The sequence below is a fragment of the Sinohyriopsis cumingii genome, chromosome 10 (genome assembly GCF_028554795.1).
Source record: "Sinohyriopsis cumingii isolate HCF-2022 chromosome 10, ASM2855479v2, whole genome shotgun sequence".
Classification (NCBI taxonomy): domain Eukaryota; kingdom Metazoa; phylum Mollusca; class Bivalvia; order Unionida; family Unionidae; genus Sinohyriopsis; species Sinohyriopsis cumingii.
Window position 1 is genome coordinate 107,316,741 of NC_142970.1, and position 144,179 is coordinate 107,460,919.

Sequence of the window (144,179 nt, forward strand, 5' to 3'; positions counted from 1 at the left end):
TTGGATTTGTTTTAAATACATAAATAATAATAATAATAATAATAATAATAAATTTATTATTATTATTATTATTATTGTGGTGAACAAATAATAAATGTATTTCATGGTAGATACATGCTTAAGGTGCATGTCAACGTGGTCATGTGTAGCCCAATGATTCACCTTAAATTAAATTTTTTTTTAATGTTATTCAATTTAATTCATATTATGTTTACCAAAGTCTGGTCATTACCGTTTGTTGAGTAATCTGCAAGTTGTCATGACTGACAAAGGCGATATTTATTTATCACTCTCAGTGGCATCTGGATGGGACAAGGTTCTTTTGGCCAGTGGACTGTGTTCTTTAGTGGCTCCCTAATTTGCTATAAATAACCGTTTTGGGTGGGTGTGTCAGTTACCTACACCCACAACTTTACCTCACTTTTATTATGAATTGCCCTCGTTACATCCATCCATGGGCACCCGCACATAGGGGCGAGGCCCACACACCATCCCACCCCTCCACCACCCACAATTTCACCTTTAGACATGTTTTGGCCGAAATCTATGAAAATGTCTGCGGCAAAGAAAGAACCGCGCCCTCTTTTGCATGTTGCCTGATGGTAATATGATAATATTACACAGTATATGGAGAACTCGCCACATGGAGAACTCGCCCAGGGAGAACTCTCCAACGTATCTAGAGAAGTCGTCCCAGAGTGGCTGGAGAAGTCGCCCCATATGGTTCGAGAAGTCACCCCAAAACTTGTCACCCAGAAAACCTATTTAATATATATCTTTAAAATAAATAAGTTATTTAAAATATAGAAATGGGTATCTTAGAACAATGCTGTTAGCAGCCAGGATGTCGCCACGTGGTGGTTACCACATTATTTGATCGCATTTTGAATATTTCAATTACCTAATAGAGATTACAGTTTATCGTGAATAACATTCGCACTGAAATTCAAATACACCACCCAACACACGTCAATCGTTTTCCATTGCAAGTGTTTACTTAAGCCTTGTATGTGTCGGACTATTTTTACCAATCATTGCGGAATCGCTGTTAGCTGTTGATAATGTTGTATAGTACTGTCATCATTGTCATGCGTTATGGCAGACTTGTTTGTCTGAAAGTTACCAACCACGAGATGATATAGTTATCTGTGTGGTGTCCGACATGGTAAGAAATTCAAGCAGTCCCGATTGTTACATCATATAACAGATTATTTTAGAGTTTCCTAATTTCCCATACAAGTTTTTTCTCCATCCATCAAAGAGCAGACCGTTCATTGTAAATGTTTAACTATTTATTTTCAATGCAAGTCATTATTTTCAATGGAATTCAGTCTTTCACTGCAATTTCACCTCTGTCTGCGTGGGTTCAAGTCTCGGATTCGGCCAATGTAGGTATATGAGAAAGCTTGCCAGTAGCTTCTCGTGGGAAAGTGGTTCTTTCCGGGGTGTTCCCGTGTTCTTCCTCCACCATTAATAATGGACGCCATGTATAGAAAATCGTGTGCTGACAAATGGCGTTAAACCCCACAACAACAACAATAACAACCTGTATCCAAATTTGCTGAGATCCTACTTTTCATCTGACATCTACTAAAACAGCAGGAACACTTGCTTAAAAATTAGTATTGTTGGTATCAAGGGTTCATTTACGGAAGTGTTTAAAATTGATTCGATTGCATACAAAAACCACGAATCGTCATTGTTTGTAACTCTGATAGAAACATTTTTGTCCTTAGCCCATTTTGGCAAAATCTTTGTAAGTATTTATTTAAATTCATCGATGTTCAAATAAATGCAATTAATTTTATCAAACGTACTATTAAGTAGTCACAATCATTTTTGAGTAAGTCGAGGGTTCAGATTCTCAGATAGTTGAATACCTTTTCCTTGATTGAATATGTTCATCGCGTATCCGAATACTTTTTTTTTTTCATTCTCTTAGACGATCCTATGCTTGGTACTGAATAATATGGGAAATATTTCTGCTTATTTCCATAAGTGTTCATCTCTGACAGTTATACGGCAAAACTGTTTCAATATTAGTAGCAAAAAGTATTCGTTTTGAAATCCTTACTTTATTTCGTTGTTGAACTCTGATATTTATATTGTAAAATTATATTAACATGGGTACTGGAACTGGTATTCATGATACAGCCTTACCGTGGTTCAAGTCCTACTTGGTCAACAGGACACAAATTGTATCTGCAAATGGAATACACTCCAGCCCAGTTGATCTATGTTGTGGTGTTCAACAGGGGTCTGTTCTTGGACCTGTTCTCTTCATTCTTACACTCAGTCGCTCTCAGGTGTCGTAGATCATCATCCAGTGTCTCACCAATTGTACGCTGATGACACCCAATTATACAAATCTAGCCACCCAACTGAAGTTGATGCTACCATCCAAGGTGTAGAGAGGTGCATTTCTGATGTGAAATCATGGATGACATGTAACAAGCTGCAGATGAATGATGATAAAACTGAGGCCATTCTGATCACAACACAAAGACTTTCTCATTCACATCCTTTACCTCAAACAATAAATATCAGCAACACCAACATTAAATTCACACAATCAGTACGAAACCTAGGTGTTACTCTGGACAGTACTCTCACATTGCACCAACATGTCATGAACATATGCAAGGCTTCATATCTTGAGCTGAGATGCATCATCTCAATTCGCAAATATCTTTCAGCTGATGCCGCTAAAACACTTGTGTGTTCATTAGTACTTTCAAGACTGGACTCTTGTAACTCAATTCTGTCTGGTTCAGCTCAATATCTGCTCCAGAAACTTCAAAAAGTTCAACGATCAGAGCACACCTCCCCGCTGCTCTGTATCCTACACTGGCTATCTATTCGATCCAGAATCAAACACAAAATTTGTTCCCTGTGCTACGTTTCTCTGTCGGACTCTAGTCCAACATACCTATCCGACCTCACCCATGTGTACACATCAGCAAGATACTTACGCTCCTCTTCTGACAATCGTATACTCATTATTCCCACTATGAAAACAAAGTCATATGGACAGCGTTCTTTTGCATACCAGGGCCCAGCAACGTGGAATGTATTGCCCACTGAACTTAGACACAAACACACAGTGATCACATTCAAGAAGGCTCTCAAAACTCACTTATTTCGACTGCAAGAACAAACTTAAAGACCTAATAATGTTTCCTACCTTAAATATTCTCAGCATGTTTTTTTTTTAATGTTTTCTAATTTCATGGTGTTTGTTTTTGTAGTCATATCATTATATGTTTTTTATCTTATAAGTGTTGTCTAATGTTGTAAAGCGCTTAGAGCTTCTAAAGATTATGCGCTATACAAAGTCATCATTATTATTAATAGTACAAGTGAGCTTTCAGAAACCGTCCGAATTCTGCGCATTAACCATGACGGTGAACTCATTAGCAACCGCATTTCTTGAGTGGACGTCAATGATGCTTTTTATCGAGTTCAAGTAATATTTCTCAAAGGTTATCAAATCTCCATGAAAAATCAGATTAAATTGTTCAGTTAGAGAGATGATGCTATAACCCTCTGGCTTACTGACGGTCAGCACCAATTCAGTCGATTTCGGGTTATTGAGGTCCATACCATACAATTCAGTCGATTTCGGGTTATAGAGGTCCATACCATACAATCATCTCAGGACGACTTTGGTTATTAGGTGGAAACCCTTTCATAAATAAAACTGCAAAGGTCACATCATGCTTACACCCGCTCTATTTTTCCAACTAAATGCACCTAATTATTCGAAGAGCAAGGCAAAACGTCCCATAGAACACCTTTTTCCCCGTTAAGTACAGAAACGGAGTTGATCAAATGGAAAAGCTGCACATTTTATGAATTTAATAAGTTATTAAGTTGAAGAAAAACAACAATAAATAAAGCCTTAACAACCATGTGGCGACATCTCAGAATTAGTATATGTGATCCTTGGAGCGACTTTTCTAGGCGCAGTGGGGCGACTTCTCCGACCACCATGGGGCGACTTCTCCTGACACCTGGGATGAGTTCTCCCAGGGCGACTTCTCCATGAGGCTAGTTCTCCATAATTCACACACACACACACACACACACACACAGGTCAAACACATTCGATACGTGCGTACAAGCACAGATTGGAAATGCAATGTATCAAAAACACTTTCAAATATCTATACCGACAGCATCATTTCAATAAACTTCTGCGACCTAATAAATAATATAAAACTCGGGACTGGGCATATACCGTGAGAAGATGGCTGATGATTGTCCTGTGCAATGTGTATTATGTCAAATTCTTCGAACAAAGGTATTAGCCATCTGTCTTATTGGTCTTATTCAGCACTATTCCCAAGACTTGATTTTGCAATGTTGTTGTTTAACGAAACTGTCAGGTTGAGCCACAGGAGCTCATATCGTTGTTTACAGTTTACCTATCGGTCATACATGTACTATACAAACCTATATCTTACACGTAAGCAACTATACGAACCCTGTGGTTTGAGCATTGTCCTTAGATAAGTTCACCAGTGTCAAGAGCAGGATTAGTATAAGAGATATGGAAAGTCTTTTTTCGAGTCGTCATAGCGATATTTGTTAATCCTTCTTAGGGAAAACGTCAGCGAACACATTTTAAGGTATTTTCTTGTGACGTCATAATTAAATGTTTACTCTCTTATTCGATAATTTGAATAAGTAAGGTTTATGTTAGGTGCACCATAGTTTTGCACAACACGGAAGTTACCATGCTAAAATAATCAAGATGAGTGTGTCGAACGATGTCAAGTGAATCTCTTCAGTACAGTCAGTGATCGAGCTCAAGATACGACCATTGCATCAAAGTAAGGATGTGAATTTGACGATTTCACGCAAGATAAAAATAGAGTTTTCACCGAAAGAGATATCGCATAAGAATACCCAAATGAAAGATTAAACAAAACCTGTCTTTATCAGTCATCGCAGAGAGAGAGAGAGAGAGAGAGAGAGAGAGACAGAGATAGGGATGTTACCTAGTGAAACTTAAAAAATATCCAATTTTTAAATTAAGTCTTTTGTTGAAAGGTTTAACATCAAAAAGAATATGCAATTCACTAAGGAAGGCGTGTCATGTAATTTGTTCCGTGTAGAAGATGCAAAGTTTAACTGTTGCGGTCGGAAATCGAAACTAGACCGTTCTAATTGCTTGCTGGAATACATCCGGGAGTACGGTAAATTCATCCCAACAAATTAACACTGCACAGGAAAAGAAATGCATAACAGAATGCATTTTTATCAACTTCTGTGTTATCTGTGACGAAATCAAACATTTTATTTTTCTGATGTTTCAAAACTTAGGAATAATACTGAAGACGATTTGTGATTAAGGAAAGAATGTATTTATGATATACTAAACGTACAACTCTCAAATGAAAAGTTCTTTAATATATTTTTTTATTTCAGAGTATTAGTTGAAGTAAAATATTGCCCCGATATCGGGATATTTATTTGCATTTTCATAGATGTATACATGCCATAATTCACATGACAAAACAAAGAGATTCGATTTTGGCCGTAAATTTAATGTATCCCTATGTCGAAAGTCAAGAGTCAGTAAGGTTCATCTGGAGTAGGCATATGATAAAACATTATTGATATTAATGGAGCGGTATTTCGAAGTTTGGTGACTCAACATTTTAGAAAGAATTGTTAACTCAATCAAGCCCGGTAAATTAGCCACATACGACAAATTTCAATCACTGTCACCAAATGTAAAAACTCCAACACTCTGTGTGGACAACAAAACTCTAGGCAAAGTATAGAAAGAGGACTGATATGTGTACATAAAGCGTAAAAAGAGCACTGCTCTCTGTACATAATGAACAGTGCCCTGTGTATGTTATGAATAAAGCAAGAACATTGCCTTTGTACGTTATGAATAAAGCAAGAACATTGCCCTGTGTACGTTATGAATAAAGCATGAACATTGCCTTGTGTACGTTATGAATAAAGCAAGAACACTGCATTGTGTACATTATGAATAAAGCAAGAACATTGCCATGTGTACGTTATGAATAAAGCAAGAACATTGCCCTTGTACCTTATGAATAAAGCAAGAACATTGCCTTGTGTACGTTATGAATAAAGCAAGAACACTGCTTTTGTGTACGTTATGAATAAAGCAAGAACATTACCTTGTGTACGTTATGAATAAAGCAAGAACACTGCTTTTGTATACGTTATGACTAAATCAAGAACATTGCCTTGTGTACGTTATGAATAAAGCAAGAACATTGCATTGTGTACATTATGAATAAAGCAAGAACATTGCCTTGTGTACGTTATGAATAAAGCAAGAACACTGCCTTGTGTACGTTATGAATAAAGCAAGAACACTGCCTTGTGTACGTTATGAATAAAGCAAGAACATTGCCTTGTGTACGTTATGAATAAAGCAAGAGCATTGCCCTGTGTACGTTATGAATAAAGCAAGAACATTGTGTACGTTATGAATAAAGCAAGAACATTGCCTTGTGTACGTTATGAATAAAGCAGGAACATTGCCTTGTGTACGTTATGAATAAAGCATGAACATTGCCTTGTGTAGGTTATGAATAAAGCAAGAACACTGCTTTTGTGTACGTTATGAATAAAGCAAGAACATTGTCTTGTGTACGTTATGAATAAAGCAAGAACACTGCCCTGTGTACGTTATGAATAAAGCATGAACATTTCCTTGTGTAGGTTATGAATAAAACAGGAACATTGCCTTGTGTACGTTATGAATAAAGCACGAACATTGCCTTGTGTAGGTTATGAATAAAGCAAGAACACTGCTTTTGTGTACGTTATGAATAAAGCAAGAACATTGTCTTGTGTACGTTATGAATAAAGCAAGAACACTGCCCTGTGTACGTTATGAATAAAGCATGAACATTGCCTTGTGTACGTTATGAATAAAGCAGGAACATTGCCTTGTGTACGTTATGAATAAAGCATGAACATTGCCTTGTGTAGGTTATGAATAAAGCAAGAACACTGCTTTTGTGTACGTTATGAATAAAGCAAGAACATTGTCTTGTGTACGTTATGAATAAAGCAAGAACACTGCCCTGTGTACGTTATGAATAAAGCATGAACATTGCCTTGTGTACGTTATGAATAAAGCAAGAACACTGCCCTGTGTACGTTATGAATAAAGCAAGAACACTGCCCTGTGTACGTTATGAATAAAGCATGAACATTGCCTTGTGTACGTTATGAATAAAGCAAGAACACTGCCCTGTGTACGTTATGAATAAAGCAAGAACATTGCACTGTGTACGTTATGAATAAAGCAAGAACATTGCCTTGTGTACGTTATGAACAAAGCAAGAACACTGCCATGTGTACATACTTAATAAAGAAAGTAAATATTAAGAATCAATTAATTTATTGCAAAAGTCTAAATTTCAAACTAAGACTATGAACCCTGTCTATAAATTCATATTTGTTTAGATTTCACATATTATTATTATTATTATTATTATTATTATTTATTATTATTATTATTATTATTATTATTATTATTATTATTATTATTATTATCATTATTATTATTATTATTATTATTATTATTATTATTATTATTATTTGTGTTTGGGATGGGGTCGGTTGAATACTGAAAAGAGTAAACTTGACGTATCTGCATGAGTTCATATTTCTTAAAATTTTATCATAATTCTTCCAGATATAAGCGTGTTCATTGCATCCCTGTGGTTTAGTTGGGGGAACAAATACGAAAAATATTGTCATTTCGCTTCATGCCTGCATAACGTTGAAACTCTTCCTAAGGTAACCCAGTATACTTCTACTGACATTTTGGACTGTTCAGGTTGAAGGTTGGAGGGAAAACACCTCTTAATGCGCATTCGCCAAAGGGTGATTATCCCCTTCATCATGGTTTGTAGGAAGTTTACCACCTCAGTATAGGAAGGAAAGAAAATTGTAAGCTTCATACATACCTTGGTTAGGAAAGAGGCTTTCCCATAAAACAACAATATCATGCATGTTTTTAGCATGTCCGCTGCAATGAATCTTCAGTAAAGGGGGTGGGGACAATTCGCAACATTCCATTATCCCTATTAAGAGCGGATTCTCTCTTGTGCATTGAACGATGATTGTGCTGTAGTTATTTGTTATTTGTCTCCGATGGGGAGGGGGGTGGGGGTGGAGGGATGGTTTTGTTGTTGCTGCTGTTGGTTGTTTTTTTTGTGGTTGCTGTTGATTGTTTTTCTTTTGTTTCTTTCCTTTTTTTGGGGGGGGGTGCATTCTTTTTCACTGCATTGATGCTAAAAAAATGTTAATTTTGTAAGATTAATTGAAAGCCAAAGGGGTGGTGGATCCGCTACATTCCTCTAATTCTGGACCCTATTAAGCGTGGCGAATTCTTTCTTGTGCCTTGAACGATGATTGTGCTGCAGCTATTTATTTTTAGTGGTGGTGGGGAGGGAGGGTTGTGTTGTTTCTGCTTTTTTTATAGGGGGTATTTGTTTTTGTTTTTGTGTTTTGCGTTCTTTCTGTCTGCATTGATGCTATAAATAATGTTAAATTTGTAAGATGTATACCCAAAGGATTATTAAGAAATTCTCCCCGACCGCCCCCGCCCCCCAGCCAGCAAAACGTATATCTGGGTGCCCTGAAAAATAAAATAGCTTTTTTTTTTATAAAAAAAAATGGAATTTTCGGCACCTACTCAGCCTGCATCTGAAGTTGCAAGAATTGCTTGCGTGGTTGTTTCGCCACTGCATATACATATTCATTTCATTGCTCATTTTTCCAATGAATGGTGCTCGGGTAACTTTAATATTTTGTACCATGGAGCGGTTTGTCTTCGGATAAGACATAAAGGTGAAACCGATTTCATACTGAGTGAAGCAGAGAAACATGGGCCTCCTTTGTGATACGAAATATACATGTATGATATATGCCTTTCTTTCCTATGCTATACCGCTGAAAGGATACACACGAGTTGGACACTGCCAAATGGTGCAAGGGAGATAGCTCTTGGAAATTTTATTTCATCATTTAATGAGGTTACCGCAATTATATCGCAGTGCCACATTCGATGCGGTCGTTGACGCCGGGAGAATAGATCAAATACTAACTTTCCCAATGAACTTTAGAAAATCTTGCATTGAAATTTAATTACTTAATTATTTGAATCAAATATATCATGGATATGGTAGAGTTTTACTTCAAAACCTGTTGACTGTTTTAAAACCAATTTATGAAATTCTGAAATAAAAAATCTGATTGTCTGAGTGTCTATCTGTTCATTTTGGTACCATAAATAAATAAGATTGATATATCGGATCTTCTTTAATATTAACACATGACTAATTTTATCGTAGATTAATCAGGGATTTGCAGATTTTATAAAAGTCAGCACGGGCAAGCTGAATGGGAAATTGAACTCGCCCTTATCAATTTTGAGCTTGACCCGAACATAACATTCCAACATGATCAAAATAATAAAACAAAAAAAAATGGTATATTTTATGCATATCGCACTGTATTTATTGAAATTTTTGTTTCCTTTGTATCGGTATATATATATATATAATATATATATATATATATATATATATATATATATATATATATATATATATATATATATATATATATATATATATATATATATATATATATATAAATACAGACAAAGCCGGACGAGTGAAAGCATCCCAGTACATGTATATATACTTAATGATTTATTTATACTCACAACTTAAGGTTTTGAGAACACTTATTTTATCCATTTATTTTACAATTATCATACAGTCACCTTCATTTTGCTAACATAATCACGTTTTCAATGAAATCCGCCGGGTAGTTAATCGTTAGAGACCAGTGTCTTTTATTTCCAAGCGCAGACCTGTCAAAAATTCTCAGTTGTACTTTTAGCAGTTAACACAGAGACGCCATACAAATGGCGACATGGATCAATAGTACCTTTCAAAATCTCGGACAAACTTAGAACCTGAAAGTCGGCAGATCGCTGGTATGTACACATATTATGATCATAATGTAACTGATAAGTTAAAATATAATATTTATCACTAATTTGTCAAAACTTGCTTTAAATAGTTAATATTCTTATTATCATATCTTCTGCGCGAGAAAATACGAAACTGACCTTGACATTGCTACAACCTTGAAACCTTGAAACCTTGACATTGGCTACAAGATGGAAATGACGTATGGAAATGACATACAATAAATGAAAGAAATTGTAGCTATTTATGCGGAAGAAGAATACGCTATAGACAAACGCTAAATAAAGGCGTTGACAAATGTACTGTGGCGAGGTCGCAAGGTTAAAAACTTGCAGAACACAGAGCATTAGGAACTGAATACGACCCCTTGTCAGTAAATTAACTCTCACATAATTACTGTTTTCTACTCATACGCCGACGCTGAATACGATTTCTTGCATCTTTTTTGAATTTTGTGGACTTTCCCGCGGGCGAGTTCCTTACAAATCTGAGCTTGCTTGAACCGAATTTGAGCTTGTTCCAGTAGTCGAGCAAGTTGACTTGCAAATCCCAGCATTATTACTTCATTGAAATTTACCAGACTGAGTTATTATCAAACATGTTATTTGGATGCCACGTCACCTGTTTACTTATACGGTTCTTATATTGCTAAATGAACGCTCAGTCTACGTGTATTGATATATAATTTCACGATTGTTACATTATTATATGATCTTTCTTTTCCCATGTACTGATATTTAATTTCATCCTGTCTGCCAAGCATTCACGAATAAGTTTCTTCCTTTTTAGGAGACGTACGCTTAGTCGAGAAGGTACTCTCTCTCTCTCTCTCTCTCACACACACACACCGAATTTTATATTACAAGAGTGCTCTTTGCAGCGCCCAACAACGTAAACGATAGTCTTATCACAATATATACACAGATTGTCCAGTCTGGTTTGTTCAGTTTTCCGGAAAGCATCGTGCTAAATAAAGCCTGTAGTACAATATAAGACATGCATGATTTATATGTAAATTGTAAGCAACAATACGAGCTCACGTGTTCTCAATTTTCATTTTTTTTTTTGTGGTGGTGTTGAAGGTGAGGGGGTATGTTGGGGAAGTAGCATCATTTTTCGGTTGTCTAGCGAGTCAATTCAAGTACAACTCTAATCCTTACCTATCTTGCCAACGACATTGTTCCTGTTCCATTGCGGGGGGGGGGGGGGGGGGCGATATGCGGTGATGTAAACATATTCAAGTGTATTAGCCGCCAGATACTTATTCTCACTGTATTGGTGTATATACTTATGCAAACCTTCTTATGGTTTTACCGTCCCAAATCAGCTGGAAAAATGATTTTCCAAGTAAATTTATATAGGATAGATGATTTGGAAGAGCGATGAATGGCAAAACCAGGGATTTTACTGAAGTAATTATAAAAGTGATAAATTTCTTCTGCTCAACAGGTCAAGCAGTTTACGTTTACTTCCTTCAACTTCGATGAATACTAAAGTCTAACATATCCGCCATGTTGAAAGAGAAGACTACTCTCAGTGATCTAAACTTGGACGATGGTTGGTTCATATTACTTTCTGGAGATCTGGCTTCATTGTAAAAAAATTGTATTTCCTATCCAGATAGCTTTTGATTTAAAAATAGTACAGTACAGCCCTGATATTGAGGCAGAGTCATGAAACACATGCATGGCTGTGTTGAAGGACTATGTGATGATTGGAAATCATCATCAACATACTTCATTAATTTTTAACTCACTTTCTTTATAGAAAATACCTGTAATACTTGCCTACTTTTTATAGGTCCAGTGTAAGAAGATCAATTCCTATTATAATTACGCAAAGAGCAAAAAGATCTTCCTGGCGACAGCCGCTCTCTATATTAAACGTTGGAGATAAATGTCCAATTAATGACAAAACTTTCTTGGTTCATTGCAAACTACAATATACTAGTAACAATGGATTCTCCAAATTAAAAAGATTTTTTGAGCATCTTTAAAAAGTCCCGCTGAACAGAGTCAAAGGTTTTCATTATTTTAAATCCGTCAGTAAGAGAAGACGAGATTTATTTTCATTTCCTCAAGATAATGCACTAGGTCACATAATTTCTTTTATTTTCATCAGTAATACTCCCTTTCCTTGAAACAAAATCTAATTGATGTTAAATATCACATCTGTCTAATGGATGTTAAATACCACATCTGTCTAATGAATGTTAAACATCACATCTGTCTAATGGATGTTAAATACCACATCTTTCTAATGGATGTTAAATATCACATCTGTCTAATGGATGTTAAATACCACATCTGTCTAATGGATGTTAAATATCACATCTGTCTAATGGATGCTAAATACCACATCTGTCTAATGGATGTTAAATATCACATCTGTCTAATGAATGTTAAATATCAGATCTGTCTTATGGATGTTAAATATCACATCTGTCTAATAGATGTTAAATATCACATCTGTCTAATGGATGTTAAATACCACATCTGTCTAATGAATGTTAAATACCACATCTGTCTAATGAATGTTAAATATCACATCTGTCTAGTGGATGTTAAATATCACAGCTGTCTAATGGATGTTAAATATCACATCTGTCTAATGGATGTTAAATACCACATCTGTCTAATGGATGGTAAATATCACATCTGTCTAATGGATGTTAAACATCACATCTGTCTAATGGATGTTAAATACCACATCTGTCTAATGGATGTTAAACACCACATCTGTCTAATGAATGTTAAATACCACATCTGTCTAATGAATGTTAAATATCACATCTGTCTAATGGATGTTAAATATCACATCTGTCTAATGGATGTTAAATACCACATCTGTCTAATGGATGTTAAATACCACATCTGTCTAATGGATGTTAAATACCACATCTGTCTAATGGATGTTAAATATCACATCTGTCTAATGGATGTTAAATACCACATCTGTCTAATGAATGTTAAATACCACATCTGTCTAATGAATGTTAAATACCACATCTGTCTAATGAATGTTAAATATCACATCTGTCTAATGAATGTTAAATACCACATCTGTCTAATGAATGTTAAATATCACATCTGTCTAATGGATGTTAAATATCACATCTGTCTAATGGATGTTAAATACCACATCTGTCTAATGAATGTTAAATATCACATTTGTCTAATGGATGTTAAATACCACATCTGTCTAATGAATGTTAAATACCACATCTGTCTAATGGATGTTAAATACCACATCTGTCTAATGGATGTTAAATACCACATCTGTCTAATGGATGTTAAATACCACATCTGTCTAATGGATGTGAAATACCACATCTTTCTAATGGATGTTAAATATCACATTTTTCTAATTGATGTTAAATACCACATCTGTCTAATGAATGTTAAATACCACATCTGTCTAATGAATGTTAAATACCACATCTGTCTAATGGATGTTAAATACCACATCTTTTCTAATGGATGTTAAATACCACATCTGTCTAATGAATGTTAAATACCACATCTGTCTAATGGATGTTAAATACCACATCTGTCTAATGGATGTTAAATACCACATCTGTCTAACGGATGTTAGTAGTAAATGGGGGCACCCTAGCGACAATGGGAATTAGCATTACAAGACCCCTTGGGCAACTCGAGCGACAATGGAAAATTAACATGGAGAAAAATCGTGGGACAATCTGGCGACAAGGGAAATTAACATGGAGAAAAATCGTGGGGTCACTCTAGCGACAAGGGGAATTTAACATGGAACTATAGTGTGGGTCTGTCTAGCGACAAGGGGAAATTAACATGGGAATAGAGTTTGGGTTTGTCTAGGGACAAGGGGAATTGAATATGGGATTTTTTTTAAAATTTAAATTTAAATTTAAATTTAAAAAAAGGGGTAGGCAATGGAAAGGCTATCTCTTTTCGAGAAATATGGCTGGCCCTGAAAAGGGCCTTTGGGTTTATGTTAATATTAATATTAACATAGATGGCATCTGTCACATCTTCTTCTTCTTCTTAAACTCCTTCTAACTGCCGGTCCATACACAAGTACCCTCTTGAGACATCCTTGTCTTTCTATGTAAACTCTCCTCATCCATTGACTAGTATCTGTCCTATCAACAACAGTCCACTTGGACCTGACATACATAAGCATGTCCGTCCTAAACATCATGGAAGACACAAGGGTGGATGACTCAACTGTGCTCCACATCTTGAAGCGACGAGAATAGGTGAATCAATGCAGTGAACTGCGCTTATTTATAGGTACAGGAAGGATTGAAACGGATTGAATTCATTCACCAATCCGAACACGCGTTACAAAATTCAGTCAGCTCGCATCCAATCCGAAGAGAGCAGTCTGTGACGTCACGTGGTCTATATAGATTCGTTAGCGCTTGTGTGCAGTCAATCTATGCGACAGTGATTCAACATGACGGAAACTCAGAAAACGATCCATTGGGGTGCACCAGCAGGGGAGACTGCCCAAGGGAACCCGGACTTACTTTCAGAAGAGGTACATTGGGATTTTGTGGATTTTCTTACCTCGCAAGAATTTGTTCCGGAACCTTCGTTACCTTCTTCATTACCGCAAGTGGAGAATTTTAGACAGAGACAGAAAGAAGAATTGGAGAAATTTATGCAACGACAAAAGGAAGCGGAACAAGCTTTTCTCCTATAGCAACAGCAACAGCAACAAGAAGAGGTAAGAAAAAAACAACAGCAACAACAGCAAGAAGAAGTAGCAGCAAAGAAACAAGAGGGTGAAAATCAAACGGCTACGGTACTGTTGGACATTTTAGCGGAGTTAAGAAGTCTGAAACAAATGTATCAGACTTCTTTATCACGACCGAAGAGAATACGACCTTCCCGAGCTAAACACGCCAACCCTGTGACTAAGCCTATCGTACCACCCTTAGTGATTTCAACCCAATCATCAGAAGTAGGCCTTGGCCGTGGCAAAGGCTTAAGGCAGTTAAAGTTGATTGGTTAAACTCACCCCTACACCAAAATAAAAAGGCCCTTTTCAGGGCCACCCACATTTCTCGAAAAGAAATACAATTTCAATTTGCCAATAACTCAAAAATAAACCCCACCCATTTTACCCTTATAGTACGTGTCTGTGTATGAGTGCGTGAGTGTAGCTTCTTATTTTAAAATCAAAACTCAAAGACACTTACCTTATATCATTCATGTATTCTTTTATCCATTTTTTACAATCCAATTCACAGCACAACACTTTAATTAAAAGTTCATTGACTTCTTCTTTCTCCTTGTTTAGTCTCTCTGTTTTTTGAATTTCTTCACCGTTTTTTTCCTCATTTTCTTCCCTTCTTCTTTTCTTCTCCTGTTTCTTTGCTTCTTTTAAATAGAATTGTCTTCTTTCTTCCTCTGAAGAATCCCTCTCTTCTTTCGAAGAATCCCTCTCTTCTTCCGAAGAATCCCTCTCTTCTTCTGAAGAATCCTTCTTTTCTTCTGACTCCTCTTGTTTCTTTTTTGGGCAATCTGGAGACCAATGTCCTTTTTCTTTAAAATAATAACAGGTATCTTGACTTTTGTCTTTTTTAGCCCCTGTTTTTTTTAATTCTTTTTTGACGGTCTGGACACTCTGAAGACCAATGCCCTTTCTTCTGACAGATATAGCAAGTATCCTGACTCTTATCTCGAAAGGAAGGAAAGTAGTCTGTCGGCTGGTCTGAAGAGAATTTTCTAATGACCCCTCGCAAAGCTCTGACGAAACGTTCGATTTGGCTAGTCTCTTCCATCGTTCTCCTCGGTTTGAGAGTGAAATGAATAGTGAAAGGACAAGACACACCCTTTTTATATACGCTGGTTTGCCATGACTATAAATTAGTCTATGGTGTTTGAACTTGAGTCATTTGACGTTTTGCACTCAAGATGAAACGATCCTATTCATTCGATAAGAAAGAAGAAGAAGAAAGTAAGAGGCAGAAACGTGATCTATCGCCTCGTACCAGGGCTGAAATCTTGGCACAAATTCATGCCAGTGATTTTGAAGAGGACATGAGTGAACCAGAATCCGAACCCTCTAAACCAAGTTCACCACCCTTAGTCAACCCTGAAAAGTACTATTCCATTCGAGAGACGGAAAAGCGCTCCTGTAGAAAATTTAGAACCACGGCTTACACCTACACGGTGAAGTTTAAAGATTTCAAGGCCGACGTACCCTTGGAGAAAGCAGAAGGGTTTATCACCGAGATGTGGGATTCTTTGCTCACCGCACTCAAGCGACAATGTCAAGCCAAAGAAGACGATCGCTTGACACTATCCATAGATCACGACGGTTTGAAATCCCCTGTTTGGATCGAGTTTAGCAGACCCGCAGAACTAACCCCTTCCAAAATCATGGACAAGATTCAACACGTACAACAATCTAATGACCAGTTTGACATCACCGATGGTAAAGCCACACTGAAAATGGCCCACGTCTCTCTTCCTCAAGGGAGAGGACGCAAAAAGATGTTATTGGTGGACAACCTTCGCAACACCAAAACAAGTCTCGTCCGAATTCACCACCCTCAAGACCAGATGTGTTTAGCCCGTGCCATCGTGGTGGGACGAACCTATGCCAACAAGAACGACACGACAGAATGGAAAAGAACCTGGAAAACTATTCAACGATCCGATCGAGCCAAACAACGAAATGAAGCAGAACTCCTGTTACAACAAGCCGGACTGTCCAAAGACACACCCTGTGGCATTCCTGAGATGCAAAAATTGCAAGATGCCCTAGTTCCACGCTACACCTTGAAAGTGCACCCTCAAGAAATGCGTGGAACTCTGTTGTTTCGAGGCCAAGATTTTAAGGACGGAAAATACATTATGTCTATTATCACGATGAACATTTCGATACCATTACCAGTATCACTGGATTCCTGGGATACAGTTATTATTGTGAGAAATGTGATTATGGTTATAACAATCGAGAGCAACACAAGTCTTGTGGATGGAAATGCCCAGGATGTTTGGCCTCTCCACCCTGTCTGAGCGAAGAACCAGTGCCTTGTTCAACTTGTCTGCGCACGTTTGTCAGCCCTACCTGTTACCAGCAACATTTGAAAACACAAGGTTCACAGAAGAAATGTGCTTGTCAACTCCTGAGATTGTGCCCTACGTGTGGACAAGGCATACGTACCAATAGTACCAAGGCACACGTATGTCGAGGAAAGAAAAAATGTCACATTTGTCACCACATCGTGGACTTGGAACACGAATGTTACGTGCAAAAATACCAACCCCCACCAGAGGAAGAGGACGGTCACAAGAAGAAAGGCAATTTCATCTTTTTCGATTTCGAATGCATGCAAGAGACCGGCATTCACATTCCTAATTTCTGCGTGGCTCATCGAGCGTGCGAGAAGTGCATTCAAGAACCTATCTTCAGTCATTGCCCTCACTGCAGCAAGATTCCTGGAGGACGTGAAAAAATCTTTCGAGGACCAAACACGTTAGCCGATTTTGCCCAATGGGTCTTAGACCCCATCGACAAGACATGGAGCAAAGAGGACATCGAACGTTACGGAGATTGTCATCGTCATGCCACGGTGATGGCTCACAATTTCTCCGGATACGATGGACAGTTTCTTCTCAGATACTATACGGAACAAGGCACCGAACGTCCTAAAGTGACTTTGAACGGAGCCAAAATCATTTTCATGCAAGTGGGACAAGTACAGTTTAAAGATTCGATGAGTTACTTGGCCATGCCTTTGAGTCGAATGCCTAAAACGTTTGGAATGACAGAAATGGCTAAAGGGTACTTTCCACACTTTTTCAATACGGAAGCCAATCAACATGCCGTTCTACCCCATTTACCTGAGGCTCACTATTACGACCCCGACAACATGCGTACCGAACAACGAGAAGCTTTCTACGCTTGGTACCAGGCTCATGCCTCTGACCCCTTCGACTTTCAGGAAGAAATGTTAAAGTATTGTCGTTCCGACGTGGACATTTTACGACGTTGCTGTGGAAAATTTCGAGAACTGTTCATGGAACACGGAGGGGTCGATCCTTTGAAAGAAGCTTGCACCATTGCCAAAGCGTGTTCCTTAGTGTACCGCCAACGATTCATGCCTGAAAACACCGTGGCTGTCATCAGTCCTCAAACGACCCACTATGTCAAGCGTCAATACTCGGTCAAAGCCCTACGTTGGTTACATTACTTGTGCGACAAGGAAGACAAATGGATTCAGCATGCCCGCAACGGAGGAGGCGAAAAGACCATCGGAACGTATTCGGTAGATGGCTGGGACTTAGAAAACCGCAAGATCGTGTACGAGTTTAACGGTTGCTTATTTCACGGATGTCTCATCTGTTACCCTGACCGTGACATTAAAAATCAGTTTTTGCAACGAACCATGGAAGACTTGTACCAGGACACTTGTCAGCGACGCCTAAAGTTAGAACAGCAAGGATACCAAGTGGTGGAAATGTGGGAACACGAGTACGATCACCGTTTGAAAACCGATCCCGAGTTTAAACGCCTCGTGGAAAGTTACCAGTTCATGAACCCGCTGAACCCGAGGGATAGTTTGTACGGAGGAAGGACCAATGCCACCTGTTTGCTGTACCAAGCCGACGAAGAGAAAGGAGAAGAAATCAAATACTTGGACGTGTGTTCGCTGTATCCCTACGTGTGCAAATATTGTCGCTTTCCTGTAGGACACCCGCAATTGTTCACGGAACATATCGACCTGAAAAACATTCGACAATACGAAGGCTTGATCAAGTGTAAAGTTTTGCCTTCCACGAACCTATACCATCCCGTCTTACCTCACCATTGTCAAGGCAAACTGATGTTTCCCTTGTGCCGTACTTGTGCCGAAACGTGCAACCAGGACCAACCTTGCCATCACAGCCAGGAAGAACGTGCCTTGACGGGAACCTGGGTCAGCGTGGAATTGTTCAAAGCTCTGGACATGGGATACCAACTGTTAGAAGTGTACGAAATTTGCCACTTTCCCAAGACACAACAGTACCACAAGGGTGACCCTACTCAGAAAGGCATTTTCGCCGACTACGTGGATGCCTTTTTGAAACTGAAACAAGAAGCCAGCGGCTATCCTTCCTGGTGTCACACTCCCGAAGACCAAATACAATTCAAAGAGAAATACTACGCACAAGAAGGCATCTCTTTAGACCACATCGAAAAAAACGAAGGCAGGCGATCGTTTGCCAAAGTGATGTTAAATTGCTTGTGGGGTAAAATGGCACAACGACCGTGTTTACCCAAGACGGAATATTTGACAGAACCTTGCCGCTACTTCCAGATGATTCACGACAAAACCAAATACATGAAACACGTGGACGTCGTTCGCGAGGATTTGATCTTGGTCAATTACGAAGAAGATCTGGACTTTGTACAAGACGACCCTTTTGGAAATGTCATCATTGCGGCTTACGTGACAGCCCATGCTCGCTTAAAATTGTACGAAGCTTTAGAACTGTTAGAAGAACGCGTCCTGTACTTTGACACGGACAGTTGCATTTACATCCATCACCCGATTCAACAGCACCCTGACATCGAAGGAGACCGTTTAGGAGCCTGGACAGACGAGCATCCCGACGACAAGATTCTAAGTTTCGTCAGTGGTGGTCCCAAAAATTACGGCTACGAATACCGGGACAAACAAGGAGAAGTGCACACGACGTGCAAAGTGAAAGGACTGACTCTGAATCATCGTACCAGTCGAGTGGTCAACTTTGGGGTATTGAAAGAAGCATTGCAATCGGGAGAGGATGGAAACTTTAAAGTGACCACTTATCAACCGAACAAGATTGTACGTTTACCCACTCACCACATCGTCAGTCGGCCCCTGGAAAAAATCTATCAAATCGTGTACCAGAAGCGAGTGAGACTTCCCAATCACTTTACGTTGCCGTACGGTCACATCGATATTGGTCAGCATATAAAAAGGGACAACGTCCAAGACCAATAGTTCATTGTTCATTGAAGTAACTTACCATGTCGTTGACGAAGAAGAAACCAGATTGGTTAGGAGTCAAATGTTGGACATCACCGAGACCAGGGTTTTGAGGCTTGGACACAAGAGGTGGCCCAGTATGCACGAGAGTTATTCAAGGAAAAAAGTTACTTTTCAACCTGTGTTAGTGACGGTGCCAGAAGAACCCGTCACCCAGGACAGGACTGTCGTGGACAGGCCTGAAAGACCCTTTCGGGAGGACACTTGTGTGACCTTACCCCCTACTATAGAACTGGTTAGAACTTTACCCAAAACATGTGGTTGTTGTACAGACACTTGTTTTTTATTCCACGTTCATGTGCCTTTTATTCTTGTACTTAAGCCTTTGGCTTTTATGTATTTTTGTCTTTCGTATTCATGTTTGAAAAAACATTCAATAAACGTGTTCTGAAAAAGTATATAAACTCTTGTCTTGTTTGTTTTTTCGTGTCACAAGTGACATTCCTCACACCATGGCTACCTCTACTGTCTCTGCTCCCTCTTTCTCTACTGTCAAAGTCATCGACGAACACTTAGATCGTGCCAGTTGGGAGGCTTTGTATCTTCGCCATCCCTTTAACATGCTCATTGCTGGACCTAGCGGTTCTGGCAAAACTGAATTCGTCAAACGTTTGATCGAACATAAACATCATTTGATCGATCGGCCCCCTCAACGGATCGTGTGGTGTTACAAAGAGTGGCAATCGGCGTACAGCCTCTTGCGCGAAAGTCAAGGCGACTCCATCGTGTTTGTGGAAGGCATTCCTAAAGAAGACGACGGCATCGTCTCTGACTCCCGTCAAACCCATTTGGTCATTTTCGACGACATGTTAGGAGAAGACGAAGAAGAAATTAAACTGTGGTTCACGCGCAAAGGGCATCACCGTAATGCCAGTGTCGTTTACATCACCCAAAATTTGTTTCAACAAAGTAAAGCCCATCGCACCATCAGTCTCAGTGCGCATTACGTGGTCTTGTTTAAAAGCCCTCGAGATAAATCGCAAGTGCAAGTCTTAGCCAAACAGTTAGGAACGCCTTGGCTGACTCAGGCGTACGACGATGCCACTCAAACGCCACACGCCTATTTACTCGTCGATTTGAAACCTACGACTCCCGAGGATTTGCGATTTCGTACCCACTTGTTTCACCACTGGTGCCAAGACGGAGGGCCTGTCCTGTACACGTCTCCGTCCTCGACTTCATTTCACTCCCCATAAAAAAATCTATAAAAACCTCAGACCCTTTTTCGTCTGTCTCACACAGTGCGAACATGACGTCCCTTCAGTCGCATCTTCCCGTCAAATTGATTCGTGCCTTGTATGGCATCAGTCGAGAAAAAAATCCACAAACACGAGCTCGTGTCTTAGAAGCTAGTCTCAAAGAAGTCTTACGATGGTTCACGGTGACGGCACGTCAATTACTCCAAGGAATCATTCAGATTCCTCATCAAACCAAACGCTTTTTTGATCGAAACAAAGTCGCTTTGGTCCAACTGGCCGATCCCCGCATCGACACTCAAACCAAAAAACAAATCATTTTGAAACCTGGAGGGAGCGGTACTCTAGGAGGGGTCATCATTCGCTCACTCTTAAGATGGGATCCTAATGCCCCCAAAGTTATACCCAAGACAAAAGTCCAACGAAGCCCCAAGAAGAAAAAGACCAGGTCCCCAAGGAGAACTTCTCCAGTGGCAGGACCCTCTCTGACCAGACACCACCACCACCCCGGAAAAAGAAAAGAAGCCCCCAGAAAAAGAAAAGTCCACAGAAAACTAGTCGCAAGAGAGGCACTTCGGCCAGGACGCAACCTTACACTCGCAAACCACGACCTGCCACGGCGGTGACTGCGTCTCCGGCAGCTTCACGTTTGTCCACTTTTCCGTTAATGACACCCAGAACTGAAGAGTACTTGGAGACGTTGATCACACCAAGAACTTCTCCGTTGATGACCCCCAAAAGAACTTCCCCAGTGGCAGGACCTTCCAATTTAGTGGCAGTGGCTGCTGCTCACAAAGTACCTTCTCCCAAAATCAAAGTTCAAGAAAGATCGGGCATGTTACAAAGTTTACTGGATTTGTCCAAGCAAGAACTGGCTCGATTTAGTCCGTTACGTACCCCTGCACGACGTGCCTGTCCTCAAACTAATACGACGTAAAGACAATCAGTGGCGACGCGTTCCAGTATAAAAAAGGCCTGTGACCAAGTCGGGTATCAGTGTTTTTTGGTGCTCCCGAAGACTCAAAGATGTCACCCTCCAGAAAACCCCAAGGAAAGAAAAGGAAAGGACTGCCACCACGTTTAGCCAAACATGGGGACATGTTATCTGTCCTGTCCAAAGCTTCTCCACCCCTACGAAAAAAACTCATTCAAACAGCCTCCAAAGAGGTCATCGATACCGTGTGCGAATGTTGTTTGAACGTTTTGAAAGGCACGATCCCTTTGTCCAAACACCAGAAACAATGCTTAGGCAAACGTCGTCACGTTCTTCGCCAAATGGTTCCAAAGAAAATTCTCATTCGTCAAAAAAAGAAGATGTTAGTGCAACGTGGAGGTATTTTACCTATCTTGTTAGGCCCCGTACTGAAAGGAGTCTTGGGAACCATGTTGGAAGGACTGGTGGGAGCAAGATAAAAAGGCCTCGGAAGTTCCAAGATCTCAGAATCGACCCCTGACAACCCCATGGAAGGACGAAAACTAGCTTTAGTGCCTTACAAACGATGGATGGAATACCATCGGTGGCAAGAACAACACACCCCGCATTTACCTCCCAATCCCCATTTGAGCGAGATGTCCCAGTTACAACACGAATTGCAGTCCTTGATGGATCGCCAAGATTTGTCCGAAACAGAAAAATCGCAAAAGTACGGTCAACTCCTGCAACGACTGCAACTCTTTCACCAGAAAGCTTTAGACGAAACAGCTCTACCCACTCTGAAAGATTTTAAGACCTTGATGAAAAGTTCAGCACCATCACCAGTACCAGTACCAGTACCACCAGTACCCGTGACCAAGACAGAAAAAGGAGAAGAAGAGGAAGGGTTTCAAACTCCATCAGAAAAAGTACGCAAGTTAACAACACCACCTACCTCCAGAATTGGATGGATTAAAAAGATGATGGCCACCCCTTCTTCCTTACAAGAGAAAAAGAAAGTGAAGACAGAAGTGAAGACAGAAGTGAAACAAGAATCGATATCCCCCGTTCAGACATCCTTCTCCTCTTCGACACCAATTGCTGGCCGCACACGCAAAGCATTGCAATCCAAGAAAATACCCCAAGAGAAAAAGAGTAGCATCCTCCAAGAGTGGGTGTCTTATTAACACAAAAAAAAAAATGGAAAAAGTCTTAGCCAGCATTTACTACGATCCCTCCCATCCTGCAGGTTACGCAGGAGTTCAAAAATTGTATCGTGCTGCCAAAACGCGACTGAAAAGTCTCCGTTTACCTCAAGTGCAACGATGGTTACAAGAACAAGCTACCTACACTTTACACAAACCCATTCGACGCAAGTTTGCCAGAAGCCGCACCCGAGTGGAAGGCATCGATCATCAATGGCAAGCCGATTTAGCCGATGTCTCTCATTTGGCCAGCTACAATCGTGGCTACAGATATTTGTTTTGTGTCATCGACGTCTTTTCCAAATTTGCCTGGGTCGTGCCCTTGACTTCCAAATCGAGCAGCGAGTTAGTGCGAGCCCTGCAACGGGTGTTGAAACAAAGCGGTCGTCACCGTCTTCGATGGCAAAGGGACAAAGGCACCGAATTTCTGAACCAAGCTTTCCAAAAAGAATTAAAGAAACGTGACATTCATTTTTTTACCACCGAGAATCCCGAAACCAAAGCCAGCATCGTGGAACGTTTTCAACGCACTTTGAAAGAACGCATGTGGAAATATTTTACGCATCATCACACTCTGAAGTACATCGACATCTTACCGCACCTGGTGCAAGCGTACAACCAATCTTACCATCGAAGCATCGGACGTGCCCCGCAAGACGTGACTCCCGAGAACGAAGTGTTGGTGTTTGAGCGCCTGTTTGGTACGTCCCCGACGAGGGCTGTCCCCGAGAAAAGTGGAATGTTGGCCGTAGGAGATTGGGTGCGCATTGGCAAAACCAAACGCACTTTCGACAAAGGTTACTTACCTAACTGGACGACCGAATTGTTTCGCGTCACTGGACGAGTGCATGGCTGTCATCCTGCCGTCTATAAATTGGAAGACATGAACGGAGAAGTGCTCAAAGGAACGTTTTATTTGCCCGAGTTACAACGTGTCACCAAAAAAGAAGACGACGTGTACGACATCGAAAGCATTCTCGAACGCAGAACCCGTAAAGTGGGCAAACGACGTGTCAAAGAAGTCAAAGTACGTTGGAAAGGATATCCACCCAGTTGTGATTCTTGGATCGACGCTTCGCAAGTCATCGACTATAAAAAGATGTGACCATCATGCCCTTTCACACAGCAGACGCAGCTACGTCGACCACTCCTCCTTCACCTAGTTCTTCTGTGCAAGATTTACAAAAACAACCCTTGTGGGTGTGGTGTGGAGAACGTGTGCCTAAAACGCAAATCGTCTTTTTCTGCCAAATCTTCGTGGTGTATTGTGTCATCGGGGCATCCATTACCAATTTGAGTTTGCAACAAGGAGACAAACAATTGTGGACCATTTTATTGAGCAGTTGCATCGGTTACCTGCTTCCTAATCCCTCCCTGAAATTCTCCTCGAACGGGAACCCCGGGAACCTTGTGTCCAGTGCCAGTGCCAGTCACCACTTCAACCACAATCAGAACCCCATTTTAGACGGAGACACGCCTCTGACGTCCAGTAATATCCCCTCGGACAGCCACAGAACTCTGGAATTATGAGTCACCAAAACCAAGTTTACTTAACTTTAACTTTACCCAGTGACAGTTCCATGGAGGTGTTTCCCAAGAACACGTTGTGCTGTTACACGGCCAAATTACCTCAGGCCATCCAGTTAGATCACGAAGCCCATTGGGAAGTGGCTTTAGTAGAAATGATTCACCCGACCCAAGTCCTCAATGTCCTTCCCAATCAAAATTTTTTTGATGTGGAAGTTCATGACGAGCAAATGCAACAGTGGATGGATAGCAATGTCAAATATGACAAGAAAACCCGTACACAAAAGTACACCACCTATCACTTGTTCATTCCCCCAGGCTATTATTTTAGTGGTCAACATTTGGTCAGCACCATAGCCTCCAGGTTTAATGTTGTGTTTCTGAAAGCTTTGGAGCATGTCAACAAAAGTGTCACCATGGAGTACCACAAAGCAGCTCGTCGCTTCTTGATGAAATTTGAACGAAGTAAAATCGTGTCCATTTTATTTTGTCCTGTATTGTTTGACATGTTGGGCGGAGACATGGACATGAGAAAGGCCATGCTCAAGAAAAACGAATTACCCATCGTTTACGACAACGAGTCTTTTAGCAAGTTATTTCGTGCCCCGGTAGAACTGAACCAAGGACTGAATTTGATGTTCGTGTATTCCGATGTGGTGGAGTACAACGTGGTGGGACACACCTCCGTACCGTTACTGCGTGTCATTCCTTTCAAAGTGGATTCTGGCACGAACACTGAAGGTGGAAACACTTACCACGTCCACCGCGAATTTGTCCATCCTCACTATTTGCCTGTCAGTAAGTCGTATTTGGACACGGTCAACATTGCTATAAAAGGAGATCTGGGACAAAATATTCCATTCACCAAAGGAAAAGTCACGGTGAAACTCCATTTTCGAAAACGGTTCTCTCACGACTCTTAAGTCATGTATACAGTGTACCGAGGGGTTGCTCAACAGCGAGGACACGGCTTAGGAGATATGTTAAAATCGGCCTTTCGTTCGGTGGCCCCGGTGTTGAAACCGATGGTGACACGCGGATTGCACGCCTTGAAAGATGCGGCACTGACGCAAGGCAAAGAATTTCTCCAAAATGTCATCATCGACAAACAAAACCCTAAAGAAGCCTTCATGAGGGCAGGCAAAAATGTCTTGCTGCAAACGGGCAAAGACATTTTAGGCCAACGAGAAACACCTATAAATGCCCTGCACGCTACCGAGTCAGGCATTCAGCAAGGACAAGGCAGAAAGAGACGACGAAGAAAACACCCTTTCACCAGACTTCAAGCGAGAAAGGCCAAGAAAAGAAGAACCGTTCGAGACTTAGACGTTTTCGATTATTGAGAAAAAAGAGACAAAAAAATGATGCACCGAGAATCTTGCGCTTGTTCCAAGACGGAACTGGATCTGTTTGCCATGCCCCCCACGATGATGACGATGCAAGAATCCCAGTGGGTGGAATTTCACCCCGTCTCCTCACTGACCGATTCCGCTCCCATCGAGTTTGAAATCAAAGGACAGCCCGAAGATTACATCGATCTGAATAGCAGTTACTTGTACCTGAAAGTCAAAATTTTAGATAAGACTGGAGGTGCTATAGACGATGAAGCAGTAGCTCCCGTCAACAATTTCATGCATTCCTTGTTCAGTGGAGTGGACTTGTACTTGAATAACAAACTGGTCAGTAGCAGCATGGATACTTACCCTTATCGTGCCTACCTGGAAAATCTCTTGACGTACGGAATAGATGCCAAGAACACTCATCGCAATGCCTGTGTGGTATGGGAAGCTGACGAACCTACCAAGTTTGAAATATTGGAAACTGATGAAAAGAAAGACAACAATGATGGATTTGTAGAACGAAGAAAGAGAATCACGGGAGCTGACACAAGTTTAGAACTGATGGATCGTTTGCATTTGGACATGTGGTTGCAAGAAAAGTATTTGCTGAACGGGGTGGATGTCCGCCTGAGACTGAATCGTAGCAGTGACGCTTTCCATTTGATGGCTGATAGTGACGGTTACAAAACCAAAATCCTAGAAGCCAGACTCTACGTACGCCGTGTGGAAGTGTTACCTAAAGTGGGAAACGACATCAGTCAGACGTTGAGCAGAACGACTGCCAAGTATCCCATACGACGCGTGGAAGTGAAAACCTTCACCATTCCCAAGGGACAGCGATCCATGATCGAAGATCATCTGTTCCAAGGACAGTTACCCAAACGTTTGATCGTTGGTATCGTCGAGAATACAGCCTTCAACGGAGCTGCCGAAAAAAATCCTTTCTACTTTCAACACTTTGGCGTGTCCAAAATCGAAGTCAGTCGCGATGGCAAGACCTTGTGTACCCGACCTTTCGAACCTGACTTTACCAAGAAGAATTACTTGAGATCGTACTTGTCCCTGTACGAAGCCACCGGACAGTTAGGAACCAATACCAGTCACGGTATTACGTACGAGGATTATGCAGGAGGCTACGCTTTGTGGGCTTTCGATTTCACTCCTGACCAAGGCAGCGACGAGGGACATTTCCACCCTATAAAATCCGGCCAGATTCGTGTGGAAATTCAGTTTAAAGACCGAGACCCTGATGAAACGGTGAACGTCATCCTGTATGCAGAATTCGATAATACCATAGAAATCAACAGTTTGAGAGAAGTCATCCTAGATTACTAGAAACCATGGAAGACTGTTATCCCTCTTTACCTAGTGGAGAAACTTTTAGTGTTGCATTGTTGTTAAAAAATGTTAGAGTTGTTGTTTAGTGTTAAGTGATTTTTGAATAAAAAATGTTGTGTTTTGAAAAAATTGTTTGATGTTATATTGTTGGATTATTGTTAAAAAATGTTAGAGTTGTTGTTTAGTGTTAAATGATTTTTGAATAAAAATTGTTGTGTTTTGAAAAAAATGCCTTTGTCTTTTGTTTAGCTATAAGAATGTTGGATTGATGCTCTTTCATTTCTTACTATCCCTCTCATGACACTCACTAAACGTTGCGACTCAAAAACCGTGTGGGGGATGTTTTCCTTCACGTCCGCGCTTTGACTTTAAGAACCGGGTTGTTTCCAGTCTAACCATCCATTGTCGACTCATCCTCCTAAGAAGATGTGCTCCAAACTAGCTAAACTCAACGAAGCCTACGTGAATTTGCATAGGGTCAGACACAGTCTGATACCGAAGCCAGAAGAAATAGAGAATGTGAGAATGTTAAAAATCACTGAAGACCTGATAGAAGAGCTCTTCAGAGAAGAAATGAACAGGGAAAAAGAAGAATGGACAGAGAAGTACAGACTTCAGAGACAGCAGCAACAACAACAACAACAAGAGCAGCAGCAGCAACCTGAAGCTGACAGAGGCTTTGTCGATTGTCGTATCGACACCAAAGAGTTCTTCTTCTCTTTCCGAAGAAGCAGACCTATCGCCAGAAAGTCTATCCTCAGAGGACATCGCATTCTTAGAAACTAAAAAGAATGCCATAGCAAAACAAAAAAAACCAGCCCTTTTCAGGGCTACCCAATACTCTAGAAAAGAAATAACAATCGATTTGCCAATGTGTGTAGGTAGAGTAGTGTAAAAATAAACACTAACTCTTTTTTTAAAAAAAATGTGATGGTATGTGTTTGTGTTTGAGTTTGTAAGTGGTTAAGTAAGTTGGTATGGATAGTTGATTAAAAAGGTTTTCTTTTTTGTTTTTTTTTTTTTTTTTTTTTTTTTTTTAGGTGTTTGAGGTGTAAATTTGGGGTTAGATTGGATTGCTTTGCGTATGTGGATAGTCTATTGAAGTGATTTATAAAAAATTTTAAAATAGTGATGGGTAGCATAAAAAAGTGAGTGAGTGTTTCTTTTAGGTCCGCGCGTTGTTGTTTTTTTTGGTTATGATCTAGGTAAGATCAATTTTATGTTTTTAGGGGGATGTTTTCCATCACGTCCGCGCTTTCACTATAAATTGAAACTCGTTCGGCAGTCCAGCTACCCTTGTTGATTGATCAACACCAAAAATGAACACGAGACTGGAGAAACTGTTGGAACTTCATGTGCATCTGGAATATGCCAGGCGCATATTAAATGAACTGGCCGCGGAAGCCATTGTGGAGGAGGGAAGGATAAGAGAGGAGGAGGAAAGAAGAAACAAAGAAGAGGAGGAGAGAAGATATAAAGAAGAAGAGGAAAGAAGATACAAAGAGGAGGAGAGAAGATACAAAGAAGAGGAGGAGGAGGAAAAGGAGAGAAGAAGAAGAAATTTCAGAATCCCAGAGAGCGAAAATTGGGATTCTGAAGCGACATATCCTGCCTCTGCTCTCTCCCCCAAAAAGGTAAAAAGTAACTGGGGGACAAGATGTGTATGCGACGCCAGGCCTGGAAGGTGCCACCATTAACCATGTGTCCATGAAGTTCCACACAAAAAAAACAGCCCTTTTCAGGGCTACCCAATACTCTAGAAAAGAAATAACCATCAATTTGCCAATGTGTAGGTAGAGTAGTGTGAATATAAACACTAACTCTTTTTTAGGATAGTGTGAGGGTATGTGTTTGTGTGTTGGTGCTTGTAAGAGCTAAGGTATGTTTGTGGGAATAGTAGATTATGGGTTTCTTTATTGTTTCTTAGCGTAGGTGAAGAGTATAGTTAGGGTTCTGTAAGCGCTCACGTACGATTGTGTGGATAGTAGATTATGGATTTTGTTTATTGTTTCTTAGCGTATGTGGAGAGTATAGTTAGGGTTTTGTAAGCGCTCACGTACGATTGTGTGGATAGTAGATTATGGATTTGTTTATTGTTCTTAGCGTATGTGGAGAGTATAGTTTGGGTTTTGTAACCGCTCACGTACGATTGTGTGGATAGTAGATTATGGATTTTGTTTATTGTTTCTTAGCGTATGTGTTTGTGTGTTTGTGTTTGTGTGTTTGTGTTTGTACCCGCTCACGTACGATTGTGTGGATAGTAGATTATGGATTTGTTTATTGTTTCTTAGCGTATGTGGAGAGTATAGTTTGGGTTTTGTAAGCGCTCACGTACGATTGTGAGGATAGTAGATTATGGATTTTGTTTATTGTTTCTTAGCGTATGTGTTTGTGTGTTTGTGTTTGCGTGTTTGTGTTTGTACCCGCTCACGTACGATTGTGTGGATAGTAGATTATGGATTTGTTTATTGTTTCTTAGCGTATGTGGAGAGTATAGTTTGGGTTTTGTAAGCGCTCACGTACGTTTGTGAGGATAGTAGATTATGGATTTTATTTATTGTTTCTTAGCGTATGTGGAGAGTATAGTTTGGGTTTTTATTATATGAAATGAGAAAGTATAGTTTGGGTTTTATTATATGAAATGAGAAAGTATAGTTTGGGTTTTATTATATGAAATGAAAAAGTAGGGGATGTTTTCCTTCACGTCCGTGCGTTGTTTGGTCATGATCTAGGTAAGATCAATTTTACGTTTTAGGGGGATGTTTTCCTTCACGTACGCGCTTTAAGTATAAGAACCCACAGTATTCGTCGTTCAAACCATTCTGCAAAGAATAAAAAAAGAAGATGGCTTCTAACCAAATGGACAAAATACAAACATTACAAGACGTTTTAGACAACTTAGGAATGATGGAGCAGATGTTGATAAGACTGGTTGAAGACCATTATTCCTATAGTCCCCATCGTGTAAAGATGGAAATTAATAACTTAAAAAAGGTAAAGGACAAGATTAGTGGTGTCATGAAAGAGATAAAGGAGGAGAAGGAGGATGAAGAGGAAAGAATAAGAATAAGCAAATGGAACGAAAAGATTGAAAAAGAAGAAGAAAATGAGAAGAGGAAGAAAGAAGAGGAGGAAGAGAAGAAGAAAGAAGAGCAGGAGAAAAAGAAAGAGAAGAAGAGAAAGAGTGTTGGAGATTGTTGTTGTTGTTGTTGTTGTGGGGTTTAACGCCATTTTTCAGCACGATGGGCTATACATGGCGGCCAGTATTAATGGTGAGTGTTGGAGATAAAATAAGAACTTGGTGGAGAAAAAGAAGAAATTAGAAGCAGAAGAAGAAGAAAACCCAAAGGCCCTTTTCAGGGCCAGCCATATTTCTCGAAAAGAGATAGCCTTTCCATTGCCTACCCCTTTTTTAAATTTAAATTTAAATTTAAATTTAAAAAAAAAATCCCATATTCAATTCCCCTTGTCCCTAGACAAACCCAAACTCTATTCCCATGTTAATTTCCCCTTGTCGCTAGACAGACCCACACTATAGTTCCATGTTAAATTCCCCTTGTCGCTAGAGTGACCCACGATTTTTCTCCATGTTAATTTTCCATTGTCGCTAGAGTTGCCCAAGGGGTCTTGTAATGCTAATTCCCATTGTCGCTAGGGTGCCCCCATTTACTACTGATGTTAAATATCACATTTGTCTAACTGATGTTAAATATCACATATGTCTAATTGATTTAAATACCACCTTGTGCTAAGATATTTTGACTGTTTTAGGAAAATGTTGGCACCGTCTCGACTGTAGTAGAATTTACTTCAAAAGCTCTGTATACCGCTAAAGAATCTCATACTTTGAGACAGAATCTCGCAACCTTTGAAACCATCTTACAACCTGAGTCTGAAAGTTAAGTTTCTAAGTGAAATATTTGTATTTGCAATTACAATCCACACGTGGATATAACAATTAGATCATTTACTTAGTACTAATAAGGTCACCTTCATTCATAAATTACCAATGTCTAATTCAGAATAGAGATCACATGGTCACAATAAATATAAATTACCAAAGACTACACCAGAATGGGATAACATGGTTACATTCGATCATAATCTATATCAGAAAGGAGATAACATGGCACTTTCAATTATAAGTTATCCAAGTCAGTATCAGAATGGAAATAACATGGTCATTTTCAATCATAAGTTATCAAAGTATATATCAGAATGGAATCAAAGTATATATCAGAATGGAGATAACATGGTCACATTAAATAATAAGTTATCAAAGTATATATCAGAATGGAGATAACATCGTCACATTAAGCCATAAGTTATCAAAGTATATATCAGAATGGAGGGGACAAATGACGGGATATTAAAAGCCAGTATTTCCTAATAGAGCAGGGCATGAATTAACCTTGTTGCTATAAGCACAACTTGATGTCATTTGTACACAAAAATACACCATATTGCTTTCTGACACACAGAACAAAGCTGAAGTGTTCAAAATGCGACGCTTATGCTAAACTATGCTTTTACTCTGTAGACCATGTTCCTTTGCTTATATCAACGTGTACAAAATAACACTCATATTAATGTGTACAAAATAACACTCATATCAGTGTGTACATAACAGCAATCATGTCAATGTGTACAAAATAACATTCATATCAATGTGTACAAAATAACTATCATATTAATTTAAACAAAATAACACTCACATCAATGTGTACAAAATAACACTCATATTAATATGTACAAAATAACACTCATTTCAATGTGTACAAAATAACACTGATATCAATGTGTACAAAATAACACTCATATCAATGTGTACAAAATAAAACTATATCATATGAATGTATACAAAATAACTCATATCAATGTGTACATAATAACACTCACATCAATGTGTAGAAAATAGCACTCATATCAATGCGTAGAAAATAACATTCATATCAACGTGTGCAAAACAACACTCATATCAATGTGGACAAAATAACACTCATAGCAATGTGTACAAAATAACATTCATATCAGTGTGTACAAAATAACACTCAAAGATACAGTAGTTACCAGAACTAGCCGATAGAACAAATGAAGAATTATTTTAAAGTCTTTTAGTCCTGATATTTGATGAGATAAATGTTTTAAGAAGATACTGGCTTTATTGTTCGGCTTAATATAATAGTAAATACACCCACCCACCCCTTTAAACAGCAACCTCCATTCATTTTGATAATCTGTAAAATGTATTTCCACTTCTGGCTTCAGTAAAATTAAAATGTCCGTTTTGCGACATGTCATGGTCCTTTATTATCCTCGTGTTTAGTTTCAGTCGTACGTAAATTCGTCTATTTAACAATTTTCCAATTTGTCTATCTTTTCTTTCATTCATTTATTGTCCGTTCGTTTGTTAATTATTTCACTGATCTTATTCTTCCTCATTTCTTTTCATCATGTACCTACCTCGGTCAGTTCGTAGGTTTCATTCCTTTTAATGATAAGATTGACTGATGAAGTCGAAACTAAGTTACTTGGAAGGAAATAAATCGTCAGAAAGCTCTTAACGCACGTAGTTGTATTATCTGTGATATAGGAATATGTGAGGATTATTCTTGTTGAGCAAAAAAGCGTATTTTTACATTCCTTTGGACGTTTCTGTGTTTACACGTTCTAGCCATAAACTTAATATTGAGGGAGGTAGACATGAAGGTGGCATTGATTCTTTTGTAATTCCTGTTACAGAAGTAATTTACTATTAGTTCATAAGAAACACTGTGCATTTTTTGTTGAATCTGTCCAGATAAAATATTAAAATAGACGTTGGTGTACCCGTCCATATTAAGAAAAAACAGTTTTTCTACCATTTATTAGCTAGATAAAAACCTGTAGCTAATGTCTGACAGTTATGTTATAAGAAGTGCATTGCGCTCCAATGAAATATTTGTACATATTTAGGAAGGTTATTTAAATTACTGCAGTAAAGAAAATATTTCGATTTCCATTTGTATGTAGATGACACTGTAACCGCCTTTTCATTTGTAAAACAGAGTGACTGTCTATTAGAATGTAAGGAATTGCATCCAGGAAACATGATCTTAACTCTACAGAGTGAAACTTAGTCGCCATGTTACAAAGTCTGTCCGTAGGATTTAAAGACTCCCGCAAAATATTTCAGCTCCCATTGCAAACCTTTGCAAACACCATATTAAAAGTTAAATAACTTTAAATGTCTGAATGCTCACGATCAAACCTATATTTATCAGTATAGACACATCCTTGATGGCAGCTTCTGTGTAGAGAAAATCAAATGTGCCGCGGCATTTTCTGGGTCTACATGTGTTTGAAACACGTGTTTTCAATACAGCACCAAAGAGTCAGGTGCTAATATCAGTAAGGAGTTTTCCAAACTCAAGTCTGTAAAAGGACTGAAATTCCATCACTAAAACATTGTCACTTTTTTCAGTTACAACTAGAATAAGTTCTCTAAAGTTTCTTTTAACAAAAATCTTACTTTCATGTTCAAGTAATCCTGTGCATCCAAACTCTATTTTATCTTCTCCAATTCTAGACTGGTTCTCCTTCTTCCACATCAGTAGTACCGCGAATCCTTAAGACACTACCCACTCGGACTATTCATCACGCATTGCGTCACATCCGCCTAATTCGTAACCTCCGCCACACAAGGACAACAACTCGTCAAATATTCCAGTAACATAGATATGACTAAATTTGTTGAAATGATACCACAATGCGTTAAAGACCAACAACACAAAACCTAACCGGACGGAAGACGTATATAACGGCTATCGTGGTGGGACATAAAAAGGGGTGGTTGAGATGATGATAATAACCGTTATGAAAGAAATTACAAATATGACGAAGAATCAAATGATGGAGGATACTAATGAATTGAAGGATGGAAGTAATAAGAATTTACACAAGATTAAATTTAATAACACAGCCCCAGAATTATTACTGTTACATTCATTATTCCCGTTAATATCGTACGCATGCTGCTTCAGATAATCTTTACAACATTTACTGTTTTACAGATTATCTTTCCATTAATTAATATAGACATCTGAAACACTAACCGCGAGGTTTTATGTTATTTTTTTAAAGTATGTTCTACAATTGTAACCAGTATTATCATCGGCGTAACGGCGTTCAAGGGAAATAATTACTATCAAGATTATTCATTGTCGTAAACTTGAGTCGCTTCCCTTGGCATATAACGTAAAATTAAAAAGCCAATGTATATATACTTTTGTTACTAATTTAGTTGGATACTGTTTTAGTGTGATGGGTGTGATTTTGATTTTTAACGTAGCTTTAAAACAAATTTCAGTCATATCACTACGATGTCTGCAGTGTGGCAGTTTATAGTGATGCCTAGCACTGGGGCATCATGTCACAGACATATAGTATGATGTCCCACCCAGTCACATTATCCCGACACCAGGAGTCACATTATCCTGACACCAGGCCGACAGTCCTAACACTAACCTCTTAATGCTGAGCGCCAAACGTTAGCTGTTAGTACCATTTTTGTAAGTCTTTGGTATGACTAGACCGGGGATCGAACCCACGACCTCCCGCATCCTAGGCGGACGCTCTAACCACTAGGCCACTGGAGTGGTCCCTGTGTTTTAGTAATACAAACTAAATGTCATAACACGGAATGGACACTATTACATAAGCATGGAAGGTTGATCCCTCTAAGACAAAGCCAATAAAAATTAAAATATTCGACACGTCCTCACGAAGCAATCTCCAACCCACTACCTCTCCCATATAAAGTTTTGAATTGTCGTCTGAGTCGATCATTCATTAATTCAGTGTTTTCAGCGAACGTAGTAAGAGCAACACATAACTATAAAGAAGCGCTAGCAATGGATCTAATTTCAGCCCTTGCACGGAGTGCCTTGAGACGTCTTGGACTCAGAATTGCAGCAGGATGGAGCATACCTGTGCAAGCTAAACGTACGACATTATTGCTCATATGGGAGAAAGAAACAACCTATGGAGATGATAACAGAAATAATAGAAATCGACCGGAGTATGACAACAATAGATATCGTAGACGATCCGACAGAGGTCAACAAAAAGGTCATATCCCAGTGGCAGTCTCAACATAGACGTAACTCACCAAGAAGACCCGCGCCCTCTCAGCCGGCTAAATCAATACCTAAATATACAAGAAAAGAAACATCTCAGAAATCACAAAAGACGCCAATTGAGGTGAGGGGGAAAGCCACTCTTCTTCCCCTCCCCCATCTCCTACTGCTGCCCAGGAGATACCGGTCTCCAGTCCAGTACTAGTCCAGCAGATGCAGGCTGAAACTCTTGTACAAGACCAGGCAGAATCACCTCACGAAGACGAGGAACGCTACATCAAATCCTGCCAGTTTGTATGTCGAGAAGTACTGAAATGGGACTAGGGCATCTTGATAAAGCAACACCTGGAATATCACAAAGTAGTCTGGGCGTGAGGAACCATGAATTGGATCACGTGACACCCCAACCCTCTAGAGCCAGGTTGAGAAAAACATCAATCACCATTAGATCAAGAGTTTCTATGCCAGTTGTCCAATCCATCTGGCCTTCAAAATCGCAGCTCATCTGACACTCTGCCCACAAACATGGGAACTGGTTTACCCAGCTCAATACAAGGACTGGTGTGTTGCAGACATGAGTGACCCTGGAGCTTGCAGAATCCATATTAGACGATGACCCAGACTACCCACAAAGCCAGGGAGAACAACAAAACAGTTATTGTAAAAGAGTGGAGATCAATATTGCCTTTAAGGTTTTTATTTTGGAATTAGAAAACCTTGTTTGATAATATCTTTATCTTAATATCCTAATTTGATCTGTTTTGGTACCGCCATCAAAATCTTTTATCCTCTTATTTTCAATTATGCGTGACTCTGTTTTGGTACCGCCATCAAAATCTTTTATCCTCTTATTTTCAATTATGCGTGATTCTGTTTTGGTACCGCCATCAAAATCGTTTATCCTCTTATTTTCAATTATGCGTGATTCTGTTTTAGTACCGCCATCAAAACGCCATCAAAACCTTTTATCCTCTTATTTTCAATTATGCGTGATTCTGTTTTGGTACCGCCATCAAAATCTTTTATCCTCTTATTTTCAATTATGCGTGATTCTGTTTTGGTACCGCCATCAAAATCGTTTATCCTCTTATTTTCAATTATGCGTGATTCTGTTTTGGTACCACCATCAAAACCTTTTATCCTTTTATTTTCAATTATGCGTGATTCTGTTTTGGTACCGCCATCAAAATCTTTTATCCTCTTATTTTCAATTATACGTGATACAAACTATGCATAAAGTCATTCCGACTTTACTGATTGGAATTTAATTATTTATTATATATACACTTTGTACACCAAATTCCAACGTCATTAAAGAATCATTTTAAATTGTTTTAACTTAATTTATTTGATTAATTGTACAGGTGGCTCACACAGTATTGGTATTTTATTGTCAATTAAATAACTGGACTAGTTTTGGTTAAGTACGGGCTGGCGTTTCAGGGCTCCGTGTCGTTTGCGCATGTTTCCGGGTACCTCTCCTCCCCTGCCTCTCCCAGACTTCTGTACCACGACGGAGATGTGGTAGTATTACCACCCGTCTAAACCAGGGTGTCCCGATGTGACGTCATAGTGGCGACCAATCGCTACTGGCGTCACATACTGCTTTGGTTGGCAACCATCTCAGTGATTGCGGACTGAATTAATTAGCTTTAAACATGAATGTGTGTTGGGTTCATTCCCACTCATGCAAGACCTAGATTCAGGTCGTTAGGGACTTAAGCCTTCGGGTATTAGTCCCATGATCTGAAGGCTCAATTGAATAGTGTTCACAGTAATGCCTAGGGGATGAGGCTCTAATTCCTTCCACGATGATTAATTAAATAGTCCGCTTTTGGACATAAACCAGACGCACATGTCCTTATGGGCGCACTCGTCGTCAGGTAGTCAGTCAGTCAGTCAGTCAGTCTGAGTTGGAGGAATAACAATTAAGTACTGTTATTCACGACGTCCACACAATATATGCTATTTGACAACGAACTTGAGCTTTTACATGTTAAAATCTACTGTGGAGGATTGTATTTCGCAGATTTCGGTGTGCGTCATTATTTTAACGTTTTATATTAAGATTATTATATAGCTTTCCTTGTTTCTCACGATGATGATAGTAAAATGAAGAGTGAAATATTTTGAAAAGTTAAAATCTCTAGCTTGAATGTAAGGTGTCACGTGTAAAGTCGGGCTTTTGGCAATTGCTTAAACTGACATTTGTCGCTGTCACTAGTTTTGCAGTAGATAGTAAATTCTAATAATGACAATATTAAAACTCTAAGAATACCCATAAAGATTAAGTGTACCTTAAAGCAGTCACACCACCGTGTTAATGATATATTAAGAGGTGGAACTTAAATGAGAATTAAGAACGAACAATCTGAATTACAGTGTCCAGATTGTTCAACGTATTAACCTTGCTATTCTTTCTCCTTACTGGAGACCCTATGCTGTAAATTAAACATGAATTATTGTGGGACTAATTCAGTTTTACCTTCCGGCACCGTCTAAAAAAAAAGTAATTTTCCAAATTGCTTTCTTTGCAAAGAAGCGGCATATTAGTTTACCACATCGTAAAATGTTATTTGTAATCAAGCATTTTATGCGTACACTCAAAAAACTACAGCCAGTATGCACAATTTTTTACACGCAGTATACTCGTAGTCCAAGAAATTACAACCGTATGTACAAGTGTGTACAAACAGTATTCTCGTACTCTTAAGAAATTACAAAGGGTATGCACAATCGTTTACACGCAGTATACTCATACCCAAGAAATTACAACGGATATGCACACTAATATACACGCAATTAACTCGTACTCAAGAATTTATAACCAGTATGCACAACTGTATACACGCAGTACACTCGTTCACTGAACCCTCAATGTCATCATTAATTTGTCGTTGGATAAAAATGAAAAAGGTGTTCAAATAACCCTATTAGTATTTTTTTTAATGGAATGTAAACAAACAAGAAACTTGTAATTGTTTATTGCAAATTGTTCATGTACAAAATTACCTCCAATTCGTATTACATCGTAAATGCCATACATACAAATCTGTACTAAATACCAATATTAATATACAATGCCACTTGCTTCAAATGGTAATATTCAGGCAAGAAATAAAATTCACATGTTCAATGTTTTGTTCCAATATGCTAAAGTTATATGTGCGTATAATGATTGTGAAAACCAAAACAGCAAAATTTTGCTTTCACAAGTACCACAATTTATAAGAGATGTCTTCCTAAAAGTATAAATGTCCCTTTCCTGAAATCCAAAAATGTGTCTTTCCGTGTGCGTGCGCAAATGTGCAGTTTAACCGATCATTATTTCCGTTTTAAATTATTGGGATGAACGTGCTTTACTCTGTTAATGAGATGCCATAATTAGTAACTTAAAAAGTAATAACCGTGACACCATTATAAAGTACTTTGCACATAGGTTGGCAGATTGTTAGGATCGATAGATCGATCACAGGAAAGATTTACGTATGCCTACCAATGCTACCCTCTGTAAAGATTCATTTTGTATACAGTACAGAGAAACTTCAAACAGGAGTCCATCGAGGGGACTCTCTAAATGCCGTTTTTTTTTTTTAAGGGATTCAAGATAAGATCATATTTTCCTTTAACTGCTGAGTATTGAAACCATCTCTGATATTCTTCTAAGATAACCTGATTTTTAAATTCTGCTGAGGTGGACATAACCTGATTTTCAAATACTGCTGAGGTCGACATAACCTGATTTTCAAATTCTGCTGAGGTGGACATAATCTGATTTTCAAATTCTGCTGCGGTGGACATAGCCTAATTTTCAAATTCTGTTGTGGTGGACATACTTAATAAACAATTGACCGTATTTTCATATGTGATCAAAATGGCCTCATACTACGTCTCATAATACGTCCTCTGGAGGAAACCACATGTTGACATGACCTTCCGGTTTAGTGGAATAGCGATATAATTTAAATATGGTTGCCATGGTGGCAAGAGCAGATTGGACCATTTACGTTTATAACCAAATATAGTGGTGAAAGCAAAATATCGACATGATCAGCCATCTAAGAGAAGTAGCAATATCAAAAGTTTAAAGACGCCCAATGTGGCGGCCATACCGGAAGTTAGATCATCAGCACTTTTTAATTACGGCCAATGAGCAGACTTTCAGTGAAACCTCCATGCTGATATGACCACTCAAACTGGAGAATTAATGACAGCAAGATTTTCAAGATGGCAAAACGATGTTAGTATTTTTGGAGGTCTGAGCCACATAATTTTCGTTTGGGACATTATCAGAAACCGTTTCGTAAAACCCATGTAAATACGACCATCCATTCTCAAAGAATGTAGGTAACACGAATTGCGGCCATATCGGATGTGAAATGGGCAAAATGTTCACCTAGAACCAGCTAGACATCATAAGAATTCTGTTGATAACCCTACCGCAATAATACGTTTCGTGCAGGAGATGCAATAACATGATTGTTAAGCAGATAACTCTGGTGGTCATATTGGACATTAGATCGCCATCGTGTTCCTATTTAGAACCAACTAGAGATAATATAATCTTTTAGTGAAAACCTCATTTTGATCTGACCATCCATTCAAGAAGAATGGCGATAACGAGATTTGCATGATAGCCGCTATGGCGGCTATACTGACATCAGATCAGAACCAGTTTCGTTAGGACCAAACTATACATGTTAATAAGTTTTCTGGTGAAAGCCCCCTGTAAAAATGACTTTCTTATCAGGATGAATTGTGATAGCAATGTTTTCAAGATGGCTGCTCTGGCGGTCATACTGGATGCCAGAACGCCACCATTTTCAGTTAGGCCCAATTACACATGACAATAAATCTTGTTATTCACTGCTTCATATGACCATCCAACCAGCTGGAGGTGCGATTACAATATTTTCAACACGGCCACTGTGGCGGTCATATTACAGCGGCCATATTGGATGTCTTAGCGGCAACATTTTCATTTAGGACCAACTAGAGCATGGCATGAATATGATTGTGTAAAGTTTCATGCTAATTCTCTAGATATTGTAGGTGGAGTAGCGATTAAATATCTTGTACTTGCATATGGAAGGACGACGGACAAGAGACCATCCTATAAACTTCCTGGTCTATTACCAGTAGAGCTAAAAAATACATCATGGTATTTTTTTCTCTCCGAATTTGTTAAATTCTCTACAAATGTGAAACTGAGTCACTGTGACTTGTTTCGGTCTTCCTTTTAGTTATAATATCGCATAAGCAGTACATCAGATTCATCCCACTGCCTGTAGGGTTAGAAAATGGCGGCACTGATAAGCAAATAGGCCACTGTCAAGTCAAGATGTACAACAGGTTAACGTGTCTATTAAGTACCTTCAGTGGTTAAAATGTTACACCTATATATGGATAGAGGTCACTGATTTATATATTCCCTTGCAGTGACCTTGTCCTTTAGGCAGAGGGCAAGGTTGTGATATATTGGTCACATCATATGATTGGTTACAGTTCATTAAAACATTTTTTGTGGTTCGGAAGTTACAGTTTGGACAAGGGTGGAAGTTAGAGTAACATTTTCTCGAGCAGTGACCTTGATCTTGAGGTAGGGCGCGCGGCTTTGGTGGAGCTTTATAGTTTCGTATTTTGCATAGAGATGGATTTTTAAAGAACAAGAATTTCCCAGGTTTTCCTCACCGGTTATACTGACTCTTTAAATAAGACTTTATGTTATCTTGGGCATTGTTAAAAGAATATTTAATTCCCTTTGGTGTATGATAGATGGGTGTAATTTGGGTTATAGAGTACACAGCTTGGCCTTGCTTCAAATGTTCACCTATACAATAAAATAATTGCTAACTCCGCATGGTCATTTTTACTTCCTTGACTTCAGAAGTCAGTAGTAAAAAAGGGCGAATAACGTTTTTACATTTTATATATTTTGTGATTCATTCATTGCACTTTCAGAAGCTGGTATGGTTTAATCTGAAAAAAAAAAGATTTTCCCTATTTTAATAACTGATAAAGAGAGTGTACTTTAGACTAATTCAGATTTATTCAGAGTTATTCTCAGGACATGGATAAAGGCCACATAATTACATTGTCCGTAACTATGACTTTGAGGCAAGACTGACCTTATTATTATTATTATTATTATTATTATTATATGCACCGCACCGTTTAGCCATGAGATGTATTTGGCCAAGTTTCATTGAAATATCTTCAGTGGTTCAATTATAGAGCGGACAAAGAAATGTTAACCGACAGGCAGACGACGCCATAACATAATACACCCATTTTAATACAGACCGGACAAAGAAATGTTAACCGATAGGCAGACAACGCCACAACATAATACAACCATCTTAATAAGCTAGTATGAAATATATTAATATGTTCATATAACACGTATGCCCAGCCACATGGCCTGAAACTGACTTGAACGCAAATTTTACAAACGTATGACGGACGGACGGATGGACAAGGATCACGCTTTATCTCCTTGCACTGTAATGGTGTGGCACAAAAATGTCCAATAGTCAATGCAAACATTGCAACCTAAGAACTAGGTTATCGCGATTCTGTTTTTAACATCCGGGCATATTACCTTTTATAGTATGATACAATGGGTACAAGCCGTGTTGTCATGCCAACGTTGTTACAAAAAGGAGAAAACTCGTGTCTAACATTTTTTGAGAGAAACATACAATAAAAATAAAGAGAGAACAAGCTAAAACATTAAGGATTATATGTACAGCAAGATCTTTGGTCCACTTCCAGCTACAGGAAACATAGTACAAAAAACCATAGTATAAAAAATGTACATCTACGATCTATAAAAAAGTACATTAGAAAAAATTATGGCAACATAATCATCAATATATATATAAAAGAAAATACAATTAGTATTATAAAATATATATTTCCTATCTTTGTAAACACTTTTAACTAAAACGCAAAAAAAATATAATGCAGCATCGCAAATTATCCAATCTGCAATATAGTTCTTATGACCACCTGGTCCCATAAACTAATGAATACTGAAAGACCAACTGCAGAAAACAATGATACATGCAAAAACTGCAATGAACTGCAATGCAAAATGACTTTATCAATTTGTATCATTAACAGTTTAAAGCAAAAGCTCTATACACGTATTATACACTATTATGAATAGCAAATTGCGCTTGTTGAAAATGCCACAATATGTAATTAGCAGTATTATTACTGCATGATAATAACATCAAAAGCAGCAACAAGAACACCAATATTATTAATAATAGCAATGCAATAAAATTCAAACTAAAATTGCATACGACCTTGTGGTAAAATATAATGTCCCTGATTATATCGCCTGGGGTCATTTTGAAAACCGGCATATTTAAAGTGCACTACAAACTGATGAAGGAAAGTGACGGACATGTTCTCTAGTTCGCCGTTAAAAGCTTGAAAGATTGTACATTTTCAGGACAAAAATATTAAAACATATTCAGACATATTAAAATATGAACAAGTTTGGTCCCGATGTGGTATAAATTTTCATCTGAAAAGTGATCGATTGAGCGGATTAGAAAAATATAACAAAATTTCGATATGACTGTAGGACATTTGCCTTCACATGAAATTTTGCACAATATCTTTAGAAATGTAGTTTCCTATGATGTATTTCACATGTACTCGATGATGTACTACACATGTACTCGATGATGTATTATTACACATGTTCTCGATGATGCATTACACAATGTACTCGATGACGTATTACACGTTTTTGATGATGCATTACATAGATAAAAAGTTAATCAAAGTTTTACAATTAAATAAGATAAAAGCCATTTACTTCCACGTCAGCATATGACATAAATGTTGCATAAAAAACTGTAGGTGATTTGCTCGTGTTATTGCTGTAATTGAGACGTGTTGTTCAGTGTTATGACGGGGATGAATATGCCAATGAAAGAGCATGCGTGAACAAGTGATCTATCCAGCACACCTGTTTGGACGTTCTTTCGTGTTGTTGCGTTTTATTGGTGCAGTATGTGGGTGACGAAATTTCGTGGGAACGCAAATGTTCGTACTCCTCCTGTTCGTTGTACATTAACATGAAATATATAAAAACATACAAACGTGTTTGGATTTGCTGGGAATGTGCTGACGAGGTGAAGAAAAATGAATTTATTACAAATATGAAATGAAAGATGTTGTATAGGTGAAATACAAAAGACGTATTTTCCAGCATATTGACACTAACTGGTATAAAATACGACAAATTTCCATGTGTCCCATTTGCCAAATTACAAACTCAGCGAACATGCACGTCTGCTTATAACTTTTTGAAAGCAATTCTGTATTTAAACACGTGGTATATGAAGGCAAATAAAGATGCCACAGTTGTTACTATATTAGATATTGGTAGCTCACACCATTTTTCTTGACTGCTCCGGTGGCCTAATGGTTCGAGCGTCCGCCTCGAATGCGGGAGGTCGTGGGTTCGATCCCTGGCCGAGTCATTCCAAAGACTTGCAAAAATGGTACTAACGGCTGCCTCGCTTGGCGCTCAGCATTAAGAGGTTAGTGTTAGGGCTGGTCGGCATGGTGTCAGGATAATGTCTGGGTGGAACATCATGCTACATGTTTGCAGCATGATGCCCCAGGGCTAGAGATACTATAAACTGTCACACTGCAGACATCGTAGCGATATGACCAAAAGAGTGTTAAAGCTACGTTAAAAATCCAAATCACACACACATTTTTCTTGTACAATCAAGGAGTAGTGCTTTCCTTAATCAGTATATTATTTCCAACTGAACCTTTTAGGAAAGTCATTACCATCACAAAACCTAATACATTGGAGCTGTATGAAAGTAGATGCAAATGGAGGTGGCGACATGTTCCCCTTTGCATGTCCTTTCACTTGTTTGATTAATCAAGAAATATACCAGTCAAGGTTAAATTTTTCACTGCTGTGACCCTGAACTTGCAGCAAGAGCATCGACTATATGTTACACACTGTCCATACCCGATGTAGAAACTGCAGCTTGATACACTGTCTGGTCAAGATTCATAACTTGTAAGGTGTTATGAACATCTCTCCAACCATCACAAAAGTATAGGCTATACAAGGTCATAGCATAATACGTCCACCATAGCGCATGCGTATAATAAGTTTTACAAACGCGTTTGCACATTATTATACATGTTTAAATGAGACTCTAAATTACTAACAAAATGGTAAATAATTTCACCTTTGGACATCACGCATTTAGCAAACAAAAATCTATATTACAGTGCCTAACGTTTCATTAATCTGCGAACACTCTAGACCAAGGGTCTCAAACACGCGGCCCGAGGGCCTCATGCGGCTCTCCAAGCAGTATCTTGTGGCCCGCATAATGACTGGCGTCACAAGGTGTCATGAGAGATAACAAATGTAGCGCGGCCCTTGGGCCATCGAAAATGCCCTCATGCGGCCATCAAGGTGGTTTGAGTTTGAGACCCCTGCCCTAGACCCACCTTTAATGTTACATGAACAGGTTTTACGCTGCTAGCTGCTAACAATGAAGACTAGACGCTGATCTGTCGTATTATTATGGGCTGATCTGTCGTATCATTATGGGCTGATCTGTCGTATCATTATGGGCTTGATATTTGTTGGGATGATCTATTGGAAAATATTAGAATATTAAACAAAAAAAACAATAAAGAGATAACTTTTCTGTTAGCAACAATCTAAAATTACTTAAAATGTATTGACAGGTGTTCATATGTTTTGCGTTACACTTGGTTAAAATATATATCCCCAAGGAATGTTCATTCCGAAACGGGCCAGCGGGACGCGTGCGGCCCACCAAGCCGTATCATGTAGCCTGCAAAATGGTTGGCGTCACAAGTATCATGAGAGACAACAAACGTGGTGAGGCCTTTGGTAATCGAAAATGCATTCATGCGGCCCTCAGGGTGTTTTGAGTTTGTGACCCCTGGTCTATAAATACCGAATGAATAACTATTCATTAAATTTGCACAGGTTGAAGATTATACACGCCATTTTCAACCATATAAAGAGAAGTAAAGTGGCATCTCTATAATTCTAAACAAAAATAAGTTTTTTATAGAAAAAATCTAAATCAAGCGACAAAACATTTAAAGACTTTTGAATATGAAATTGTATATACCAGTAAACCTACTGCATCGGTCAGTATAATGTTTACTGATTCATAGAATACATATTCACCATAACAAACGTGTGTAATTGCATATATATATATATATATATATATATATATATATATATATATATATATATATATATATATATATATATATATATATATATATATATAATGCAAAATCACAAGTTTGTACTATCTTCTGCGTAATCAAACTCAGGTTAAACTTTGAAGCTAAACCGGGATTTATTTGCTCCTTCTTTTGTAGGCCATTATCAACTGGACTGTCTATTTATCAGCGGAGTTCCAAACAAATTTGGCGCGACATCTAAGTTTACAAAACAGTAATTCCATTTCACATACAATCGTGCAAAATGGAGTAAATTCAACGCTTTAATTGGTGTTTTGTTTGTCGTGCGTGTTTTGTTTGTAACTGCCTTCGACAAAGACTCAACTAAAGTCGAAAGCGCTCAGGCCCGTTGAAGCTAGTACTGCATTGTTTGTTTTCAGAATTTCTGCATTTATCTTAATCAATCCCTGACACAAGCGATCCATTGTTGGATCCAGTCCTTAATAAAGGACTGTTGTTCGCCATACGATTGTACATAAAGTCGATAGGGACAATCCAAAGTCTTAAAATTTCTCCTTCTAAAAAATCTTGACAATTTGGGAATGACAGGAGTATCTCTATGACAGGCACAACATAGCTGAAATTGGATTTTCATACAAACGATAAACAATTAAATTGCTCATAAAGTGACAGACTAACAATGATTGCACATTAAACTATATATAACATTATTTTCAGTATTTTCATATAAATCTTTGATGGCACGAACATTACCGACCCCCATAGGGTCCTTGCGGTTCAATACATGTGCATATAATTAGGCAAGCCAGCATTTAAAAAGGTACTTCGAGGTGTGTGTATACTACAAATAAAAATTTGTATTCAATACACATTAAATGTCAACAACATTCAACCAATCAAATCATGTATACCTCACATGACAAATACATGTATTAGCGGCACGTACATCGCAAAAAGGTATACGTGTATAATCTGATAAGAAAACAAGTAGACAAATATTTGAATCACATAGAATACACTGGCAAGCTATATCTAATTTTGTTGAAGATACTGTAGGAAGCAACAAGATTTTGACATAACGCTAGATAATAACGTATCACACGAATGTTAAAGTGCCTTTCAACACCGTAGACATTAAAATTGTGTGGAGGGATTATAACATAAACAGTGAAATACGTGGTTTTGGTCGACTATCTGAATTAATTAACTGATTCATTGACATACGAATTTGTGAAAGACTATTTAGTGTCGAGGAAACAGGACTAATGTGCATTCCCCTAAGACACACCTGGGCGGCCAATCTTGTCCCTCTATCATAAAACTGAAATGGACTCCAAATCTTGCTTAAAAATATTTTGAGCAACCCAGTCTGAATTCGAAAGCAAGATCTGTAAGTCCGAAATAACATTTAATTCTCAAAAATGCCCAATACAATTTTACAAAGGAGGGGGAATCCAAACTGGTCCAAGTAGGATACGAAACGTGTGATTAATGGATTATAAATATAATTGTATTTGTAATATTCAAAATTGGTCTGCAAAATAGTAACATTCGTTATAAAAAATTAAACGTCACATCATTAAATTCATAACTAGATTACTTGGAAACTTCCGTACATTTCTTTCTGACGGAAAGTAGCGAAATACTAATAACGTACCGTGCTAAGTACCACCGGAAAAAATACCACGGTAAACCGGTATATTGGTAATACTGCACACCTCCTGTAGCATCTACTATTTCAATGAATGGCTGGTTAAATAACTGACCCATCACTGGTTATGCGAATGACAGACTGATCAAGTAATAAATCAATCAACTGACTGATTCATATGGTACATAGACTGACTTAAAATGACAAGATCTGTACACTATAACCGGGTGTACATAAATTTCAAGCTGAACTGGACAAACGTCATCACAAAGTTGAATTTGCACTAGTCCTAAATACAATCTGTAAACGTGCAAAATTACGATATAAAACCATTCTTGATTTTGTATCCAGCAACATAAACTGTTATCCTTTGACTGCGATAACTGTTATCCTTTGACTGCGATAACTGTTATCCTTTGACTGCGATAATATTAGCTAGTCTCTAACAGACTTTTTGGCAATGCATGATAAAACTACGCACCTACAAGCAAATGAAACTATTTTTTAACCCAAAACAAACAAACAACGTTGTTTCACATTGAATTTGAACAGTCCGTTAAAGATTTTGCAGCACCGTCAAGACTCATTAAAAGTAAATGACAAGATATTCAGAATCAGATCTCATCTTAAGAAAGTCAAATTCATAACACTAACACGGGAAAGGATCTAAGCAGCTTGGTACAGAGATTCCCTTAATCATACAAAAAGCACGGGGTCTGGTCTACTATCTACATTCTAACACTAAAATGACAAAATTTAGCCAACTTAAGCACTTCACTTAGCCCCCCCCCCCCCCCGAACACTGACTATAAAATGGCGGAACCTTTATACTTGTGCAAACAGCTGTTTTTCATCTGATATAAGTAAGAAATTACGATGATCCTGTCTGATCACGTGTCTGTCGCGCCAACTCATTCTTTCGTTCTAATTATATTCACTTTTGTTTAGTGACGTGCCTCCTCGTCATCGTTCCCAATTCTGATGGACAATCTTTTATATTCTTTCTTTCTCGCAGGAAATCATTCATCTGTATCATTTGCATTTGCTCCCTACGTGATTATGTCGTTAGTTCCTTCGTTAGATATCTGACTCTTTTCTAAGTGAAACGGTCTCCAAAACACCGTTAGTGCGTCTTCCAAGAGGATCGTCTCTATATAGCCTCCATAGTTCCTTGATAATATCAACTAAAATGACCACCGTCGAGTTCTTCCCGATCATTCTTAGAACAAATATACCGTCATCACGAAGGTACTCCGCAGCAAACTTCCTTGCCAACTTCTTCTCGAATCCCGACTTCAATTCCTCAGACACAATTAGATGTTTCTTAACAAACTGATGCTTGTTCCTTTGGAACAGTACATAGTACCACCAGGATAAGAGATTAAGGAAGGTTAAAATGGTGACAAGAAAGAGCCAGAACCAAAGGAACGTGAAGATTTTTTCATTGAACAGATTGATCGGAAGGACACACTGAACGGTCCATCTCAAAATGTTGCTCATCTGACGGATTTCAAAGTCACAAAGAGTCACACGTGGAAAACGTGGGGATTCCTTTAGTTCCATATTTTGGCTGAGACTTTTCAATACTTCGAAACCATAGGTTCCATAGTTATTGGACAAGAATAAGTCCAAAAGAAAGAACTGTCCGATACAGTTTACGCAGTAAAGAACCTTGATGAACAAATACAATCCTATTAAGAAATGCCCTTCTCGTTTTCCCATGCAAAATATGAACACATTGGACAACCTCTGTTTAATCTTCACGACAAAATTTCGATGGTACTCTCGGTTAGTCCTGAGCCAGCGGTCTATATACCGTGCTATATGTCCAACGGTTTGATCCCTATTCTCAGGTGTTCCCAGCTGTGCTGATTCGGTTAATTGGTTTATCCTCTCTAAATGAATTCCTGACGACACATTTAGCATCCTCCATACAATATTCGGGATTTTGAAAAGTAACGCCATTAAAAGAAGAATTAGGGGTATCCACTGATAATACGACAGTTCATGATCCTCCCGTGTTTTGATGTCTTTAGGAATCTGGTCATCCATTGGGATGAAGTAAGTGTTGGAGATCCAGCAGTAGCTCTTTGCGTAGTCAGTGTATGCTTTCGTAAACTCAGCTGGACACCAGCAGTGGATGGGATCACCCACAAACTGGCTAGAACTGACCACTACTGCGAAGATCACGAGTAAAGATACCGTCCAGAGATGGTTTATTCTGTCCACCCAGTCATCATCAGTGGACCCAGTCAACTGGGCAAAACTGACGCGTCCTAGAAAAGGTCCAAACCTGCAAAGAAAAAGAAGGACGTTAGCTACGTTTCCATTGAATATACACAGATGTTCATTAACATACCGTGTATAATTGCATATACGTTTGATTCAACTGTAAAAGACATAGACCCATATCTGCGGTCACATGAGCCGGCAAATCTGGAATACGAAAAGTATGAGCTTTATAGTCAGTCACTGCGCAGTATTTAGCATGGGAGGCAACTGTTCCAACGCTAACGAAGTTCATAATTTTCACTTAAAAGGAACGTAGGTTTGCGATTCTATTAATTATACATCTTCAAATATGTACACTTCATATCAAAGTGTGATACGACCTTACAACGCCAACACATTTGAACACTTTTATGAAGGAATGTGCTGGAAGATCAGGGTCTATCCAGTTTGCTACGAGTACTCGGCAGAACAAGCAATATAGACCCTTACTGACAAACTCATGAGACGGCAGATTAAGGTCTATGTTGCTTGCAGTAGAACTCGACTTATAAGCAAGTTTCCGCGGTATATCATAAATCTGACACGCCATTGATATGGCTACTTGAAATAAATCAGGTCATTGCTAATTGGGTGTTTAATCTTAATCATTCATGTAACACGAGAATAGATTTATGAGGAACAATAATAATAATACGGAACAGCGTCACAAGTAACGAACATGAGGTACTGCAGACTCACCACATTGATGATACGCCCATCGTGTGACATTTTCCATACTAATTCCCCTGATGTTTGAGCTAAGGACTTAACTAATGCATGATAAAGTGTGGGCCTGGATAAATTAAGGACTTGATTAATGTATGATAAAGTGTGGGCCTGGATAAAGTAAGGACTTGACTAATGTATGATAAAGTGTGGGCCTGGATAAAGTAAGGACTTGATTACTGTATGATAAAGTGTGGGCCTGGATAAAGTAAGGACTTAACTAATGTATGATAAAGTGTGGGCCTGGATAAAGTAAGGACTTGATTAATGTATGATAAAGTGTGGGCCTGGATAAAGTAAGGACTTGACTAATGTATGATAAAGTGTGGGCCTGGATAAAGTAAGAACTTGACTAATGTATGATAAAGTGTGGGCCTGGATAAAGTAAGGACTTGATTAATGTATGATAAAGTGTGGGCCTGGATAAAGTTTCATCAAAATATATTGAGATATTATAAAAAGTGACAGGCTGGACAAGAACAAATGCCACTGTTTTACATTATCTCATGTCATGACCTTGTCCTTGAGTGCAGAGGGCAAGATCATGAAAAGCAAGAGTTTTATTGATATATTTACTGGTTAAAAGGTTATGCAAGTTCATGACTAGAAGTTTCCGAGTTATATTTTCCTTCAAGTTCCCTTCACCTTAAACTAGGGGCCTGGCTCTGGTATTTGATACTTCGTCTATACAAGATATAACCGATACAATCTCAATACCTTATTTTCAGTGGATTGAAGGTTAAACTCCGGACAAGGGTACAGATGAAAGAATTAAATTTTCCCTTTCTGTAACATTTACCTTGACAGTGAAGTGGGGTTGTGGTTTCGGTACGATAACTACTTGGGGCAACGTTTAATGAAAACATAGTGAGCAGTAGGGGAGCAATGCTTCAGGTAAGGTTAAAGGCCACATGATATTTTTGTCACTTCCTGTGATCTTGAACTTTAGGCAGGCAGACGTGCCTGTGGCATGTGACACCAACGTCTAGTCATGATTTATTACTGCATAAATTTTATTGAAAATCTTTTCAACTGTTACAAAGTTACGGGCAGATCAAGTAAATGTTAATGGAGGAAAAGAAACAATACATCGGTGGTTCTTTCCGGGGTTTTCACGGGTTCTTCCTCCACCATTAATACTGGCCGCCATGTATAGCCTATCGTGTACTGAAAAATGGCGTTAAACCCCACAACAACAACAACAACATAATACCCTCGACTTAATAAACGAAGAGACGAAAGAGCAAACATTTCAAACTACTAACCACCACTCGGATCAAAACTTAAATATACATGCAGGGACTATGATGTTTGTAAGTAGCGATAATTGTTGACCTGACTGTGTGTGACGATGAAGTTAGATATAATATTAGTGCCCACGTTATCGCTAAATTCAATAGCCCATTTCATGCAGACTTCGGTGAACTTCGTAATTTGCTCGGAATTTTGATCACGTGGCGGGTGGTCAGCTGACCGTAATAGCAAGTCGATAGGTGGTGGGCAAAATATGGCTAACGCTTCAGCATCAGCATCAACTTCTGTAACTACTTCAACATCGTTTATCGAGTTGAAAAATGCATATTCAACCAAGATGCTGCCGCAGATATTGACGAAATTTAATATTGGAACCATCCTGTCTTATTTTCTGGAAACCAGGGCGGATTTCAAACCCATACGAGAGAGTAGCTTTGAGCTGTTTACATCTGAACATGTACATGTAAGTAAGGAAACGGTGTCGGAGTAAATAAATGTAATCCAGACAATCAAAGAGCAAGTTGTTCAAACTATTTCTGTGCATCCGAAACGTCACTATAATAAAATGCGTTTCATATGAGTTTATCAGATTTGTTTTTGAAATTCTGTGGATAATTTACATATAAATTTCAATCATTTAATTAATTTTATTTCTGAAATATTTCTAAACAACAATGGACGCCATTTTGTTATGTACATGTACCCTCCAGTGTTTGCTTGGCTGGACTATAAAGTAACTCGGGAGGTTATTCGGATAATTACGGAGCAACTCGATTAAATTCGGGATGAAATGGGCTATTGCTCAGTCACACAGTCTAGGGGCGGAATATGACGTTAGCTCAGGACTGGTTAAAAGGATGTACGATGACGTGAAGTTATTATCAACAAAAATAGTTCGTCACGCGAGGGGTACTAAGGTCGTCACGTGATGACAAATTCCGCACATGATGTTGCGAGGGAAATAGTTTTGGCATTACAAAGGAAGGAATTTTGTATAATTTTATCTTAAATGACACGGTACCATTTTTCTCAATTCATTGGTTCACTTTATTAAAGTACTAGCTGGATACCTGTTTTGTGGGTGTTGGGTAGTAAGTAGTAGGGCCATGGATGCGCTTTGATGAAATAAATCTGAATAAGCTACAGACTAATTGTTAAAATATGCACGTCTTACACACATCCACATGGAAGTGTAATATGCACGCACGCCTTACCCACATCCACATGGAAGTGTAATATGCACGCACGCCTTACACACATCCACATGGAAGTATAATATGCACGCCTTACATACACCCACATGGAAGTGTAATATGCACGCCTTACCCACATCCACATGGAAGTGTAATATGCACGCCTTACCCACATCCACATGGAAGTGTAATATGCACGTCTTACACACATCCACATGGAAGTGTAATATGCACGCACGCCTTACACACATCCACATGGAAGTGTAATATGCACGCCTTACCCATATCCACATGGAGGTGTAATATGCACGCCTTACACACATCCACATGGAAGTGTAATATGCACGCACGCCTTAAACACATCCACATGGAAGTGTAATATGCACGCACGCCTTACACACATCCACATGGAAGTGTAATATGCACGCCTTACCCACATCCATATCGAAGTGTAATATGCACGCCTTACATACATCCACATGGAAGTGTAATATGCACGCCTTACACACATCCACATGGAAGTGTAATATGCACACCTTACACACATCCACATGGAAGTGTAATATGCACGCCTTACCCACATCCACATGGAAGTGTGATATGCACGCCTTACCCACATCCATATGGAAGTGTAATATGCACACCTTACCCATATCCACATGAAAGTGTAATATGCACGCACGCCTTACACACATCCACATGGAAGTGTAATATGCACGCCTTACACACATCCACATGGAAGTGTAATATGCACACCTTATACACGTCCACATGGAAGTGTAATATGCACGCCTTACACACATCCACATGGAAGTGTAATATGCACACCTTATACACGTCCACATGGAAGTGTAATATGCACGCCTTACACACATCCACATGGAAGTGTAATATGCACACCTTACACACATCCACATGGAAGAGTAATATGCACGCCTTACCCACATCCACATGGAAGTGTAATATGCACGCACGCCTTACACACATCCACATGGAAGTGTAATATGCACGCCTTACCCACATCCACATGGAAGTGTAATATGCACGCCTTACACTCATCCACATGGAAGTGTAATATGCACGCCTTACACACATCCACATGGAAGTGTAATATGCACGCCTTACCCACATCCACATAGAAGTGTAATATGCACGCACGCCTTACACGCATCCACATGGAAGTGTAAACGCCTTACACACATCCACATGGAAGTGTAATATGCACGCCTTACACACATCCACATGGAAGTGTAATATGCACACCTTATACACGTCCACATGGAAGTGTAATATGCACGCCTTACACACATCCACATGGAAGTGTAATATGCACACCTTACACACATCCACATGGAAGAGTAATATGCACGCCTTACCCACATCCACATGGAAGTGTAATATGCACGCACGCCTTACACACATCCACATGGAAGTGTAATATGCACGCCTTACCCACATCCACATGGAAGTGTAATATGCACGCCTTACACTCATCCACATGGAAGTGTAATATGCACGCCTTACACACATCCACATGGAAGTGTAATATGCACGCCTTACCCACATCCACATAGAAGTGTAATATGCACGCACGCCTTACACGCATCCACATGGAAGTGTAAACGCCTTACACACATCCACATGGAAGTGTAATATGCACGCCTTACATACATCCACATGGATGTGTAATATGCACGCCTTACACACATCCACATGGAAGTGTAATATGCACACCTTACCCACATCCACATGGAAGTGTGATATGCACGCCTTACCCACATCCATATGGAAGTGTAATATGCACACCTTACCCACATCCACATGGAAGTGTAATATGCACGCACGCCTTACACACATCCACATGGAAGTGTAATATGCACGCCTTACACACATCCACATGGAAGTGTAATATACACACCTTACCCACATCCACATGGAAGTGTAATACGCACGCACGCCTTACACACATCCATATGGAAGTGTCATATGCACGCCTTACCCACATCCACATGGAAGTGTAATATGCACGCCTTACACACATCCACATGAAAGAGTAATATGCACGCCTTACACACATCCACATGGAAGTGTAATATGCACGCCTTACACACATCCACATGGAAGTGTAATATGCACGCACGCCTTACACACATCCACATGGAAGTGTAATATGCACGCACGCCTTACACACATCCACATGGAAGTGTAAACGCCTTACACACATCCACATGGAAGTGTAATATGCACGCACGCCTTACACACATCCACATGGAAGTGTAAACGCCTTACACACATCCACATGGAAGTGTAATATGCCTTACACGCATCCACATGGAAGTGTAAACGCCTTACACACATCCATATGGAAGTGTAAACGCCTTACACACAACCACATGGAAGTGTAAACATTCAATTATCAAAAATACCTTACAGATTTTGTTAGCGACTTACTCTCAAATTATAAACACAATTTAAGATAAGTTAATGCAACTGGGTTTTTGAAAACAAAATAGCTTACACAAAAATTAATTTGCTAAAAGTAGGATTGACCAAGAAAAGTCATTAAAATATTCAAGGGCGTGCTTCGAGAAAGACCGCGATTTGGACGAGATAATGCGTCATGCTTGATAGAAATATCGACTGCCAAAGGAACGGTTGATAGCCTCTAGCTATCGGAATTCTAAGCAGCCTAAATTCCAGAGACAGTTTAAGGAACGACCTCTGACACTTGATAGGTAAGCAACACTCCTCAGTTCAGAGAGAGGTATGAGTGTGTGTGACATTCACTTGTAAGCTAAATCCAGGCCCCCAAACAAATTGAAAAATACTTTTGCTAGGATAAGTAAAATAAAAAGAACTCATTCTATCCAATCATATTACGTGAAAAAATATTTATCCTAAAACAAAAGAAAATTAATATCCGAGTTGAAAGACAAAATGCAGATGCACCCCCTCGCTTAAATGGTCGGTCCCCTCTACAGACTGCTCTAGGAAGTCTATGAAATGTGAGAAATCTACAAGTGAAGGACTAAATAATTTGATGTTGAACAACGAACATGAATTACTGTCGACTAACAAGGAATTGCAAAGGAAATCAGACTTATTGTTTTTCAAGAGATGTCTAAAAATAGTGTGTGGGGTGTGGGTGTGATGGGGGCCCAGGGAGTATACTCTCTAAAAACTCGTACAGTTTAAGCGTTTTATAATTTTAACCATTAAAAAGGTACTCTATGAAACGTCGCGATTCTTTCCCGCTAATTTTTCTTGTGATTGGGGGGAGGCATTTCCGCCATTCTACCTCCACCTTGCAGAATGACCCCTGCTTTTTGTCAACACTGATCCATTAAGTACCAAAAGAAAGAAATTAAGAATACAAACATACACACGCACACACATAATATAAAAAGTAACAAGTGAAATGCAAAGGTAATAATGGTGTTAGTTTAAACCCATTTTTCTGTGCCTACATTTATATACACACAGTAACACCAAAAACGATTGTTACTGGCCATTTTGTATCATGGTAGTGGTACGAAATACGGGGATGTAGTTGAACGAACAATTTCCTATCTTTATAAAGACCTAGCATTTTTGAGAAGAAACTTAAATCGACTTATTTGGAAATGAAGAATTCATGAAACAATGATCGTACAAACAACGACATAAAGTTCAACATTATCACAAATACTGCTCTTGTTGTTTGTCGAATATTTCATTATTTCAAATAAAACGATTTGCGGTATATTGAAATAAGTACAGCACTCGCAGCAATTTCAATAAATATGTACTTTTCTTCTTTTCTATTTGAAACATATGAGCATAGTCCAAGCACAGAACATACAATAAATGATCGTGCGCGTTCATCAACGTACGCGCATCAGTCACGTTAATTCAAGTTACCGTATTTCTCCCTTATTCGGCCGGTTAATGCTGGTTTTTAGTAGCTTACAGTTTTGTGAAATCGGCCATGCTCAGACATCTAAATTTCATTGCCAAGTCAAGTTTAAAAAAAAAAATCTTTTGTAATATCTTCGTTTGATGTCGGTATTTGATATGAACTTGTTCATGGTGGCATGGTACAGTTTCGTAAACTGGCCCCTGGCAAATTACTAACTTAAGGCTATGGTGTGACTTTTTTTATAGCTATTATTGTTTAGTGTTTAAAGATATGGATATATTTGTGAACTAGGTGTTTCGGGCTTGTGTAGTTCTTGAAACTGATGTCAGGCATTTTATACCTTCCATAGTTACTCAGCAGGAAGTTGATAGTGAAATACCAACAGTCGGCTAGGAAGAAGAGCTAGCCTCCCGTAGCGGTAAACACATGGGTTTGGGGCAAGTAGAATATCTCAAAAAACGGCTTGGGTGACAACTATTTTCAATTGCATCAGCCTGTTTAGTACACAATGTTTTGCAGAATTGTCATCTAGGAAAGGGCTTGTGTCTGCACTATGTGCATCAGATGGTGTCAAAAATGACTTCGGACATGAAAATTGCAGGAGGAAATTTGGGGTTGGGGTGCTTAAACTTCTGCTATAAACTGCCATTGACTAAGTGAATCTTATTCTTATGCTTTGTTGTAATATAGGTACCCAAAAATATGGACCTTTTTGACCTCACTTTTTTATTTGATTTGTTATGATTTTTGTTTATATTAGGTCGCTGATTGCGGAATTAAAGTTGTACACAAAGACTGCCCCCTGTCCCCTTAAGGAAAACTGTTAATTTTTATTGGTGCAGTCAGCGCCATCTATTATATTTTTCTGTTTCTTTGTGTATATTTAAATAATTTTTATTCAGTAGCTTCATTATATTTCCTCTCTTTTTCCATATACGACTAAGTAATGTATATTACGTTGAGGCATACAACACAGTTACCTCCCTCTCCAAAGAGCATTACGATGTTTGGAGAGGGAGGTAACTGTGTTTAGCTAGGCTGTTGTTGTGATCCACCCCAACCCCCCTCAGCACACACCCACACAACAGGATTGCTGCTATTAGCATCTCCAGCATGATAATGAAAGGTTAGGAACTGCTTGTTTTATAACAGTCTAAAAGTACTTCTAAAGCACATTATTTACTTAAACGTATGATTTCTTTAAGTTCGCTATAAGAGTTTATAGAAACTTTTCACTTCTGTCACTGACACCTAACATAGCATTTCTGTCATTCCCTCTTAAAATGTATAACTTCCTGATCTCTTCTTGACATTCATGAAACACTGTAAAGGAATTTTGATTATGTCCTTATGTTATGGTGGTAACCAAAGACCAAAAGCATTGTAGGATGCAAACAATTTAAAATCTTTCAAGAAATGTTGTCAGTCATAATTCACAATGTAAATAATGCAGTGCTTTTTGACACAAAGTAGTCTTTTTCTAAAAGCGTAATACCATTTTCAGTTTTGCGCACAATCAGTTTTCCTTTGTACTATTTTAATAGATAATGTATTAATATGTGATTTGTACACAACTTTTGACATAAACCATTTTCAGCCAAAACTCTTAAGGTGGCAGGGTCCAGTTTCGTAAATTGGCCCCTGGCAAATTTCTTAACTTAAGGCTATGGTGTGACTTTTTCAGCTATTATTGTTTACTATTTATAGATATGGATATATTTGTGAACTACGTGTTTCGGGCTTGTGTTGTTCCATAATTAATCTGCAGTATGTTGATAATGAAATACCAATAGTCGGCTAGGAAGAAGAGCTAGCTACCCATAGCAGTAAACACATGGGTTTGGGGCAAATAAAATATCTCAAAAACGGCTTGGGTGACAACTATTTTCAACTACATAAGCCTGTTTAGTACACACTGTTTTACAGAATTGTTATCTAGGTAAAGGCCTTGTGTTTGGTCATCGAGGTAAAGGCCTTGTGTTTGGTCATCTAGGTAAAGGCCTTGTGTGTTTGGTCATCTAGGTAAAGGCCTTGTGTGTTTGGTCATCTAGGTAAAGGCCTTGTGTGTTTGGTCATCTAGGTAAAGGCCTTGTGTGTTTGGTCATCTAGGTAAAGGCCTTGTGTTTGGTCATCTAGGTAAAAGCCTTGTGTGTTTGGTCATCTAGGTAAAGGCCTTGTGTTTGGTCATCTAGGTAAAGGCCCTGTGTTTGGTCATCTAGGTAAAGGCCCTGTGTTTGGTCATCTAGGTAAAGGCCTTGTGTGTTTGGTCATCTAGGTAAAGGCCTTGTGTGTTTGGTCATCTAGGTAAAGGCCTTGTGTTTGGTCATCTAGGTAAAGGCCTTGTGTGTATGGTCATCTAGGTAAAGGCCTCGTGTTTGGTCATCTAGGTAAAGGCCTTGTGTGTATGGTCATCTAGGTAAAGGCCTTGTGTGTTTGGTCATCTAGGTAAAGGCCTTGTGTGTTTGGTCATCTAGGTAAAGGCCATGTGTGTTTGGTCATCTAGGTAAAGGCCTTGTGTGTTTGGTCATCTAGGTAAAGGCCTTGTGTGTTTGGTCATCTAGGTAAAGGTCTTGTGTTTGCTCATCTAGGTAAAGGCCTTGTGTGTTTGGTCATCTAGGTAAAGGCCTTGTGTGTTTGGTCATCTAGGTAAAGGTCTTGTGTTTGCTCATCTAGGTAAAGGCCTTGTGTGTTTGGTCATCTAGGTAAAGGCCTTGTGTGTTTGGTCATCTAGGTAAAGGCCTTGTGTGTTTGGTCATCTAGGTAAAGGCCTTGTGTGTTTGGTCATCTAGGTAAAGGCCTTGTGTGTTTGGTCATCTAGGTAAAGGCCTTGTGTTTGGTCATCTAGGTAAAGGCCTTGTGTTTGGTCATCTAGGTAAAGGCCTTGTGTTTGGTCATCTAGGTAAAGGCCTTGTGTTTGCACTGTGAGCATCTCATGGTTCAAAAATAACCTGAAAATAGCAGGTATAAATTTGGGGTTGGGGTGCATAAACTTCTGCTATGAACTGCCATTGACCTCTTTGGTCAAGTGGATAATATTCTTATGCTTCGTTTTAATACTGGTATCCAAAAATATTGACCTTTTTGACCTCATTTGTGTAATAGTTTTATTTAATGATTTATTTTTACTAGGTGCTGATTGCGGCATTATTTGTACATAAAAACTGGCCCCTGCCCTCTATACAGTAACTGGGGGGTACATCTTCGTATTATGTCGGTATTTGATATACAACTTGTGCATACAGTAACTGGTACAATTCGTGTTATGTCGGTATATGATATTCAACTTGTGCATTCAGCAACTGGTACATATTCGTGTTATGTCGGTATTTGATATATAACTTGTGCATACAGTAACTAGTACATATTCGTGTTATGTCGGTATTTGATATTCAACTTGTGCATACAGTAACTGGTACATATTCGTGTTATGTCGGTATTTGATATTCAACTTGTACATTCAGCAACTGGCACATATTCGTGTTATGTCGGTATTTGATATACAACTTGTGCATACAGTAACTGGTACATATTCGTGTTATGTCGGTATTTGATATTCAACTTGTACATTCAGCAACTGGTACATATTCGTATTATGTCGGCATTTGATATTCAACTTGTGCATACAGTAACTGGTACATATTCGTATTATGTCGGCATTTGATATTCAACTTGTGCATTCAGCAACTGGTACATATTCGTATTATGTCGGTATTTGATATTCAATTTACATATTCGTATTATGTCGGTATTTGATATACAACTTGTGCATTCAGCAACTGGTACATATTCGTGTTATGTCGGTATTTGATATACAACTTGTGCATACAGTAACTGGTACATATTCGTGTTATGTCGGTATATGATATTCAACTTGTGCATTCAGCAACTGGTACATATTCGTGTTATGTCGGTATTTGATATACAACTTGTGCATACAGTAACTGATACGTATTCGTGTTATGTCGGTATTTGATATTCAACTTGTACATTCAGCAACTGGCACATATTCGTGTTATGTCGGTATTTGATATACAACTTGTGCATACAGTAACTGGTACATATTCGTGTTATGTCGGTATTTGATATACAACTTGTGCATACAGTAACTGATACATATTCGTGTTATGTCGGTATTTGATATTCAACTTGTACATTCAGCAACTGGCACATATTCGTGTTATGTCGGTATTTGATATACAACTTGTGCATACAGTAACTGGTACATATTCGTATTATGTCGGCATTTGATATTCAACTTGTGCATACAGTAACTGTTACATATTCGTATTATGTCGGCATTTGATATACAACTTGTGCATACAGTAACTGGTACATATTCGTATTATGTCGGCATTTGATATTCAACTTGTGCATTCAGCAACTGGTACATATTCGTATTATGTCGGTATTTGATATACAACTTGTGCATACAGTAACTGGTCCATATTCGTGTTATGTCGGTATTTGATATTCAACTTGTACATTCAGCAACTGGCACATATTGGTGTTATGTCGGTATTTGATATACAACTTGTGCATACAGTAACTGGTACATATTCGTGTTATGTCGGTATTTGATATTCAACTTGTACATTCAGCAACTGGGGCCCCGAGTGGCCGAGTGGTCTAAAGCGCTGTCCGTCACGGATCACTGCCATCTCACCTCTGTCTGCGTGGGTTCGAGTCTCGGGCTCGGCAAATGTGGATATGTGAGAAAGCTTGCCGGTAGCTTCTCGTGGGTCGGTGGTTCTTTCCGGGGTTTTCCCGGTTCTTCCTCCACCATTAATACTGGCCGCCATGTATAGCCTATCTTGTGCTGAAAAATGGCGTTAAACCCTATAACAACAACAACATTCAGCAACTGGTACATATTCGTGTTATGTCGGTATTTGATATACAACTTGTGCATACATTAACTGGTACATATTCGTATTATGTCGGCATTTGATATTCAACTTGTGCATACAGTAACTGGTACATATTCGTATTATGTCGGCATTTGATATTCAACTTGTGCATTCAGCAACTGGTACATATTCGTATTATGTCGGTATTTGATATTCAATTTACATATTCGTATTATGTCGGTATTTGATATACAACTTGTGCATACAGTAACTAGTACATATTCGTATTATGTCTGCATTTGATATACAACTTGTGCATACAGTAACTGGTACATATTCGTATTATGTCGGCATTTGATATACAACTTGTGTATACAGTAACTGGTACATATTCGTATTATGTCCGTATTTGATATACAACTTGTGCATACAGTAACTGGTACATATTCGTATTATGTCGGCATTTGATATACAACTTGTGCATACAGTAACTGGTACATATTCGTATTATGTCGGCATTTGATATACAACTTGTGCATTCAGCAACTGGTACATATTCGTATTATATTGGTATTTGATATTCAATGTACATATTCGTGTTATGTAGGTTTTTGATATACAACCTGTGCATACAGTAACTGGTGCTTCAAAACATTAGGATCATACGCCATTTAAAATGTCGTGTTCAAATGTTTACAACCGTGTATGACGTACAAGCTAAGCTGCACATATAACTCCGACCTAAATCTCATTCCCTTGAATTGTGACCCTCCCATCACGGGTTAACAATCTTAAATGACTCCGAATTTGTGCTGCCGTCTGCTCACGGCTTTCGCTGCTAAACTGGTTAATGTCTTTTTACCTATCTAGACCTCGTATTCTGAAAAATGGTTAATGTCAGTTTCTATGCTTTTTATTGTCAAAATTGTTTAATGCCTTTTTACCTATCTAGAACCGCTGCGATGGCCTAAGTGGTTAGAGCGTCCGCCTCGGATGCGGGATGTCGTGGGTCCGAAACCCGACCGAGTCATACCATAGATGTATTAAAATGGTACCAGCAGCTGCCTCGCTAGGCGCTCAGCATCAAAAAGTTCGTGTTAGGGCTGGTCGGCCTTGTGTGTCAGGATAATGTGACTGGGTGGGACATGATGCTACATGTCTGCGGAATGATGTCCCAAGTGCTAGATACCACTATAAACTGCCACACTGCATACATCGTAGCGATATGACTACAACTGTTAAAACTACGTTAAAAATCTAAATCACACATACTTATCTAGACCTGGTATTCTCATAATTCATTAATGTACGTTTATCTGTCTTAGACTAGTATTCGCAAAACTGGTTAATATACATGTGTTCTCAAAAACGTTTATAGAAGATATGTCTAACTCTAACTCATCTCCCCATAAAAATAGATAAACAATGTTTTCAAAATGGCAGCTGTGGTGGCCATATTGGAGATCAGATCATCACCATTTTCATTTTTGAACCAACATGACATCATAAGAAGTCTTCCATTAGAACATCATATAAGTATGTATTTCCATTAAAACATATGTTTTTCCGTTCAGAAGGAGTAACAATAGCATGATTGCAAGTTGGCTTCTGTGGTGGTCATATTAGGTATCAGACAAACACCATTTTGATTTGGAACCAACAATACATCATAAAAAAATCTTATGGTGAAACCTCCATGTTGATATGGTTTCCGTTCATGAGAGATAGCAAATACAAGAGTTTCAAGACGGCTGCTGTGTGGGCCATATTCATGTCCCCGCTTTATCATTGTCATTTAGGGGCAACTTGTCGTCATAATAATTATGGTAAAATAAACCCCACATATTGATAAAAATTTCGGTTGAGGAGAGCTAGCCATAAGCAGATCTTTTTCAAGGATAATAAATATGCGCCAGGTGACGTATGGACGGCCGCGCGTTCTAACCCCGGCCGAGTCATACCAAAGACCATATTAAAAATATGGTACCAGCAGTTTGCCTCACTTGGCGCTGAGCATTAAGGGGTTAGTTTTAGGACTCGTCGGCCTGGTGTCAGGATAATGTGACTGGATGGAAGATGATGCTACATGTCTGCAGAATATAGCCCCTACGCTAGACATCACTATAAGCTGCCACACTGCAGACATTGTAGCGATATGACTGCAAAATTGTTAAAGTTACGTTAAAAATCCAACACACACACGTACGGACGTCGGACTATGGACGATAGCAGGTTATCCCATAAGTTCCTCTGGTCGATAACCAGTAGCGTTAAAAAAGAATTCATGCTAAAATCTAACTTTCCTACATACTTAATGACCATCGCTTGCGAAATGTTGGAGTTATTTAACGTTTTGAAAAAATTATATTTCTACATAGCTGAGGGTCCAAGAGATCCAAAACCACCTAAAATTGTCATGTTTATGTGCAGTTATAGTTCGGCGCGATACTTTTACTTGCTTACGAATCCCCAAAGGGGGAAGGTGTATACTTTTACCTGAATATCTATCCCCAAGGTAATTACACAGACGGGAAAGTACCCTGTTACCCAATGTCCATAAATAATAGCTGAATGCATCATTAAAAATTCATCAAATCTGCACTCATTGTAACTCACTCTTATCGAATGCACAAAGAAACATTTTTGTTGGCGAGTGGTAGTATGCTGTGACAAACTCAGTCTGATTAAAATCAGATCTCATCATGTGACCAAGTCAGTCTGATTAAAATCAGATCTCATCATGTGACCAAGTCATTCTGATTAAAATCAGATCTCATCATGTGACAAACTCAGTCTGATTAAAATCAGATCTCATCATGTGACCAAGTCAGTCTGATTAAAATCAGATCTCATCATGTGACGAACTCAGTCTGATTAAAATCAGATCTCATCATTCTGATAGACAATGATACAAAGTCGGGGTCATGCTCTATATGCCTTGTGGCTAGCCAATCAAATCACAGCTTTCAAATGTCATTCAATATATATATCGTTACTTACAGTTATTCTCATTATTGCTTTGTTTTGTCTGAATGGTAACCAAACATAAGCTTGCAGGGAATTCGAAAGGAAAAAAATGTTTTGAAAGAAAACTCAAAACTATTACAACAATCACTTAATCGGGAAAGGTGTGAATTAAAAAACAAAAACTCAGTTGTACACGTTAAAACTATACAGCATTGACTCCAAAAGGGTAAACAAGTTAGAATAAAAAGTGCCCCCGTTCCCACCCCTCATTTTCTATTTAAACGACCGAGACCTCAAAACGATCAGGTTATACTATTTCAATTTTATTGATGGATTTTAGAATATGGCGAATGTTCAAATGTTCAAAACATGAGAACATAGAAAATAATTTAAGTCATGAACTAAAGCCCCAGCAGTAATCCAATGCCAGACTGGTTCCTGTTTTCCAATGTCAGACTGGTTCCTGTTTTATCACTAACCTGTACATGTGTCATGATGCTGACGCACTGGAACGGGGGTGGGGTGGGGGTGGGGGTGTAGGAAGTAGGGTATGTTATCCGCTGTCACGTCTGTTAGTAATCTAACTTAAAAACAGGACAAAATAGTCTTTTTTCAGGCTTTGGCAAGCAATGTCATCACCTGTATCCTGACACCAGGCCGACGAGTCCTAACACTAACCTCTTAATGCTGAGTGCAGCTATTAGTACCATTTTTGCAAGTCTTTGGTATGACTCAGCGGGGGATCAAACCCACGACCTCCCGCATCCGAGGCGGACGCTCTAACAACTACGCCACCGGAGCGGTATGTATGTATGTATGTATGTATCCTCACTTTCATAGCACTTACATAATCATTAGAGGATACTTTAGCACTATGTTCATAGTTTTATTCCGAACTCGAACACTCATAACAAAATAGATTCCGATATCTCAATGCCTCTTGTAGGCATGAACGGGAACAAGAATGATACGTAAAAGGCGGTGATTAGGGCGGGTAAAATGTTCTGCTGCTGTATTTGCATACATGAGGTGATGGGCATAACTTGTTATGTTTCTTAACATGAATGCTGGAGATAATCCGTGCAATACAAAATTTAGACTACGGCATAAAAATTCGATCTCATCAGACCTGAGCTAGTAATTATAAACTCGTGTTTATATCTATTATCTTACCCACGAATATGCTCTTTTTTTCATGGCTGCAACTAATCGGGTTCATTTTCCATACTAGATTCTTACTTTTTGAACTCGATAATCACTTTCTGTACTCAATACTCACTTTTATGTACTCAATACTTTCTTTTTATAACTAGTATTCACTTTTCTTGACTCTATACTCGCTTTTATTTTGGTATTTGATACTGCTTTTCTCGACTCGATACTTGCTTTCCGTACTCGACACATGCTTGGACTCGATACAAGCTGATTTTTAATTAAATACTCGCTTTTCGTAACTCAGTACTAATCTTTTTTGACAAACAGGAGCCTTTCAATATTCTGGTAAGCATTTCCACACATTTAGCGGCTTATATTTCCATATCTACTTTTCATTTCAATACTAAAGTTTCATTTAGTACAAGTCTGAAGTGTCAAGCACTTAAAGTACTATACAACAATGGCCTATTAATTCTTGCAACCACTTAAAGTACTATTTAAGGTATACAACAATGGCCTATTAATTCTTGCAACCACCTGACTCGAGGGGTACTGAGATCCTGAATAAAATCAGGAGATCACGTGAAATTAAGGTCACATATTCCTCTGATGCCCCCCCCCCCCCCGCCCCTGATTTGGGGTTGTATATGTCAGTGACGCACTCCTACGTGTCATAAGAGTTGTCAAAGGGAGGTAATATGTTTGCGGTGGGATGCGCGCTTGATTATTTTCTATCACAAAATAGCTCCGACTTTAAAAAGAGTGCGGTTTATTGGTACTGTATTCTAATGAGTTTTTGCTTTGTTTTAGGGGCCCTGAGTGGCCGAGTGGTCTAAAGAGTTCACCGTTACGGATCACTGCAATCTCACCTCCGTCTGCGTGGGTTCGAGTCTCGGGTTCGGCCAATGTGGGTATGTGAGAAAGCTTTACAGTAGCTTCTCGTGGGTCGGTGGTTCGTTCCGGAGATTCCCGGTTTCTTCTTCCACCATTTATACTGGCCGCCGTGTATAACCTATTTTGTGCTGAAAAATGGCGACAAACCCTACAGCAACAACAACTTTGTTTTTCTCTTTGTTTTGTAGCCCTATTTTAGGGGAGTTCTGTATCCCTATATTGAGGGGTTTTATATCCCGATTTTAGTAACCTTTTGTACCTCCATTTTGCGGGAGATTTTGTGTTTCCCCCACACCTGTTCAAGGAAGTTTTTACAAGATCTACAACCTTTCTATGTGTCGTCATATTGTGTATAGTTACTTCTATCGGAGGAGTTGGTCCTCCAAGGATTTTGTTCAAGTTTATTTATTCAACCATTTTCCGCCATGATGTTTGTCGGCAGTGTATGGGTAGGATTGTGATCATGTGTCGGTACCCCCACCCCCATTATTTCACACGACTTTTGCACAATAATTACGATCCGAATAGACTTGAGAGGATATTCATGAACTGTCAGCAAAGGTCTATTCAATAATGTCCGAGAAAGCCTGCAGTGAAAATATGGAATACACCAAACTTCTCTCCCTGTGGGATAAATACAAACAGACCCCACCCCACTCTCCCTCTCTCTCACTCATTATGGAGACTATATAGTTAAGTGGTGACCGTGTTGGACTCTCGACTATATGGAGTTCTGGCTTGAATCTGCATACAATCAGACCAGATCGACTCCTGTGGTGTCCGAGGACAAGAATATTTTTATTCTGTCTCGGGAGTCAGCACCATTTTCAAGTATTCATATGCCGTTAAATATAATTCAACCATCCAACCAACCAACACAATGTCACCAAAATCTCATTAGGGAAGTACAGTAATTTCCCTCTGAGTTTCCCGAAACCTAGTCACACCGGATGCAATGAAGTCGAACTCCGTTCAACTTCTCAGTATGTGTATGCATGTATGTATGTTCCTAAAGTTCAACACTCAACACTGTGTTCGATTACATACATTACAGTTTGCACGCTGTATTTTTCTGGTCCCTTTAAAAGAACAAAAATTCGATCATAAACTGCACGATGAAAGAATGCTAAAGGACCAATGTCTAATTAAAATACCACAGATACAAAAAAATAGGTATTTTATGGACTGAGTTTCGCACTTCAAAATTTTCATTAAAACTCTAACACTTTGATAATTTGAGAGATATAGCAATAACAACCAAATTTTCTTCATTCTTAGTACATTGAAGTCTCTAAGGATTTAAACCTCTGTAAACTGAAATCTACTGAAAACTTTTCATGTTTAAGGACCTAGATTGTTTTTCTATCGTTAATTTCATTCGACTTTAGGTCAATAAATCGAAAAATATCTAATCTAAAAAAAGAAATAAATGTTCGGTCCCATCTGGCAATCATACACTAAAGGTGAACCATATAAAAGAGTAACGCAACCAGAACATATTGCAATTTAAGTATCTGTAAACAACAACACCCCCAAAAAGCACAAATAACCAACAATGTCTGAAATAAATCAAGACACAGAGACATACAAATGCAATTAGGTGCTACTTACCATAGACACCCATTTACAAAATTGTCTTGCTATTCTTTTGTCGATATACCATCACAATAAAAACATTTACTTGTATGTGTGAGGATACCTAATTAACATATCATTCTTTGGAGAACAAAAAAAAAAATTTAAAAAAATTCAGTACACTAAACACCCCATTCAACATTACTAGTGCAATTAGGTGCTACTTACCATAGGCACCCATTTACAAAATTGTCTTGCTATTCTTTTGTCGATTTCTACATTCTTAGTGTGAGCCATATCAGATTTGTAACCAATCGATCGTTGCAATATGTTTTACACTGGTATAGGACGAGTTTGCGAACATTCTAGATGTATTACACTGGTACAGGACGAGTTTGCGAACATTCTAGATGTATTACACTGGTATAGGACGCGTTTGCGAACATTCTAGATGTATTACACTGGTACAGGACGAGTTTGCGAACATTCTAGATGTATTACACTTGTATAGGACGAGTTTGCGAACATTCTAGATGTATTACACTGGTACAGGACTAGTTTGCGAACATTCTAGATGTATTACACTGGTACAGGACGAGTGTGCGAACATTCTAGATGTATTACACTGGTACAGGACGAGTTTGCGAACATTCTAGATGTTACTAAAATGGGTAACAGTAACCTATATGTCTTACAGTCTAAAGCAACGATAGCATTTTTTTTTTTTTATATCGGCGAGCTACTCTTTCAGGCTGCAATTCTGTTTTTGGAGAAGTGTGTGCATCTCTACAAGTAGATAGAAACCTCTCACGACGGACAAATCCCAGGTCCACATGGAACAGTGTGTGTGTGTGTGTGTGTGTGATAAAGCTGAGCAATTTGGGTTGCAATGTTAACTTATTCCATCCATTTAGTAACTCGACGCGTTATTGAATCGTGACAATTATCGCATGACTATATGCGGATTACACGAGTCACATGACTATATGCTGATTACATGTCAGATGACTATTATGGATATGCAATTTGCATTGTGCGTTGTCTTTTGTCCATTATTATTTGTTATGTATACTTAATTTGTATTGTGTGATTGACCTTTGTCGAAAACCGATGGTAGGAGTTTGGGCCTAACTATTATTTTTCTTTTTGTAAAGAATATATCGCATAACTAACTTTTGTATATGATTGTAGATAAGTACATTAAGATTATTATTATTTGTGGGTAAACATGTTTACTTGTTCAGAGTTCTGGACACAGTCCTGATTTTGACCCTAGAAGATTCCAGAAGCTAATTTTGTGTACAGCTTGATGCATATTTCCATTAAGATGACCCTCATCCTGGTCCCCTTTTCATGACTTTGGTAATTATATTGGGGTTGTTTATATTAGAACTACTGATTCCTACCTTAACATCCGAAGTGGAATCAATCTTTTAGTTTCGTTCAGTTTTTAGTTTGAGAGGACGAAATTACTAATTGGAATTATAAAGTGCTCTTTGACTTTAGGACTAAATCACATTTTTTGGGATTATTGTGAATTTATTTAGAGACATTTTGAATTATATGTGTGATACATCAAGACTATTAGCACATCAACACTATTCCAGGCTATCAGTATATCAGCACATTCAAAATTGGAATTCATTCGGAATACTCTAAACTGTTAGACTTGTAATATAACTTTTAGGACTCACTGAAATTTAATTCACAATACTTCAAGTTCTTTTTAAATGTTCACTTTCTATTCTAGGGAAATAAATTATTTGTTGAATTTTACCGAACTCGTTGGTTTTCGCTCTTTTCTGTTACTTAGTTTTAGACCTTAAGAGTCGTAGCATGACAAATTCAGACACTCCAGACACTTGATGAAAACGATCATTTCGAATGAACGAAGTTGCATCTGACTGACACTGATGTTGAGGGAACAATCGGTTATCCTCTGATGGAGCCCGCTGATACAAAATGGCGACATGGGATGGGGTTGTGTTATCCTACGTGGATTCACAATTTGACACAGATCGGATATGATGCAAGAATACGCTGCCCAGACCCTTTAAACCAACTCAAGACGCAGTGAGAAATACTTGTGTCTAAAAAAATTTCAAAACGTGCCCTCATGAGCTGTGGGCAAATCAGTCTGAAATAAATAGGCGAGATTATACTCCAAACTTACCATAAATACCAATACATATGTAGGGCTGGGTTATCGGTCTACGGCATTCCAATACATATGTGGGGCTGGGTTATCGGTCTACGGTATTCCAATACGCATGTTGGGCTAGATTACCGGTCTACGGCATCCCAATACATATGTGGAGCTGGGATATCGGTCTACGGCATTCCAATACATATGTGGGGCTGTGTTATCGGTCTACGGTATTCCAATACGCTATGTTGGGCTAGATTATCGGTCTACGGCATCCCAATACATATGTGGGGCTGGGTTATCGGTCTCAATTTTGTTGAGGTTTAATAATTTTTTTATTTAGAAGAGGTCGTTTAAAGCTTTCTATTTTTAGTAACGGCGGCCATATTTGATGTCAGATCGGCATTATTTTGCTCTGCCAAATCGTGTAAAATTCTATATGGATGTTTCTGAGAAGTTGTACACACGAAAAAACAACTAAGTGATCCAAAAAAAAAAAAAACAATCGGTGCTTCAATACGTCACGACGACCCTGCCAAAACTGAAGGAACCTTTGCTCAATTTGCCCCGGCAAACGCAACCTGCCATTCAACCATAGCTCGTTCCAATGTTGAAGAGAAAAGTAAAAATCGAACCTGACCTAGGCCATATCGATCTGAAGTCAAATTTGGTCCAATGGCTGTCATTAAAAAGTTGAAGAGTGGAAGTTAATATAATGATATATGTTATTGTAGCGTTTAACGCCATTTTTCAGCACAAGATAGACTATACATGGCGGCCAGTATAAATGGTGGAGGAAGAACCCAGGAAAACTCCGGAAAGAACCACCGATCCACGAGAAGCTAACGGCAAGCTTTTTCACATAACCACATTGGCCGAATCCGAGACTCGAACCCACGTAGAGGTGAGATGGCAGTAGTGAAGAGGGGCACTTTACGTACAATGGGAATTAGCATTACAGACCCCCCCCGGGTTAGATTACGTACAATGGAAATTTAACATGGCGAAAAATCGTGGGTCAGATTACGTACAAGGGGAATTAACATGGCGATAAATCGTGGGTCACTCTACGTACAAGGGGAATTAACATGGCGATAAATCGTGGGTCACTCTACGTACAAGGGGAATTTAACATGGGGAATAGAGTTTGGGCTTGTTTAAGGACAATGGGAATTGAACATGGGATTTTTTTTTTTAAAAAAAAAAATTTTTTAAAAAAGGGGTAGGCAATGGAAAGGCTATCTCTTTTCGAGAAATATGGCTGGCCCTGAAAAAGGCCTTTGGGTTTTCTTCTTCTTCTAATTTCTTCTTTTCCTGCACCAAGTTCTTATTTTATCTCCTACACTCTTCTTCTCTTTCTTTTTTTTCTTCTCCTCCTCTTCTTCTTTCTTCTCTTCCTCCTCTTCTTTCTTCCTCTTTTCATTTTCTTCTTCTTTTTCAATTTTTTCGTTCCATGTTCTTATTCTTATCTTTTCCTTTGCTTTTCTTAAATTGTTAATTTCCATTTTTACTCTATGCGGACTATAAGAATAATGGTCTTCATTGAGTCGTACGAGCATTTGTTCTATCATTCCCAAATTGTCAAGGACGTCTTGCAATGATTGGAATTTACCGAGGTGGTTCGAAGCCATCTTCTTTGTAGAATGGTTCCAACGACGAACGTGGTGGGTTCTTATACTGAAAGCGCGGACGTGAAGGAAAACATCCCCCAAAAACATAAAATGGATCTTACCTAGATCATAACCCAACAACGCGCGGATGTGAAGGAAAACATCCCCCTACTTTTTCATTTCATATAATATAACCCTAACTATACTCTCCACATACGCTAAGAAACAATAAAGAAACCCTTAATTTACTATTCACACAAACATACCTTAGCTCTTACAAACACAAACACCCCAACACACAAATACATACCCTCACATTTTTTTCAAAAAGAGTTAGTGTTTATATTCACACTACTCTACCTACACACATTGGCAAATCGATCGTTATTTCTTTTCTAGAGTATTGGGTAGCCCTGAAAAGGGCTGTTTTGTTTGGAACTTCATGGACACCTGGTTAATGGTGGCACCTTCCAGGCCTGGCGCCACATACACATCTTATCCCCCAGTTACTTTTTACCTTTTGGGGGGAGAGAGCAGAGGCAGGATATGTCGCTTCAGAATCCCAATTTTCGCTCTCTGGGATTCTGAAATTTTTTCTTCTCTCCTTTTCCTCCTCCTCTTCTTTGTATCTTCTCTCCTCCTCTTTGTATCTTCCTTCCTCTTCTTCTTTATATCTTCTCTCCTCCTCTTCTTTGTTTCTTCTTTCCTCCTCTCTTATCCTTCCCTCCTCGACAATGGCTTCCGCGGCCAGTTCATTTAATATGCGCCTGGCATATTCCAGATGCACATGAAGTTCCAACAGTTTCTCCAGTCTCGTGTTCATTTTTGGTGTTGATCAATCAACAAGGGTAGCTGGACTGCCGAACGAGTTTCAATTTATACTGAAAGCGCGGACGTGAAGGAAAACATCCCCTAAAAACATAAAATTCATCTTACCTAGATCATGACCAAAAAACAACAACAACGCGCGGACCTAAAAGAAACACTCACTCACTTTTTTATGCTACCCATCACTATTTTAAAATTTTTTTATAAATCACTTCAATGACTATCCACGTACGCAAAGCAATCCAATCTAACTCCAAATATACACCTCAAACACCAAAAAAAGACATCATTTTAATCTACTATCCATACCAACTTACTTAAGACTTACTAACACAAACACACAAACTCATACCCTCACAATTTTTTAAAAAAGAGTTAGTGTTTATTTTCACACTACTCTACCTACTCACATTGGCAAATTAATCGTTATTTCTTTTCTAGAGTATTGGGGTAGCCCTGAAAAGGGCTTTTTTTTTGTTTGCTATGGCATTCATTTTTAGTTTCTAAGAATGCGATGTCCTCTGAGGATAGACTTTCAGGCGATAGGTCTGCTTCTTCGGAAAGAGAAGAAGAACTCTTTGGTGTCGATACGGCAATCGACAAAGCCTCTGTCAGCTTCAGGTTGTTGCTGCTGTTGTTGCTGCTGTTGCTGCTGTCTCTGAAGTCTGTACTTCTCTGTCCATTCTTCTTTCTCCCTGTTCATTTCTTCTCTGAAGAGCTCTTCTATCAGGTCTTCAGTGATTTTTAACATTCTCACATTCTCTATTTCTTCTGGCTTCGGTATCAGACTGTGTCTGACCCTATGCAAATTCACGTAGGCTTCGTTGAGCTTAGCTAGTTTGGAGCACATCTTCTTAGGAGGATGAGTCGACAATGGATAGTTAGACTGGAAACAACCCCCGGTTCTTAAAGTCAAAGCGCGGACGTGAAGGAAAACATCCCCCACACGGTTTTTGAGTCGCAACGTTTAGTGAGTGTCATGAGAGGGATAGTAAGAAATGAAAGAGCATCAATCCAACATTCTTATAGCTAAACAAAAGACAAAGGCATTTTTTTCAAAACACAACATTTTTTATTCAAAAATCACTTAACAATAAACAACAACTCTAACATTTTTAACAATAATCCAACACTATAACATCAAACAATCTTTTTAAATACAATCTACTTTGAACAGGGTTGACAACGTTGTGAATGAAATTGTGATTTCCACTGTTGGAAATCATTAGGCCATTGATGGACACTACGTTTCCTAGCTTGAGACAAAAGATAAGCATAATGGTCACAAAACCATCGATCTACTTTCACATCGTTTCTAGCAGAAGAACGAGGATCAAAATGAGTCACTAAATGTTCTAAGGAATAGCCCAGGCTGCGATGATGCAGAAAATACACGCAATATTGTCCACACACCAAGGAATCTGTGCCTTGTAATTTCACGTTATTGAATCGGGTGGTTTGAGCATTTCTTCTCATAAAGTCAATGATATCGTCTTCCAAAGGGGGCAATCCGTACGAATCGAAATATTCCACACATCCTTCTTGAGGAAAGTAGACGGCTACCCAGTGGGTTCCTGGAAGATGACTGTCGTCCGTGTTGATCACGTAAGCTTGATGGTCTTTAGGTTTGCGATGAGGGAGTTCATCTTTAGCACAGACGACAGGATTCCAAGAAGACGTATACGAACTGTGGTTCAAAAGGTAATAAAGTTCCCAGGTATCCATTTGTGTGGTTTTTTTCTTCTTCACAGGTAATAATAAGTCGTCAATTCGATCCTGACTTTTTGCTTGAAAATGTCTGACGAATAAACGGTTATTCGTTCTGTTTCCTCACTCTGATTCAGGAGAGCTTCGATACGATGGATCTCTTGAGTGGTTAATGGTGGACAAGAATGTTCACGCAAGTCTTTATACCACTGGTGCAACACGTCTTTGTTCGAGATGAGACTCCAAGCTTCGTCCAGATACTCGTCCAATTTTTCTTCTTGACTCAACATCATGCATTTATCGTGTTGAATTTGACTGGGATGATCGTTTTGACATCCATAGCAATTTTTCTTGATCAATTCTGTTATTTTGTCGACCAAGTGTTTGGCAAAACAGGAGACTAAATGGGCTTCTTGTTCTGGCCATCTCGATTTCATCATGATCACTTCTTCTTCTTTTTCCACGGTCTCCTCACATTCCATGTTCAAAGTTTCTCCACTAGGTAAAGAGGGATAACAATCTTCCATGACTTCTAGTAATCTAGAATGACTTCTCTCAAACTGTTGATTTCTATGGTATTATCGAATTCTGCATACAGGATGACGTTCAACGTTGGATTATCTTCAGCACCGGTGGCTTTGATTGCAAACTGAATTTCCACACGAATCTGGCCGGAATTTATAGGGTGGAAATGTCCCTCGTCGCTGCCTTGGTCTGGAGTGAAATCGAAAGCCCACAAAGCGTAGCCTCCTGCATAATCCTCGTACGTAATGCCGTGACTGGTGTTGGTCCCTAACTGTCCCGTGGCTTCGTACAGGGACAAGTACGATCTCAAGTAATTCTTGTTTTTAAAGTCAGGTTCAAAAGGTCGGGTACACAAGGTCTTGCCATCGCGACTGACTTCGATTTTGGACACGCCAAAGTGTTTAAAGTTGAACGGATTTTTATTGATAGCTCCGTTGAAGGCTTCATTCTCGACGATACCAATGATTAAACGTTTGGGTAGCTGTCCTTGGAACAGATGATCTTGGATCATGGATCGCTGTCCCTTGGGAATGGTGAAAGTTTTCACTTCCACGCGTCGGATCGGATACTTGGCAGTTGTTCTGCTCAACGTCTGACTGATGTCATTTCCCACTTTAGGTAACACTTCCACACGGCGTACGTAGAGTCTGGCTTCTTGGATGTTGGTTTTGTAATCGTCAGCATCAGCCAATAAATGGAAAGCGGTACTGCTACGATTCAGTCTCAGGCGGACATCCACTCCATTCAGCAAATACTTTTCTTGCAACCACATGTCCAAATGCAAACGATCCATCAGTTCTAAACTCTGTCCATCTTTGATTCTGTTTCTTCGTTCTAGAAATCCATCATTTGTTGATTTAGTTTTATCCTTTGTATCAATTTCTAATTCTTCAAACTGACCCGCATCGTCAGCTTCCCATACCACACAGGCATCGAGATGGGTGTTCTTGGCGTCTATTCCGTACGTCAAGAGATTTTCCAGGTACGCTCGATAAGGGTAAGTATCCATGCTGCTGCTGACCAGTTTGTTGTTCAAGTACCAGTCCACTCCACTGAACAAGGAATGCATGAAATTGTTGACGGGAGCTACCGCTTCAGTGTCTATAGCACCTCCAGTCTTATCTTGAACTTGGACTTTCAGGTACAAGTAACTGCTATTCAGATCGATGTAATCTTCGGGCTGTCCTTTGATTTCAAACTCGATGGGAGCGGAATCGGTCAATGAGGAAACGGGATGAAATTCCACCCATTGGGATTCTTGCATGGTCATCATGATAGGGGGCATGGCAAACAGATCCAGTTCCGTCTTGGAACAGGCGCAAGACTCTCGGTGCATCATTTTTTGTTCTGTTCTTTCTCAATAATCGAAAACGTCTAAGTCTCGAACGGTTCTTCTTTTCTTGGCCTTTCTCGCTTGAAGTCTGGTGAAAGGGTGTTTTCTTCTTCGTCGTCTCTTTCTGCCTTGTCCTTGCTGAATGCCTGACTCGGTAGCGTGTAGGGCATTTATAGGTGTGTCTCGTCGGCCCAAAATGTCTTTGCCCGTTTGCAGCAAGACATTTTTGCCTGCCCTCATGAAGGCTTCTTTAGGGTTTTGTTTGTCGATGATGACATTTTGGAGAAATTCTTTGCCTTGCGTCAGTGCCGCATCTTTTAAGGCGTGCAATCCGCGTGTCACCATCGGTTTCAACACCGGAGCCACCGAACGAAAAGCCGATTTTAACATGTCTCCTATACCGTGTCGTCGCTGTCGAGCAACCCCTTGGTACACTGGATACATGACTTACTTACGAGTCGTGAGAGAACCGTTTTCGAAAATGGAGTTTCACCGTGACTTTTCCTTTGGTGAATGGAATATTTTGTCCCAAATCTCCTTTTATAGCAATGTTGACCGTGTCCAAATACGACTTGCTGACAGCTAAATAATGAGGATGGACAAATTCGCGGTGAACGTGATAAGTGTTTCCACCTTCTTGGTCACTGGTCGTGGTACTATCCACTTTGAAAGGAATGACACGCAGTAACGGTACGGAGGTGTGTCCCACCACGTTGTACTCCACCACATCGGAGTACACAAACATCAAATTAAGTCCTTGGTTCAGTTCTACAGGGAAACGAAAATACTTGTAAAATTCCGTATTGCTGTTGATCTTCGGATTAAAATTTGGAGCCATTTTTGTGTCTCCACCTAAAATATCAAACAACTCACGATTAAAACTGATGGACAACGTTTGGCTATCCTGAAATTTCATCAGTAAGCGACGAGCCACTTTATGGTACTCTAGGGTGACACTTTTTTTGATTCTGTTCAGGGCTTTGCCAAAGGTTAACTCGAACCTGTCCGCAATAGTGTCCACCAAATGTTGGCCACTAAAATAAAACCCTGCCGGAATTTTCAAGGTGTAGATTTTGAAGGCTGGATTGCTGGTGGATGTTCTTGTGATCCCTGAAAACCCGCTGATTTCATTTATGGTGTCTTGTAATTGTTGGTTCAGGATTTCGACCTCAAAAGTGCTTTGCTTTTCGGTGATGTTTTGGATTTGTGTAGGGTGAATCATTTCTACTAAAGCCACTTCCCAATGGGCTTCGTGATCTAAGGGGATGGCTTGAGGTAATTTGGCCGTGTAACAGCACAACGTGTTATTGGGAAACACTTCCATGGAACTGTCACTGGGTAAGGTTAAGTAAAATTGGTTTTCGTGACTCATAATTCCAGAGTTCTGTGGCTGTCCGAGGGGATATTACTGGACGTCAGAGGCGTGTCTCCGCCCAAAATGGGGTTCTGATTGTGGTTGGACTGGTGACTGACACTGGCACTGGACACAAGGTTCCCGGGGTTCCCGTTCGAGGAGAATTTCAGGGAAGGATTAGGAAGCAGGTAACCGATGCAACTGCTCAATAAAATGGTCCACAATTGTTTGTCTCCTTGTTGCAAACTCAAATTGGCGATGGCTGCCCCGATGACACAATACACCACAAAGATTTGGCAGAAAAAGACGATTTGCGTTTTAGGCACACGTTCTCCACACCACACCCACAAGGGTTGTTTTTGTAAATCTTGCACAGAAGAACTAGGTGAAGAAGGAGTGGTCGACGTAGCTGCGTCTGATGTGTGAAAGGGCATGATGGTCACTTCTTCTTTTTATAGTCGATGACTTGCGAAGCGTCGATCCAAGAATCAAAACTGGGTGGATATCCTTTCCAACGTACTTTGACTTCTTTGACACGTCGTTTGCCCACTTTACGGGTTCTGCGTTCGAGAATGCTTTCGATGTCGTACACGTCGTCTTCTTTTTTGGTGACACGTTGTAACTCGGGCAAATAAAACGTTCCTTTGAGCACTTCTCCGTTCATGTCTTCCAATTTATAGACGGCAGGATGACGGCCATGCACTCGTCCAGTGACGCGAAACAATTCGGTCGTCCAGTTAGGTAAGTAACCTTTGTCGAAAGTGCGTTTGGTTTTGCCAATGCGCACCCAATCTCCTACGGCCAACATTCCACTTTTCTCGGGGACAGCCCTCGTCGGGGACGTACCAAACAGGCGCTCAAACACCAACACTTCGTTGTCGGGAGTCACGTCTTGCGGGGCACGTCCGATGCTTCGATGGTAAGATTGGTTGTACGCTTGCACCTGGTGCGGTAAGATGTCGACGTACTTCAGAGTGTGGTGATGCGTAAAATATTTCCACATGCGTTCTTTCAAAGTGCGTTGAAAACGTTCCACGATGCTGGCTTTGGTTTCGGGATTCTCGGTGGTAAAAAAATGAATGTCACGTTTCTTTAATTCTTTTTGGAAAGCTTGGTTCAGAAATTCGGTGCCTTTGTCCGTTTGCCATCGAAGAGGGTGACGACCGCTTTGTTTCAGCACTCGTTGCAGGGCTCGCACTAACTCGCTGCTCGATTTGGAAGTCAAGGGTACGACCCAAGCAAATTTGGAAAAGACGTCGATGACACAAAACAAATATTTGTAGCCACGATTGTAGCTGGCCAAATGAGAGACATCGGCTAAATCGGCTTGCCATTGATGATCGATGCCTTCCACTCGGGTGCGACTTCTGGCAAACTTGCGTCGAATGGGTTTGTGTAAAGTGTAGGTAGCTTGTTCTTGTAACCATCGTTGCACTTGAGGTAAACGGAGACTTTTCAGTCGCGTTTTGGCAGCACGATACAATTTGTGAACTCCTGCGTAACCTGCAGGATGGGAGGGATCGTAGTAAATGCTGGCTAAGACTTTTTCCATTTTTTTTGTGTTGGTTGGTGTGTTAATAAGGCACCCACTCTTGGAGGATGCTACTCTTTTTCTGTTGGGGTATTTTCTTGGATTGCAATGCTTTGCGTGTGCGACCGGCAATAGGTGTCGAAGAGGAGGAGGATGTCTGAGCGGGCGATATCGGTTCTTGTTTCACTTCTGTCTTCACTTCTGTCTTCACTGTCTTTTTCTCTTGTGATGAAGAAGGGGTGGCCATCATCTTTTTAATCCATCCAATTCTGGAGGTAGGTGGTGTTGTTAACTTGCGTACTTTTTCTGGTGGAGTTTGAAACCCTTCTTCTTCTTCTTCTTTTCCTTTTTCTGTCTTGACCACTGGTACTGGTACTGGTACTGGTGATGGTGCTGGACTTTTCATCAAGGTCTTAAAATCTTTCAGAGTGGGTAGAGCTGTTTCGTCTAAAGCTTTCTGGTGAAAGAGTTGCAATCGTTGCAAGAGTTGACCGTATTTTTGCGATTTTTCTGTTTCGGACAAATCTTGGCGATCCATCAAGGACTGCAATTCGTGTTGTAACTGGGACATTTCGCTCAAATGGGGATTGGGAGGTAAATGCGGGGTGCGTTGTTCTTGCCACCGATGGTATTCCATCCATCGTTTGTAAGGCACTAAAGCTAGTTTTCGTCCTTCCATGGGGTTGTCAGGGTTCGATTCTGAGATCTTGGAACTTCCGAGGCCTTTTTATCTTGCTCCCACCAGTCCGCCCAACATGGTTCCCAAGACTCCTTTCAGTATGGGGCCTAACAAGAGAGGTAAAATACCTCCACGTTGCACTAACATCTTCTTTTTTTGACGAATGGGAATTTTCTTTTGAACCATTTGGCGAAGAACGTGACGATGTTTGCTTAAGCATTGTTTCTGGTGTTTGGACTAAGGGATCGTGCCTTTCAAAACGTTCAAACAACATTCGCACACGGTATCGATGACCTCTTTGGAGGCTGTTTGAATGAGTTTTTTTCGTAGGGGTGGAGAAGCTTTGGACAGATAACATGTCCCCATGTTTGGCTAAACGTGGTGGCAGTCCTTTCCTTTTCTTTCCTTGGGGTTTTCTGGAGGGTGACATCTTTGAGTCTTTAGGAGCACCAAAAAAACACTGATACCCTACTCGGTCACAAGCCTTTTTTATACTGGAACGCGTCGCCACTGATTGTCTTTACGTCGTATCAGTTTGAGGACAGGCATGACACGTCGTGCAGGGGTACGTAACGGACTAAATCGAGCCAGTTCTTGCTTGGACAAATCCAGTAAACTTTGTAACATGCCCGATCTTTCATGGACTTTGATTTTGGGAGAAGGTACTTTGTGAGCAGCAGCCACTGCCGCTAAATTGGAAGGTCCTGCCACTGGGGAAGTTCTTTTGGGGGTCATCAACGGAGAAGTTCTTGGTGTGATCAACGTCTCCAAGTACTCTTCAGTTCCTGGTGACACCAACGGAGAAGTGGATAAACGTGAGGCTGCCGGAGACGCAGTCACCGCTGTGGCAGGTCGTGGTTTGCGAGTGTAAGGTTGTGTCCTGGCCGAAGTGCCTCTCTTGCGACTAGTTTTCTTCTGTGGACTTTTCTTTTTCTGGGGACTTTTTTTCTGTTTCTTTTTTTGGGGGCTTGTTTTCTTTTTCCGGGGTGGTGTCTGGTAAGAGGAGGGTCCTGCCACTGGAGAAGTTATTCTTCTTGGGGACCTGGTCTTTTTCTTCTTGGGGCTTCGTTGGACTTTTGTCTTGGGGATAACTTTGGGGGCATTAGGATCCCATCTTAAGAGTGAACGAATGATGACCCCTCCTAGAGTACCGCTCCCTCCAGGTTTCAAAATGATTTGTTTTTTGGTTTGAGTGTCGATGCGGGGATCGGCCAGTTGGACCAAAGCGACTTTGTTTCGATCGAAAAAGCGTTTGGTTTGATGAGGAATCTGAATGATTCCTTGGAGTAATTGACGTGCCGTCACCGTGAACCATCGTAAGACTTCTTTGAGACTAGCTTCTAAGACACGAGCTCGTGTTTGTGGATCTTTTTCTCAACTGATGCCATACAAGGCACGAATCAATTTGACGGGAAGATGCGACTGAAGGGACGTCATGTTCGCACTGAGAGTGAGACAGACGAAAAAGGGTCTGAGGTTTTTATAGATTTTTTTTCATGGGGAGTGAAATGAAGTCGAGCACGGAGACGTGTACAGGACAGGCCCTCCGTCTTGGCACCAGTGGTGAAACAAGTGGGTACGAAATCGCAAATCCTCAGGAGTCGTAGGTTTCAAATCGACGAGTAAATAGGCGTGTGGCGTTTGAGTGGCATCGTCGTACGCCTGAGTCAGCCAAGGCGTTCCTAACTGTTTGGCTAAGACTTGCACTTGCGATTTATCTCGAGGGCTTTTAAACAAGACTACGTAATGCGCATTGAGACTGATGGTGCGATGGGGTTTACTTTGTTGAAACAAATTTTGGGTGATGTAAACGACACTGGCATTACGGTGATGCCCTTTGCGCGTGAACCACAGTTTAATTTCTTCTTCGTCTTCTCCTAACATGTCGAAAATGACCAAATGGGTTTGACGGGAGTCAGAGACGATGCCGTCGTCTTCTTTAGGAATGCCTTCCACAAACACGATGGAATCGCCTTGACTTTCTCGCAGGAGGCTGTACGCCGATTGCCACTCTTTGTAACACCACACGATTCGTTGAGGGGGTCGATCGATCAAATGATGTTTATGTTCGATCAAACGTTTGACGAATTCGGTTTTGCCTGAACCGCTAGGTCCAGCAATGAGCATGTTAAAGGGATGGCGAAGACACAAAGCCTCCCAACTGGCACGATCTAAGTGTTCGTCGATGACTTTGACAGTAGAGGAAGAGGGAGCAGAGGTAGTCATGGTGTGAGAAATGTCACTTGTGACACGAAAAAACAAACAAGACAAGAGTTTATATACTTTTTCAGAACACGTTTATTGAACGTTTTTTTTTCAAACATGAATACGAAAGACAAAAATACATAAAAGCCAAAGGCTTAAGTACAAGGATAAAAGGCACATGATAACTATGAACGTGGAATAAACACAAGTGTCTGTACAACATGTTTTGGGTAATGTTCTAACCAGTTCTATAGTAGGGGGGTAAGGTCACACAAGTGTCCTCCCGAAAGGGTCTTTCAGGCCTGTCCACGATAGTCCTGTCCTGGGTGACGGGTTCTTCTGGCACCGTCACTAACACGGGTTGAAAAGTAACTTTTTTCCTTGAACAACTCTCGTGCATACTGGGCCACTTCTTGGGTCCAATCCTCAAAACCCCATTCTTTCCAGGCACGGACATCTGTCCGATGGGGATGTAAGTCACAAGCTACACACACATCGTCATACACGTCTTGGGTAGCTAAAAGTTGACGAATCTTTTTTTCCTGTTGAGGTCGAGAAGTATCCAGATGAAACCGCAAGGCTTTGAGCAAAAGAAGTTTTTCGTGACCATTTAAGGCCATGGAGGTGGTAAGTACTGATCGTAAAGAGTCCACAAAGAATCGGCTGGTAAACGAAATCCCAGAAAACAAGTCACTAAGACACACACCACTTGTCGTCCCAAATTGAATGGATACAGTTCTTGTAATAATTGATGGTAATGATCCACGGTTTGAATATGGTCATTGAGTTCCTTCCACGGAATCTGTTGGATGACATGTGACATAAACCGTGGCATGGCAGCCTGTTTTTATATTCTCTTTTTTTCGGATGCAATACACGTACTTTCTAGCCAGAGATCTTCGTTCTCCAGTAGCGAATCTAAATCTTGCATACTGTAACCGAAACGTCAGAGTTCGTTTAGGTGTTTCATCTTCCTCTAAGTAGATTCCACGTAACAAATGTTTGTAATCCTTTAACTTGTCTTCCTCAATGCGTTGCACTAGGTGAATCTCGAAGTAACCATAATCATGAACATGTCGATCATTAGCGACCTCAAAGTTTTGAACAATGTCTGACCATTGAAAGAATTTCTGACGAATCAGTTCTCTTATACCATTCAGGTACCAGTGGTTAAAGATCTGGTGACGTATCGGATGCAATTGTTCTTTACGTTTCACTTGTATTTTGACCAGCGCTCGGTAAATCCTTTCTCTCAACTCCACAGACAAAGCACGAATGTTCTCTTGTAAAGTATTCATGAATAGGTCAGTCCGTACAATTCACAAAAGTAATCCACATAGTGAGTAATTTCTGACCACTGCCATTCAGGGTAACGTCCAAGAATGTCACTGAACCCTTTTGATGTAAACGGTCTAGAGCGATACAATAGGAGGAATGCACCCTTGACCCAAAGAAATCTAACACACTGGTTGACTTTTTTCACTTTCCTCTTATGAATTTCTCGACACAAAAGTTCTACAGTGACCCATTGAGATTTCACTCTGGCAAACCCCTGCCAAACTTCCTTGTAAATCTTCTCTTGTAGTTCTTTAGGTAATGATTCAATATCGTTTTTGAAATGAAGTTTAAATACTGGTCTCGGTGATGTCCAACATTTGACTCCTAGCAAATCTGGTTTCTTCTTCGTCAACGACATGGTAAGTTACTTCAATGTCTCGGTCCCACTAAGGGTAAGTAATGACAATTCGGTGACCATCGAGCATGTTCTACGTAGGCCGAATCTTGCGGTTCCCAGTGGTGAAGTGACACACCGCAACTGAAGCACTTGACTTTATCTCCTTCGCCCAAGTAGAAAAATCCGGCTCTGGCTAATTCTTCGGTAGTCGGTCCTCCCAGATACTTTGGCCATTTTCCTTTGAACGATTGAAGACGATTTTCAAAGTCGCAGTATTCCGACAAACGCACAGGAAACGAATATTCATCTTTCACAGGTTCGTTTCGATGAGGGTTAAGTGACATAGGTAGGAGTTTGCTCAGGGCTAGATGACATCCGTAGGGGGGTAGACGTGAAGGTGAACATTCCCCTTTAAAACGAAACCCAGTAAAATGTCCAAGAGGACGAGCGGCATCACTTTCGCATCCCACAGGTTTGACACGCACAGCATCACTTTCCATGATAGGGGTAGGGACACTAAAGTTCCCATGATGCTTTACGGCATCGCTCAGGTCACAACGTACAGCATCGTACCCATCGCAAGGCTCACAATCGCATTCCACTTCCGAAGCCTCACACTTGAATTGTGCCTTTCTAAACAACTTGTTCTGTGTTTCTCTGAAAGTATTCATCTTGTTTGCTCGGTCTTGGTAGTCACAATGAACTATCGATCTTGACCATAGCCCCTTTTTATACTAGTCGCAATGCAGTCTCCAGCTTGTACATCTTTCCTTTTTTACGTTTTTTATGTCCTGTTCTGGAAGGTACCGTCTCTAAGGTACCGTCAACATTGTACCGTAGTGTGATGGGTGGAAAGGCCATAGAAAGGTAAGGGCAATGCGGAGACCATCGAGTATGCTCCAGAATAGCTGAATCTTTATAGATACATAGATCCATTCGTAACTTCAGTCCGCAAGCGAAACACTGTACCTCGTATCCCAATCCTGACTCAGGTCCCAAGTAGACAAATCCTGTTCTAGCTAAAACATGCGAAGAAGGTAATCCTTCCCTATCTGTAGGCCATTTTTGAAACGTGTCCAATCGACGGGCACAATCACAATAGTCAGGTAAGAAGACTGGAAAACGGTAGGGTTTGAACTTGGAGTTCTCATCGGGTTTCTCACTCGATTCTTGCTGTGGCGAAGTCACCTTTCTGGTGGGTGACTATCCTCTTACAACCAATGTTTTATACCAACGTGTCCATACGGTAAGGTGAAATGATTGGGAAGTCGCACTCGCTTCTGGTATACAATTTGATAGACTTTTTCCAAGGGTCGACTGACGATGTGGTGAGTGGGTAAACGTACAATCTTGTTAGGTTGGTGAGTCTTCACTTTAAAGTTTCCATCCTCTCCCGATTGCAAGGCTTCTTTCAATACCCCAAAGTTGACCACTCGACTGGTACGATAATTCAGAGTCAGTCCTTTCACTTTGCACGTCGTGTGCACTTCTCCTTGTTTGTCCCGGTATTCGTAGCCGTAATGTTTGGGACCGCCACTGACGAAACTTAGAATCTTGTCGTCGGGATGCTCGTCTGTCCAGGCTCCTAAACGGTCTCCTTCGATGTTAGGGTGATGTTGAATCGGGTGATGGATGTAAATGCAACTGTCCGTGTCAAAGTACAGGACGCGTTCCCCTAACAGTTCTAAAGCTTCGTACAATTTTAAGCGAGCATGGGCTGTCACGTAAGCCGCAATGATGACATTTCCAAAAGGGTCGTCTTGTACAAAGTCCAGATCTTCTTCGTAATTGACCAAGATCAAATTCTCTCGAACGACGTCCACGTGTTTCATGTATTTGGTTTTGTCGTGAATCATCTGGAAGTAGCGGGAAGGTTCTGTCAAATATTCCGTCTTGGGTAAACACGGTCGTTGTGCCATTTTACCCCACAAGCAATTTAACATCACTTTGGCAAACGACCGCCTGCCTTCGTTTTTCTCGATGTGGTCTAAAGTGATGCCTTCTTGTTCGTAGTATTTCTCTTTGAATTGTATTTGGTCTTCGGGAGTGTGACACCAGGAAGGATAGCCGCTGGCTTCTTGCTTTAGTTTCAAAAAGGCATCCACGTAGTCGGCGAAAATGCCTTTCTGAGTAGGGTCACCCTTGCGGTATTGTTGAGTCTTGGGAAAGTGGCAAATTTCGTACACTTCTAACAGCTGGTATCCCATGTCCAGAGCTTTGAACAATTCTACGCTGACCCAGGTTCCCGTCAAGGCACGTTCTTCCTGGCTGTGCTGACGAGGTTGGTCTTGGTTGCACGTTTCGGCACAAGTACGGCACAAGGGAAACATCAGTTTGCCTTGACAATGGTGAGGTAAGACGGGACGGTATAGGTTCGTGGGAGGCAAAACTTTACACTTGATCAAGCCTTCGTATTGTCGAATGTTTTTCAGGTCGATGTGTTCCGTTAACAATTGCGGGTGCCCTACAGGAAAGCGACAATATTTGCACACGTAGGGATACAGCGAACACACGTCCAAGTATTTGATTTCTTCTCCTTTCTCTTCGTCGGCTTGGTACAGCAAACAGGTGGCATTGGTCCTTCCTCCGTACAAACTATCCCTCGGGTTCAGCGGGTCCATGAACTGGTAACTTTCCACGAGGTGTTTAAACTCGGGATCGGTTTTCATACGGTGATCGTACTCGTGTTCCCACATTTCCACCACTTGGTATCCTTCCTGTTCCAACTTTAGGCGTCGCTGACAAGTGTCCTGGTACAAGTCTTCCATGGTTCGTTGTAAAAACTGATTTTTAGTGCCACGGTCAGGGTAACAAACAGGACATCCGTGAAATAAGCAACCGTTAAACTCGTACACGATCTTGGGGTTTTCTAAGTCCCAGCCATCGACTGAATACGTTCCGATGGTCTTTTCGCCCCCTCCGTTGCGGGCATGCTGAATCCACTTGTCTTCCTTGTCGCACAAGTAATGTAACCAACGTAGGGCTTTGACCGAGTATTGACGTTTGACAAAGTGGGTTGTTTGAGGGCTGATGACAGCCACGGTGTTTTCAGGCATGAATCGTTGTCGATACACTAGGGAACACGCTTTGGCAATGGTGCAAGCTTCTTTCAAAGGATCGACCCCTCCGTGTTCCATGAACAGTTCTCGAAATTTTCCACAGCAACGCCGTAAAATGTCCACGTCGGAACGACAATACTTTAGCATTTCTTCCTGAAAGTCGAAAGGGTCAGAGGCGTGAATCTGGTACCAAGCGTAGAAAGCTTCTCGTTGTTCGGTACGCATGTTGTCGGGGTCGTAATAGTGAGCCTCAGGCAAATGGGGTAGAACGGCATGTTGATTGGCTTCCGTATTGAAAAAGTGTGGAAAGTACCCTTTAGCCATTTCTGTCATTCCAAACGTTTTAGGCATTCGACTCAAAGGCATGGCCAAGTAACTCATCGAATCTTTAAACTGCACTTGTCCCACTTGCATGAAAATGATTTTGGCTCCGTTCAAAGTCACTTTAGGACGCTCGGTGCCTTGTTCCGTATAGTATCTGAGAAGAAACTGTCCATCGTATCCGGAGAGATTGTGAGCCATCACTGTGGCATGACGATGACAATCTCCGTAAAGTTCGATGTCCTCTTGGCTCCACGTCTTGTCGATGGGGTCTAAGACCCATTGGGCAAAATCGGCTAACGTGTTCGGTCCTCAAAAGATTTTTTCACGCCCTCCGGGAATCTTGCTGCAGTGAGGGCAATGACTGAAGATAGGTTCTTGAATGCACTTCTCGCACGCTCGATGAGCCACGCAGAAATTAGGAATGTGAATACCGGTCTCTTGCATGCATTCGAAATCGAAAAAGATGAAATTGCCTTTCTTCTTGTGACTGTTCTCTTTCTCTGGTGGGGGTTGGTATTTTTGCACGTAACACTGGTGTTCTAAGTCCACGATGTGGTGACAAATGTGACATTTTTTCTTTCCTGAACATACGTGTGCCTTGGTATTATTGGTACGTATGATTCGTCCACACGTAGGGCACAATCTCAGGAGTTGACAAGCGCATTTCTTCTGTGAACCTTGCGTTTTCAGATGTTGTTGGTAACAAGTAGGGCTAACAAACGTGCGCAGACAAGTCGAACAAGGCACTGGTTCTTCGCTCAGACAGGGTAAAGAGGCCAAACATCCTGAGCATTTCAATCCACAATGCTTGTGTTGCTCTCGATTATTATAACCATGGTCACATTTCTCACAGTAATAACTGTATCCCAGGAATCCGGTGATACTGGTAATCGTATCGAAATGGTCATCGTGATAATAAACATGAATGTATTTTCCGTCCTTAAAATGCTGGCCTCGAAACAACAGAGGCCCGCGCATTTCTTGAGGGTGCACTTTTAAGGTGTAGCGTGGAGCTAGGGCATCTTGCAATTTTTGCATCTCAGGAATGCCACAGGGTGTGTCTTTGGACAGGCCAGCTTGTTGCAACAGGAGTTCTGCTTCGTTTCGTTGTTTGGCTCGATGGGAACGTTGAATAGTGTTCCAGGTTCTTTTCCATTCTACCGTGTCGTTCTTGTCGGCATAGGTTCGTCCCACCACGATGGCACGGGATAAACACATCTGGTCATGAGAGTTGTTAATTCGGACGAGACTCTTTTTGGTGTTGCGAAGGTCGTCCACCAATAACATCTTTCTGCGTCCAGTTCCTTGAGGAGGAGAGACGTGGGTCATGTCCAATGTGGCTTTCCATCGGTGATGTCAAACTGGTCATTAGATTGTTGCACGTGTTGAATCTTGTCCATGACTTTGGAAGCGGTCAATTCTGCAGGGGTGCTAAACTCGATCCAAACAGGGGATTTCAAACCGTCGTGTTGTATGGAAAGTCTCAAGCGATCGTCTTCTTTGGGTTGACATTGCTGCTTGAGTGTAGTGAGCAAAGAATCCCACACCTCAGTGATGAACACTTCTGCTTTCTCTAACGGCACTTCAGCCTTGAAATCTTTAAACTTCACTGTGTATTTGTAAGCCGTGGTTCTAAATTTTCTAGAGGAGCGCTTTTCCGTCTCTCGAATGGAATAGTACTTTTCAGGGTTGACTAAGGGTGGTGAACTTGGTTTAGAGGGTTCTGATTCTGGTTCACTCATGTCCTCTTCAAAATCACTGGCATGAATTTGTGCCAAAATTTCAGCCCTGGTACGAGGCGATAGATCACGTTTCTGCCTCTTACTTTCTTCTTCTTTCTTCTCGAATGAATTAGATCGTTTCATCTTGAAAGCAAAAAGTCAAATGACTCAAGTTCAAACACCATGAGCTACTTTATAGTCATAGCAGACCAGCGTATATAAAAGGGTGTGTGTCTTGTCCTTTCACTATTCATTTCACTCTCAAGCCGAGCACAACGATGGAAGAGACTAACCAAATCGAACGTTTCGTCAGAGCTTTGCGAGGGGTCATTAGAAAATTCTCTTCAGACCAGCCTACGGACTACTCTCCTTCCTTTAGAGATAAAAGTCAAGATACTTGCTATATCTGTCAGAAGAAAGGGCATTGGTCTTCAGAGTGTCCAGACCGTCAAAAAAGAACAAAAACAGGGACTAAAAAAGACAAAAGTCAAGATACCTGTTATTATTGTAAAGAAAAAGGACATTGGTCTCCAGATTGCCCAAAAAAGAAACAAGAGGAGTCAGAAGAAAAGAGAGATTCTTCAGAAGAAGAGAGGAATTCTTCGGAAGAAAAGAGGGATTCTTCAGAGGAAGAAAGAAGACAATTCTATTTACAAGAGGCAAAGAAAGAGGAGAAGAAAAGAAGAAGGGAAGAAAATGAGGAAAAGACGGTGAAGAAATTTAAAAAACAGAGACTAAACAAGGAGACAGAAGAAGTCAATGAACTTTTAATTAAAGTGTTGTGTTGTGAATTGTGAATTGGATTGTAAAAAATGGATAAAAGAATAAATTAATGATATAAGGTAAGTGTCTTTGAGTTTTGATTTTAAAATAAGAACGTACACTCACGCACTCATACACAGACACGTACTATAAGGGTAAATAGGGTTGGTTATTTTTTTTTTTTTTTTTGGAGTTATTGGCAAATTGAAATTGTATTTCTTTTCGAGAAATGTGGGTGGCCCTGAAAAGGGCCTTTTTCCTCATGGTGAAGGGGTGAGTTTAAGCAATCAACTTTAACTGCCTTAAGCCTTTGCCACGGCCAAGGCCTACTTCAGGACTGCGTAATGTTGATGATGATAATGATTGGGTTGAAATCACTAAGGGTGGTACGGTAGGCTTAGTCACAGGGTTGACGTGTTTAGCTCGGGAAGGTCGTATTCTCTTCGGTCGTGATAAAGAAGTCTGATACATTTGTTTCAGACTTCTTAACTCCGCTAAAATGTCCAACAGTACCGTGACCGTTTGATTTTCACCCTCTTGTTTCTTTGCTGCTACTTCTTCTTCTTGCTGTTGCTGCTGTTGTTTTTTTCTTACCTCTTCTTCTTGCTGTTGCTGTAGGAGAAAAGCCTGTTCCGCTTCCTTTTGTCGTTGTATAAATTTCTCCAATTCTTCTTTCTGTCTCTCAGATTCAGCCAATGTGGATATGTGAGAAAGCATGCCAGTAGCTTCTCGTGGGTCGGTGGTTCTTTCCGGGGTTTTCCCGGTTTCCTTCTCCACCATTAATACTGGCCGCCATATATGGCCTATCGTGTGCTGAAAAATGGCGTTAAACCCCACAACAACAACAACAACAACAAATCTTTCTGTCTCTGTCTAAAATTCTCCACTTGCGGTAATGAAGAAGGTAACGCAGGTTCCGGAACAAATTCTTGCGAAGAGAGAAAATCCACAAAATCCCAATTCACCTCTTCTGAAAGTAAGTCCGGGTTCCCTTGGGCGGTCTCCCCTGCTGGTGCACCCCATTGGATCGTTTTCTAAGTTTCCGTCATGTTGAATCATTGTCGCATAGATTGACTGCACACAAGCGCTAGCGAATCTATATTGACTACGTGACATCACAGACTGCTCTCTTCGGATTGGATGCGGCTGGCTGAATTTTGTAACGCGTGTTCGGATTGGTGAATGAACTCAATCCGTTTCAATCCTACCTCTGCCTATAAATAAGCGCCGTTCACTGCATTGATTTACCTGTTCTCGGAGCCTCAAGATGTGGACCGACGTTCAATCTTCAACCCTTGTGTCAACAATGATGTTCAGGACGGACATGCTCATGTATGTCCGATCCAAGTGGACTGTTGTTGATAGGACAGATACAAGTCTATGGATGAGGAGAGTTTATATAGAAAGACAAGGATGTCTCAAGAGGGTACTTGTGTATGGACCGGCAGTTAGAAGGAGTTTAAGAAGAAGAAGAAGATGTGACATATGCCATCTATGTTAATATTAATATTAACATAAACCCAAAGGCCCTTTTCAGGGCCAGCCATATTTCTCGAAAAGAGATAGCCTTTCCATTGCCTACCCCTTTTTTTAAAAATTTTTTTAAAAAAAAAAAAATCCCATGTTCAATTCCCATTGTCCCTAAACAAGCCCAAACTCTATTCCCCATGTTAAATTCCCCTTGTACGTAGAGTGACCCACGATTTATCGCCATGTTAATTCCCCTTGTACGTAGAGTGACCCACGATTTATCGCCATGTTAATTCCCCTTGTACGTAATCTGACCCACGATTTTTCGCCATGTTAAATTTCCATTGTACGTAATCTAACCCAGGGGGGTTCTGTAATGCTAATCCCCATTGTACGTAAAGTGCCCCCCTTCACTACTGATGGCAGTGATCCGTAACGGTGAGCGCTTTAGACCACTCGGCCACTATAATGATATATGGATAAAGCTCTAAGTCAACTCGAGTTATTTATAAAATGTCGACAAACTGGGCAAACCAAGTCTGAACTTTTTGAGTTTATGCTGCATGTATTTGAATCCTAAAGTTATTACTAAAAAGCGGAAACAAATTTCGTCATGCACGGGATATGGTAGGACCGTAAAAATGTTAATACATTTAAACAAAAATTAAAAAAATTAAATAATAGAGGCCTGGTTCGATATGTAAACTGTATTGTCACTGGTGACCTGAATTTAATATGCATAATAATATCCAAGGGAAATATATTATAATGTTGACTTCACATGCTTAATTAGATAACCCCCATAATTCAATACTCGTTTTAATCCATTTTGCGTTGATAATGTTGACCTCACATGCTTAATTAGATAACCCGCATACTTAAAGACTGGTTTAATCCATTTTGCGTAGATATAGTAAATATAAATAAACCGATTCAGTGTATGAATATCTTAAATGTGTTCAATGAAATCAACGAGTTTCATAATATAGATTTACTATCTCCATAATTAAAAAAAGTCTAATAGCAGTTTCAATAATTCTGATGCAAATGAATTTGCTAATGATTCACAAAATACTACATTTCCTATCTTGTAACATATAATAACGCAGAATCAGCCAACTCTGGCTCTAAAAACTTTGAAAAGGTTATGTTAAATGTTATACACAAATAGTGTGTTTGTGATTTGGATTTTTAACGTAGCTTTAATAGTTTTCCAGTCACTGTCTGCAGTGTGACATTTTATAGTGATGTCTAGCACATTGGGCACCATGACGCAGGTATGTGGCATCATGTCCCACCCAGTCACATTATCGTGACACCAGGCCGACCAGTCCGAACACGAACCTCTTAATACTGAGCGCCACGCAAGGCAGCTGAAAGAACTATTTAAAAAAAAAAAAAATATTTGGTATGACTTGGCCGGGTTTCGGATCCGCGACCTCCCGCATCCGAGGCGGACGCTCTAACCACTAGGCCACAGGAGAGGTGTACACAAACAGGCTCCAATAAAAGATACATATCCACTTACAAGACCATTACCTTATCCAAATATTACCAGAGATTATGTAATTTATAGAATCACCCAGAACAGGTCTTGTAATGCCTGGGAAAACTACAGAATGAGAAATCTGGTAAACATATTAAAGAAAAAGTTCGTGAGAAGATTTTTTTTTTTCTTTTTTAGACAAGACAAATGTGCCGAGGGTACTAAATGTAAGGATTTCTTGACAATGTTTGTGTAGATTTGAAAGTCAATTTATACCAGGATGGTTTCTGTCAGTGGGCGAAATAGTGGTAAGACACGTTTTTGAAGAAGTCGCTTAATGCTCTTTCCATTTTTCGCAACAGAGGCCTCTTCTTTTGATGCCGGATAGCATCGTTTTTGCAAAGACTGAGAGACCGCTCTTAGTCAATTTGCTTGTCTCAAGTTCTGTCTAATTCTGATGAGCAGTGCTTATGAACAAGTAGTTTCAAGAAAAATTTTCTTGGGGTGGATGGGTCTAATATTAATAATGGCAGCCACATTTGATGGAGTATCAGGATAGGGTGTAAAAATTTGAAAACCGGAATGCTTTCTGTCAAATGAGGTAACGCTCAGCTAAGCGGTGCTTGAGAAGTCGTAAAAAAAATTCTAAGCCTTTACACAATGCACATTGTCATTTTGGTACCATGTTCAAAAATAACTTTATATTAGCAAATGTGTAAAGTATACCGTTAAATCCGAACAAAAGCATCTTAAAATAGTATTTTCGCTGCTCAACAAAATTAAATCTCATCACATTTTACAGAGATCATCATGTCAATGGTTCCTGTTAGTCTTGTACAAAGAACCACCATCATACATGGTCGCTCTTAATAACAATGAAGAACAATTTGACAGCAGTTCTCACCCACCCCCCAAAAAATCAAAGTTTTGCAACCAGACCTAACACATATGAGGCGCTGAACACATTAAAACAAATTCACCGTTTACATCTCAATAGCATTTTTAGTTAGTTCTTATTTATCCATCTACTCGGGCTATGGAACTCCCACTCATATTGAACAGACTTTAAAAAAAATAATATAATAGTAACTTGTTTTGTCAGCGAGAGAAAGCTGAGATTTATTTTCAAAGTTAATTAAATACACAATTTACCATTTGTAAACATTGCTATGAAAATAATTTTTTTTTAAAATTTTTATTTTGTGTTCTGTAATATTTTCCAAATAAACCTTTATTCCCTGAGCAGGCCTCCTCCATTAAATAGAAATCGTCACTGAACATAACACGACATTCGATACTCGTGCGATTGAAAGCTCTCTCGCGATTTGTTTCGTATAATCGTACTAGGTTAATTGCACTTTCTTATTCTAGAATGGGAGTCATAAAAGAAAGCTACAACACAAAAATTAAAACAGTATTTAAACAATGAAAAAAATTGGGATATGCAAGTTTAAAAGAAAGTTTCTGATGACAAAATTAAGGCCGTGGTGGAGTCCCCATAACCAGTAAATCAATCGACCTTATGTGCATTTCCAGGTCTTGCCATATACTACCGCAAGTTTATGTGATGTGGTGTGATTTTGGATTTCTGACGTAGCTTTAACAACTTTTCAGTCATATCGCTACGATGTCTGCAATGTGGCAGTTTGTAGTGATGTCTAGCACTGGGGCATCATACCACAGACATGTAGCATGATGTCCCACCCAGTCACATTATCCTGACACCAGACCGACCAGTCCTAACACTAACCTCTTAATGCTGAGCGCATAGTGAGGCAGCTGTTAGTACCATTTTTGTAAGTCTTTGGTATGACTCGGTCGGGGATCGAACCCACGACCTCCCGCATCCGAGGCGGACGCTCTAACCACTAGGCCACCGGAGCGGTCAGCAAGTTTTTGAAAAGGTTCGTAGATACTGTACAATCACTGACCAGGCTTTTTACGTGAGGATGTAACCTGGAAGTGGAATGATGAATGTGAATTGGCCTTTAACATTCTAAAAAAGTAAACTGACCACAGTTCCAGTGTTAGGTTTTACAGACTTCTCCAGACCATTCACCCTGTGATGTGACAGTTTCGAGTTTGACTTATGAGTTGTCTTGGCCCAAAGGGATTAAAATAGCATCGAAAGAACAATATCACATGCTAGCAGACACTTATAGAAAAGTGAGATAAATTAATATGCAATGGTAACCACTGCCTTCATACGATCTCTCTTTTAGCTTTCCACTTTTATCTTCTAGTAGTTAATTGGAAGGATTTTCTTCCGAGTTGTTTTTGTGCAGGTCTTAATATTTGCATTCTTTGAACTTTACTTTTATTGGCACCGTATAGCCAGTATTGTGTTGATGTGCCTTCAAATCGCGATACTTCTATTTTGTGAATAGTATCCTGAAACCCATTCACAGCCACATTGTCTGATACAACTGCTGCAGGACTCAAGGTACTGATGATAAAGAAAAACGGGAAACCAGTCTAGAAATGGGTGAATAATAAATTGAGTATATATTGGTTTGGCTGACCAGGATCGGTTGATAATGGAAATTAGATTTTAGTAAAAAGATTTTTTTTGGTGAACTTATCCTAGTTGTAACTGAAAAAATCGAGCCCTGATTTTATTGATGGAATTTCAGTTCTTTAGCAGACTTATACTTGGAACATTCCTTACTGAAATTAGCAACTGACTCTTTGGTGCGGAATTGAAAGAACATGTCTCAAACACATGTAGGTCCAGAAAATGCCACATCTCATAGTTTTCTCTGCACAAAAACTGTCATCCAAGACAGTTATACTGATAAATGTAACTTTGATCGTGAGCGTTCAGAAATGTAAAGTTATTGATTTTTTAATATCATGGTGTTCGCATAGGTTTACTATGTGAACTGGATTAAAATCGTCAGTCCTGCAGTACCATGTCGCCATCCGAAATGCCAGGATGTTTATCACTCGAATAATCACTGGAGGCAGACTGGGAAAAAAGAGAATAATTTGTCTACAAGGTTGAGGCAGTGCATGTAGCTGTAATGAGAGAAGGGGGTCTGTGAAGTTTTAAGTGGTTATCTTAATTATCAACATATGGTTCCGATCCAAGCGTGATATTTCAATCCGTCGTGTATTTAGTGGTCGCCATCTTCCACCAAAAGACGGATAAAGACCTACATACAAATCCAGTCCCGTATTTGCATCCGAAGTGGAAAAAAAGTATTTCGTTTAATGCACGGAAGCTAAGGATATGTTTCAATTTATGACAGAATTGTCTTTTTTTTCACACTTTAAGTGAACATGCCGATGATCTCGACAGCCATTAGAAATTAGTATTGATAAAATAAAATTTACCGTGAAAAGAGTATACCCACCTCCAAAAAAAGAAAACAGCACTGAAACCTTTGAAAGTCCACCTGTCTCATCTAATCCTTCTAAATTCTTTATTTTTATTAATTCATTCCGTTATCTACAACAAAACATCATCCGATTAGGGATGGAATGAGGGGTTGGGGAAGGAGAACGAGGTGCATAATCATCAATAATTGGACATTAAACGATGTACCGAACGCTTAAACAAATAAATCCGTCTGCAATTTCATACAAAACCCGTATTTAACCCTTTCATTGTGTTCCGACATGCGTGATATGTACGCGGAGTTTGACACAAATGATTTTCTTAACATAGTGTGCTCATATCCTGTTTACAAAAAGTTTTGTTTGTCTGTTCCTGCTTTGTGAACTTTGTTTTCCTATTTAACTTATGTGCCGAGGAAACAAGCAAGATCTATTGCAGAAGCGACAAATTTGGGGGCGAAATATCCACCATCTTTTGAAAGAATGGGAATCATTTTGTTACATAAATGCGTGATTTTCTAACATACTAACCCCCCGAGCTTTGTGACGCCTGTAGTATCTAGATTACTTAATTTAGACTGACTTACAGAGGTGTATATTTTCACTGCCAAACAGGCCAATATGATAACATCAAAGTATCTGACAGTGAGATATGACGGACCTAGTTGTTTCTTTATGATGGCACCTTTTCTATATAATTGGACAAAACATCCCACTCACCCCCACCCCTAAATGTGCCTTATGGACAGGTGTGCTTTAGGTTCCATATTTGAAGGAAATGAGACATTTTTTAATGTCTTAAATCGGCAGGTGTTTATTTTATCAGGCGGTGTATGCCAACAACGCTTTTATCATAATGAAATTATTCTGTTCTACGGTAACATGCATGCAGTACAAAAAGTCAGTTTGATAGTCACGCTTGAAAAGTCCCCAAAACAGTATCACGTCAAAGGAGTGAGACACAACTGCGACGAAAATCTGTATAAACAACCCCTAATGTATACAGTATTGCACGCACAGCGCTGGCTGGCGGGGCTTTCTCAACTGTTTTGTCCTATGTTTCACAAATATTGACTTCGTGCGCGCTTTTGAACACACTACTTTTTTTTTCTGGAATATAATATAACACAAGATGCCTACAACCTTTTTTTTTTTAGCGGATTTCCATCCACGTCTATGTTGGCGCTAGCAATGGCCAAAGTATATAAACGTGATAAAAATTGTTAGATGGCACTGAAGTGTGTGTGCGTGTCTGTGTGTGTATGTGATTTGGTTTTTAACGTAGCTTTAACACTTTTTCAGTCATATCGCTACGATATCTGCAGTGTGACAGTTTATAGTGATAGCTAGCACTAGGACATCATGCCGCAGACATGTAGCATGATGTCCCACCCAGTCACATTATCCTGACACCTAGGCTGACCAGTCCTAACACTAACCTCTTAATGCTGAGCGCCAAGCGAGGCAGCTGCTGGTAACATTTTTATAAGTCTTTGGCATGACTCGGTCGTAGTTCAAACTCACGGACTCCCGCATCCGAGTTGGATGCAATAAACACTAGGCCTCCGGAGCGGTTAAAAATTATACTTGTAATATTCAAAGTCATAGAATAATATACTTTTCAAACCAATGACTCTGGAAATGAAAAGAGTCAAGATGTTTTATAGGAATTTATTCTCTGGTTGAATTAATGATAAAAGTTACTAAGTGATGCAAATACACAACTTGTCATTTCATTAATAATTTATTCTAATAAATGCTCGTACACAATAAGTAAACGCTAAGGTTAGTAAAATCCCATGGTGCAGTTCATCTCAGATTAAACAGACATTCAAACCTGCCAACCTTTTCTTGAGTATCTCGATCACATAGAAAACGTCAGGTAAAATAAATCTAAGTTTCCAAAGAAAATATGACAATGTTAACGAGTCAAAAATGTTGAAGCAAACAAAATCATCTCATATTTAGCACTTCAAGGGCATTATGTACAACACTTTTCTTTTCTCCCTTTAAAATGTTGTATGTTCCCCAAATTTAGAGGAGTGGGGGGCACCCTATTCCGTGCCCTTGAGATTCTTGGTGGAAAACTGTCTAACTTGTAAAAATTCAAATCAAAATTCTCTTTTATCACGGTAGAAATCAATATACTTGACAGGAATGTGTCCCATTATCGCTCTTAAACTGGTTTGAATGAGTCACGGGGACTCGTATCGTTGCTTACAATTTTACCTAAAAATCTGACACGTCCTATACAATCCTACAAATAAGGACACTTCTATCTCTTTTCGCGCGACCTACTTAAATCCCTAAATGCCGCCATTTATCATAAATTTCACCTGTCTTCAAATCTAACTAAAGCTGGAAGGAAGGAAATCATTTGTTAAAAAAACTATATGACATAAACCGTTATTTGAATAATCAAGATGGTAGGTTTAGGGAGCGCTCTACAGATAATATGAACTTCTGAAAGCGTCCCGGGTGTAAACACGCATAATGAAGAGAATATTGGTATATCTCTATGTTACTTTCATGTACTGTGGCTGAAGTTTCTTTAGATATTGTACTTGTGGAAACTGACATAATCTAAGCACAATGCTAACTAAACTGACTGGTCCCTTGTCCTAAAAAAAAAATACGATTCTGAATTAGTCTAAAGTACATTATCTTTGGCATTTATTAGAACAGGGATATGATTTTTGACAGACTAGACAATACCAGCTTCTGAAAGTGCAATGAATAAATTAACAAATATATAAAATGTAAAAAAAATATCGGATCTCTTTTCTTTACAAATTACCTCTTAAGTCCAAGAAGTTAAAATGACCAAGTTGTGATAGTAGATTTTTGAAAACTGCACACTTTAAGCAGAGCCGAGCTTTACACCCAATAACCCATGCAACACACATCAATCATACACCAAAATAAAAGATTTTAAAGTTCTTTCAACGATACCCAAGATATACAAGGTATTGTTTTAAAAAGCTAATATGACCAGTGAAGAAAACCGAGGAAATTATTTTCTTTTAAAACATAACCTTATACAAAATACGAAACTGTAGAGCGCAACCTTAAACGACATTCAACTATTCAATTTCGAATAAAGAGATGCCACCTTTTAACCCTTCCACGTCGTTCTTAGATTCCTGCTTTTGCAAAGCTTTCAGTATGCAAACGGAATCAAAATAAAAAAATAAAAAACCACAAGAAAAAACTGTTTTAGAGGAGGTTTCAATGCAGTTTCAAGATACGAGTAATTTCAGGAGTAAAAATAGCGACTTTATCTGGTAAATGGCTCAAAATGGTGTCGCAGACTTGCAATATTGGTTCCAACGTAATCCCTATACCTTTCATCCGTCTGCATACAGGGACATATATCCACAAATGAAGGATACTATTTCGTTGAATTTAATCTAAAAATGAGATGATCCTTTGTGGACATTCTGGATTCTCAAAGATCAGTATTATTTGCAACGTTTTGACAGCCGTGGTGATGACTTAGGAAAATTAAATTTTAGAGTACTTGCAACTATGACTTCTGTTGCTTCTCGGTGCGGACGAAGTCGTAAGCCAAATGGTGGAATTAAATTTGGTTTCTGAGAAATGGGGAGAAGTAATGTATTATGTTATCATGTACTTCCATACGTGCGTACATGTCAAATCTTTCTGCGCGGACACTTTAAGCACTGAAATATCATGTGAAAACATAGTTGTACAAAACTGCTTTAGATTCCAGACGAGGGAAAGTGAGCGACTATCATGAAAGTGCAGAAGCTTATTATATATATATATATATATATATATATATATATATATATATATATATATATATATATATATATACCGTTCCGGTGGCCTAGTGGTTAGAGCGTCCGCCTCGGATGCCGGAGGTCCGATCCCCGGCCGAATCATACTAGAGACTTACAAAAATGGTATTAACAGCTGCCTTGCTTGGCGTTCAGCATTAAGAGGTTTAGCGTTAGGACTGGTCGGCCTGGTGTCAGGATAATGTGACTTGGTGGGACATCATGCTACATGTCTGCGGCATGATGCCCCAGTGCTAGACGTCACTATAAACTGGCACATTGCAGACATCGTAGCGATATGACTGAATAATTGTTAAGCCTTAAAAATCAAAATCACATCACATCACACACAGACGTATATATATATATATATATATATATATATATATATATATATATATATATATATATATATGGCGAATAAGTCTTTTCAAGTGCACTGGAACCGAAAATGGTTCTAGAGTGTTATGGATTGTTTACAATAAATGCACACACACACAAACAACAATGTGCTGAATTTTACATTAAATAACTGCATGGTGTCGAAAGGTTTCAGTTTTTGGCGTGACATCGAGCACCTTCAAGCAATACTTCCATTAGACATACGGTCACAATTTGTTTTAATATCAAATTCAACCTCATCTTTTGTGATAAAAACTAGTTTTAATTTTGTACTGTTCGTTATCATATTTACATGGTCTAGAATGTAACATAAATTTCTTTGTTGCCATAAAGAATGGTAGGCTGAGAAATTTATTAGTCTTTATAAATCTTCACTAGTCCTTTCCACAAAACGATGTCAGATACATATCGAGATTTACCAGCCATAGGCCTACTGAAAGTATGAAAACTACTAGTCCGACAGGAAATTTACAAGCCATAGGCCTACTGAAAGTATGAAAACTACTAGTCCGACAGGGAATTCACCAGCCATAGGCCTACTGAAAGTATGAAAACTACTAGTCCGACAGGAAATTTACCAGCCATAGGCCTACTGAAAGTATGAAAACTACTAGTCCGACAGGAAATTTACCAGGCATCGGACTACTTAAATTATGAAAACTAGTCCGACGGAAATTTTACAAGTTTCCAGATAGGGAAAGCCACTAATTCAAGCCCTGATTAAATAAATAATGTATAAAACTTGGAAAACGACGCGGAGTACAATGAAGAATGAATATACTCATCCATAAACATGCGTACACAAAATGAGTAACACGTGAACAACAATATTGTACAAGCTTATAGAGAGAAGAAAGATATAGCATAATGAAAAAGTTGAAAAGAAAAAGAAATATCTACATGTCAGGTAAGGCACCCATTCTATATCAAAAAGGCAAAATGAGGTTTCATGGAACTACGCTTTAAATTCACGGACTGACCAAATCACTTTCTTACTGTTTTGCTATGACAATTATTAGTATTACTGTCATTATTATTTTTGTTTTTATCAAGACTTCACCTTTCATCTTTTTGTCTTGTAGTACTTCATGTTTCGTCTGCAATTGTTTGTATCTCCTTTTTTATATATACTTTCAATCTTCATTACTTCGTCTTAACGTTTAGCAGGAAGCGAGTAGCTTCTGATTTTGTTTTCGTACAGCCACTCTTGTGGTGGCAGGGTCCAGTTTCGTAAATAGGCCCCTGGCAAATTTCTTAACTTAAGGCTATGGTGTGACTTTTCATCCTATTATTGTTTAGTATTTATAGATATGGATATATTTGTGAACTAGGTGTTTTGGGCTCGTGTTGTTCTTGAAATTGATGTCAGGCATGTACACCTTCCATAGTTGCTCTGCAGTATGTTGATAGTGAAATACCAATAGTTGGCTAGGAAGAAGAGCTAGCCTCCCATTGCAGTAGACACATGGGTTAAAGGCAACTAGAGTATCTCAAAAACGGCTTGGATGACAACTATTCTGAATTGCATCAAACTATTTAGTAGACAATGTTTTTCAAAATTTTCATCCAGGGAAAGGGCTTGCGTTTGCACTGTGTGCACCACATGCTGTCAAAAATGGCATTTGGATGTGAAAAATGCAGGTATAAAATAGGGGTTGGGGTGCATGATCCTCTTCTGCTGTGAACTGCCATTGACTTCTCTGGTCAAGTGAATACTATTCTTGTGCTTTGTTTTAATATAGGTATCTAAAAATATGGACCTTTTTGACCTCACTTGTGTATTGGATTTTTTATGATTTTTTATACTATTGCGGCATTAAATTTGTACATAAAAACTGGACCCTGCCCCCTGTGCTGATGTTTATATGCTGTTGCAAGGGTTTATCTTCATGGTTCTTTTTTAATTCTTCCTATTTGCATTTTTAGAACATGTGCCGCTGGGCCTACGTTATACATACATAATTACGCCTACCCTATAATGTAAACACTTTTATCCTAATTCCTCTCAGTGGCAATGTACCGGCATATAAAGCTGAAAACAAATAACAAGCGCTGTAGCGAAGCCCAATGGTGTCAGTAACTAGGTCACACGAATCGGCCTACTGCTGTTACTAATTCAACTCCCACTGTAAACAGGAACACCTTAATGTTTAAATTTAATACAGTATGGTTAAATTCTAATATACCCATGATCAAACCTATACTTTTCAGATACAAAAATGAGATATGTTCTTGCAAGTTCCACCCCCAACCCCTCTTTTTATATCAACCAGTCATGACAATCGAAATCGGTACTTCCTGTAATTTTTGTTCACACGTTTCCAGAGAGGTTACCTTTAAGATCAGATGCATGGTTAGTATAATGAGTCCTATAGTGCCACAATCTTGCATCCGGCCATCTTGCATCCGGCCCAGTTTGCATTTTTCATGCACAGAAGATCCGTGCATTTTTTTTTCTGTTCTTTCATTTAGTTTGGACAGTTTCGTTTTCCTCTGTACGAAAATGTTGTTAATCTTTTGTTCTCCACGTGTTACGATCTTGCGTTGGTGTTTGTCCGAGTACACTGTTATTTCGTGCGCTCCAAGAAAGACCACGATTTTAGGTCGAAACGTCGGGAAACTTTGTTAATATCACAACACTGTCTCCCCAACTGTTGTATCGTTATAAAACATTTTTGCACATGGTGTGGATTCCCATTTTGTTTCTGCCGAACTCCCAGGTAATCCGGCAATATCAAAACCTTTAGGTTGTCAGCTAAATAAGTGTTTTTGCGGAAAATTGGACCAAAACAGACATTTGGATATGCGTATTTGCTCATGACGTACTGGAGGATAACCATCATTGTGGAAACCAAGTGGTCAAAGGCCAGATCCTCTAATAAATTGGTATTAAAAAGGGGATAGTACGTATTTATTAGAACAGATTGCTCTGGATTATTGTACAGTCACACGAGGAAGCGTCCGTAATATCCCAATTAATTTTTATTATGAGAAATGGAGAGGTCTGTTTTTTTTTATATCGCCACCCACCCACCCATATACTATAGAGTATAGATGGAGCTCACAACAAAGATGTCGCCGTTGATAAAGCTTTCCCATTCCACACTCGTTCCTTTATAATTTTAATACAAACTTTTCATAAATGTTCTGTATCTACTCATAATCTGTAAAATATTTTCAACCAGAAGGAAATATATACTAAACGTGTTTTCAGATTAATTTTCATAGTTTGTATTAAATGCGCACGGTTATTCACATCACGATTTCGAGAATATTAGAATTTTTGTGTCACGTGCATAATTATAAAAAACAAACAAACAACGCAACTGTGGAATTTAGTAAGGGAAGAAATATTTTCATATTATCGACAAACCTTTTGTCGCTTGATAAATTAAAACGTATCTTGTAAATGTATCTTCTACTGAAAGCTGATTTAATCAAGTTCAATTTTACAAGAAGATTTGGCCGAGAGGCAAGTGTGCAATTTATTTACACTGTCGCGATATTCAGGCTGGCAATGCAAAATCCACTGACATAAATTTAATTCTAAAGATATCCGCATTCATAACCCAAACCCCGTTGATATTCAAACACTTCCTTAGCTTTAAATCATCCGATTCCGACCAGCATTTGCATACATGTGTTGATCAGCTTTCATAAAGGGACAGTTACCCGTACATTATATCCGCTCAACACGAGGTGTGGTTGAACCGAATAACATGCGCTCACAAAGAAAATTCAGCTGTGATTTTTCATCAGTGAAATGTGTGTGTCAAAGTTTAAGATTTGTGTACTTACATGTCTCCACAGGGAAATGACTTATTCCAATGTTTAATACAACATCTTGAGCAATTCAAACTTGAACACAGTAGCACGTAATCCGTATTTCACACACTAAATCATATTTCCTCCCGCGTGCAATGACTTCTGTTGTTACAACAAAGTGTTGTTACTAAAAATAACCCGTGTGAGTAGAGGGCGCTGTTCCCTTTTGAAAGTTGATTTAAAAGGCGTGAATGAAATTCACATGACTATTAAATGCGTTCAGGAAGTATGGACGTGAATCAAAACTATAATTTTATGGATATATATTCTGACAATACTCTCTCTCTCTCTCTCTCTCTCTCTCTCTCTCTCTCTCTCTCAGTTTGCTGTATTTTATTTTGTATGTTCGATGCAAGTTTTGTGTTGTATGTTTATCACTACCATTGTTTGATTGCGAATTTGTTTGGTGTTTGAAAACTAATTTCGTATCTTTAAATTCAATCAACAATAATTGTTTTGTTAGTGATGCCCTCTCTGTGCATCTTTATTCTGGAGTATAATTTGGTTGCTTGTTGTTTTTTTTGTTTCTTTGTTTTGTTTAAAATAGATACTTCGTCGACAGTCGAAGAAACCATTTTTCTCCTTTATCATTCCTTTGTAGTTCTCTCTCTCTCTCTCTCTCTCTCTCTCTCTCTCTCTCTCTCTCTCTCGTATGCTCGTTTCTTACGTCCATTTCATGTTTCAATATCGAATCACATGAAAGTTATCAGTTCAAATAATACTTTTCAAAGTTAAAAATAATCTCTGTCTGTCTGTCTCTCACACGCACACACACATACACACAATTGTATAATTTTGTATTTTCTATATATGTTAGAAGTTTATTCTGAGTCGTATGTTTATTAATTCTTTTTTTAAATGAATAATTTTGCGTGATTCTATGTAATCCATTGCATGTCTTTAGTTTACCGTAAAATCTTCAGAAAACCAATCAGCCAATCAATCAATCAATCAATCAATCAATCAATCGTTTGTGTGTTTTGTGTGTTTTACGTCCGTGTTGTGTTTAAGTTAAATCACATATTAGTTATCAGATGAACTAAGACTTCATCAAGTTTAAACACCCCATACGTCTCTCTCTCTCTCTCTCTCTCTCTCTCTCTCTCTCTTGTTAGTTTTCTACGTCCCTCTTATGTTTCAGTATCAAATCGCATAGAGCTATAAGTTGAAATAATAATTTTCAAAGTCCAATATTCAACATCCGTGATCTCTCTCTCTCTCTCTCTCTCTCTGTCTCTCTCTCTCATTTTTAGCATTTCATCTAATTGTCAGAATTATTAGAAATAAAGTTTATGAAAATGCATCTCAACTTTTCGTCAAGCATTTACCTGCGTACATAATTATTATGGGTGATCTGCACGATGTACCGGCCGCGGCTTCGTCAAGCATTTACCTGCGTACATAATTATTATGGGTAATCTGCACGATGTACCGGCCGCGGCTTCGTCAAGCATTTACCTGCGTACATAATTATTATGGGTGATCTGCAAACAATGCAAGTAGTATCAGTATGGGCAGTTTAGATTTTTATTACTTACTTGAGCCAAAGCATCTGTAACCAATGACTCTATGTAACCAATGACTCTAACCTTCCATCAGACGCAAGTACCTGACTTGAGTAAATGGATATTAAACCTTGTTGAGGATAGCGAGACTGTAACCCAATGCAGACTCAAGTGAAGTTATTGTTACACCAGGTCAATGCACTGGCTATCTGAGCAATATGCATTAGCAAATAGTTATTCGATTTTTACTGCCTGTAAATCAATAATCTATTATGGGTTGCTAAGGCTTTTGTTCGGTATCTGTTCTGAGTCGACGGTGGTGTTCCATTTCCGCCAATATAGCATCGAACTCCGCCATGCTAATCATTTTATCCTTGATAGCCGTCGAGTACAGCTTAGTAATTGAAATAAGACTTCTTTGTTGCTGATGCAAGAATGTTGAATTGACATGTAGTCTTTGAGGTAACCGTATCGAAATTGATTTACTAATACCTCCGATGACAACAGTTACCATTAATAAATCCCCGACAACAAATCGAATAGCGTTGTCATAATAGTTGCCGTGGGCGTGATTCTCGCCAGAACAATGCCAACGGAGGCTGCAGCTGTAGTTCTAAAAATAGCATCTACAAACAATGGTCTATTATACGCACACACAGTTCTAAAATCTTAACTTTTTTTTGCTGGCTGAAACGCCATGCGATCATAACAAATATCTGCCTGGGGTGGATTAAGTCTGAGGCTAGGAGCCATTTACAACGTTCATTTAGAACCATACCGAGTGTTGAAAGTCTGAAACGACTGTAATCATTGTTACACGGACATGTTTGTCCTTGTAGAATGCCAGTCGAGATGTTTCTTTTCTTAGATGAGTCAGTGTTGGTTTAACATAATCAACTGGGAATACCATCGTGGTGCATTTGTCAATGAATTTCACTTCGTCGTTGTCGAAACAATCCACGAGTGTTTTCATTCTTGACTTTACAGTGTTCTCACGTGCTTATGCAATGCTTCCAGCAGCTTTCGAGCTGTTGATGCCACAACAGGTTGGCCAAAACGGTTGATTTCAGTCTAACCCTTAACAAAAACTATATTCCAGAGTTTACGAGGATTTGTTTACACCGCTATCACGGATATATGTATCGAAAACTAGAGTAAAAGCACGTCAAATGTTGACCGGACTAATCAACCACACCTTCAGAAAATTGCGCAACATCATCACCGCGTTAAAAGACCATCAATTAAATGTCTTGATAACTTTAATTTTAAACACAAACATCAAAGACAGCTAAGTACCCGACCGGATAAACGTTGAGTCCTTGGAAATGAATTTCATATCCGGAGACAAATCATATCACTGTTAATGTGACAATTTCTGCAACAACACAGTCCGGTCTGTAAATACGTGAAATTGGTAACACCAAAACAACGATGACCAGATCATTTATCATTAACTATCGTTCTACCCTAGTAGCCTTTAATTCCGGTTAGGATAAACATGTATGATCCAGACCTACGCACCTTTAAGATGTCAGATATGGGTGTATCAAACCAATTTTCAAGAGAATGAAAATCCAATCGGCCGTTGGTTAAGGTTGTTAAGCTACTGATTTGATCTCCTTCTTTGAGTGGTATTCCGTAATTCTGGCTCTATGAAGTTATTTGACTGAGTCGTGAAGGTAGAGTGGACTTGTAAACTAGTAAACTCAAATCCGCTTTTATGGCAAATCTGTTCAGATTCACATCAACACCGCGTCGACCCGAATAAAGTCCGTAAATGTGAACCACATATATTTTTTGTATTCTATCAAGCGTTTTATCTTCTTCTAAGATCAATACGCGCTTGTGGTGTTGGTGAGCGCTCAAATGTGTGTGGAATCATCGTTGTCAGTTCATTCAGCAATAAGACACATGCTTAAATGTCTCTGCCATTTTGAGTAAATCAAGATTGGATGCGTGATCTTTTGAGAGTTGTACCAGGTAGTCGATGGCCTCAGCCTGATGGTATTTTGCGTAATTTTGCTCGTAATTGAAGACCATTTTCTTTCTTTGTTCGTTTACAAGGCACTATACGGTCCCGAATCACCTCTTTCCAAGCCATCCTGAATGTCGTTCCGACTGCCTGTAATGTAATCACTTTTGCAACTGGAGGAGCCTCAGCAGCTAACAAATGGCTACGAGGAATTGAAATATACGGCCAGGTTCTTTTTGCATTTGCGTCACCCCTGAGTTGGATAACTTTAATATCACGGATATGTTATTTTGTTTGGCTTCATTCAACTTACTAAGTTCTATTTGGGTCATGTATATGGTGTCATTTCCATTTAACTGCGTAGGGGAGAGCCTTAATGTTACCCCGCAATCGTTTCGTATTGCGTTTCATCGTTTAGTATGCTGAGTTGGGCTAAGGTCAACCTTAAATTCGTGACAAGACACTATTATATAAAACAACAGAGCAGATTTATTTACTAGTTTGAGAAAACTTTGCCAGTTTTCAATTGACGGTTCCATGACCTTCATTCGACTACCTACGCCCTCTAGCAACAGCAGCTTATATGAGAGAATCAGCAACTGTAATTGTTGTGATTAGGCGGACCCGTAATACGTTTTCGGGCAATATGCAGGCATGTGACAATGTTTAGATACTGGTCAATCAACGACCATAGCTTGTGATATTCTCGTGCTACATAAGTGTTGTCAAAGCCAAGAATAATTTGTCTGTTGGGTTCCTAGTGACCGTTTAACTGCAGGGAATTTCGACATTTCGAACTGGTTAAATGCAATTTCATTATCGACCATCCAAATTACGTCGTTAAATTCTATGACTGTACTTTGGTTCACTGATGCCTAATAGTTAGTTTTTTTTGCCTCTGAAGCTGTTGAAAACCGCTTTCTATTGAGCTTGAGGAGACCGTATGAAATTAAAGCGATGATGTGCTTCCATAACTCATAAATGGTATCAACTGTGTTTCTGCTGACGTTGAAAGGATTATCACAAACATCCGCAATGGTAATTTTGTAAACAGCGAGACCAGCATCATTGTCTTTGGATTTCAGGAATCACGTGACTTTGTGGCTGACCCCGAAAGTAGGCTTGCAAACATCTATACAAAACCTAAACATGACTGATACACGAAAACTATAATGAATGTTGTTTGAGTTGTCTTTGTCGTGCCGCTACTCCAAGATTATAAATTATGTTTTTATTTTGCATTGGTGCGCCGCCACCACCTGCTCTGTTAACAAAATCGGGAGTGGGGGGGGGGATGGTCTGTTTAAGCTGCAATTCATTCTTTGTCATTTAAGATCTTTACCGGATACGAATGATACTGAAACCTTTTTGCCTCGGTCAAACGCAGAATCGGATACATTTTCAAATTTACCAATTTTTTTTACACTTATCAGTTTAGTCTAATACATTTTTGGTGGCTTCACCACTCACATCCAGGCTTAGTTCATAACCGTAATCATCTTCCCATCGATGCAATTAGCTAGACATTTGTTGGTCCATAAAAACGCACATGAAGCCTGCGGCTTTGAACCTTTGGCTGCAAGTACTATTTAGCTGTCAAGAGTTTAAGATCTTATTCTTGTCTGGGTGGTTCCTCCTCTGATGAGGAGAAACGTTGTTCTTCTTCCTTTGGATGTTCATCAGCCAGCTTGTGTAAGTTCCTAATCATTGATTTTTGCAATATCTGCTTTGAATATCTACGCTTGGTTTTGGCATTTTTCATCTATGGTTTGATGGAAGACAACAAGCTTTTCAATTTCAGGCCAATACGATCATTATCGCTTAAACTTTAGTGTCTTTCACACTCCTTGTATACTCATTGCGACCATTTCTCTTAAATACAACTCCGGATTGTTTCAGTTAGTAGTTCATGCTGTAACATATGGTTTTCTAATTCCTTTTTTTTATAGCGGCAACCCATACAGGAATTGTAAAGATTTGCTTTGTGATGTTAGCCTACATTTCGAACTTTTGATTTTAACTTTGACACGCACTCGCGTCGCTGTTCTTGTGGAACAAGAGCAAATGCCTCTCTAATATCCCCTCGTCATCGAATTTGTGCTAATTGTTTTGGAGCACGCTTTATCGGTCGTTGTGTTGTCATCATCTCGGCAGTGGATTCAGTGAATTTATTTCCTAGTTTTGTGGCATCCGCGCTTATGGCTACAAGTTGATTCGTTGTTTACTCAGCAGTGCAAACGTTTTTCGAAGCTCTCTGTGAGGCCATCACATGCAATTGTTCTGGAATGAAACATGCTTTTATCTATATGTTCTAGAAGGAGTTCCAGTTCCAGTTTATTGCGCTCGTCTTTGTGACGTCGTACAGCGGTCTCTGCTATGACATAACCCGTCGATTTCATCATTTTATATATTCGGTATGGTTTACTTGTTAGTCTTTTTATTCTCCAAAACGGTTCGATACTTGCATGGTTTACCAGTCAAACCAATTTAGAGGACACAATACAGGTCCTTGCTAAAATTTGCGAACGTATTTCGAAACTCATGTCCAGTGAATGTTTGAAAGGCCATGCACGTCAATGCCGTGAAATATCACCAATATGATACAGTTGTCTCGGACTACTTAGGCAGGTATGAGTTGTGTTGTGATATAGATACGTTTCTGCAAAATATTCTCTCAGGGTTATCTTGGTATTCATAGTACACGACCAGATTATGTTCTCTTTAATCATGGCCGTCTGTGGTAGGAGCTTTACAGATTGTGGAAAAAAACATGAACTGTGCACGTTTTATTTCTTGGTGACAATCGAAGCGCTATTGAAAACTCACCAAGTTTATCGTAACACGGTTGATCCTTAGATGACGGCCCAATTATGTACAACCTTTTCAATATTAACCATCTCAAAATCACATTCTACAATAACTGAGTTTTCCTTGATCCGACCATGCCAATAATCACTGCGCGAACTTGAAGCATGTAACCAAGCTTGGGGCGTTTTTTGTTTCATTGACCAGATATATCAATGATAGTAAAAGCATCGTAGCTTGTTCTTTTTCGTGATGCCATAATGAATATTAATTGTTGTATAACAATTACATAAAACAATTGTTGTATATAATACAATCATGTTTTCATATTGTGTGCGATGTCGGATAAAATACATGCTGCAAATCTAACTCAAATTCAAACATGTAATTGTCTAGCTGTTATCCATGGAACTTGTGTTCGATATCGAACAAATAGATTACATTCGTTAAAAAGTCTCTAATCACATATCATTAGACTATTCACTCGCTTCATTATCCACATTGCATGGCCTACTCAACGTCTTGCATACGATCATATAATGGCAATTCACGTTCTTTTTTCATAAGACTGGCCACTTCTATGTTGTTGCGCTTTAAAGATAATTCCTAAATTGATTACTTTATTAAGAAGCTCTGGACACGTATTTGAAAAATCATAAACATTCCTTGAGCCTTCTAGACAAACATGTGTGAATAACTTAAAAGAATCAAATATTTAATATTTTCTATAACGTTAAATACACTCCATTGATCTGGTAATATGATCCCATATTCATTTATTCTTGGTTTATATGCTCATACAGTCATTCTTTCGATACACAATACACATCAGTCTGTAAAATGCCCCCATGTATATAATATTCATTGCATTAATTGTTTCATATAATATATGCTCACGCAATCTTTATGAAACATTGCGTGGCTACACTAAATAACACATTGTAGAGAAATATATCCACAGTCAATAGAAAATATTTTCTTACACAGACAATAATTCCTTGTGAAATATATTATGCTAACTATATATTCTCACACAGAATAAAGAGTCTCTGTATAATATATTTTATAAGTGCAGTGTAATCAATCATCACAGTGGTATGCAGCTACATCAGTGCATTGATCAAGTATAATATCTTTTCTTGAGGCTACAGATGCGTTAGGCTCACCAAGTGTATATACACTTACATCATACACTTGAATGTGACGGAGTGGTAGAGTCATGGGGTACAAAGGCGCTGGCTTAGAGAAGTAGCCAAATTTTAAAACACCCATAATGAGGGCTACTGCATACTAAATAAGATAGCTCGTTTTACGTATTCAGTCACCCTGTTTGAAACTAGTTAATCCTAAACCTGCAACAGTTAGCCTCTACCCAAATTGCTGCTATGAACTATTCAATGAATTAATTGGTAATTACACATGGATCGTATCCTTTAATTCGTGTAAACACAAGAAATGTTTCAATTGTTTTATAAACGGAATAAATATGTTTTCTCAACAGTACGTTCAATCTCAGTTAGTTACAATTATTTCAAATTACTTGGATTCAAAAGAATTAATTCCATTATTTTTCTGGAAAATACGTGTGCTCATGTAATATTGTGAAACAAGGACAGTTTTTTGATAAAAATGTATTCAGCTATCAGAAACCGGAGTGATAATTTTTATTTCTACAAGGAACTGTAGACTTCAACACTATAGATTGCAACATACGTCATCGTCTTCTATCTTGGATTCTTCGTCGGGATTCCAACGTGAAATCAGTAGAACATTTTGTTATTAGGACTGCTAAAAATGTATACTCGGATTATTTTGGATTTGATGCTATAAAAGCATTTTTACAGATTTTTTTTTCAGGGAAATAAATTATTGTATTTTTCAAAGCTTTTTGTTTTCACTCTTTATTGTGTTACTGTTCATTCGAGCCTAAACAAGTGAAATAATAATATATATTTTTTCCTGATAGTGGTGGGCATCAGTTGCATTAGTCTGTCATTTACGCTCAGTGAGAGATTTTTGAGCAAGCTAACTAGCTGTGATTTGATGGCAAACCCAACACCACTTGACGTCACTCTTCTTCACTTCGGCCAGTCCAGAAGAAGTTATAGCCGGCTATACTTTTTGTGAGTTGTCCTTCCTTAGCTAGGCGAATTTCACTCAGGGCTTCTATCCGGATGCTGAATCTGGCCAGTTCTCTGTTTTCCTTTCTGGTATATCTGCCTATGTAGCATCCATCTATGTGCGTACGTACCGATGATGAGTTGCTCCACTTTTTCCCATTTGCTTGATTTTTGATAGTTAAGATGGGATTCCCGTCAGCAGAGTTATGCTGACCAAGGTTACAATGAAGCAGGCAAGGTGTAGGGCACCTTTTCATGTTTCTCCTCATGCTATAGAGGGGAGCTGTGCGATCCTAAAATGGTCTGCTCAGTCACTCATGGGGCTGCCGAGTCTCACTGTTACTTCGGTCCAGTGAAAAGTGACCCAATGTATTGAGCCGCCTATATGCAGGTTTTCTGGTACAGCTCCTAGTATATCCACACCAGCTGCTTAGCCGCTCGCCCATAGACACAATACTTAAAGAGAAAATAAATCTTGTGTGGAGAGGGGATTAGTGACAAGACTTGCGTGTGAGTTGGATTTAATTTAGGGAAAGTTGAGCAGATGCGCCCTCACTTTTTCTTCCAGGCTTGTCTCAATACTGTTTAATGACAGTGTCGGCACGTCGGAAGACACGCCCGTATGCAGATGATGACTATCAGTACCTAGATACCTACTGCTCCTGAACTGATGTCACGCGTTGTCCACACATTTCTTGATATATGCCTTAACGGCGGATGATGAAAATATATGATCGGCCGCTGATCCATCAGAAAGGACTTACAAGAGGAAAGCCCGGTGTAGCTTGTTCGCTCTGTTAACAGTCAAGGTTAGTGCCGTTAGCATAGCTTTAAATTGGTCGAACGTGTTCTCATTTAACATGAACTGTGCTTGTGAACACAGCAACGTATTGATGCTCTAACTGAGAAAAGATCTTAAAATTAACTTGTTTTGAGCAATTTGACAGCATTTAAAAAGGTCCTCAGAAAATATAACCGAAATGTCTGAATATAAAATACCCGGTATGATACATCACAAGCATGAGTACATGATTTAAATTCAGCATGAAACACTTAACTACCAGTACTATGCGCACACTTGTGTCTTCTTTTTGCAGTCCGTCCATATTACTGCTTATGATAAATTGGATTATCACAGTCATTTGCAGTGTAATTGAAGATAACTGATTGTATTTATTGAAACTTTCAGCAACCACCAAATCTTATACGCTATTTAAAATGTCAGCTACTTATATCTTATATGTACATTCAATCAAAGGACATTTTCATTGGAATGTATTCTTTTCTATTTCTTTTTAGAAGGAAAACTACTTCTATTTTTAAAAGATTGACATAAAGATCATATGATATATATCCAATCCGAGGAAAATCAATCGATTGTCATTTGATTGAACTGGTTTCAGAGCAGAATGGATGATATTTCCTTAACTCTGTAATTTCTTTTTCAAAATCACTGCATGTAGTCTATTGCTTACATCTTCAAAATTACATGACTTTCTTGATGGGAGGTTGTGTCTAAAATTACGGAAAGGGAAAGGAAATTAACCAGGTTTTACAGTTGGTATTTGCCTCTACGTGTTGTTATTATAGCAGTGGATTAAATAATGTATATTTGAGCCTGACTGAGGCATCCATAAGTTCTTTTGAATTGCCACTAGTCCTACCTACAAATGTAGACTGGTTGCAACTATAACGTTACTAGATATTGGACTACTGGAATGCTGAAAACAACTGCTCCATCAGGAAACATACTACCCGGGATTACTACCAATGTTCATTCTATTACAGAGATCATGTAATCTTGTCCATGATATTCTTTCAAACACTGTAGTGAGGTTGCAATTCTAACTCAGATTGTAGAGTGTCGAACTCGTATTTTAAGGGCTCAAGTTGAATAGAAGCCCAGGCCAAGTAAGGTGAGCAACCCTAAAGTGTCCTTTGGAAAATCATTTGGCTCCCATTTCCTTGGCATGCTATAGCCAATAATGTGTCCCAAATGCCTTTAAAAAAATTAAAAACCGAAATTAGGTAGTGCAGGTTATAGACAGATACAGGTTATTAATCCAAAACTTAGACATAATATTGGCTAACATGTATGTTTCAAAACAAAATGTGAAATTTCTTACCGAGGAAAGAACCCCATTTGCGAGTGGACGTTTCTATGTATGGCGTGCACCTAGCCCATGTAAATGACCTCCTTGTGGCCAACAAAGTCGCGTGGAAACAAAGAGAGGCAGGAAGGAGAGGCAAGAAGAATTGGTCGTTGTTGTTGTAGGGTTTAACGCCAATTTTCAGCACACGATAGGCTATACATGGCGGCCAGTATTAATGGTGGAGGAAGAACCCGGGAAAACCCCAGAAAGAACCACCGACCCAGGAGTAGCCACCGACAAGCTTTCTCACATACCCACACTGGCCGAATCGGAGACTCGAACCCTCGCAGACAGAGGTGAGATGGCAGTGATCCGTAAAGGAGTGCGCTTTAGACCACTCAGCAACTCGGGGCCCCGAAGAATTTGTCAAGTATGTTGTTGTATCTGAAAGGATGTTTATCAAACATATTGCAAAACGTAAGGTATTGCTTATATTTCAGCATTTATTGTGAATTTGGCAGAGTCGTCAACCTTAGAACGTAACCCAGCTGCTTGGTTAGATTGCGATCAAGCTTATCACACATTTTGATTACACAGCTTTCAATACCAGGATGTTTTATCAGCAGTTTTTAGAGATATGTCTTCAAAAATAAATGCTCAGATTGATAATCTGGGGGTGTTTAGGACAGTAAATATATGCAAAATATTAAAGAATTTGAAGCATTTGGGTCTTACTTGCCAGCGTTATGATCCGTCCAATGTTGACAACTTTATAATTTTATGTAAATTATTCAACTTTGGTAAGAATAATTGGATTTTACCAAAACTGTTGCCAAGAAGGAGTTAATGAAATGTTGATTATGGCCTCGCAAGCTCAAAGGTTGAAGTCAGAATTTAAATGGCTATATGCAGTTTGTTTCTGAGTTAATCGCAATCTTTGGTTGAAGGACTGCCATTTTTCTTTGCATGAACCTCTACTTTCCTTTGCATGAACTGCCACTTAGCTTTGTATGGACTGCCACTTTTCTTTGCATGGACTTTTCTTTGTATGGACTGATACTTAGCTTTGTATGGACTGCCACTTTTCTTTGCATGGATTCCCACTTTTCTTTGCACGGACTGCTACTTTCTTTGTGTGGACTGCCACTTAGCTTGTATGGACTGCCACTTTTCATTGCATGGACTGCCACTTAGCTTTGCATAGACTGCCTTTTCTTTGCTTGGACTGCCACTTTTCTTTGCATGGACTGCCACTTTTCTTTGCATGGACTTCCACTTTTCTTTGCATGGTCTGCCACTTATCTTTGCATGGACTGCCACTTAGCTTTGTATGGACTGCCACTTGGATTTGAACTGCCAATTTACTTTGGACTGCCACTTTTCTTTGCATGGACTGCCACTTAGTTTTGTATGGACTGCTACTTACCTTTGGACTTCCACTATTCTTTTCATTGACTGCCACTGTTCTTTGCATGGACTGCCACTTAGCTTTGTATGGACTGCATGCTGAGACCATTTTTAGTTGCTTCACAAAACATACAAAGCTTAATTATAGCAATTTTAATATGAGATTCTGCTTTTGAACCCCACAAAACAAAGGAAAAGAAATCACACATATTATTATTATTAGCGGGTTTCATTCTGCCAGTGATTTTTAACTTGTCTAATTAACATGTTCTCACAATTAAATATACACAGCGTTATCCAATACTCTGCTACTGCTAGGCCGGCCTGTTTAGTGCGACCCAAATATAAATGTCACTGTGACAAATTTTCTTAGGAACTAGACATATCTTTACTTTTACCATTGACCTACTATTTTTGTGATGGTTGTAATTTGGATTTTTATTATAGCTTTATAGCGATGTCTAGCACTCGGGCATCATGTCGCAGATAAGTGGCACGATGTCCCACCCAGTCACATTATCCTGACACGAAGCCGACCAGACCTAACACTAACCTCTTAATCCTGAGCGCCTGGTGAGGCTGATGTTTGTACCATTTGTTAATACGTCTTTGGTATTACTAGACCGGGGTTAAAACCCACGACCCCTCCTACCGTTTTTACGCACGCTCTACGAAGCACATGATGCTGCATTCTACAACCGATTGCTTAATAAATATACTTGGAATTGCTGGTTAATTTCTTCATCTGATTAGTTTACATATTATATTAAACATTTCATAGGTGAAAAAGTGTAATCATTTAAATATTTCCAGTAGGAGATATATTTGTACGTATTATTTTCAATTAATGCAGATGAAAATTTGGTACATTACATTCTTTCAATCGACAAGACAGTTTTTGTAGTGGCAGTTAGTTTCTCTAGGGCATACATTTACACCATATCGCCATCATTTGCAATGCAACTGAAATGCCTACTATTAGGCAAACGTAGTAGTGAAGTGAATATCTGCGATAGGTATGATTGTATTTACTGTACAGTAAATATCCTTCAGGTGTGTTCGTCTGCTTGTTAAAAACTTGATCTCAATGGAATTTATTCTTGTGCATATTTTACCCCCCTCCCCCTTGTTTAACTTGTACGCTGAACAAATCATATCTTTCAACAACGCTTGGTATATCGCCAGAAACGGCAAAAACACGTTTGCCAATGCTATAAATTCACTCTAAATTCCGTAATTGTTATTAATCTGGCTTATTATTTTTCAAGGCTTGAAACAGGCATCACTTGTAAAACTTTGTTTACTCCTTACTATGTGTAGAGGAGATTTCGGCTTCAAAGGTTATAAATCACTATTATTTCTGGTTTATCTTGAACCGACCGGTTAATTCTAAGGTCATCGTGAAATGTTATTGTCACTCATTCGACTTTCCGTCTGTTGAATTTGTGAAGCATTTCGCTTGTACATGCTAAGTATGACCAAATTCGACGATAAATAATAAGACAATAAGCAAAGTACACTACTAGCAGATTAATAATGCAATTTATTATATAAATTTTTGCTTAAATACTACATGAAAAACTGCAGAGCAATTTATCTATTTACTTATTTGGAATAAAGAGCGGAATCAATCTTATTTCTAAATTTTGTCAGTAGACGAATTCCAAAGAGAATATTTAAACATTTTAAAACTGCATAATCTGTAATTAACAATGCCCATGTCAAAGCTGGTAACGTAAACTAGGGGTGAATTCTATCAAAAATTATGGTGCATATCTCTATCTATCTCTCTGTCTCTCTGTTTCTGTCTTTCTCTGTCTCTCTGTCTCTGTCTGTCTGTCTGTCTCTCTCTCGTGCATATATTTGAATCAGGACAATAACATCTCGTCACATTTAAATGCGTGGTCCCTAATCGGGACAAAATAATGCAGGCTCAATGAAGCACGCCATGCCGCATTCCATAACGAACAGCTTAATAAATATACTTAGGATTGCTCTCTTGGTCATCTGACGAGTTTACACGTAGCATTGTCAAACGGACGGATGGAGGTGATGGAAAAAAGTATAATTACTTAACTATTTTCGGTAGGGGATGGGTTGTATTTGTTATTTTCAGTAAATGAGCGTTTATTTTCTTTAGTACAGTACAGGATCATGTAAATTTATTGTCATAAATCCGTATGGAGTAGATTGTGCTTTTGAAAAGAAGTTTTTGAACCTAATCATGTCCATATCCCCACTACACCAAGTCTGATGAATATTTCTTAATGTACGTGTGTCAACGCCGTTAAACATAAAAGAAATATTACAGTTATCTCTGGTCACTTTAGGTATTTGTGTATATCGTTCAGTAACATAAATCACGCCAGTATTTTTATGTCTGCCTCGAGTAAAATATTCAGCATCACATCGTAGTATACAACTAAATAAAGACGAACTCCGTCAAGGTCAAGGTCATCAACAGACGGGGCCTCATCAATATCGGTGATAAAAATTAATAATATCATTACCATATTCATCCAACAATTTTGCATTTTCATTAAAATCTTTAAGTACTTGATAAAATCTCTGATCATCAACTGAAGGAGCTACTAAATATAACTAGTCCCACTTAAGCCATCTCATTATCAAATTAAGCAATAATTACGTTTTACCGGATCCAGAAGGACCAATTATTATCATTTTGATGGAATATGGTAATGCTGAAATATGTTTGACTGACTCTTGCTTTCGTGTCCCTGAGAAATCAATGATATTCATCTTCTACAAATATGATAAATAATATGGATCTCTATTGTGTTCGATGTAGAGCATCCACCCCCACAAGTAGATTATCAACAAAAATAACAACCAAAAAAGCGTGCACGTACAGTTAAATGTGTAAAATGTGGTGCAAAAATATAAATGTATCTCCGGACACGAAGTGTCTTCTGGTGATTTCGCTGCTTCATTAAGAAAATTACCAGGAGCTCAATGGGCTAAATACCCAGGAGAAAAGCATCTTCCAGGATATAATTATTGCGGTCCTGGAACTCGATTTGATATTCGACTTGACGAGCGAGATCAACCAAGACCTGGTGAATATCCAATAAATGCTATTAATAAAGCATGTCATTTTCATGATGTAGCTTATAAAAATAACGATCTGCAACAAAGACATATTGCAGATGTGAAGTTGATTCATGCATTAAATTTTATATAATAAAAAAAAACTTTGAAAGAATCATTAGCTATTTGGTTGATACGATCTGCGATGAAAGGTAAATTATTATTCGGAGCTGGTAATTAAGCAATCGATTATTATAAAACAATGGAATCGATTTATTAAAGCCCAAGAGGGTATTGGAGGGGTAGAGCTGCGATTAGTAAACTTCCTGATGTAGCAAGTGTTACACGTTCTGTTGCTGCAAAATAGTTAGCACGACAGGCAATATGGCAAATTTCTACCATCATCTAAACATTCAGCATGCACATTTTGATGTCAGCACTCCTAATGAAGTTCAACAAGCAGATATTTTATTTTTACCACATGATACAATGAAAATTGGTAGACGTCAATCACGTACATACAAATACGCGTTGACTGTCGTTGACGTTGCAAGCAGATATAAGGAAACAGAGCCGTTATCAACTAAAACAGCAACTGAAGTTTCTTCTGCTTTTTTTAACGAATTTATCAGTGAGGACCCTTACGATGGCCACAGTTGCTACAGGCTGATCCTGGTAAGGAATGTCTTGGTACAGTGTCATCTCTGATGAAAAAACATAACGTCAAAATTAGACGAGGACATACCGCAATTCATCGTGATCAGGCAATTGTTGAACGATTTAATCGAACACTTGCTGAGCGGTTATTTGGATATCAATATGCGAAGGAAATAATTAAAAAAAATACGAGATCTCGCGAGAGGGTTGCAAGATTACCAAGTGTGATAAATGCATTAAATAATGAAATTACTCGAACAAATGCCATGAAACCCATTAATGCGATTACAAAAATCATATACCAATACAACGACATGAATTTTCCAAACAACCAGTATTAGGTAATGTGACTGAAAGATATTTATTTGAACCCGGTGAAATTGAAGGTGGTAAAAAAAAGAGCGACGGATCCTATTTGGAGTATTACGACACAACATTTCTAGCGTGGTAGGATCCACGGGTAGACCTGCAATATACAGACTAGATTTAACTGCTACTCAACGTGGATTTGTGCATGAACAATTAAAAGTAATTAATGAAGATACACAATTACCACCGCATTCACTTTTGTAAACTAGCACCTCGACGTCGATTACATTCAAGATAGATCAGCATTACATTTTCACGTGTGTGATCAAGACTACTATTAATTCTATCTACGGTAAACTGTCTTGGATTATTATTTGAATACTCCCACAGCATTACTGTTTTACAGATCGCACAATGATTATTCTGTCGTTGTTTTAATGTCATGATAAATTCAGCATCGAGATCAAAGTCTCGCTTATTTGTTGTCACATTGTTTATAATTAACTAATTTTTTCTTACTTTATCATTGTCAATAACATCGCTATTACCAGCGGCTTCTGTAAAGTCTATGACAATTCTCCGAAGCTGAGATATTCTTCTGACTCGAGACAATGCGAGATAAACTAAATCTGACCATTCGATACGATCATCGACGATCCAAACACTTGTATCAGAGATGGTTAATCCTTGTGATGAATAAATTGTCATTGCGTATCCTAGCGCCCATGGAGTTGTTTCGATAAATAACGGACTCTCAACAACATTGACGGGAACTAAAACAATATCATTTAATACAAGATTTTGTTTCTCTGACGATACCGGTATATCATCGTCGATATTCTGTTGTCACGTATCTGCTGGTCGATAATACACTGGTATGGGTAGATTTGAAAATTTGTCTTTATGTAACATAAATAATTGCTGTTTAAGTGTATCACGAACTATCTTTCTACTTGCCACTATCAAATAATTTGGTCTCGATAAATTCCAAAAATTGTTAATAGGAGTTTCTGAAATTATTTCACGCATAATTTCACACTGAATTTTATTTGGTTGTAGTCTGATTAATTTCTTAAACTCTCTTAGTTCAGGATCAAGTGCTCTATGATCATCAGTTATTTCTTCCTAATAATCTACAAAATTCCTCAGCCATTTATGTGGAGACAGTCCAACAAAGGGCGGTGGTTGACCATCATCGCCACACAGAATCAAAGCAGTATTTTTGTCAATAGCAAACATTCAAGAAATATTTTTAACGTTTCTAATGAAACAGTTCATATTTCATCCCAAACAATAATCCTTGGAATATATTTCTCTCCCATTCGTTCAGGAGTCCATTTATCTCCATCCCATCGAAAGAATTTATGATAAGTGCATGATTTAATATTCCTGTCTCTCATGTCTCTTGCGAGTCTGTGTGTAGGTGTTAATACAATTATTTATGAACAACTGTTCAAGAAATATTCGATCACACGAGTTATTTTACCATAACCTCCAGGCCCATTGAGATAAATTGTTTTATGTCAAGCTACATATACGGATGGTGCAGAATTTGGTTATTTGATTTTTTTTTAATTTCATCGTCAGCGGATTCAGAATAATTAAGCAAATTTTCTTGTTTTATTCTCCATTCACCTCATGATGCACAAGTGCCGATATGTAGTTGTTCTAGTCATCCTGTATTGTTTATTAATATAAAACGAATCCGTAGCGACTCTGACAGCAAACTCAGAAACTCAATATATCATTGATAATAGATTTTTCGGAACGTTAGCAAGCATTGAAGATGTTAAATGAGTAAACTGCGGTCACTCACCATCAATAAAACTCACAATTGTACTTAATTTAGTTCCGTCTGATAAATCAACATTACTTCGACGTATAAATGTTTTTCTATTCGTTGGATCATCAATTATAAAATCTAGTTCAGCATCATCTATAATCAGTCATGTGTAATGTCGTTTATGATAATATAATCCTCCTGGGGTGAATTTACCGATTATTTTTCTGCCAAGATCTTTTGCGATTTTATTCTCAAAATCAGTTATTTCAGGATTTTCATCATCAGAATATCTTTTGTTGTTGTGGTAACCAAATTTCTATCTGCGGACGATATGAGATAATTGATTCACTTACTGTTAACAACAGTAGTATTTTTGCATCAAGCATATATCATAATAATACTGTTGGTGTCCACAATTTTTCTGAAAAATGTTTGCTAAACCAGACATACCAAATAGGATGAAGATTTTCAGCAAACTTAAATGACTCGATACAAGCAAATCCAGTAAAATCAAAATCCGGTAATGGTCCGTTTATCAATACCCTGGTCATTTCGTGTGTGGGATGCCCAAATTGCTCAAAACACTTAGAACACTCTCCTATACCAAGAAAACTTCCGGGATAACATGCAACCATATTAACCGAAATAACATCCATATAATCGTATTTAGTATTCCATAATCCACCGTGTCCGTATTCGACACAACTCGATATTATATCATTCAGAAAATCAAACCGAGTTGGTTTCAACGAATTTTTCTCTCTAGCAAAATGTGGTGCGACTGATGGAATCGTCAAACAATTACTGAGTAACGTTTCATGTATGACATCGTCATGGGTATATTTTGACGGAAGCTTTGTCATTTTTGCATGAAGAAATTCTGTTCGATAAATCTCACCATTAGGTCATACAAATTGATCAAATCTGCTTGTTTCTTCGATGCAGATACTTCCGTCAGGCCTTATCAGATCGCTATTATCTTCAGAGCTTTGAAACACCCACACGGATACAGGATCACTTTTACTAATCTGATTAATAAAATGCAATATATCACCGTTATAAAATTTAACAATTCGATTTCATGGAAATATTGTTACTGCGCCAGTCCACGCTTGTGTATTATGATCAATAATTTCAATCGAAACTCCTTTCGATTTATAGTTTGATTAGTATAAATTCTCTTCAGTTATCGTTATTAATGTAATTGGGAATTTTAATTTCTTTCCTAATTCAGCAACATAGTTTACTGTAGCTCCTTGATCATAAAATGATTCAGCCGATTTGTTTATTTTTTCACGTCGTTGATCCTTCAAACCATTGCCACGTATCGCGTTTGTAAAATGTTCCGTTACTCGTTCGGCTACAACATTTAGGTTCTGGCGGTCTTTTATACTGTGGTGCTATTTCAGGCCACACTAACACATTTCTGATCGATGATTGATAGATATCTACAACATAATCTAGAGAGTTTATTTCAATTGCAGCTGATAACGTTGGTTCGTGCACTGTTATAATTATTTTTATTTCTTTTCCAGTTATAGATTTGTTTCTGCGCTGGAATTCATCATCGATTTGTTTCATTTGATAATTACCTGTGAGGATTCTGACAACTTGCCAATCAGGAGTTCCATCATTCTTATTTTTATTTGCAAATACCAATGAATTATTTTCTGGTAATCCACCAAATGATTTTGATCTGATATTTGGCCAGCTGTTACATTCTTATAATTGTGCTAAAGCTATTTTTTTCGTTGGAATTGCAGTTGAAAAGTTAGCACTAAATTCTGGATTAGTTGAGCTCACTGATATCATCGTAGTTTTTGACGGAGTTGTATTACCGACAATCTTCTGAAGTAGCTCGTTCGGAGTTGACATTCTTATTTAAATCCTGATTTTCTAAATCAGACGTAGATTCTGTCAAACTTATTGCTTCGTTGTAAATTTTAATCATATTTGCAAACTCCAAATATGATATTTGACCATCACTAAGGCTTGTTGATAATAACGAGGATAATTTGGATCATGCCACCGTCACTGTTTGTAATTTTATTATATAATCATGCAATTTTTTATTTGTACACATGTAATATGTATTACGATGATATTAAGAATCCCTGCAATTGTTGTTGGAGCTGAAAAACAAATTGTTACAAATGCTGGTGACGTCATTGTTATTGTTGATAATAATACGCCGGTTTAAGCAATAACAGCAGACGCCGAATAAACAATTATCTCAACAGCAACTACACGTCTGCGATATTTGTTTACTTTTATTGTATATTCGTCAACGATATTTTTTAGTTTTGTTTGCCAATCACGTGCTTGATTGCATCTAAAACTTTGAACGTTGATTGGGGTGTTCATCATATTTTATGTAGGTGGTACTTTAGCAACTAATTCAAGACACCAATAATACAATATGTGTTTACCTTTTTCTTCGGGTTCCACCACGATATTCCCTCGTCGTTCGGATCTAGTGCTACTAACATATATCCAGAGGATCCTGTTAGTGGAAAACGCCGTGAAATTGTAGTAGATATTGTATATGTTGTAGTGCCGAGTATTGAAAATTTGTATAGCCCGGTAACCTCAGGGCGATATTTAATGGATTTATTGAGTGGTGGCCATAATACTTGTGCAGACGCTGCTACATTGTCGGTAATTTTTTGTCAGATTTTAATATCAATAACAGCTGAACTTCCAAAAAATTCGTTAACGGCTCTATTTGTATTTCTAAGAAAATTTGCTAACGCTTGTACATGATTAAAGTATTCAGATCTAAACGTGGCCATTCCATCATTGATTGTTATTAACGAGTTCATCATATTTTTTCGTTGCAGCGCCATGGCTTGATTTCTGGTTTTCCAAAACCAGTAGTTTTATTATTAGTCATATTGAGAGAACAAGTCATTGTATCACATGCGGTTAATAAACGATCATTGATCTCAGTTCTGATCATGTTGCTGTTGCTGTCTGCATATCTTTTTGTTACCACATCATCATCTGATATGGTTCTCTCACAATAATAAAATTGTATTTTTACTCATATTGAGATCGCCGTATATAATATCTCCAGTTCTTCTGATACGTCCATCAATTTCTCCTATGATTTTTAGTAAACACTACTAAGTTATCTTCTGTTGCATCTGGAACCCACATAATAATATCTGTCAATAGGATATTACTCGTTTTTATTCGTCCTTGTTTATCCTGAAAAACAACAACTTTATTTTGGTCCACAGTTGCAAGACTCAAAATATAAGCGAGTTCATCTTTGACCCATCAAGGGTTGTATATTTAAATAAGTCGCCTTGCTGAGTTTTACTCAGGCGAGAAGATTTTTGGTAAATATCTACCATTATATACTTTGAGATCTGTTTAAAACGATTAAGGGCTATCTGCACACTCGTGCACGACATTATGAGGCGGTAATGTTGATGAAGATAAAGCTTCGAGTACAACAATTGCTTCACGCCCGCATATTGGCGGATCGGTTATTGTTTGAGTTGGCAATGTTGAATACCAGTGTAGAGTTTTTGTTAAAATTGATGTTACGTAATTTAAAAATTCTTTTGGTGGAGCCAGTCCATACGAATCAAAATAAACAATTCCACGTTCGTCAATTGCGTATGCAACCCAATGAGTACCAGGACCAGAACTGTTATCAAGATTAATGATACCTGTTTCAATATTATTTGGTTGTTTCGGTAATTGATCACGCAAAAAAAACACCTCTGAATTACTTTTGATTCAATTTTTAGGCCATTTAACCATTTTCTACATTAAGTTAAGCGGCTAGACTCTAATTTGGAAAAAAAAACAATAATTATATTTAGTTCTTTGTATATATCGCAAGAGACCAATTTCCACATCCCCGCCACAGTATTAGAGTTATTACGGCAGAATGGTGGAAATTTAAATTTTGAGTGACTCAAGAGCCCCTAGTCAACAATGCCGACAGCCTAAATACATGAACAACTCCAGGTAAAATATATACCAATTTAATCAATATTAATAATTAAAACAATATTCAAGTAATTTCTGGATATAAATATTTCAATTACATTTCACTCATAAATTAATACATTAAATGGCCTGTTAACAAATGCCTTTCATTATTTCATCACATCAGAGTTAACCTTGTAATGTGAGAGAGTCTCCTGTCAGAGAATTGTCACTTGTACACATCTGAATTCATTTTTCTCTTTTTTCTATTCTTCCTTCTTCTTCCCTCCTGCACTCTTTCTGTTCCGCTTTTAATGATGTTTCTCCGTCCTAAGCTTCTTCTTATACTTTTCACAAGCCTTACGTAACCCTTTAGCCAGAAAGGAAGTTAAAATCACGGCCTTAAATTCTGACTACATTTCTTCACATCCCCACGCTTGAAAATTAAATCAGGATTTTACCATACACTTATTTCTGACATGAACAGGGCAGATCTAATTAAACACTTTTGTCTAATAAAATCGGCACCTACATTCTCTTTGCCTTTAAGGTAGAGTATCTACATCCGGTACTGTTGCAGGAACAGCGACCACCTCATCAGCCTTCCATTGGGTAGTTTCGCCAGTGCAAGATACCGGAGTGGCTGATGGACTGTTTCCAATATAAACTTATACTGGTACAAATACCGGTGGAACCCTGATATGCCGAACTCGATTCCGAGGTATTCCTTCTCCGATACGGAGTAGTTCTTCTCGGCTGCGAACAGTTTCTCTCTACCATACGTGGCAGAAAAAGTGTCCAATCATGTTCTTTCAGCAACAATGCGCCAAGACCCGTATCGCACGAGTCAGTGAGTAAAACGAATTCTTTGGTCAAGTTCGGTAAACGGACATCATCGGATGTCAGTCTATCCTTCAAGGTTTTGAAAGGCATGCTTACACGCTTCCTTAAAGACAAACTTATTCGGGGCTATCTTCTTGATTAGATCAGACAGCGGTCCTGCAATCGCGTTGAAATTCGCCACATACTTCCGGTAGTAACCGGATAATCCTATTACTTCGGTCTTAGTAGTAGGACGTGCGGCATTTCGCAGCTATTCCACTTTAAACTTTTCTGGTGACAATGCGCCTTGACTCTGCTTATATACCAAACAGTCTAAAGCGCGGAATCCGATGTTGCACTTAGATGGACGAGCCGTCAATCCAGTTTTACGTAATCGCTCTAACACATCTGCTAACAGAGATTGGTGCTGTTTCTGTAGCTAGCAGAAGATCGTCCATCAAGTTGGATATTACACTCGGGCTCCTATAACTTCAGCATCATTATCGTGAAGACGCTCGGTGAGTTCTGGATTCCGAAAGGCATGACCAACCGTTGATAATTTCCATCTGGAGGCTCGACCTGTCCTCTTTCGTCACTGAGATCTGCCAATAACCCTTAGACAAATCCATCTCGGAGAAATATTTCGCCTTAGACAAAGAGGAGAAAATATGCTCCGGGTACGGTATTATTTCAACCTGAAATTTCGTCGTTTGATTTGACATACGATAGTCCACGAAGAAATGATGAGTGCCAATATTTATTCTGTGCCAAGACAACTGAGGAACTGTATGAAGAGTCTGCGGTTCCGATCACTCCCAGAGCAACCATTGTCTCAACTACCTTCCGTACCACCTCTAGTTTTGCGTGAGGTAAACGATGCGGTTTGACTTGGTTTGTCGTCTACCAACTTCAAGCTGAATTCGATGAGGAACATTCTCCATGTCCGTTTCGTTAACACATCGGCATATCCTGCCAGCATCGTCTCTATTGCATCTTGTTGCTCCCTAGTCAACATAGGGTTGCTCTTCACGTCCCATGCTGTCTCTTCCTTCGTAAGCTCGGAACAGTGTTTGAGCCTTCCCTGTCGCCTTCGGTGTTTTCGGTGACCATCGCGGAAACAACGGAAACAGCGGTCGAGTCTTGTTCTCGGTACTTCTTCAGTAGGTTTGCGTGGAACAATTTCTTCTTATTCTGGAGTCGTATACGGTAGTTTTGACCACCCCTCCCCCCATTTCTCGGTGACGACGTTCGTCCCTCTACACAAGAGTTGAGGTTTGTTGGGTTCTTGTGGCAACAGCAGCAACATTTTGTATCCCATCTCGTACTGGGGTGACTTAGCTCGCCCATTGGAGTACTTTGTCTAACGAGACTTCGCTTGCTTGAGGTTTTCTCGCGTCAACGTTCAAACTTCCTCTAGTTTGTTACGTAGGTCAGTGACGTACTTATAGGTAGTGCATACCTCTTCAACAGCGTGGTCATCTGTCCACAACTGTGTCAGGATGGCCATGTGACCGTTCTCCCATACAGTAGCTTGAAAGGGGAAAATCCCAAACTTGCTTATGGTTCGTCCTACTTCCTTTTTCGCTTCAGTCTGGTTTCTATGAGCCCCGCGAGTCGGTGTCCTTCGTAACATAACGCCTACTTGCCTACTGCGCGATATTCCCTAATCGTCTATATGTCCGGCGCCATTGTAAAATAACGCTTTGTTGACATGATACCTTGTCTCTGCTTCTTAGAGTTAAGGAGAAGCTATAACCCCCTGCCAAACGAAATATTTACGTTTTTTATCAAGATAATGACTTGATTCAGGCAGGAAATATCTGGCCCAATATTTGTTTCGATAATACTGCAAGTAAATCATAAGGTGATAGACATTCACATGTGGAAATTCAACACATCGAACAAGCAGAATCTCTCACTTTCAATTTTTCAATAGTACCTAACTGATCATAAAGAAAAAATATATGTCTATTTAAAACCCCGGACGAAACGCCCACTTATGTCACATCCCCTCTACAATATTAGGCCTAATATGACAGAAAGGTGGAAATTTAAATTTTGAATGACTCACGAGCCCCCAGTCAACAATGCCAACAGCCTAAATACATGAACAACTTTAGGTAAAATATGTAACAATTTAATCAGTATTAATAACAAATAAAACTATTCAAGTAATATTTGGATACACTCTTCCAATTACACTACACTCATAAATTAATACATTAATTGGCCTGTTAACAAAAATGCCTTTCTTTATTTCATCACATGAGAGTTACGTCCTAATGCAAGAGTCTCCTTTCAGTGTGTAATACCTTGTATTCATCTGCATTTGTTTCTCTCTTCTTCTATTCTCATGCTTTCTTTCCTCTTGCACTTTTCCTGTGAAGCATCTTATGTTATTTACCCTTTTCTCCTGCACTCTTCGTGTGCTTCTTCTTGTACTCTTTCCTTCATGTGCTTCTTCTTGTACTCTTTCCTTCTGCGCTCCTTCTGTACTACTTCTTGTACTTTCTCCTTCCATCTCTTGGGAGTTCACTGCAGTCTCTTACGTGCACTCTGGGAACTTTTTGTCGAAAATATAAAGGACGTGATCCTGTTCTCCCTATACCAAAGACATTTTAAAAAATGGTACTGGAAGCTTCCTCGCTTGGCGCTCAGCACTACTAGGTTAGTGTAAGGTCTGGTCGTCCTAGATGTTTTCAGCATGATGCCCCAGTTCTAGACATCACTAAAAAGTGCCATACTGCTTATGGTATAACGGTACCAATTGCGCAAGTCCAGGTGGGCGGAGCTTAAGGTGTATGGAACATTGTATTCAGAATTAAAGAACAAAACTAGCTGTGATTGGTGCATTATGTAAGACTTGTACTTTCTGTTTGGCTTAAAAAAAAGTTGAGCCTCTTGGCAACATGTGAGTTTGTGTTAATTTCTATCTAGATCATATTTTGTATTTTTTATGATTTTTTTAAAATATGGTACACATGACTGAAAATGTGCTTGTTGTGACTAGATAACTCTTACCCCTGTCTAGTTCCAGTAGAGTTATCTCTCTTAAATGCAATGGAGTACCTGGTTATGTCATTGTCAAATTGACAATCTAGCATTGTTCTATAGGACAGCGTGTGACATGCATGCCCAAGTAGGACAGAAAGTATATTTATTTCACAAAACATTAGCATTGAGGTATATGGAAAAACAATTGGTACCGTGATACCTTATATGGTAGCGATATAACTGAAATGTTTTTAAAGATACGTTAAAGATTCAAATCACACACACACGCACATACACATGCCTTGCTCTTCATACAAATAGCTTTCCTTACGAAGTTCCGTAACACATGCACACCCGTCGAAATCTTATATTCTGACACAGCAATATACTGTTGTTACGGTAATCGTTTAAACAGCCTGTGTCCTTCGAATTATAGAATGATACATAGAAATGCATAGATACATATGCATACAAATCCACTCTGTCTACTTCACATAATGCTTAGTCTACTGCAGACATCATAGTGATATGACTGACCTTATTTTAAAGCAATATTAAAAGTCCAAATCACACTCACACAGACACATGCACACACATACATTCATACCCAGGCACCGGCTTAATGACTTTGAAGTCAGCCAATATGCCTGTTACTGTAGCTTCCTGCATCCAGTTAAACCAGTCAGTAAGGCCAGTTTGCGCATGTACAGGATACTGTTCATTGTCTTGCTGGCGCTTCAAAGTTTCAAGATGTACATTAATTATTGAAAGAATATAATCATACACCTTAAACATATAAAGATGTTGCTTTTGTAATAAGAACAAATTTGGACTCAGAAACGCATTTGATATTAAGGCTCATATTATCGGGTAAAACCGGTGGGTGGGAACATAGTCAGAGTTTTTCTATGTTTGCGGCCGTGATTCTAACTTCCTTGCTAGATCAAGGGTTACGCAGAGGCGTAGCTGGGGGGGGGGGGGGCAGGGGGGTACATATGTCCCCGGGGGCCAAGGTACAGGGGCGCCAAAAATGAGGCTTACAACGTTACATTATAATAAGTAAACAAGGATAATATTCAAAAATGTGATTAAACGGGGAGGGGGCTGGGGCGCCAATTTTATAGTTCGTCCCCGGGCGCAAAATATCATAGCTACGCCTCTGGGGTTACGTAAGGTTTTCGCAGTCGGCTAAAGGATTGTGAGGTCAACATCAGATGGCCAGCTATGTATTTATTTAGTAATTAGACGGTTTAGTCGGTTAGTCGGTTAAATGGGATTAAAGCTCTTTATGTCGTTTGGAAGGCCAGATTTCTGCGCTCAAAATTACATATGAAAAGATTTAGGCCCAAGCACAGCCGAACATCAGATGAGAAGCACAAGCCAATCGGAACTAAAGGAATTTAAAAATCTACCAGTAGAAGCTAATCTCTCAGACAGACAAAGGGACAATGAAATGTCTAGACATACCTAGTTAAAATTGATCAGTGGTTTCCTGACATTCGAGAAGGGCGGAGCGTATCTTCATCAGATTTCACGAAAAATGTGAGGACATAATTAACTTGGAATTAGACATTGAAATTAATTTATTCATGAGATATTGATGACATAAAAAACCTCATTTAACCACGTTATATAAAAAAATCAACACAATAAATATAACAAGAAATGTAACCTCTGTAGAGATTGTACAGGTAAAGGTATGAAATCGATATCTGCCTAGGTCGGGTTTACGCTGTAGGGATTTCACCTATCTGTTTGTTTAGCGTGCTGAATCGCGGAGAGAATAAATCAGCTTGGGGTGCCATAAAAACCCACTACGGTTGCAAAAAAATCCGTGACAGACTTCCACTATGTTGAGTGAACTTAAACTATTCAACCCCTGCCCCTCTTTACATGACCATCGGATTGAGTGGGCAATCCGTAAAACACGATGCGTGCACTGTACATCTTCAATCTTTGGGAAACAGTTGGCAAACACAAAGACCTTTTTTTGCACTCTTGAAATAAACATGTTGTCGTGGCAGTGGCGTTTTGTAACATGTGTTTATAACACCTGGAACCAGATTGTAAGATATAGCCGTTCAGCATATTTTGTGACAAAATTAATGTATCACTACGCTTCCGGATCACGAAGAGAAACACATAAGAAAAGGGAACAATAAACGTCCATTCCTGACCACAATCTAGGAATGGTTTTGCCCTGAATCGGAGGATCTTTGAGTTTATCGACAGAAATTCTACTTCAAAACTATTCAGTTGTAGACATACAGTAAAACAGGATGTGCTAGTTCATACTAATAGATTCACAGTCATTCTTGATTTAGCTTAATGATTGCATTAGTCACTTAAATCAGATATTGATCAATGAAGGTACAGAATGTGTATGATGATAACTGAATCCCTGAACTTCTCTATGTGCCATCCTTTGTTTGCAGATAACCATTGACGTATAGTATTATTTACCACTGCACTTTAATATGCATTTTCTAATTAATTTATTTCAGGAGTCACGCACTACTCTTTGGGGCGTAATTAAAACATTTCGTAAATCAAACATTTCGTAGGACATACATTTAAATCGAATTATATGACGCAGGCTCTTTTCTTGTAAAATAAAAGTACACTGAAATGGACCAGGAAAACGAGAAACCACGCAATATCAAAAATAATTTAAAGACACCGGGTTAGTCCATGGAATTGGTTCACATGGTAGAAGAACATTCCTGCCATATAAATTAGAGTTCCGTTTTCTCTGGGTGAAAATAGTCGGTTGACTCGGAATTTATCGTTTTGTTCCTTTTTTTTCTTCAAGTATGCACAGGCAACTACTATACAGTCAGATCTGTGTCTTGTGGCAACCCTGGCGACGGGCAACTGATATTGATCTTTGTATGCATGTGGCCATCTAACTAGGCAACATCTGTATGCATTTTATTGGTTGTTTTTCCTTAACCAATCAAACAATCTGAAATGTCAACACTTCGGACCTAAAGATGCGTGGTAACCATATGTATTTGAGACTATACATGGTACGCCAAAACAAACACATTTACACCGTAGCAAGCTGTCAAACACGCTCCATTATAGTTTCTTATAGAATAATGACCGGCCGCATCCTAATAAAAATGTTTATCACGCAGAGGCATCTGATACGTTCAGCGCAAGGAATGATACTGTTTTATAAACGGTACTTATTTTTTTGCCTCAGGTGAAAAATTGAACAGTCAGTGCCGGAATATTATAATTACGTTCTTATTGCGTTGTGTTTTGTAACATCTTTCTTCAGGTGTGATTTTAGGTTATGATCTACTGTAACCCGACATGTCTAAAATGGAAATCTCTGGCATAATCGAGATCAGAGAGACACCAGAAAGAGATTTGTTGTCTGTTGACCTTTCGGTTCCCAAATCAAATTACATCTTTGAGATTTTCGAAAGACATTATTTGTAACGATAACTCACAATAACACAAAATACAACGATGTATCTGATTGGTTATTAAAGATAAGTGATAGGTAATTCCATATTTCGGCACAACATGAACCGTGTGAGATCAACTTAAAAAATGTAGATCTAGATTTCAGTCATATTTACGGATCCCTAATAGATTCCCTAAACTTTCGAGATTCGCGTTATTTTTTTCCAGATTTATTCCAGATTATTTTCTTATGACTTCTTTTGCATTAATAATAAAATTTGGATTCTGGGCTATACTTCCTTCTTCTTCAAAATATTATTATCATTATTATTATTATTATTATTATTATTATTATAGATAAATTCTTTATAGTTGTCGGTGGAACCAGTGGCAAGGATTTTCCTGTCTGGAGCCAATATGGCGCGGTGCCGCTATTGCACCGACTTCGGAAACAACGGATTCGTCCACGGAGAAACCCATTTCCGAAGTTTCCTCCATAACGTCAGTGCGCATGGTGGAAACTCTGTCCGTAAGGTCATTTTTCAATTTTGTTTTAGTTGTTGATGATGACGATAATACTGGAGTTGTTGATGTCAGATTTTCTTCTCAGTCTCCGAAATATACGGGCGAGTTCCTCCTAAAGCCGATTTAAATTTGTGGCGATATTTCTAATGTATCGTTTGATTCGTTTTACCATCAATGATGGAGTAAGTATTTCTGAATCATCATCCACATAAAATCTTCTTACTAATGACCTCATTTCTCATCTACTCTCTTAATGTTCAGAGACAGGGGGCTGATATTTGTTGTTTTTTTTTTTGTTTGTTTTTTTTTTGTTACAGAAATTTCCATCTTTTAATAGGTGGGAAATATCTTACTCTGATTTATAGCAACAACAAAAAAAGACAACATCATAATTACATCAATTATATTACTTGAAAAAAAGTTTATCATGAAACAAAACAAAATAAAACATCTCAGCTCAACAGAAAAACGCAGTCCAGCCTCACCCTCCCCGAAAATTAAATGATCACGACCTTATTGGAGATGATGTTGCTATGTGTTGTGTACATTGTAATCTAACACGGTAATTGAAGTGGGGTGATTGCTCTGACACCCTATCAAACACACTGTGTCCACAGTAGAGAACTTGTTGATACAAATAGGATTCGTTGAGACTAAAGCCTACAATTAGTTAGCAATTCTATTAATATAACAGGCAGGGAAAACTGATTGGGATGCCAAAATCTTAGCAATATATTTTTCGGAGAGGGTCCTAAACATAAACCCACTCAACAAAAAGTGAAAATGTACCGTGGAATGTACCTCTGGGGAGAAAAAACAAATAACAACGTGGTAAACATATTTTAAAGAATTATTACAGAATAATCACCACACTGGTTAATGAAGACAAATGCATTCACATTTTTTGCATGATATCAACTAATTTTGCGTCAATGTTCACCCCAGCAATGTCTAAGACTATTCCGATGACGAATACATTCTTATTTTTTCTTCTCTAAGTTATGACCGTATATCAACTAAGCGAAGGCATAAATATCACTTGTTACACTGTAAATAAAATTATATTCCAATCATATTCGCAGAGAAACTTATTTTATTTTAGTCCTAACTATTTCCGAGAGCTTGGATTTTCCCAAATATCTTTCACAACATCCTATTTGGCCGCCACATTGGCATACGTGATACAAGTCATGAACACGATTCCGATGGCCAAATTTGAACAATATTTGACACATTTATTGACTAAATATCGGGCATCCCACTAACATGTGGACCGTCCATAATTTTGATTGTTTTATTTGATTTCAAACAGATCTCCTGCAAAGCTGTATTTTAAAATGATAACACATTTGCTTTTTAATGATTCGATTTTGACAACATTCCTCGAAGTCAAAGAGACCAAACAACTAAGAATGACTAACAACAACTACAACGGTTTGTGAACTTTCCAGCAATCATAGCTATGTATTGTTTTTGTCTGTTTCGTTTCCTGTTTGTTGGTTTGATTTCAGCCATAGGCCTACTACCGGCAAAGCTTGATCTCAAAGTCATCTCAGATACATGTGATGGTAACCAGGGTTTTTCCACGTCTTACTCAGTTATTTATTTAATTTAAAATATGCAAAGTGGCGTAAATTCTAATACTGAATATTTCTTGTAGAAAATTTAAATCATATTTCCGTTGAAGGTTAAACTTAGCAAGGCCTTGATTCTGTAAATTTCAAGAAAGAGTCCGAACATAGCTCACCCAATTATTGCCTTTGCCCGAATGTGTGTGCTTCGTTATAATCTCAGTTGCCCAGAACGACAAAATAAAATTCAAAGCCATAATATAGTTGAGCTAGCACATTTGTCATTTTCTGACGAGTTATAGCCTTGTCGATGATATCTGCCTTAATTGCTTGTAGTCAGAGCACCAATCAACATATCTTGGCAGAGTTTTGTATGGCCTGTGTTGAATTATCAAACACGTACCTTTTATGAAGTTTTTTTTTACACTTCATTTTTGACAGAGTTATTGGCCTTGTTTTAGCATAAATAGTTTAGAAATCGTTCGATATAGGTTGATGCAAATTTAGTGAGAACACTCTTTCGCAGACGTGGATATGCAACTTTGTATTTTCATCTCTTTTAATTTTAACAGATTTCTGACCCTTGTCAATGAAATTTCACTTTGGTAGTTTGCTTGTATTCAGCGTAGTTCGAGAATCATTCCGAACATCTTGATAACACTTATTACAAATACTCTCTAACAGAAGTAGATGTCTTTCAGGTGAAGTATCTCTTCCAATCAATTTTTGAAGGAGCTACTGGCCTTGTCCAACTCGTTCAGACCATTATATCAGAAGTTGCCATTACGGCCCTGTTGTTATGAAGAGAATACTTACATATATTCTGATGTTGTGTTTGGTATAATAAATGAGTTGGATACAACAATGTTCTTATTAAAGGTTGTGTCTCCTTGACTTTATTTGGGAAAGAGTTATGACCCTTTTGTACATTTTTGCTTTTATTCGGGTCGTTTTGAAACTTTGTCGCCTTCTAGGTTACTTACCTGTGTACTTACTAACTAACTGACCCACGTGTTTACTTACTTTCAGGTGTGTGGGTTCACTGCGAAGGTTATCACAGTCCCCATGTTGATACTCATTGTACCGTTAACGCGACATCGCCAACAGCAATAAGATACTCGTCTTTTTCGTGCTATGGAACGGGTGTGTGTGTGTGTGTGTGTGTGTGTGTGATTATGATTTTTCACATAGCTTTAACAATTCTTTCAGTCATATCGATACGATGTCTGCAGTGTGGCAGTTTATAGTGATGTCTAGCACTGGGGCATCATGCCGCAGACATGTTGCATGATGTTCCACCCAGTCACATTATCCTGGCACATGCTTCTTCTTTATGCTACTATATAGGCAATGTTTTGTCAAGTGAAACACTGCCCGTTAACCGCATTCATTTACATTGAAAATTCTTTATTTTTGATGTAAATGTAAGTGGATTTCTAAGGTAATGAAGATACTTGTATATGACTATTGAATACGAATAACTAACGTCTGTACGTCTGTCCGTCCACAAGTCTACCTTATATCAAAATTAATGCCTTACAAAGTTTCTTCTATTTGCATTGGTGACTCTTTTGCAGAAGTGTGTGTGGGGGGGGGAGAGGAATCAGTCGGGCTTCTCCCTTTTCAGTTAAAATATTAAATTTCTCAGTGGAAACACTGACTCATTGAAAAAGTTGATTGTTGTCCATTGTAACCAAAACAAGCCACCACTACCCTAAATGAACTAAACCCCCATAATGGATAACGAATCCCGGATCCCACCGCTACTCACACGAAATCGAACGACCATAGGCGATAAGAAATCCCAAATCCGCCTTGCGAAGACTCTTGGATTATCATCCTACTTTGTCACAACTATATTGTGAGAATTGAAATGTCACTTAAGACTGAAGGCCAAACGAGGTCGAATATCAAGGTCGCCGGAAGGATGTCTATCTGTCTGCATGTATGTATGTATGTTTGTATGTATGTATGCATGCATGCATGCATGCATGTATGTATGTGTGTGTGTGTATATGTATGTATGTATGTATGTATGTATGTATGTATGTATGTATGTATGTGTGTGTATGTATGTATGTACGTATGTATGTGCGTGCGTGCTTGTGTGTGTATGTATGTATGTATGAATGTATGTATGTATGTATGTGTGTATATGTATGTATGTGAAATCGGAGAAAATTAGATAACTGATTTTTAAACTTCCCTATCGTTTAGTGAGTAATATAATTTTGGCCAAAGGACACCAGAGTCAAAAAAGGGGGTGGCTGGTGTGGAGTGAATCATGATCGAATCTGAACTTAGACCTAAAACGTCGAGCAGTTGATTTGGGGACCGAGTATTTAATTTTCAATGAAAAAATTGCTGGCCTCCAATTAGAATGAAATAAATATTGTTCTGAAATGTAGGAATAAGAACTAATTATATCCAACAGAAATAAATGTATAATTCGCATTTGTTAGACTATATGCGCGATTGGAATACCATAACTATTGTACGGTGAGGCGAAGAAAAGTGTATAGAACATTCGAGAGCACTTTACTGCCCGTGTGTTTTCTGGTAATATCATTTTGAACCTCCACCATCCTCAACAATATCATTCGTATCACACAGGATAATATCGTCTAACATATTTATTGCATATTGCATGATAACCGCTTTCTTTCCAAGTTTGAAATTCTTAAGTCGACCTAGGTCAAATCTTCCTCTTCGGTGTCTCTTTCTCACATTCCGTCCTGTAATGCTGCATCGACTGTCAATCCCCAGCAGTAAATATGCTGAATAACATGATGAAAGTTATTTCACAAGATAAAATGTTTATCTTGCTTTGTATTCTAGATTGTATCGTTTTACAATTTTATTTAAATTTCCAGAACAGAAATATGCAAAGTTTTGAAAGTAGAAATAACGGTTGATGACGTCATCAACCGTCATAAATTTCCCTAATATGCAAAGATAAAACAGATTCTGCGCCGTGTTCGGTACAATTATTAGATCCTAACGCATATTTACTGCAGGGTAGAAACTGGTAGAATGTGCTACTTCCGTCTAGCCGATTTTGCTAGAAAGGGATTTTGATCGTAGTGGTGAAAATAAAGGTTATTCGCCGGATTGGATTCAGGACATGGTCATTTAAGAGATATGCGTTGGTACGTTACTGTCTTTTGAATGTATATGTGTAGTTTTTCAGTGTTCTTGCGATTCTGAAGTGATAAAAGACGCGTGAGAAGAAGTTGAATCGAGCGAAGGGTTGTGGTCACGCTTGCACTCCTTGTGTTTATTTGTATTACCGATAAGGGGATTTCATATTGTCGGAGATTTCACCGTACTTTACTGATAAAACGTCAGACTCCTGTGATAGGTAGGTAGGTAGATATATAGATAGGTAGGTAGCTAGCTAGATAGATAGATAGATAGATAAAAGCGTAGTCGAGAGCAATATTTAGGAGTTATATAAATATATAAATCAAAGCATGTGTTGTTCAAGTTAAAACTAAAGTCTTTCCAAGCTTAACAACAGTTAATAAGACCAGGGTTTTCCTTTGGAGAGTGTCGGGTCCCATGGCTCTTACCGTGGGCATCAGTACATCACATGTTTTGCCAAACTGGTAATATGGCCACTTGCATCTGTGTCTGATGGTGCCTTCAAAGTTATGAACTTAGCTAAGGGTTACTATGGCAACGATCTTTGCAGAATTTAATCATTTGACCCCAATAATTTGGGTACACAGTGTTAACCACAATCTCCAGGTCCACGGGATTGAATGGACAATCTGTACAACATGAAGCGTGTTCGATCCGTGAAACACGATGTGTCGGTAATCCTTGTGCTTCTCGGCTAACGCTGCTTACAAACCAGACTTTGACACCATGTAACGGAATCTTTCATATCTCAAGTAAAATACAAATTAACCAACATAAAACAAAAATACATAAATAAATAAAACAAAAAGGTATGAGTGGAAAAGACCAATTTATTACAATGTGCCAGTAATCTTAACATAACCATTATTGTGATTATTAGCTATAGAACTCATTCCAGCTAACTGCTGGTCCCAAGGCCCGTTGCACTCCTGATTTCGGTACCACTGCCAACTCCAGGCACCGGCAAACCCGGAATTGTACACGTGCTGGAACATCTCCTGGGCACTCTTCCCTTGTGAGCATGCCTGCGAAAACTCTCCAACCACTAGAGGCTTTTCAAGGTTGTAATGGGCGGAGTTTGTCTGAATAATAATAATAATAACAATAACTCACCTAACGGCGTTGACCTAAACTACCACTTTGTACTAACGATCATGGCGAAGCGTAAATAAGTTACCTTACAAAAATAATAAGGAAAATATTCCCGATTTATCCTCGACCATCAAGTAATGTAATGGATATTTTTTTTTAAACATAGTTACACTCAAATAAGCAAACACTAAACATCTGGAATTCATAGGGGAAGCAGACGTGAACAAGTGTTACCCATAAACGATGATAAAATAAGTTATGATGGTAGGAACAAGCCGGAAAGCAGTGAACTAGGATCTTTTATACCACTTAAGGAATACACGAATTTAGAGTGAAAAGTATAATTTGTAGGAAGAAAATATGTCGTATTAATATTTAATAGACATTGCAACATACTGTATGAACGATACAAAATATCGTATGTGTTTAATACTGGCACAATACAATATAAATCGTACAAATGATACAGTATAGAATGTTTCCTTATTAGCAATTTAGTCCACATTACAATATACCGTACCCAGTATTATGGCATGTAAAGTTGCATTCTATTGCACGCTCGTAGTTTTATATCATTTGATCCAGTGATTCAGTGAACCATCACCGACAACTTTTAGCCTTTACTTTAAAATAAAATTTTAAAAACAAGGTTTAGCAGGCATATTTATGATTATAGCCGCTTGTTTATTATAGAAGTTGACAACATTTCAGAAGCGGTGTCCATACAGAAACTTAGAAATTAAGTCAAATGAAATTAGAAGGTGACAACATTAAAGATGCAAATTCTAGGGAAAAAAAGTAAATAGTGGCTGAATCAAGATAAATTTCGACACAATTATGAACCATTAGAACATTTGTTGATTTTCAGGCTTGTATATCTGTCCTAAATTGGCAAACGATATATATTTATTTATTTATTTTGCCCTACATATTAAATAACAACTATGACCTATACAAAATGTATGTAACCATAGAAAGATAAAGTAAAACGTTACCAGGATAGGCGAATTTTTATCGAAAGTACTGGGCGAGGCGTATGAGTGGACTTGGTAGAACGTCAATTTGCCCTGTAAAAGATAAATCCATATCAACATATTAGAGGTGTGCCACATGACCGGTTTACCGCTTTGTTTGGTGGTACGTTCCTCGGAACTTTTTCACTGTTGGTACATCATTAGTTACCTTCGGTAAGGGATGTAGGAAAACAAAGTCAGAAAATAATGTCTTGTCAACATTTGTCTTATGTCTGATTAGTCTATTAAATATATGTGAATTTCTTGTTTAAGACACATTAACATGATGTGGAATGTCAGCCTGGCCAGGGAATATTGCATATTTAATTCATAAAACACGTAAACTCTCCGTCTCCCCTCAGACATTTTGAAACTTAACTGTTAATGTATTTGTGCGTTCGTGTATTTTTTTCTCCACACATGTGCGTTTAATGTGTATGTAAAAGGTTAGCGTGTGCGAGTGCTTGTCTTGCAAGCATACATTATCCATCCTTGATATGAAAATTGGCTTACCCCACCCACGTCACTTAGACACAGATCAGAGAAATAGTTTTTCCCAAAAGCGTCAGTCACGTGGTATTCGTCGGAACTGGCCGTAATTTGAGCCGCTGGATCTGCAGCGTGAATGGCAGCTGCTTGTTTGCTGATAAATCTGTAAACAGGAAATTTAGATAAATAAATAAATAAATAAATAAATAAACTAGAGTAACTAAAATGGTTCGTAAATGCCAATTCCTGTTCATTTAATTGTGTATTAAACCCACTGGTCCCCCCATGACACCCCCTCCCCAAGCACTCATGTCACCCCCATTTGTCGTGATGCTGAATAAATCGTTTCTTATTGTCATAGCAACATGTATGATGCTTGGAAACAAAGTATCCGGAAATTTCATTTCAAATGAACGTTTTTAAATTATTTTTTTTTATAGTTGTCCGTTTACCTCCACTTAGAGAGGCTTGGGACACGAACCATAAAGGAAGCAATAAGAATAAAATTTCGCGAATAGCAAACCATTAGTTTAGAAGATGTTTCATAAGACAGGCGGACAGACAGACGAAGGGTGCAACAATAAGCTCTACGCTATTTAAAAAGGCGTGGAGATAATACAAACATATGCTGAACCAAGCTAACTTATATACATCTGAAGCCAAAGAAGGGCACTAAGCCCATCACGTGACTGAAACCTTTTGAAGTAGCAATATAGCTCTCAGTGCGAAGAACCAGAGCGTCATCTTAGACGACGAATTGACTCCACCTGTCTGTCTCACAGTCTGTCTGTCTCACACACACATACACGCACATACAAACAGAGCAATACACGCATGCCGATTAAAGGGTTGATTGTATTACACTGGTCAATTCGTCCGTCTTGCCGTCTTTCCAAGGCCAGTTTCTTTCGTGCTCTTTTGGCCCTATATTAATACCATGCATTACAAAATTTGTAGATGTCCTGGTGGACTCAATATTTACTGCACAATATATGTCACTGTGTCTCACACAATGGCGGATCCAGACTATCGGATGGGGTGGATCGTACTGAGGGAAGTGGTGCGAAAAGCGTGCAGGTGAGGATCTGTGGACGAAGTGCCCATGCTGTTCCTTTCCCACTAGGGGTGGGTGAGTACAGCACATCTTGAAGGTCCTTCATTTCAAGTGTTTCCAGGGCATACCTCTAACAACCTAACTGTAAATAAAATGTTCTGTATTAAACATTCAGGTTGTATCACGATAATTTATTTAGGGGTGGGGGTTGCATGACTCGGATCCCACCCCGGATCCGCCCTTCTCACGTGTCGCATATCAGTCACTAAGATTATGTTGTGCAGCTTGCTTTCTCCAGGTATGACTATACCGTCAGGTATGATTATATATCGCCAGGTATGACTATATACCACCAGGTATGATTACATATTGGAAACACTATAGAAGCATATGTGTTTCATTAACATATTTTGTGTTTTGTTATCCTTTCTTTTTATTAGCAAAAAGTGAAGACTCAGAGTTTAGCTTCGTCTCTTAAAAATAGATAAAGATTTTTCCCTCGCCAGGAACATTTGATTTTTCAAAACCATTCGATTAATTTCTTTTTAGAGAATACTAACAAATAGAAAACCAAAATGTCAAGATGCTGATGCCGTTCGGTTAAAATATAAACAATGTATACGTGTTATACGGGCAGCTCCATATCCATGCTAAATAACAGTTAAAGTTAGACCATGATTGATGGCAAGGTCAAAGGTTAAGCGGAAGTCTTTGCCATGTGCATTCGATGAGGCATCTAGTTTCCGTCTTGGTTTCGATCTATGTAGCAAACACTAAAACAATAGAAAATACAGAAGCAAAAAAAACCAAACAAACAAAACAAAAACGAAACAGGAAAAAAGACAATAAAAAACTAATCAAGTTAATTAGCTGAATAGTCCATATAGATCTTTTTAATAAATAAAAAATGTTTATAAAATTGCTTTTCATGAAGAAATGAAAATAAAAGGAAAATTAAGTAAAGTAAGCATTATACGTTTGTAAAACGAAGATAAACCCAACACAACAAAATTGACTCTTCCGCATCATATTCGACATAGCTGTCAGATTGTGATCGAATAGCAGGCATATTTGTGGAGATATATTGAGTAAATCGGTCAGTATTGAAGTAGTTCTAAAGATCTATGCATGTAACCCGTTAAGTTCTAAATGGAATTTATAGAGAATTAGCGCTTAAGGGACCCAATAACAGAGAAGTGGGAGTATTTAAAGAAGCAATCGAAAATCTGTAATATCCCAATATTAAAATCTGTAATGACCGGTTCTTTATATCCGTCATAAGCTAAAGAAGGGCAATATGTAGTGTAAAACTGTAGCGTTTGAGAGACTGAGCAATATGGCTGAATAGCATTAATTTGTACCAAACAATTGGATTCACCGTCAGATTTCTGAAAGCTGCATCTCCATTGGCTAATTCAAAGCTACATTTCCATTGGCTAATTCAAAAATCAGCAGAGCATAAGCCCTCCTTGTCGCTGTCAGTTCTTCGCATAGGACAGTGGAGATCTGATTTTAGTTAGTGTGGGCTTCTTAGATAAAAACATATTAAGAGACGAAGTTTGTAACTCGAAAAATTGCAATTGCACAGGTATCTCTTAATTTCTTAGGGGTATTAAAGTTTAGAATGAAACATTTCAGCAACCTAGGTGTCATAATTTTCATTTTCAACGATTTATCACACATCCTTATGAACTATAGATGGTAGAAGTCAAAAGACATGGTCGAACAATGTTATGCGTGCCACAGATCACCAGTACTTCCAAGTCTGTGCGCATTGACATACAAGAATAAAGACGCCATCATATATTTCCACGAACGTTCGTGCATAACTATCCTTCCTGGTTAAATCTCCATTCTGCAGAGTTACATTCTAGTGCCCCAAAATAGAAGACTGCTTATTGTCCAAAAGAATATCCCAATTATATTTCGACCAGTCAGCTATTGTCCAGACATTGTCTTCTTTATAAAAATATTATGACTGCATCTACTGAGTGAAACTTTGTGGAAATTGGCTGAGACAATTAAAATACTCACTCAAATAATTGGATACTTACAGGAATACATGCTTTAATCTTCACGTTGCATGACATTGTATCAATCTAGCTTAAGTCTTGAAAATGCCATTAACCTGGGCAACTGTACCAACCAGATGAAACCTTCTTTTTCTCTTCACCAGTCAGATATCTGACTCAAAGACGCAAGATACCTCAATGAAAGTAAACTTTCCCCGCATCAGAATGACGCTTAAGCTTCTGAAACGTGCAGCCATTATGACAGTGAAGGCTAC

At 38.9% G+C, this 144,179-nt stretch overlaps 2 protein-coding genes across 2 annotated transcripts in view; both read right to left on the minus strand.

Annotated features, from left to right (window-relative positions):
• Nucleotides 1-38,629: 38,629 nt before the first annotated feature.
• On the minus strand, nt 38,630-104,240 carry LOC149790792 (innexin unc-9-like). The gene is made up of 2 exons (XM_089972857.1): nt 104,101-104,240; nt 38,630-49,856 (listed from the first exon to the last, which is right to left on the minus strand). Coding segments are annotated over exons 1-2 (1,218 nt in total). The 5' UTR covers nt 104,103-104,240; the 3' UTR covers nt 38,630-48,640.
• Nucleotides 104,241-139,058: 34,818 nt separating this feature from the next.
• LOC149790793 (mannan endo-1,4-beta-mannosidase-like) overlaps nt 139,059-144,179 on the minus strand; it is a 12,487-nt gene continuing 7,366 nt past the window's right edge. Inside the window, exons 5-7 of the mRNA XM_089971446.1 lie at nt 140,863-141,001; nt 140,332-140,403; nt 139,059-139,326 (exon numbers count right to left, since the gene is read on the minus strand). Coding sequence (XP_089827572.1) covers nt 139,078-139,326; nt 140,332-140,403; nt 140,863-141,001 — 460 coding nt within the window. The 3' untranslated portion in view covers nt 139,059-139,077. The remainder of the gene's footprint in view (nt 139,327-140,331; nt 140,404-140,862; nt 141,002-144,179) is intronic.